Source organism: Dermochelys coriacea, chromosome 8 (assembly GCF_009764565.3).
Source record: "Dermochelys coriacea isolate rDerCor1 chromosome 8, rDerCor1.pri.v4, whole genome shotgun sequence".
NCBI lineage: Eukaryota > Metazoa > Chordata > Testudines > Dermochelyidae > Dermochelys > Dermochelys coriacea.
Window position 1 is genome coordinate 44911398 of NC_050075.1, and position 135712 is coordinate 45047109.

Consider the following 135712-nt stretch of genomic DNA (forward strand, 5'->3'; position numbering starts at 1 on the left):
GTAAATACCTTACAGGGTAATTAGATTCAAAACATAGAGAATCCCTCTAGGCAAAACCTTAAGTTACAAAAAGACACAAAAACAGGAATATACATTCCATTCAGCACAACTTATTTTATCAGCCATTTAAACAAAACAGAAGCTAACGCATATCTAGCTAGATTACTTACTAAGTTCTAAGACTCCATTCCTTTTCTGTTCCCAGCAAAGGCATCACACAGACAGAGAGAACCTTTGTTCCCCCCCCCCACTCCAGCTTTGAAAATATCTTGTCTCCTCATTGGTCATTTTGGTCAGGTGCCAGCGAGGTTATCCTAGCTTCTTAACCCTTTACAGGTGAAAGGGTTTTTCCTCTGGCCAGGAGGGATTTAAAGGTGTTTACCCTTCCCTTTATATTTATGACAGAAGCCCACAGAAAAGGGAAGAATAGCATGAGCTCATCATGCTTCTTGAAACAAAGTAATTGAATTTGGGAAGATTCAAGCAAAGATAGAAGCCATCTTTGGCAGCCATCATTTGACAGACACAACAGAACAGAGCTCTTACAAGCTGAGAAAGATGGGGCCTTCATCCAACGGGGGGCTGCAGTCTCAGAAATTGAATATAGGTGAGAAACCTGCTTAGGCAAAGACTGTACCTTGCTAGATTAAGTTTTAGACATGTTTTCACTTTTATTTGCTTGTAACCATTTCTAACTTTATCTCATACTTGAACTCAGTTCAATTCCTATCTTCCTTTGTTAATCAACTGGTCTTACTATTAATCGAAACCTATAGTGCTGCATTTGAATTAAAGTGATTGTCAGCTCCAATTAATGAGCTGTCTCTGGAGGAAGAAATGGCCCTTATAATTTTTCGGAACTGTCCAGGAGAGGGCTGGAGACTACAGAGGACACGGGCTAGGGAAATTCAGGACTGGGAGTGTGTTGGGACCACCTTGCTGGTTCTAACTAAGGCTGGTGGAAGCCGGAGAGGAACTGTAGACAGGCTTCTGGGGTCAGAGCTGCTGAACCAGGGCTGTCTAGCACAAGACAGACAGGGTGAGACCCGCATACTTGTGGGGTGGCTGTGAGCATCCCAGGCTGTGAGCTACAACAACAAAGCATTGTGACGCACCCGGGGTTACAGGCCAAGTGGTGGCACAACCCCTCACTGTTCTGGATTCAACCCCACACTCCATTACATTTTCACCCACTCATTAAGGCTGAGTCCAGTCCCTCAATCCCAATGTCTCTGCAGTTTAAGGACTTCCCCTGTGCTCCTGCCTCAGTTACCCCAGCAGCACCACCTCAATGTGCAGTAGATCCAAGGCAGAAGTGCAATTTCAGGCACTGGTGCCCAAACTAGCAAGAGGCCAAGCAATCAGTACAAGAGCAGTGAGAGTTTGGCCCAGTAGCCTACCACGGAGAACTCTTGACATATGTGTCCAGTCTCCTTCCTGCCGCTGAGACATTACAATACAATGGAATTGTTGCATACAGATTACCTATAGAGGAAGGGTGGTGACTGATTATGTCTCTTGTCACAATGGCCCCATTTAAACTTCCTGAGCTATTGACACCTGTGCCTGTCTTTGGTTTTTATAATCATACCAGCTAGTAGCCTACAGAATATTTAATGGAACCAAAGATCTCTAACACAACAGCAGACAGTGACAGCAGACAAAATAATCCATAGCAATAGTTGAGAGGGAGGAAATTCTCAACACATGAATGGAAGTGGATGGTTACACTGGATATGTGATAAAGTTGCAGGGAGCAAATTAGAAACCAACAGAAACCAGATAATCACATTTTACATAATCCCCCTTTCCTATGTAACCATGTAGAGAATAAGCATTTAAAAATAAGCAATAATTATAGCAAAGAGAGCAACGGCACCAACTATCTTAAAGAAATAGAGCATTGAGGTGTGGTGGGTATAATCTCCTACTGCCCTGGTTTTCAGAGGTTTAATGATCCGTTCTCTCTGGGTCAGGATGGCTTTCCTGGCTCCATCCCATTTCCCTGGCCCTCTCAGGCGGTACTGATATGGCGTGCAGGGGCCAAAGAAAGCCTCCATGGCAAGCTTTGGATCTGTGAGGAAGAGAGACAGCAGGCTGGGCTTGACTCCTGCCAGGCAGGCAAGTTCATCCATGTATTTGACATAATCCACTTGGATAGTGTGGCGCGGGCTTTTTACATACCTGAAATAAGAGAGAGAAGTGTGGGTGCCCTTGTAGTGTGAGCAAATGCAGACTGCACTGACCAGGAAATGACATTCCTGAGGGGCACCAAATTTGGAGAATTTCCGTCTCTGGAATTAATTCCCACTATAACTGGAATTAAAGTAAAAGCTGGGTCACGATTTCATGTGAAGTCGTAACCCATGCCAGGTGGGTATAAGTGTCTTTGCCCCCTTCTATTGGCAGGTCTCCAGAAAAGATTAACATGGCTGCTAATGGAGTTTGCTCAATTGGTAAGATATGTGCTTTTAGCACTGAAAGCCCAGTCTTCCAACTCCACCGTCAGTTTTATATAGGTGATTTTAAAAGTGGTGCCTAACATGGGGCTCGAATGCCAGAAGATCTGACAGGCTTAGGAAGAACTTCTCCAGGTGGGGGATGTCTGCAGAGAGAGTGAGTCCTTGTCTCCTTCTATTGGCTGAAACGAGATTTTCTCCCCTATTCGCTACTGGATTCAGCCACAATCTGGGGGATAGGGATGAGGATCATATTGCTTAGTTTTCTACAGCTATAATTATAATATTTAATCTTGTTCTTTTATGTCACATTTATGTGTAGAAGGAAGATAGGGATGGGAGAAGAATTCCAGATCAAATAATTGTTTACAGATAAATTTTAATGAAGAGAGCTAAAGCTGGAAATACCTTACTCTTTACAACAAATTGATGACACATTGGAGGTATGTTAGAGAATGACAGAAACTTAAGACATTCTCAGGGAAAGACTCCTTCCAAGCATGCCCAATAATTATTACTTCAGATAAAGGTTCCTACCGTTTTTCCATTTCGTCTTTCTTCTGTGTAATATCGGCCATCATGTCGCTTGCTGTGGGCAACCTGATCTGCCCTAGAAGGGAAAAGTCAGAGTATGAGCAGAGACGTGTCTGGCTCCTTCAGGAGGGGATCAGCCATTTCCAGAGAGAGCTCTGTGTGTGAGGGATAGGGGAAGTTGTTGTTTCCTACAGGAAGCACTGCCCCTTGGGCTGGGAAGGCCGTGATGACTTTGTGTCCCCAAAGTTGCAGAGCTTGGAGCTCCTGGAGCACAGTGGGCAGCCAGATTCTGTGAGAGACATGGGGGTAAGACAGTCTATCTTCAGACCTGCTGACAGGAGAGGGGGCAAAGAGGGAACTGCCCAGGAGCTCAGGCAATTTAGAAGGGCCTGGGGCCCCTGGCCGTTGCCATGGTAGCACGCCCAGCAGCGCAGCCGGCAGCAGCTCACGGGGCACCAGACAGCAGAGGCGCAGTACAGTCCAAATATCAGGTGGACTGTGTCCGCATGGGCGTGGCTTGTGTGTGCGTGCACCAGCTGCCGCACGTGATCCAGCTCCATACCCATGTGGCGACACCACACCGGGCCTGGGGGCCCATTGACTGTTCTGCTCTGGGGCCTGGAATTGCTATCGATGGGCCGGTCTATCTTTGTCAGGGACCTGCCTGGATCTAGAGTTGAGATTCCTTCCTCACAGCCTCAGTACTTCCTGTGACTCCTCTTCCCCATTTCCTGGGATCACAACACTTCCATGCTTCCAAAATGAGAGGAGTGAAGGCCCAACCACCTGGTGAGCAGCCATCCTCAAATACTTGGGATTGAAACAGCACTATGGTGGAGAGGGACATGGGCTGGCTCATCATCATGGCACTCATATGGGTACTGCTGCCACCCACCAGCCCAGGGACTGCACAGCTCTGCTGAATTTGGCTGGTACCATGCCAATCCAGCAAGGCTCTTTACTAACACAGGCTTAGGGTTTCGGAGAGCTCTATAGTCCAGAGATCCCGGGCTATTTCCTGCATTTTGGTTCACGTACCCTTGAATACTTGTGTGGCCAAGCGACTCTGGAGTTCTGCAAGGGGCATGATGGCCCCCAGTGGCTGGATGAGACCAATGAAAGCCAGAGTTGGCTTCTCTAGGTGAGGAGGGAAGATGAATTTATACAGGGAGACCTGGTTTTTGACCACTTTGACACAGTCCTGGAGAAAGAGGAAAGAGAAGCTGTAGCCTGTAGCGAAGAAAACTGCATCAATGTCCTCCTCTATGGTGCCGTCTTCGAAGATGACGCCAGTTTCTGTGAACTCCCTGATGTTCGGTTTCACCAGCACTTTGCCAGAGATGATGCGGTTCGGCAGGTCATCATTGATAGTTGGGTGTTGGCTCATAATCCTGCATGGCAAAGAGAAGGTGTGTCAACATCTGTCTGGGTAAATGGCGTACCTCTGAAAGTGGAGGAGGATCAGTGCGATGGTCAGGTCTCCTCTCCTTTGTTACTAGTCTCAGTGTTAGAATTTGGCTCAGGCAGCACAGCCGTAGTACTAGCAGCATGAGTGCAAAAGGCTATTTGAAGATTGCTTGGTGTCCGTTATGGCTCCAGTAGTGTAATGGACCCTTAAAGGGGGCAAAAACAGCCTCTTGAGATTACCCCCAGGCAAGAGGCACCGCCCTATGGCCATTCTTCCCAATGGTCACAGGAAGGAGGGTGTAAACTCTGAGGATGCTCTAACATACCCTGACAGCTGGCTCGGGCCCTTCCTGTGCCAGAACACAGGAATCACAAAATTACCCTCCCACCCCTACCCCAAGTGCAGTGATGGTGGAAGGGAAAAGTCAGGACCTCAATCTTTTATATCTAACTCCAATGATTTGCCATCCTGCCCCAGCAGGCTGAGGGGAATACCCAGGGTGTTTGAAAGCACCTGTGCTGAGGCCTTAGACCATAGTGTGCATGGTTGAATCTTGCATTTACGATGTTCTCCGCCCATTGGTTAACCATGGATGTAGGCAACATCTGCTTGAAAAAGGTTTTAAACCTGGTGGAGAGCACTATGTCCACAGGGTACCCTTGCTCCGCAACGCGATTCAGCACCCATGCCCCACGCCTGGTGCTGAGGAAGACCTAGACAGAGGAGAAAGAGAGTTCTCTTGGACATTGACACATACTGTTCTAGGTCACACTACTTGGCACTTCATGGCACTGTCAGGGATTGTTACGGTCATGAGTTATTATCTGCAATAGGGTGAGTAATACAGGCCCCAGTTGAGATCAACTCCAGTGTGCTGGACACTTGTACAGCCACATTGTGAGGGAAGTTCCTGCCCCAAAGAGCTGACAATCTTAATCTTCATCCCTGCCCACTCGGCCCTGGTTCCCACTGGCATCCACTCACGCATGATCTCCACTGACATCCCCTGCCTCCGACTCCCAGCTGTAGTCTCACTGGAGGTTTTGGGGATCTCAGAGAGAAGCCTGGCTGGGACTCTGAGGAACCTCACTGAGCTGTGACCTCGGTCCCTGGCTGTGTAACAGAGCAGGCTGCACATAGCAGTTGTCTGCTCCATGCCCGGCAGGGTGCAGAAAGTGCTTAGGGCCGACACCGCACTGCTAACTGCGGGCTCTGTGGTGTCACTGTCTGTGCTGCCCCATTGCTGAGAGCCCTGCTGTCAGGCTCTGGCTGGACATCTGCCATGCACCCAGAGAAGGGAGTTGCCATCCTTAGTCTACAGCTGTGTGCAACCCCAGCGAATGGCACTGTGGGATCACACAAAGGACAGGCCTCGGCCTGGGACAGTTTTGGAAACAACATGCTCCCAGATCAGTATCCTTAACCCAGACATCACTGAATGTTCCTATAGGGGGAAATGTCTCATTACAAGGACCTTCCCTGACCCTCCACTTCTGCTGTGCATCCTGTCACTGCTAGATACACTGATGCTCTGTGGTGCCTTGGGGAATGCTGGGCTGCTAGTGGGCAGGTGGCTGGGCCTGCTATGAAAGAGCTCTCGGCGCTGGTGACCCTGTTCTCCTTGTTAAACCTTGCCACCTTTTCTTTCGTTTGCCCATAGTTCTGTTTCCTTCCTCTGCATTTATTTCCCCTGCAGCTTGTGCCCAAACCCTCTTGTATTGAAGAGACTGCTCTAGTCTTCAAACCATGGAGGCTCCTGACATCTTTCAACACAATATCCAGCTCTTCCCTGGCCACGTCTGATTTCCTGCCATCTCTGATCTCCTGCACGGCTGGTAGGGATGTCACTGCGGGCGCTTCCCCATGACTCTATGCAAGGTACAGGTAGGCAGGGACGATGGGCTAATGAGGAAGTGGGACATGCTACTTTGAGGGCACAGCATTGTGGATAACCTACTGGTCGGTGCACATTGTGTCCCACCCTGTACCCAATCTACAGCGGCTAGAACTCTGCTACAGTCCCTAGCTATAGCACTGGTCTCTCTAGCTCCTGGTGGAGTATAGCTCTGGAAGGTCCTAGTTCCATCCCTACTGTAGACTAAGATGGCAGCTGCCAAACTACTAACAGCTGTAGGCAATTCCCTATGTCCATTACATCCACTTGGTAAGTGCAGATTGCCCATGATGACGCTTTGATACTAACTCTGATGAACTGTATAAACTTTCATATCTCCTCTCTGCACTTAGGGGCTGCTTCAAATGGGAGTCTTTCCATTGACTTCAGCAGAGGTTGGGTCAGGACTTTAGTTTAGGTGTTTCTGGGGTTTGTGTGGTGGTGCGGTGTATTCGTCAGTGCTGCTGCCTTTAGCCCAGTGAGATGGGGGGTGCTGCACTGTGCCATGAACGAGAGAGCCGTCCTCTTGAACCAAACCTGATCAGCTTCATGGCTGAGCTCCACGGCCAGGTCCCCTCCTGAATTGCCAATGCCGATCACTATGACTCTCTTCCCCGAGAACTCCTGAGGGTTCTTGTAATCCCTGCTGTGAGAGTACCGGCCTTTGAACTTTTCAATCCCTGCCAGGAGAGAGCGGAGCAGCTTAGGCTCTGGGCAGTACGGGTGTTTGGCCTGTGTCTTTGCCCACTTGAACATTGTGGTTCTGGAGCTCAGCACAAACAGTGAGGGGGGATATCCTCTGTTTAAGGGAGACTGTGTGGGTGGGGACCAGAGTGACATTCTGGGCTGCACCTCTAAGAGGTGCATCACAGATCCATCAGCCCAGGGAAAAGGTTGAGCAAAGGTTGAGCACCTTTCTGACCCTGAGCTGCTCTGGGGGGCTGAAGATGCCTCTGGTCTATCTAAGTTATGGCAGTTCCCCACGTTCCTCTATGCACCACAGTGCTGCATGCTAGATTTCCACTCTGAAGCTAACACCACTGTCAGTCTGTCCCCTGGCATGCCCCCCAAGCCGGGGATTGTACAGGCAGCCATATAGCCATCTTCTGCAATGTCTGTATCAGAGGAACTGTCCCACAGCTGGAACCGAGGCTTTCGGAGCTCTCTACACTGCTCTGGCCAGGTACGCAGTGTATAGGAGCTGGTGTGTGGGTTGGAGCCTTGCATCAGAGTAATAATGGAGTGAGAGGTGTGGGGATAAGGAGCAAAGAAGGGAAGGGGTAAAACGAATACAAGAGACTCTGCCGTAGCAGCTAAGCTTTCAGAGGAGTCTTCCCTCCTGCCCCAGCATAGATTCATAATCTTTAAGGCCAGAAGGGACCATGATGATCATATAAGCTGACTTCCTGCACACTAAAAGGCACAGAACCTCACCTAACCATTCCTGTAATAGACCCATAACCTCTGGCTGAGTTACTGAAGTTCTCAAATCGTGATTTAAAGGCTTAAGTTACAGAGAATCCACCATTTACACTAGTTTAAACCTGCAAGTAACACATGGCCCGTGCTGTACAGGAAAGTGAAAAACTGCCAGGGTCTCTGCCAATCTGATCTGCAGGGAAATTCCTTTCCAACTCCAAATCATAGAATCACAGAATCATAGACTTTAAGGTCAGAAGGGACCATTATGATCGTCTAGTCTGACCTCTTGCCCAACGCAGGTCAAAGAATTTCACCCATCCACTCCTGTAACAAACCCCTAACCTATGTCTGAGCTATTTAAGTCCTCAAACCGTGGTTTAAAGACTTCGAGGTGCAGAGAATCCTCCAGCAAGTAACCCGTGCCCCATGCTGCAGAGGAAGGTGAAAAACCCCCAGGGCCTCTGCCAATCTGCCCTGGAGGAAAATTCCTTCCTGACCTCAAATATGGTGATCAACTAAACCCTCAGCACGAGGGCAAGACTCACCAGCCAGACACCCAGGAAAGAATTCTCTGTAGTAACTCAGATCCCGCCTCATCTAACATCCCATCACAGGCCATTGGGCATATCTACCGCCAATAATTGAAGATCAATTAATTGCAAAAATTAGGCTATCCCATCGTATCATCCCTTTCATAAACTTATCAAGCTTAGTCTTGAAGGCAGATATGTCTTTTGCCCCCATTGCTTCCCTTTGAAGTCTGTTCCAGAACTTCACTCCTCTGATGGTTAGAAACCTTCATCTAATTTCAAGTCTAAACTTCCTGATGGCCAGTTTATATCCATTTGTTCTTGTGTCCACATTGGTACTGAGCTTAAATAATTCTTCTCCCTCTGTGGTATTTATCCCTCTGATATATTTATAGAGAGCAATCATATCTCCCCTCAGCCTTCTTTTGGTTAGGCTAAACAAGCCAACCTCTTTGAGTCTCCTTTCATAAGACAGGTTTTCCATTCCTCGGATCATCCTAGTAGCCCTTCTGTGTACCTGTTCCAGTTTGAATTCATCTTTCTTAAACATGGGAGACCAGAACTGCACACAATATTCCAGATGAGGTCTCACCAGTGCCTTGTATAACAGTACTAAAACCTCCTTATCTCTACTGGAAATACCTCACCTGATGCATCCCAAGACCGCATTAGCTTTTTTCACGGCCATATCACATTGGTGGCTCATAGTCATCCTGTGATCAACCAATTCTCCGAGGTCCTTCTCCTTCACTGTTACTTCCAAGTGATGTGTCCCCAGTTTATAACAAAAATTCTTGTTATTAATTCCTAATTGCATGATATTGCACTTTTCACTATTAAATTTCATCCTATTACTAGTACTCCAGTCTACAAGGTCATCCAGATCTTCCTGTATGATATCCCGGTCTTTCTCTGAATTGGCAATACCTCCCAGCTTCGTGTCATCCACAAACTTTATTAGCACATTCCCACTTTTTGTGGCAAGGTCAGTAATAAAAAGATTAAATAAGAATGGTCCCCAAACCGATCCCTGAGGAACTCCACTAGTAACCTCCATCCAGCCTGACAGTTCACCTTTCAGTAGGACCCGCTGTAGTCTCTTTCCCCTTTAGCCAGTTCCTTATCCACCTTTCAATTTTCATATTGATCCCCATCTTTTCCAGTTTAGCTAATAATTCCCCATGTGGAACTGTATCAAATGCCTTACTGAAATCGAGGTAAATTAGATCCACTGCATTTCCTTTCTCTAAAAAATTTGTTACCTTCTCAAAGAAGGAGATCAGGTTGGTTTGGCACGATCTACCTTTTGTAAAACCATGTTGTATTTTGTCCCAGTTACCATTGACCTCAATGTCCTTAATACTTTCTCCTTCAAATTTTTTTCCAAGACCTTGCATACTACAGACGTCAAACTAACAGGCTACCAGGATCACTTTTTTTCCCTTTCTTAAAAATAGGAACTATGTTAGCAATTCTCCAGTCATATGGTACAACTCCTGAGTTTACAGTTGATGGTTCAGCAGCTACTTGGTGAAGGAATCAATCAGCTATCGAATCCAGGAAAATCTGAGCCCTGTTATTATTACTAGCATTTGTCCTCCAGTCTATATCTGGGAAGCTAAAGTCTCCCATGATCACACAATTCCCATTAGTATTTACTTAATTAAAAACATTAAAGAGGTCTCTATCCATATCCAAATCAGATCCGGCGGTCTATAGCACACCCCAAGCACTATCCCAGGGGAGGCTCTAGTAGCTTTCTTCCCCAATGTAATTTTTGCCCAGACAGACTCTGTCCTATCCATTCCATCACTTCTTATTTCTTTACAATCTACCTCATCACTGATATACAATGCTACTCCACCACCTTTGCCTTTATTTTGTTTTCCTAAACAGCACATACCCTTCAATACCTGTAATCCAGTCATGACTACTATTTCACCATGTTTCTGTTATCCCTATAATATCTGGTTTCACTTCCTGGACCAGTAGCTTTAGTTCCTCCATTTTGTTACCTAGGCTCCTCGCATTGGTGTACAAACATCTTAATTTTGCTGTTTGGCTTCGCTCACATTCTTTACCCAGTTAGGCACAGACATTCTACCGCCAGTATAACCTATTAGACTGGTATGTACACTATCCTTCCTCCTTGTGTCCATTCTCCTACTTATGGTTGTATCCTTTCTTACTTCGTTTTCTTCCCTCTCAATGTTAAAATCTGGCATGGAGATTACCTGGACATCTCCCAACCATCTCCCTCAGATTCCTAGTTTAAAGCTCTATGGTGATCAGTTAAACCCTGAGCATGCGGGCAAGACCTACCAGCTAGACAACTGGTAAAGAATTCTCTATCAGTAACTCCTCCCATCTAGTGTCCCATCACCAGCCACTGGAGATGTTTGCTGCTAGCAGTCGTGTATCAACTATATGCCATTGTAGGTAGTCTCATCATACCATCTCCTCCATAAACTTATCAAGCTCCGTCCTGAAGTCAGTTAGGTTTTTTTCCCCCTCTGCTCCCCTTGGTAGGCCTGGGTAGGGACCGTCGAATCGTGGAGGTCAACGAATGGCTACGCAGGTGGTGTCGGAGAGAAGGCTTTGGATTCTTTGACCATGGGATGGTGTTCCATGAAGGAGGAGTGCTGGGCAGAGACGGGCTCCATCTTACGAAGAGAGGGAAGAACATCTTTGCCAGCAGGCTGGCTAACCTAGTGAGGAGGGCTTTAACTAGGTTCACCGGGGGAAGGAGACCAAAGCCCTGAGGTAAGTGGGAAAGCGGGATACCGGGAGGAAGCACAGGCAGGAATGTCTGAGAGGGGAGGGCTCCTGCCTCATACTGGGAATGAGGGGCGATCAACAGGTTATCTCAAGTGCTTATATACAAATGCACAAAGCCTTGGAAACAAGCAGGGAGAACTGGAGGTCCTGGTGATGTCAAGGAATTATGACGTGATTGGAATAACAGAGACTTGGTGGGATAACTCACATGACTGGAGTACAGTCATGGATGGTTATAAACTGTTCAGGAAGGACAGGCAGGGCAGAAAAGGTGGGGGAGTAGCACTGTATGTAAGGGAGCAGTATGACTGCTCAGAGCTCCGGTACGAAACTGTGGAAAAACCTGAGTGTCTCTGGATTAAGTTTAGAAGTGTGTGCAACAAGAGTGATGTCATGGTGGGAGTCTGCTATAGACCACCGGACCAGGGGGATGAGGTGGATGAGGCTTTCTTCCGGCAACTCACGGAAGCTACTAGATCGCATGCCCTGATTCTCATGGGTGACTTTAATTTTCCTGATATCTGCTGGGAGAGCAATACAGCGGTGCATAGACAATCCAGGAAGTTTTTGGAAAGCGTAGGGGACAATTTCCTGGTGCAAGTGCTAGGGGAGCCAACTAGGGGGAGCGCTTTTCTTGACCTGCTGCTCACAAACCGGGTAGAATTAGTGGGGGAAGCAAAAGTGGATGGGAATCTGGGAGGCAGTGACCATGAGTTGGTTGAGTTCAGGATCCTGACGCAGGGAAGAAAGGTAAGCAGCAGGATACGGACCCTGGACTTCAGGAAAGCAGACTTTGACTCCCTCAGGGAACAGATGGCCAGGATCCCCTGGGGGACTAACATGAAAGGGAAGGGAGTCCAGGAGAGCTGGCTGTATTTCAAGGAATCCCTGTTGAGGTTACAGGGACAAACCATCCCGATGAGTCGAAAGAATAGTAAATATGGCAGGCGACCAGCTTGGCTTAATGGTGAAATCCTAGCGGATCTTAAACATGAAAAAGAAGCTTACGAGAAGTGGAAGGTTGGACATATGACCAGGGAAGAGTATAAAAATATTGCTCGGGCATGTAGGAAAGATATCAGGAGGGCCAAATCGCACCTGGAGCTGCAGCTAGCAAGAGATGTCAAGAGTAACAAGAAGGGTTTCTTCAGGTATGTTGGCAACAAGAAGAAAGCCAAGGAAAGTGTGGGCCCCTTACTGAATGAGGGAGGCAAGCTAGTGACAGAGGATGTGGAAAAAGCTAATGTACTCAATGCTTTTTTTGCCTCTGTTTTCACTAACAAGGTCAGCTCCCAGACTGCTGTGCTGGGCAACACAAAACGGGGAAGAGATGGCCAGCCCTCTGTAGAGATAGAGGTGGTTAGGGACTATTTAGAAAAGCTGGACGTGCACAAGTCCATGGGGCCGGACGAATTGCATCCGAGAGTGCTGAAGGAATTGGCGGCTGTGATTGCAGAGCCCTTGGCCATTATCTTTGAAAACTCGTGGCGAACGGGGGAAGTCCCGGATGACTGGAAAAAGGCTAATGTAGTGCCCATCTTTAAAAAAGGGAAGAAGGAGGATCCTGGGAACTACAGGCCGGTCAGCCTCACCTCAGTCCCTGGAAAAATCATGGAGCAGGTCCTCAAAGAATCAATCCTGAAGCACTTAGAGGAGAGGAAAGTGATCAGGAACAGTCAGCATGGATTCACCAAGGGAAGGTCATGCCTGACTAATCTAATCGCCTTTTATGATGAGATTACTGGTTCTGTGGATGAAGGGAAAGCAGTGGATGTATTGTTTCTTGACTTTAGCAAAGCTTTTGACACGGTCTCCCACAGCATTCTTGTCAGCAAGTTAAGGAAGTATGGGCTGGATGAATGCACTATAAGGTGGGTAGAAAGCTGGCTAGATTGTCGGGCTCAACGGGTAGTGATCAATGGCTCCATGTCTAGTTGGCAGCCGGTGTCAAGTGGAGTGCCCCAGGGGTCGGTCCTGGGGCCCGTTTTGTTCAATATCTTCATAAATGATCTGGAGGATGGTGTGGATTGCACTCTCAGCAAATTTGCGGATGATACTAAACTGGGAGGAGTGGTAGATACGCTGGAGGGGAGGGATAGGATACAGAAGGACCTAGACAAATTGGAGGATTGGGCCAAAAGAAATCTAATGAGGTTCAATAAGGATAAATGCAGGGTCCTGCACTTAGGATGGAAGAATCCAATGCACCGCTACAGACTAGGGACCGAATGGCTCGGCAGCAGTTCTGCAGAAAAGGACCTAGGGGTGACAGTGGACGAGAAGCTGGATATGAGTCAGCAGTGTGCCCTTGTTGCCAAGAAGGCCAATGGCATTTTGGGATGTATAAGTAGGGGCATAGCGAGCAGATCGAGGGACGTGATCGTTCCCCTCTATTCGACACTGGTGAGGCCTCATCTGGAGTACTGTGTCCAGTTTTGGGCCCCACACTACAGGAAGGATGTGGATAAATTGGAAAGAGTACAGCGAAGGGCAACAAAAATGATTAGGGGTCTAGAGCACATGACTTATGAGGAGAGGCTGAGGGAGCTGGGATTGTTTAGTCTGCAGAAGAGAAGAATGAGGGGGGATTTGATAGCTGCTTTCAACTACCTGAAAGGGGGTTTCAAAGAGGATGGCTCTAGACTGTTCTCAATGGTAGCAGATGACAGAACGAGGAGTAATGGTCTCAAGTTGCAATGGGGGAGGTTTAGATTGGATATTAGGAAAAACTTTTTCACTAAGAGGGTGGTGAAACACTGGAATGCGTTACCTAGGGAGGTGGTAGAATCTCCTTCCTTAGAGGTTTTTAAGGTCAGGCTTGACAAAGCCCTGGCTGGGATGATTTAACTGGGACTTGGTCCTGCTTTGAGCAGGGGGTTGGACTAGATGACCTTCTGGGGTCCCTTCCAACCCTGATATTCTATGATTCTATGATTCTATGATTCCAGAAAGTCACTCCTCTGAGGTTTACAAACCTTTGTCTAATTTCAAGCCTAAACTTGCTGATGGCCAGTTTATATGCATTTGTTCATGTGTTCACACTGGCACTTAACTTAAATAACTCCTCTCCTCCCGCCCTAGTATTTATCCCTCTGATGTATTTATAGAAAGCAACTATATGTTCCCTCAGCCTTCTTTTGGTTAAGCTAAAAAGCCAACCTCTTTGAGTCTTCTCTCATAAGATTCCCCTGATCATCCTAGTAGCCCTTCTCTGCACCTCTTCCAGTTTGAATACATCTTCCTTAAAGACTGGAGACCAGAATTGCCCACAGTATTCCAGATGAGGTCTCACCAGTGCCTTGTATAATGGTACTAACACTCCCCTGTCTCTACTGGAAATACTTGCATACATTCTAGGACTGCATTAGCCTTTTTCACAACCACATCACATTGGTGGCTCAGTCATCCCATGATCAATCAATACGAGATCTTTCTTCTCCTCCTGTCTCTTCTTCTTGTTGTTAGTCCCTAAGTGCATGACCTTGCACTTTGCAGTATTAAATTTCATACAGCACAGATTGGCTTGTGGCTGGAACACCAGAGGTTCTGAATAGCTGGAGTGGCAGATGGGAAGGGGCACAGGTTCAAATGAGTTTGTGATCAGGAAACAGTTTTGCCAACCCCAATAAGCAGTTTGAGAGGGTCATAAAACTCCCAGGGCTTAGCAGCCCTAACAGGAAGGGAAGAGTCTGATACCGCAGTGCTAGCTGAAACAGCGAAGAAAGTGCTTTCTTCCATCAAGAGAAGCCAGACAGCAATAGAGCAGGGCTTCTCAAATTGGGGTTGTGAGATTATTATGTGGGGGAGTTATGGGCTGTCAGCCTCCACCGCAAACCCCACCTCACCTCCAGCATTTACAATAGTGTTAAATATAAAAAAATGTGTTTTTAATTCATAAGGGGGGTTGCACTCAGAGAGGTCACCAATACAAAAGTTTGAGAACCACTGCCATAGAGCTACATGACTGCTGTATCTGCTCTTCGTCCCTCACTGGCATGTTCCTGAGTGGCTCTCTGTATCTGCTGTGCTGCCTGTGGCATTGGAAGCTATGTAACGATTTGGGATTTGTGTCCTCTGAATTGCACCTTTCAGTGTGTCCCAGCACCAGCCCAGGAGCACGTGCTCATTGCTTTCCCTCTACTTATCCCTTTGGAAAGTCACTGCTCAGCTAAGGCCCTTTCCCTTCCCGCTCTGTGACGTACCTGGGAAGGAGTCCAGTGGCAGATGGGCGTTGGTGTGATGGCCGGTACAAACCATGACCCCATCAAAGATGGTCGACTCCTGTTTCCCCTCAGACTCTGTGACAACGTCCCACTGGCCCGTGGAGGAGAAATCCGGGCGCTTTGTCACACTGACCACAGTGGTCTGGTAGGAAAAGGGCACTCACAGAGCTGGCACCAGGAAATTTCATCCTTGACACTAACCTCCTCCCCGTGCTTGAGTCAGCAACCCAGCCAGGAAGCACAAGGCCAGCGCACAGCTGGGACCAGCAGCAGAAGGCCAGTTGGGCTCTGCTGGGTTTTGCCTCACGGCGTCTGCAGATTCACTGGCTCCTATAGGGAGTGGGGCTATGGCAGCTCCTGGGAGCTGGGCTGTAACTTCCGCCAGGCAGCCCCCAGACAAAAAGATCTCCCTGTTCCATGAGTGAGAGATGTTTCCTCATCAGGGGCGGGGGGGATTCTTTCACCATCTGTGCATGCATGTGCGCGCACACGCAGAGAGAGAGAGAGAGAGAGAGAGAGTCCTACCTCGGCTCTCTGGGCCAGTTCTCCTCACCTTGAAGCGGATGTATTTCAGAAGATCGAAGTGCTCGGCGTACATGCGGAAATACTTCATGATTTTGGAGTGGTGCATGTAGTTGGGGAAATCAGCCGGGATGGGAAAGTCACTGAAGCACATCATCTCCTTGGAGGTGTTGATGATGACAGATTTGTAGATGCTGGCCCTGCCCTCTTCGGGATTCTCCTGCAGGAGCGGGAGAACATGGACATTGCTTTTGAATATTGACTCTGGAAAGTAAAGCTCTAGCAATGAAGGCAGCATGAAGCCATAGGTGGTGTGATCTCCCCTAATACAGTTGTTGCCATGGCAGCCTCCCTGCTCCGCAGAACTACACCTTGAGCATCCTATACGTTTCCCTTCATCTTTGATGTAAAGCACCTGCTGACACACACGACACGTCTTTCCCTCTACCCCACCCCCATCACATGCACAGCCTCAGCCCCCATGAGCCCCTTCTCACATATTGGACACACACAAACACCCTCCATGCCCTGTGTTGACACCACACCCTCTGGACTGTTTCTTTTGGTGGCATTTGCCAGTATGTCCCTGTCTCCGCGTGATGGTGCGAATGATCCACACCGAGGGTGTGGCAAGGAGAGAGATTTGCAATCGACGTGCACAGACGGGAAACCCTACAACGGCCTGGTGAGGGTGAGCCATGCAGCAGAAGTTCACTGGGGCAAAGGAAGCTGGAGAGGAAGGCTGTCATTGCTGTGGACTCCTGCCTGTTTGTGCCCCTTGGACATCAGTCAATTTTTTGCCACTGAATTCAGTGGAAGCAGGATGGGGCCCTCTGTCGGAAGGGAGCCTGTGGATTCCGACACCAGAGCTGTGGGAGAAGCCTTCACTCGTCTGTGGAAGGAACATTGTCCCATTTCTGGATAAGTCTAGTTTGTTCTTCTCCAGCCTAAAGGATTCGCTATGAGCTGAAGCCCTTCTGCACTGACCTTTCCCCTCCAGCCTCCTAACAAACTGATTGTCAGAAGCAAGGGCCTGATCGAAAGCCCACTGAAATCAATGGGAGTCTTTCCACTGACTTCAATGTGCCTTGGATCAGGCCCTAAACCTGAGCCACAATTGCACTCTGGGTGAGTTGACTGCATCCTCCAGATAGGTGGAAAAGACCTTGCCATCCTCCTCTGGGCAGAGACCTTGTTAATACCTGCACACACCCATGGTACTCTATATAATAAGATTCCAGGATTGTCACTCTGAACCCTAGAATGTCTGCTGTGTCAGTGTGAAGTGATGGAAACAGCTACAAGCATGGCAGAGAGCTCTTCTTGCTCACCCTATCACCAGGTTCAGACATCGCTGCAACTGACAGTCTGTTACCATCCTGCTTTTAAATTTCTCAGCCATTTTTGCCTTTTTTACACGCAGGGGGACGTTACAAATTACATCTGTGTGACAGCATGGGCTTTCATCTGGTCGAAATAATAATACAATTTGATACGTAGATTTCAGTCTCTTTGCTCTGGGTTTGTACAGCACCTGGCACAAGAGGGTCCTGATGCTTGAGAGTGGCTGCTTGGTGCTGTTGCAATACAAATAATAAATAATAGCCATAATTAAGAAAAGCACCCAAACTCATGATGAACTCAAACCTACCTTGAACCTCCAGAGCCCCCCGATATCTTCACTTCTCTCAAAGCAAATGGGCTCCAGCCCATCATCCAAACAGCATTTAATGCTGCACAATCCACTAGATCCACCACCGATGACTGCAATCCTCTTCTTGGCCATGGCCATCTGTCTCAGGAGGAGATGCTGAGAGTTGTGGAGGGATCCTGGGAAGTGAAAACATACCTCTTCTTTTCATGTGATTTACAGTTTTACCTCAGGAAAAATCCCTACAACTTCTGCATGAGCCAAGCAGTCAAGCAAAGGCATCCCTCCCAGAAATGGCTTTGTTCTTTGTATTCTCTAACAGGCCCCTTGGCTCTGGATTAGCCAAAAATACTAAACCACAGTAAGCGCTTGTCTCCATGGGGAAGTTATTCTGGAATAAGGTTGAAGTGAATATAAAGGGCTATAGCTATTCCGCAGTAACTCTCTGTGTGGACAATTGTATCTCGGAATAAGTGTGTCCCCATGGAGAGTCATTCCAGAAGAGCTATAGTGGGATAGTTATTCCTGGACAGCTATTCTGGTCAGTTTTCCTGTGCAAACAATCCTAAGGCTCTTTGATCTGGAATGATCGTGGTAGGTTATAAACTGTTCCTAGCAGGGACTGTCTCTTCTTTTATGTCCTGATCACATCTGGGGTCCTTAGATGCTATTGCACAGGTCTAAGAACAAAGTAACCTAAACTTCATCCCCTTGTGCACACGGACACTCAGTTTATTAGGAGAACTGCCCTTGGCAAAATATGTCACAGGTTGGTGACCATAGTTTTCAATGCAAGATGGCAACAAATGAAAGCTAACACAGAGCCTGAATGCATCCGATGAAGTGCGCTGTAGCTCATGAAATTTTATGCTCAAATAAATTTGTTAGTCTCTAAAATGCCACAAGTACTCCTTTTCTTTTTGCGAATACAGATTAACACGGCTGCTACTCTGAAACCAGAGAATAGAGTCTCTCTCTATGCAGCTCTTTTAAATCCTAACTAATGCAAGTCTGCATACATGTCCAGTCCTCTTTGGAATCTTGCTAAAGAAAGATTAAAACAGGTAAATGTGGATTAAGTAAGGCTGGTGTGAGGAATATGATAATACAAGATTAAGCACAAAGGAGACATCTATATTGCAGTCATGGAGTGTAATTGCAGATAAGGTTTTACCCAGGCTTCCAGGCAGGCTTTGCCACAATTTCACTGCTCCAGTACCTGAGCTAGCTAGCTTAAAACTAACTCGAATATGTCTGCACATGCTGCAGTCACACCTCATGATTGCAGTAGAGACATACGCTGTGATGGAGAAGATTTATTTAGTGGAATCCAAGTGGGTAAAATGGACATAACCTGAGGAAAAGACAAATGAGGTTAAATATAAAAACATATTTCTGGCAGTGAGAACTACAAAACCACAGAGCAGGGGAAACGAAAGAAATCCCATTTAAAACTGGGCTGGAGAATGCAATAAAAAAAAAAGCACCATAGGAAAAAAATCTGACTCTGGTCTGGACTGAGAGACAGGGCTGGCTCTAGGCACCAGCAAAACAAGCAGGTGCTTGGGGCGGCACATTTCTAGGGGCGGCATTCCGGCGCCGGCCATGCCGCCCCAGATATGTGCCCTCGCCGCCCCAGCTCGCCTCCGCTCCACCATCGCCGCTCCACCACCGCCTGAGAGGGAGTGGGGAGAAGCGGAGCGGCGGTGTGTTCAAGGGAGCAGGCGGAGCGAAGGTGAGCTAGGGCTAGGGGTTGCTGGGGGGAGCCGCAGGAAGCAATGGGAGGGGGGGAATGAGACACACCCGGGGGAGGAGGTGGGGTCAGGGATTTGGGCCCAGTGATTTGGAGAAGGGGTTGGGAAGGGGCGGAGTTGGGGCGGAGCTGGGGGTGGGCATGAAAAAAAAAGCGGGGGCAGTCAAATTTTTTTTTGCTTGGGCAGCAAAAATCCTAGAGCCGGCCCTGCTGAGAGGAGAGCATGAAAGTCTGGGCGAGCTGACTTCCTGGGTCTTATTTCTGTCATTCTTAACGAAGATTATTGTGCAGGAAAAGGCTGCTGATCAGTGCTCACTCTGAACAGAATGAGTGCCAGTGCCAGACACAACACAGACACATTTGGCAGGATATCCCAGAGGTGACAGTAAGCTGGTACGTCCTGGTACACATACGGGCAAGAGCCAGTGCACCGTACTGGGGCAGCCCGGCTTCCCCAGCGGGCAATTTAAAGGGCCTGGGGCTCCCAGCAGTGGCTGGAGCCCCAGGCTGTTTAAATTGCCTCCAGAGCCCCGCTGCTGGAGCCCTGGGGTAGCGGCTGCGGGGCTCCAGTGGCTATTTAAAGGGCCCGGGGCTCCCCTGCTTCTACCGCCCCAGCCCTTTAAATAGTCGCTGGAGCCCCGCCACCACTACTCCAGGGCTCCGGGGGCTATTTAAAGGACTGGGACAGTAGAAACAAGGGAGCCGCAGGCCCTTTAAATAGCCCCCAGAGCCATGGGGTAGCAGGCGCTCCAGGGGTTATTTAAAGGGCCGGGGTTCCAGCTACCTCTGCCGCCCTGGTCCTTTAAATACCCACTGGAGCCCTGCCGCTTCCCCAGGGCTCCGGTGGCTAATTAAAGGACCGGGGCAGTAGAAGCAGGGGAGCCCCGGGCCCTTTAAATAGCCCCCGGAGCCCCAGGCTGCTGCTGCTACCCCGGAGGAGAAGGAGAAGGAGGGGGAGGGGGAGCACTTACTTACAGGGTGGGCTGGGGCTGGCTCTGACCCCCTCCGCTTCGCCCTTACTGCCCTAGGCCCCGCCCCTTCCAGGGGCCAGAGCTGGCCCCAGCATACCGGTAAGTAACTCGATTTACTTTCACCCCTGTATATACCTTGCCATAAAACTTCCACTGGCTTCAACCTAGCACCAAGAAGGATTGCAAAAACCCTGGTAGGTGCATCTTCTCCATGCCTAAGGGCAGGATTCCACAAGCAATGTTGCATGTGGGCTGGGGACAGGCAGTGGGGTCCATAACTGTGCATGATGCAATGATCACGGTACCTTGTTTAATTGGCGCCTTACCAATGGCTCAGCGAGTGCCTCTCTCCTCCTGTCCAAGGCAGGATTTGTTTAGAAAGCTCATTTTTCCTGAGTAAGATGGACGGCAGGGTCCAGTTCCAAAGCTGTCTGCTGGTGTGCAAACAAGGGCTAATGTCACCACTGACAGGCAAGAGGCATGGGCCCAGATTTTCAGAAGAGACTAGTGATTTGGGAGGACCAGCTGGAGTCATCTTAACAAGATATGATATTGAGAGAGTGCTGTGCACCCACCCTCTGAAATCCAGCCCCTTTAAGGTGTCTCTAGTCAGGCTCCCAAAATGAATAGTCACTTCTAAAACTCTTGGCCATATATAAAGCACCTACTATCCCAACAGACACTGAAGACCCACAGATGCTAGGATTCTACAATCCCTTAGCACTGTTCCCTAAAACTCCCCAGCCAAACCCATAATTCGACACTCCTGTGCTACTCCACACTATACTGCACCTGCTACAGAAACAGCACCTAGGTAAGTCACGCCAGCACAGACACTACTAGGTACCTGCTCTCCCAAGTAGCTGCTGGCTCAACAGTGCTGCCAGAGTCCACGCAGTCAATTTCTGCCTTCTATCCTTTGTTCCCCCTGTTACAGGAGTGAGCTGTACTCTTGGTACTGTATAAGTAACACATTAACTTGGCATCTGTTAATTGCTAACCCAAGATTTACCTCCGTGAGTTAAAAAATAATTTCCTTACTTGCAAACACCAGACACTTGTCAGACTAAATCAAGTGTTTCACTAACTCACGGTAAATGAACATAGGTGTTGGATGATTTTACTCAGAGCAAACTAGGGGGGTATTTGAGGAAAGACGTGCTAGACATTTAGTGAGTTAGCTGTGGGGTGCTGCTTGTGGTGTATGGACAGTGTGGTAGTGGCAAGCCTGTGCCTCTGCGTGGAGGAGGAGAAGGTGTGTAGTGATGGATGGATTAATTTTTCATTCCCATGCATGTACTGTTATGCTGGAAGGTGCAATGGCTACCATCAATCACAGACCTGGTTAACAAACAGGTGTCCTTGTGTACCAATATGCACTGGCATACGAGTCAAAGTTTCTCTCCAAGCATATGTGCTAATCAAACCTGGTTGCACAACTATTCATGGAAAAATGAACAACAAACCATACAAACAGGGATCAAACCAGGAGTCAGAGTTCCCCACGGTATTTACAGATAACTTCCCCTGTTCATCCAGCTTCAGTGCCCAACCCTCTTGTACCCCTCTTCCATTACAGACAGAGGCTGCAGGGGCTTCCACCTGGTGAGATCCTTGTCCATCTAAGTGTGCAAGTAGTTTGAGTCTTCAGATAAAGCTTCCACCCAGCTCTAGTGATGAGGTCGGAAATGGTGATGTCGAGATCAGCAGTTCCTCTGGCAGGAGGAAATGAAGGAAATCTCTGCCCTTCTCATCATGTAGTATGGCCTAGAAGGAAACCCCCCACTTTTCCCCCAAATAGGGATACAACAGCTGCTGCAGAGACCTGCTGGCTCCACACAACAGTGAAAAAATCCCTATCAAACCCAAATACTCTGCTGCCCGCACAGTTACCCTCAGCAGGAGAGAGAACGAACCCACATGTTAGTCATATCACTTAATGCATGCTGGGACAGTGCTCAGATATGACAGTGGCGAGGGTGGTATAGGAACCTATAGCAAACAGAATGGAGTTTTCAGGAGCAGGACGCTTCCTGTCGGGTTGCCAGAGCCTCTACGCTTTTGGTTCATCATAGAGGTTTATTTCTCTTTCATTCAAATGCATCACCTTGGATAACAAGTTCCTCTAAAGACTTGCCTCCCCTCAATAACATTTTCAAGAGTGCCTAAGTGACTTTAGGAACCCAAGTCCCTTTTACCAAGAGTTATCTAGCCATCTAGGGGCCCAAATCTCACTGCAAGTCAATCTCGCTGCACCTTCCATGTGCCTACATCACTTGAGAATAAGACTTAGGCTCCTAAGGCACTAAAGTGCTCTGGAAAATGGTGACTCCTATATACACTGCTCTACCACTCGCTCCCAGACAACCAAATGCATGGGAGGCATCAGCACTATATGAACAGCAGCTGGCTGAAGCTAATCCCAGTGAAGATGGAGGTGAAGTTGGTGGGGACAGTGAACATCTTCTAGAACTTTCAGCCACCAGGACAATGCCCTGTGTGAAGGGTGTCTGGCTTCAGATTATCAAATTGGTCTGCAACATTGGGGTACCCCTGGACTTTGCTGTTAGTCACACAGTCAGCTACAGCATAGGAAAGGCTGACCTGGCCGGGCGATATCATCTCTTCCTCTGGAACTTGGCCCTAGAGATTTACAGAGTTTTGAGCTCCTGGTTTAATGATCACAATGCAGCATCCCAAGGGATGAAACTGCTCCAAATGCAGCAGCCCACTTAGTTAGCAGCCAGGGCTGCTGAAATTACATGCCCCAATGCTTCATTCCCTGTGCAGGGTCCCGGTTGAATATTGAGTCAGTTTGAGGCTGTTGCTCTGATGTTCAATGCCATTCATGAAAATGGCCCAAGCTATGTAAGGGCCTAGGTCAGTCTCCATGACTGCTACATTTCACTGTCCATTGCCACCCACATGGATGAGTCCAGGGAGTGTTGGAGATGGCGCTCTCATGGCAGCTGGTCCATGAATCTGGAACAGGGACTGAACTCGCCAGAAGCCGGTCTTCCCCAGAACATCTGGAAGGCACTCTGCTTCGATCTAGTGTTCCCATGGTACCCAAATGCCAGAAGAGTGTGGTGGGTGCACCATGCAGCACTTCCACAGCTTGGGGAGCATCCCACTGTGTGCTAACCAAGAGAGTGGCTCTGTTGGTCCCATCTGCAAGCATGCCCAGGGGGAAAAGCAGACAGGGTTGTGGGCATAGTGGGGCAATGGCTTGCCTGGCCATGCATAAGTATGATCTAGCAGCCCGTGCCTCTGCCTTGGATGTGGATTTCCCATCCCCTTGTGCCTAAGGGGTGCAGCCAGCATTCCCAGGGCGTGTGCATCATCCAACACCAGTAGCGCCACTCAGCACAAGGGCCCTAGCAACACTTACAGGCAGCCAACAGCCCAGTGATTCCCCCAGGGCAAGGTTAGGTTACAGATGAACCACAACTGGAGGAAGAACTCCAGAAACAGGGCACAGGGACACTGGGTGACTTCTGCCTACTTACCCTAGGGCCACACACATTGGCCCACTTTTGGCCCAGCTCTTCCAAAACACACAAGACACTTCATGATACAAACATGCCACATTCCATTCCCCTGGCTGCAGCCCATGTCAGCACAGCTGTGATTAGAGTTGCTCCAATCATTGGTTGCAGACAATTGTTTCATTGCAGTTGGCCCATTTTCTCTGTGCTCCAGCACATCCTCCAACATGCTAATGCTGTCACTGATTGAGGAACAGTCTTTATGGACTATGCCAGCCCACAGAGAGAGGCACCAAGCTCTTCATGCCTTTGTGGTGACTTGGCTGCTGAGCCCCTCCAAGAGATACATATTAAAATACCTCTGCCCTAACCGGTGGCATGCACCGTGCCCACATAGCGATGGAGAATGCTGGGCCCCCTGCAGATCTGCTCCCAACTTCCACTCCTGCAGTTCCCCGCGCCTGCTCATGGGACCAAGCCCTGACATGCTGTGGAAGGTCACGGCTGGTCGTCCATACAAGCCACTGTTGCAAAATGCATTGGCCCTGCCCATCTGTGTGATCACGTAACTCCCCTTCGGGAATCTCTCCACTGGTTTCCCATCCAGTATCATATCACATTTACGCTTCCTGTCACCATCTCCAAGACTCAGTAAAACTCTGCTGCTCCTGACTTACCCTCCCTTATCAAGCTTTGTATTGCCTTGTCCCTACCAATGCCCTTGTCCACCCATCTGTGGATTCTTCACAATCCCCTTCGCACCTTTTCCCATGCAACCCTCAAATGCAGTCTGACCTCCCTGAGCTCATCTATAGGCCCTTCCCATGTCCACAGCTCAGTCCCTCTTACAGAGCCACGTTGCATCTTGTGCTCCTTGCACAACAGAAGAAATAGGAAAAGACAACACTCCCCGCCAGGCGCAGCTGGGTCCTGGAGAACCAGGCTTACTAAATCCACACAAACACACCGAGGGGGAAGGGCAAATGGTGGTTGTGACTGGTGCATGGGAAGTCTGTTCCTGTACAGTGGCATGCCGACAACCCAACTCCTGGCGGCCCTGGTTCATGTGCTGTGTGGGTGAGAGAGCAGGGAGACTCCCTTGCTGGGGGAAAGCTGAGGTTCCTGCAGGGGGCAGGATGAGCAAGGACTGGAACAGGGTCCTTCTGGAGGGGGGAGAACTGGAATTTCATACACACAAGAAATATCCACACGGGTGCCCCTGGCAGTGAGCACCACTAGCAGATTCACAGATGATTTAAAGGGAAACTACCCTATTCCTACACACCACAATGCACCACTGCTATGCTGCCCATGGTGAATCTCATTGGTTTATATGTAAGTTGCCTGCTGTTGTTCCCCTTTCCCTGACCTCTTCCTTTAGATTGTGAGCTCCTCAGAGCAGGGGCTGTCTGTAAGTGCATGGAAAGCATCTAGCCCATACTAGGCACAGTATCGTTCAGTGCCTTGTATGAAGACAGAGGAAGAGGGTGCTTCCCCCTTCTCAAATAACAAGTGCTCATATTGATGTCCAGTTCCTAGGGGTGCACTCTGGAGGCAATGGGCCAAAAGCAAGACTTTCTTTTTGCTCTGTGTATGTGTACTGCATCACTCCATGGGGTCCTGTTCCATGGCTAGGGTCCTTAGCAAGGCTAGATTAACCCAGAGGCTAATAAGGCTATAGCCTTAGGCTCTCCTATTTTTAGGCCCTACTGTAGGCCCTCTATTACACATTGAAGTAACAGCTGAGTGACAGTAGTATGGCCATTGGAAATTTTTTGTCTCATTAGATATTGCTTTGTACAAAATTAATCCATCAAGATTATGAATTCAATTTCTGGTGGTTGTGATTTTGTCTTTGTGGGCTAAGTAACTGTTTGTGGGCCCAAGCAATATTGAACTTTGTACACAGTAGGCCTACAGTGGACATTAGAAACCATGTCGAAGAAAGGAGGATGGCAGAAACTGAAGGAGGCCAAAGAAGGATGGCAAAGACAAGATGTAGTGCTGAAAGGTTCTCCTCCTCACCTAACGATTTTTCCTCCTACTAAGTCTGGTGATGAGGAAGTCCAGAGTGAATACCAGCCCAAGTGAACCCACCACGCCTGCGCCTGATGAAAAGGAGCAGCCTGTAGCTGCAGTCTCACCCCACTCCTCTGCAGACTTCTCCAACGATCCAGGCGAGTGGGACATGACTTCTCAAGATCTCATTGCATATTGGACTGAGAAGGGCCAACAGAAATGCCAGAATCTAGATGCTGACTTTTCATTGACAAAGTGAGAGTAAACCAACAAGAATCCTTATCTGACCAAATCAGTATTTGAATATCTGAAGCCTAACAAACGGATTGACAAGCGAGAATGGCTCATCTATTCACCTTCTAAGAAGACAGTGTACTGTTTTTATTGCTGCCTGTTTTCTGATACCAAAAAGTGGGGAATGGTCTGCGAAGGTTCAGTCATTGGAAGAATACTGCATACATTACCAACCATGCAATGAGTAAGCAGCATACATGGTCAGTTAGCAACTACCATGCCTGAAAGAAAGTGGCAGAATTGATACCCAAATGGAAAACCAGTTTTTGGAAGCTTGTGCTTATTGGAAGAATGTTCTCAGACGCGTAGTTGAAACCATAGCTTTTTTTGCTGAGCATGATCTGCCATTCTGTGGTGCAGATGAGACTGTTGGATTGAAACACAATAGCAATTACCTTGGCGTTTTAAAGCTAATCGCTGAGTTTGACCCTTTCTTAGCTCAGCACATCAATGAACATGCAAATCATTGAAAAGACCATACATCATATTTATCAAAGATTATTTGTGATGAATTCATTGCACTGCTGGCAAAGATGATGCTATCAGCCATTGTAGATGAGATCAAAGACGTAGGATATTTTTCAGTGTCTGTCGACTCGACACTGGGTGTGTCACATGTAGATCAGCTGACTGTCATCTTGCGTTATGTGCTACCCATTGGACCAGTTGAGCGTTTCAAGACCTTCATAAACATCACCAGCCACACAGGGGAGAAACTTGCCTCATACCTACTCGGTTTCCTCACCAAAAATTGGATTGACATCAGCCTTTCTCATGGCCAAAGCTATGACAATGCAAGTAATACGAGAGGCAAATATTCAGGGATGCAGGCAAAGATAAAAGAGCGCAATGCTTTGGTTGATTACATACTATATGCTGTAAACTCACTCAACCTTGTTGGCCAGTCTGCCGTGGATTGTTGTGTTGAAGCAGTTTATTTTTTTGGATTTGTCCAAGAATTGTATAATTTTTTTCTCTGCATCAACCAGTTGTTGGATGATCCTTAGCGATTCACTACCAAAGGGACGCCTAGTGCACAAATCACTCTCAGGGACATGGTGGAGTGCCAACGCTAAAGCTGTGAATGCAGTTGTTCTGGGATACCCCAACATCCTTGAAGTGCTAGAGAGCAAAAATCAGCAACAAGAAAAGATGTGAAGATCCTGAGTGATGCAATTTGTAAACTGGTATTTTGTGTGAGGTCTGGAATGATATACTTCAGCAACCAAGCTTGCAACGTGCTCAAATTGACCTTTCTACTGCTGTAAACCTAATGAGGAGTCTTGGAACTGTTCTTCAACAAATGCTGGATAGTTTTGATGAGTATGAAATTCAAGGGGCTCCAGGGACTGCTAACTATGTCAGCCAAATGCCGCAAAAGACAGAAGACATGCGATGATACAACTGCCCACTCAGTCAGTGACAAGGAGACCTTCAGAGTTAATACTTTCATCACAATCATCGACAAACTGAAGCATTCATTAGACATTGGAACGAGGCTTGCGAAAATATTGACAAAATCTTTAGTATACTGACAATTTTTTTGCCTAACATTTCAAGTTCTGAAGTCAGTGAAAGTATCAAACATTTGTGTCAGAAGTTGTAACGATGCTGGTTCTGGTGGGACCCAACTGAGAGTGCCAATTCAGGACAAATTGCTTAAAGCAGGGCAGTTACAGCCCAAGGCTGGGGTTTCTATGCACACCAAGGCAAACCAAACCAGCCAGACAGAGAAGACTTTGGTTTTACCCCATTGGCTAACCACAAGTCACACAAGCAATTCCCTTAGACACTCCAGTTTACCAGTATCACCACCAGGGCCACTCATTATGGGGACGAAAGGTTATGAAAACCAATACCCCAGTAAAAGAAAAAAGGTTCTCTCGATCCCAAAGGACAAGCCCCAGACCCAGGTCAATATACAAATCAGATCTTACCCACCAATCATGCTGTTGCCACTCCTTTAGAATCTAAAGGTTTATTCATAAAAGGAAAAAGATATAGATCAGAGCTAGAATTGGTTAAATGGAATCAATTACATACTGTAATGGCAAAGTTCTTGGTTCAGGCTTGCAGCAGTGATAGAATAAACTGCCGGTTCCAATCAAGTCTCTGGGAGTACATCCACAGCTGGGATGGGTCTTTCAGTCCTTGGTTCAAAGCTTCAGTGTAGCAAAGTCCCTCCAGAGGTAAGAAGCAGGACTGAAGACAAGATGAAGGAGCTGCAGCAGCTTTTTATATTCTATTGCCATGTTGTCTTTCTTTCTTTGTTTCAAAGACAAGCTGTCCATCACATGGCATGGAAAAACCTCAAAGTTCTGTCCATAGGCATGTCCCTGCATACCTTGCTGAGTCACAAGGTGTGTCTGCCTTCTCTCAATGGGTCAATTGAATAGCTGATGGTCCTTCAAGCAGGCTAGGCAGAGCTGACACCAACTTGTCTGGGGTGTCACACAGAAGCATAGCATAAGTTTGAAATATAGATAGTATAGAGCCAATATTCATAACTTTAACTTCAAAAATGATACACACATATAGACAGCATAATCATAACCAGCAAACCATAACCTTGTCTGAGACACCTTATTTGACTCCCTTTATGCAAGATTTGGTGCCACTACAGGACCTTGGTTGCAACCACGTTTTATATGGTCCCAGTTCAAGTCAATAACGTGACGGAAGTATCCAGATGATCTCCCAGTAACTTTGCTGGAAAGCTCTTTTGCTGTGACATGGGTAAAACAGTTCCCATTGAGTAGTGCTATCTCTGAGAGGTTTCTATTGTATGCAGTTCCTTGGTTAATCCTTGTGCTTGTGTGCATTTCCTCAATAAGCCATTAACATTGTTTGGCCTTTTTACTGTTGTACCCGAAAGGCTGCTTGTGGGTGTTTTCAACCTCACAACATATTTCAATAACACATACATAGCCGAACTTCATAACTTCACATACGACGACACCACATACAATCCAACAAGATATTAATGTCATTTTAGAATGACACCTCACAAGGCACACTTTGTCCTAATTACATGACAGTGGTGAATATTGGAGTGTCAATATTTCCTTTTATCCTCAGCATTTACTGTGTGGCTCAAAAATTGATTTTCCATGAACCATCCAAACCCTGCTATGAATATGGAATGATTAATGGAAATTTCTGTGGTGATGTCACCATCGCACAAAGTGCTTCATAAACTTTAATGGACATATCTTCACAACACTGCTGTGAGCTGAGTGGGTATTACTGGGGAACCGAAGTGCAGAACTGTCAGTGTTCACTGATTTTGGGTGGCTAGTTAGAGACAACTAAGTACTTGGCATTTTCAAAGCACTAAAACATTCAGAGCATGGCTCTCATTGACTTCAGTTGCGGTTGTGAGTGCTCAGCACTTCTGCAAATCTGGTCTACATTATCTCATATTGGACAACCAGAAATTGAGGAGCACACAACTAGTGACCACCTGTGAATAGTCTGGTTTGAGTGACTTGCCCGGCATCACACAGCAACTCTGTGGCAAAGCCAGGGATGGAATCCAATTCTCCAGGGCCTCATTCAACCACCTTAACCAGGAGACCATCCTTTGCCTGCCTGCAATCCCGTCTCATTCACCACAAATCTTTCATCTCCTGCAGCAAGCAGGCTGTTACTACACAAACAAGATTCATTCCCTGAGCACCATTCTTCCTGTCCACTGCATGAGGCAGGGGAAAAAACATGTAATTAAAGACTATCATGATGTACATGCACAGCGCCTGCAGGAAATTAAGGTTGAACAGACATTTCCCAACTTCTGAGTGCTTGACTTTGCAACCTTAATAATGTTCTTTTAATGTAGGGGACTTTTTTTTTTGCATGTAATATAATCTAGTTTATTAAAATTAAGCCAGAAGCTGTCAGTTTATCAGGAGTTTTAAACTTTTAGTTGATAAAAATCTCATTAAAAGGACAAGAGACAAAATGTCGAATGTAAACTTTGACTAGTAATTGAATTTTTCATGGTGGTTTGATGAAAATTGGGCAGATACAAAGGCACAATAATAAGAGTTCCAAAAAATATCAATTTGGAGGCATTTTAATGGGATTCTCTCACCTTTTTGTGGACCTCTATTGCCAGAAATCTTAAGATCTCCAGGTTCTGCTCTATACTCCAGATGTTTCTCTTCATGTTGAGTGCTACACTTGTCCAGCAAATATTTGTTGGGAAATAGTCTGCCTAGTGCTAGTCTAAAAGGTTTGCAAAATCTGTATTATTCCTCTCTGATCTGAAGTACATTCTAACAAACCACATTTCACCCCAGCATTTGAGACACACAAACATATTTTTACAGAGAAGGCATTTCCAGGGACAGGAATGACAAATTGCATTTGTTTGAAAACAAGACCCAATTATCTGTCAGTGATGAGCTGGAAGAAAATTCATGGAACTGGTACAGATTCAGAGCCTTCTGGGTGCAGGCCTCTGCTGCCCAGTTCTTAGGGTGGGATTGGAGCCGCAGGTAACATCCTAGCTCCACCGAAGTCAGTGGGAGTTTTGCCATTGACATTACTGGAGCCAGCTTTTCATCCCTCAAATCTCCATTTCCAGGGGACTTCTCAAGAATCTGCAGACTGATCGTGTCCTGTCTGGTAACAGAGTCTCCAGAGGAGGGGATTCTGGGCTGGTCCCGTGATCACTGAGGTACCCGTTACAATCAATGCTGGTTCTGTTCCTGGATCTGCCACTGGCCTGCTCGGTGACCTTGGGCAAGTCACGTCATTGCTCTGTGCCTCAGTTTCCCGCACTGTTAAATGGGGATAATGACATTGACTCCATTGAGCTCTGCTGATGGAAAGTGCTAGGGATGATTATTATTTTCCTTTCTGCCTCCCTCTCAGTTTTGACCACAAGAGCAAACTACCCTGTCAGCCCCACATTTTCCCCTCCTGGTTGAAGCCACGACCCACTCCTCTGCTCTCTTGTCCTGACTGGGCTGGGCTGGGCAATAGGCAGAGGAGCCTTCCATTCACAGCCCCATCTCTCAGGGCACCGGCTGTGGGCCTGAAAGGGATGTGCCTCCTACAAGGGGAGTGGTGTAGCAGTGAGGGTGGAGATCTCCGTGTGAGCTGGGATCTGTGGGGCTGTCCCCTGATGTGGTCTAGCTGATGTTTAGTGTATGGCTATATTAGTTTAGTTTAACGGGGGGCCGTAAAGAAAACACAAAGGAAGGACTTAGAACGGCTCACGATAATCCACATTGGCGCAAACACTTGTGGGCTGTTCAGAGACAATGGCAGGCCAGGAATATGTCTTGGAGCCAGAAGGACTCCAGCTGTTTACAAAGGGACTCTCTGTCCAGAGTGGGGGCTGTTCAGATATTGTTGTTTGGGGGAATCCAGACATCCGCTGGAGTGCTGAAGAAGAGAGGCCAGCCCAGACTGCCCTCATGGGACGGCAAGCTGTGAGGAGAGAGAGATGTGGGTGGACTTGGTTTAAATTCCTCTCTCTGAATGCTTTGCTTTACTGTTACATGACCATGACTTTTGGTTTCAGGCAGATTGTTTGGTTGCTCTGTTCCCCTTTGGGCACAGACTCCCTATGGGAAGAACTGCGGTTGCCACACCCACTTGGACCTATGGGGTGAACACAGTTGGTACACAGGGGGCTGTAGTCCAGGTCCCAGTCTAAGCGTGGGAGAACTGCAACTCACCACAGGAGAGGTAAAGGCACAAGGCCTGGTACCTGAGGGGTACACGCAGAGAGACCACGGAGGGACAGAGGTGCAGCTGCAGCCAGCCTTGCAACCCTGACACATGCTCTGTAAATATACAAATCACACTAAAAACACTAGCCTGTTTCACTGATCCCTGCTTCAATCAGGAAGCTGACCCACCAAGCCCCCAAATTGTGGCCACTTGGGAAAGGGGACATGGTACAAATCAATTTCTTCTGACAAAATCGGACTGCCCTGAGCATACGCCTTAAAGGGCCAGACTCAGGAGCTGCCAACAGGCAGAAATCAACCTTACCACTACCTCTCTCCCCAGCTGCCTGTGGATGCATCTGGATGGGACCTGGAGAGCTGCATGCTCTGCAGGAGACTGTTTAACTCTAAAAGTAACCACCCTTCGAAAGTGTCTGAGCCTCCCATCAATCCTACAGATGATTTGACACCAAAGCATCGAATGGCTGAGTCTGTCTTTTGTGCCCAATGGGGCTCATGTGGTTTTGAACGAGAATATGCCATGTGTGTATTTGGCCTGAAATCCAATCTGCTGGCAATGGAAAAGGACTAGTCTCTGAAATAGTGTGCGTGGAGCCTTAGGGGAAGCTGGGATGAAGCCGGGGAGCTATGGGACCTGCTGCACCTATGGCCATGTAAGAAAGAGATCGACCCAAGTAAAATCTGCTTACCATTAGCAACTCACCGAGCCTGCTCTTTGATTGGGTGTCCATTTCTGACCAAGTGGGAGGTTGCTACGTAGCAGGATGCCCTCTCTTTCCTCTCTCCCAGGCACAGCTTTTCCTTGTCCTTTTTGATCAGATGCCTTTTCTGATTCCTGATTGTTTGAGGAACTCTCTCTAGCTGGGGTAGAAAGTGCCTCTCTGGCTCATCCATCTCTCCTCTGTCAGATGGGGGTTGATCGTTAGTATTACCTGTATTAGCAGAGTGCATCTCAAGGCTCCATTGCACCGAGTGCTGCACAGTCACAAAGGAGAAAGTCTGCACTCGAAACAGACAAAGAGTGTGAGAGGAAACTGAGGCACACAGAGGGGAAGTGACCTTGCGCAAGTCACTCAGCAGGTTGGGTCACAGCTGGGAACAGAACCCAGCTCTCCTGATGAATCCAGCCAGGGCTGCAAGCAGTTAATGTCTCACTCATTAAAGGCAGGCAAAGAATTATTTGCAGATGTTATTCAGCGAATAATTTTGAAGCAATGGATCTGAGAAATGCTGGCAAGTTTGAAGGCAATATGCAAACAGAGGCCAATCTCATCCACTCTGTTGCTTATGGATGACTCAGCCGGCTCTCCTGAGGGAAAAGGGCAGCTGATGAGCACAGCTAGCCATCCTTGCACAGGCTCAGCATCCATCTAAGAATCCAAAGGGGCAGGGGCGGTTAGAAAGCTTTGCTGAATTAGCCAAACCTATGACTCTCCCACCCTTGATCCTTATCTGTCCCCACAACCATCTAGCCATTCCTATGGACGCTACTCCCTCATACCCTTTACCTACTGTACTGTGGTAATGTCCCTTGGGAGAAGCAGCAGCTTTCTAATCCACCCCAACATCTCCAGGGCATAGCCTTCTGGTCCCATTCCCTCAGATTCCCGGTGGGATAGCCACATAGTTCCCCCACATCCTTTAAAAGGCCACACAGCTGGACACAGCCAAGCAGCTTCTGGATCCAGTTCCTGAGGGAACCCAGCCCACAGCAAGGTATGAACGGAGGGCTGGCCCGGCTGCACTGCCCTCAGAAGAGGGGAGGGGAGAGAAGCCTACGCTGGACAAGGACATGGGGTTGAAAGCAAGGCAGGTGGGTGAAAGAACAGCTGGGCTTTCTCGGCTCCCCTGGGAATATTTTAAATCGCAGGAGTGGGTTAGGTTTGGGGATATTTAACGTTCTGGGGAGGGAGACATTTTCTGCACATCAGCACAGGGTAGAGCAGGGCCCCTCTTGCAGGGGCATCTGGGGACGAGAGCAGATGTGTAATAAATGCTGGCGGCAGCCCCAGCAGGGAGTGCCAAACAAGGGTGCCTGCCACCACTTGGTTGCTCCATGTCTACACGGCTCCTCCACAGCAGTGCAAAAACTCTTCTGTTCCTTCTCCCCTCTGGCCACCCATAGAGGAGCTGGACCCAGGCAGCCTGAGCCACCCACTCTGGCAGTCCCCTCTCTGGCCTGGGTGAGAGGACCCCAGGGATCACAGGGGAGATGGCCACTTTGACAACAGGCTCCAGGTCTTGTGCCAACTCTCCCCTCCTGCATGAGACGGGGAAGGAGAGAGGGGAGTGCGAGGAGGCAGGGGAGGTGCATGGGGACAGGGATCTCTGGGAAGCGGAAGCATGGGGAGTGACTGCTTTAAAGCAGGGTGTGCATGAGGGGACTGATGGACCATTTACCTCGTGTTATAAGTGGCAGCTGTGCAAACCAGGAAAGAGGAGTGTGAAACATCAGCTCACATGAGCCACAGTGAGTTGGAATGATTGATCCTTTAATCTAAACAAGGCATCTTTGATTCTATAGTAGTAGTCACAATATACAGAAAAACATACATCACAGATATGAATACACATTCCCACCTTATTAAAACTCACTGGAAGACTTAAAACCAGAGAAGAGCTGAAAAATACAATCTGAGATCACTACATTCAGCTCGACTATATTGCTATAAATCACTATGCTGATGGCTAAGTGCTGCCTACATTTCTCTGCAGGCCTGGAGAGGGGATGAGAGCTCTCCACGCTCAAAATAAGTGCACAGTAATATACACAAGAGCTATACACCACAGTAAATAATCCACTTTATTTAAACACTTGGATAACTAGTTCCTTGCACGGATGGGTCTGACAGACAATAACTCTTGTAGTTAAGTGAGCTGCGACAATGCGTTTCAAATGAGAACACTGCAAATTCTGTTCTAGCAAGGAAATCTAGTGGCATTTTGGATGAAGACAGTTTTGCTGAGATATGTGATTTGGGACATTAGCTGGTACATGAGCTGCATGCATCATTATTTATGTATTTCAGCAACACCTAAACCTCAATCTAGGCAGGGTCCCATTGTGCTTAGACACTGTACAGACATATAATTAAAAACAGTCTCTGCTCCAAGGACCTTACAGTCTAGAGAAGGACAATATACAGCAAAGGTGGTAGAACACCACAGGGGAAGGAGAGGAAGGCAAGGATGACAGTAACAGGAACACAAAGAGCTGCCTGTAGTTGTAACTAAGTGCACCATCTGGAGGTTTCCAAGTCTCCAGCCATTATCTATAGGCAGGTTATCCTAGGTGTGACAGAACAGGGAGCGCTTATACAGGGATGTGCAGGATCGGATAATGGCTGTGAATTAGGGTGACCAGACAGCAAATGTGAAAAATCGGGACAGGAGGTGGGGGGTAATAGGAGCCTATATAAGAAAAAGACCCAAAAATCGGGACTGTCCCTAAAAAATCAGGACATCTGGTCACCCTACTGTGAATTGATTTGGATTGAACATTCTACACGCTAGGGACAGCATGGAAGAGGTGTGAATGGCCTTGTGGGAGAAGTGGGTGAAAGAAGCTGCCATTGTTGCCAGAGTGAAGGGGGTGGGTGGCTCATAATGCAGGGGGATGAGCCAGTGGATAAGCAGAGGGGAACTAAGATATGAAGGGTGTCAAAGGCAAGGAGGAGCAGTTCATGTCTGATGGGTGGAGAAGGGGGACCCAGAGGAGAGGCTGGAAGAGGGAATGACTTGATTGAAGCTGGGAAGATGAACTGGGCAACAGCATTTTGAATGGACTTGAGAGAGTGGGTGGGGGGCAAGTAGCAGGTACTTGAGCAAAGGTCCTGGCTGGCAGCTTTGTGCTTTTCATATTCTCAAAGATTTCAGTGTGGGGTTAAAGTGGTTTTGACCACTCTCGGCCTAATCAGCCCTGAAGTCTGACCATATTGAAAACTGGTGGCCACAAGGTGGAGCATGTTAACATGCATCCGATGAAGTGAGCTGTAGCTCACGAAAGCTTATGCTCTAATAAATTTGTTAGTCTCTAAGGTGCCACCGGTACTCCTTTTCTTTTTGCGAATACAGACTAACACGGCTGCTACTCTGAAACATGTTAACATAGAACACACCAAAAACATTAACATACAGCTGGGGAAATAGGCATTGCTTATATAGGAAGTACACAGAACTGTACCTAGCAGAGGGGGCTTGAGGTTTACAAACCCCACTCCCAGAGCTGTACTCATCACACATTGTACAACACACAGTCCACAAAGTAAATAAGAACACTAGGTGCATTTCAAGCTCCAATGAAAGACAAGCGCTTAATTTGCTAAGCTAGCTGTGTTAGCCTTGGCTGTGACATTTTATTTTTAAACTCTGACAATATTACAAATGATGATAAGTATAAATATGTAGGATAGTGTGTGATATTGGCCTTTAGGCTTCTAGAGTTAATACATACTTAAAAAAAAACACTCAAAGGAATTTAATGTAAACATCTTAGAATTCTTCAACTATTTAGGCCCCCATTTTACTCCAGTATATCTAGAAATCGAATATACTAAGTCCTTCATTCCCCAGAGCTGAGCGCAGGAACAGGGAGGGAGGCAGGGGGAAAAAAGTAGCTTTAGCCAACTTTGGACTCCCCAAATTCTGGAGTTGACACAGTCCCATATGTCTATAGCCTGTTGGAGTGGAGAGGTGTAGGGCTGCAATAGTGGGGAAACCCCCTTATGGAGGGATTACTTCCCTGTGCCTGATTCTGCCTCTTTTATGCCACCAGAGTGTTGTAAAGGGGCCTTAGGAGGATGGAGAATTAGTTCCTATTCTGTCCTGTAACTTTTGGCAAGATATAGTTACTCTCTTGCTAGTGATGCTTGCACACACCTAAGAGTCACCCAGACAGCGAAGGCACAGAGAACTTGTAATGTTCATACCAAACTTTTTACAGAAGGACAAATGATACCTTGCAGTGAACATCAGACAAGTTATTGGCGGGGATTGCTAAAGGGACACGTTCAATTTAAAACAAAAATTCACCCCTCTCTGGAAACAGCCAGTAATATCTAAGATTACAGCCACTGAAGCATCAGAGACAAACATTTCTGTTTGTGTACTCTACCTGCATTCTATGCACATACCAGCACTTTGGGTAGAGTCCGTTTCCCTAGAGTTTGTGTGGCTCTTTCACACAACAGGGGGGAGGAAACAAAGCACAGCATTTTAAGATATAGAAAAGTGATCTGAAAGCCATAAAGATTGGCAGGCATGGCACCCAAAACTATCTTTAATTCATAGATTACACTCTGACAATCTCCTTACAGCTGTCTGAACAAGCTGAGAGTATAAACTTGCTTAGTAAACCATCTCTAGATATTAGCTACCAACTATGGCAATTACTCGCAAAAAGAAAAGGAGTACTTGTGGCATCTTAGAGACTAACAAATTTAAATTTGTTGGTCTCTAAGGTGTCACAAGTACTCCTTTTCTTTTTGCGGATACAGACTAACATGGTATTCTGAAATATGGCAATTACTGTCACTGCTAGAACTTCCTTTCTTTTTAGAAGATAGAAATGAGGACAAGTCCAACTAGAACTGAATTCTATGGATTTTTTGACCCCACTCCTCTGCTTTCCAATCTGGACAGGGGATGGAGGCTGTGTTCATATCTGTGTTCGCACTAGTGATGGACAAGGGTAAGGTGTCCACACTGATTTTTACATCATAAGTAGCATTGTGTAACCTGGACCACAAGGTTCTGTTGACTTGTTCTGGACCGCTGCAGGATCCTTTCAGAAGACAACAGAGGGAGCAAAAAACATTTTAGGAAAAATGGGCCTGCACAGCCATAAGAATGAAAACAGCATCTAGTATTTGTCTAAGAGGGACACGTGCACACTCCAAGGCTCACTTAAAATCATCTTGTTGAAGCTTTCCAAGTGAATTCACTTTAGCTGAACAGAAAAACAGCAATTTAAAGCCTCAGTTATGAGAGCTTCAAAACCAGAATTCGGAATGAAATGCTTTCACCCTCTTTGTATGGAGGTTAGAATGTGACCATTGACAAGAAACCAGCTGCTCTAATATCTCTGTATCTTCTCAGAGAGGTTAGTTATTGCCCAATTGCCTTAAAATTGGAGAGCTAATTACATCTGTAAACCTAACAATGTGGAACTGGAAGGGACCTCCTAGGTCTCTGAGTCCAGTCCCCTGTTATCACAGGCAACCCCATGAGATCATCTTGTTTATAACCTTATCAAGCTTCATCTTAAAACTAGTTAGGTTGTTTGCCCCACTGTTCCTATTGGGAGGCTGCTCTAAAACCTCCCTCCTCTAATGGTAGGAAACTTTCTTCTAATTTCCAGCCTAAACTGATTCTTGGCCAATTCACCCCCATTTTTTCTTGAGTCAACACTGTCCTTTAGCTTAAATAGCTTTTCTCTCTCCCTGGGGTTTACCCCTGAAGTGTTTATAGAGAGCAATCAGATCCCCTCTCAGCATGACTTTTGCTAGGCTAAACAAGTCGGGCTCTTTTAGGCCTGGTCTGCACTACTGTGGCAAATTAATCTAAGCTATGCTACTTCAGTTATGTGACTAATGTAACTGAAGTCAACGTACCTAGATTCCCGGTGTTTACACCATGCTGTGTCGATGATAGATGCTCTCCCACCAGTTTACCCTATGCTTCTCAGGGAGGTGAAATACAAAAATCAACGGAAGAGCACTCTCCCATCAATTTAGCATGGCTTCACCAGACCTGCTAAATCGATGCTGCTGCATCGATTTCAGCAGTGCTGATTTAGCTCTGTAGTGAAGATGTGCCCTTAGTCTCCTCGTGTAAGACAAAAAGAAAAGGAGTACTTGTGGAACCTTAGAGACTAACAAATTTATTAGAGCATAAGCTTTCGTGAGCTACAGCTCACTTCATCGGATGCATTTACCAAATGCATCCAATGAAGTGAGCTGTAGCTCACGAAAGCTTATGCTCTAATAAATTTGTTAGTCTCTAAGGTGCCACAAGTACTCCTTTTCTTTTTGCGAATACAGACTAACACGGCTGCTACTCTGAATCGTGTAAGACAGGCTCTCCATTCCCCTGATTATCCTACTAACCCTTCTGTGCATCTGCTCCAGTCTGAATTCATCCTTCTTGAACAAGGCAGTGGCACCCACATCCTCTCCCCTATCACAATCTTTAACTTTTAGGCAAGAGCACTGTTGCTCACCTGCAGACTTTTTACACAACCTGGCACCACAAAGTCATCAAGCTAGATACTAACTCATAAAGCTCAGAAATCTTGTTTCTATGCCAAAGTATGTTTACCATATGGTGTATTCTGGGATATTAGAAAGCTTTATAGGCTCATCTCTTGAGGTAACTCTATGGGATAATACACCTTTGTGGTGTCACATCCTTTATATTAGATTTATAAGGACAAAGACAGTTCTCCACACAATCCTACACATGTCCATCTTCAAGGCCACATGACTGATGTACTGGAGGAATGCAGAGCTAGATCACAGATTTGTTATTTTTACTTTAATATTCCCCCCACCCCTTTATCTGTACATCTCTCAGCTGCTTAGGGAAACAGGAATTGCCCTACTGGAATAGATCATTAGTACTCCTGGTATAGTAATTGTTTTTAAGGATACATTACACTGCATGGCACTTTTTTTTTTTTTTAAAGTGACCTTAGTTTTTTCTTTCCACCAGACCTTTTGCATGAATACAATATGCCCCTGGGAATTTAATTTCTCAAGAAGTTCTGCAATCTCTTTTTTCAATTCAGACACTGTGCCTTCCCTCCACAACCCCAAAAGAATAACTATCTAGTGGGTATTTCCTCCTCACTGACTATGCAAAGAAACTATTTGCATAGCTTTTCCTTGTTGGAGGCCTATCAGACCCAGAAGAACTTCCCACCAGTGCTCTAGCTAAAGAATTTATTTTCTGCCTCTTTGGCTACTTTGTTAATTTCCTTTTCATCATCACTCTACATGACAACATTTGTATTCTTTCCTATTTGTCTCACCAAGTGTAGAGCTCCATTTATTGTAGAACTGATTTTGCTTAGATACAATCAGCTTCATAGAATAGAGGAAAAACAACAAAATATAGTTTGGCACACATCACTTCCACTGTTATTTTGATTGTTTCTTTTTTTTCCTGTGGTGGACAGCAGTGCTATAACCAATATATCGAAATTTTAGAACATGAATAATCCCATGGAAATCAATGGGACTAGTCAGCCTCTTGCTGAATTGGGGCCTACATACCTGAGATCAGGATCTCAGTGGAGCTTATTTATTTTTAAAGACCTAAACAGTCTACACCACGTGTCCTCATGTGGCATTAACTGTTTGCATATTGTCTGCCTTTCAACTGAGGTGTAAGAGGGAGTAACTTTGCTCGAACGCCCTTCTCTGATGACAGAAGAATACATGAAAGGGAGCTCTGCTTACCCAACTGCTAGAGAGCCTTTTCCTGTTTGCAGTGACAAACCGCACCCTGCCTAAAGGAGAGCTGGTACAGACACCCCAGAGTTCTCATTCCACACTTTATTAAAACCGTATTTGTGCATTTCCACTCCCATAATTGCCAGTTCCCAAGAGATTCAAAACCAGATGCCTTCACCTTTCCAACCAGCCACCCACTTGACAAAGTGAGGCTCTGTAACTGGAATGTGGCTGGCAAGCGAGGGGGCAGGCTGATTCAGAAGGCGAAAGAATTGATTTACAAAACCTTGGTAATCTCAACGTTATAGAAGAGGCAGTGGAGGAAGTGCACCCACCCCACAAATGGGTCGAGTCAGAATAATGTACTAAAGCCACTGGGGGCACATCCACTATTAATCAGCCACAACAGCACCAATTAGTACATTTACAGCACAGAGGGACCATTTTCAAGAAGTAACTAACAATATTTATAAGAAGTCACATCTACTATTTATGCTATATGACAGGGGTGGGCAAACTTTTTGGCCCAAGGGCCACATTGGGGTTGCGAAACTGTATGGAGGGCCGGGTAGGGAAGACTGTGCGTCACCAAAAAGCCTGGCCCCTGCCCCCTATCCACCCCCTCCCACTTCTCACCCCCGACTGCCCCCCTCAGAACCCCCGACCCATCCAACCGCCCCCTGCTCCCCGCCCCTTACCATGCCACTCAGAGCGGCAGGAGCTTCCGGCCAGAGCCAGCCCCACCGCTCAGAGCGCTGGCGGCAGGGCGCAGTGAGGCTGCGGGGGAAGGGGGGACAGCGGGAGAGGGTCCGGGAGCTAGCCTCCTCAGCCAGGAGCTCAAGGGCCAGGCAGGACGGTCCCGCGGGCCGTAGTTTGCTCACCTCTGCTATATGAGATAGTAAGCCAGCTATACTATAGGCATCCTCTGCTGTGTGCTCATTTACGATATTTCTACTAACCACAAATCTTACTGATGCATGTTCTTAAATACCAAAAAAATAAGAATTAGCTGCTTGGCTAGTGGGCAGCTCTCCGTCCGACTTCTACAGCACCTGGAGATGTGGAGTGATCATATCCTGGGATGGTCAGTGCAACCGTATGGGCTGGTACATGCTTTGACCCACCAGCACATTGAGAGCAAGATGGCACCAAGGATAGCTTTCCAACAGATCTCATTTTGTCCCAGCCTGAGTCCACATATCCTGCAGAATGAAGCATGATGTTGTTGATATTGTCAATCTTGCTTGTCAGATGAGGCTTACGACGATTCTTTCATCCAGTCCCGGTTCACGCTCTCTGAGCGGCATAAGACACTGCAATGTGTGCCTCTTTCTTTTCATTATGGCCATCACTGATTCCATGCTGCAAAGAGAGCAGGTGCGCTAAGGGGCGACAGCCAGAAGTATTTTACCACATTGTACTGCATGTAGCCCATGATGAAGCCAAAGGCCACGTCTGTCACGTTGTGTCTGCCCAGCATGACTCTGGAAATGCCCACAATGATGGCCCATAGAATCACCAGGACCCGCAGAGGAATGGCAAGCACCAGGTGGTGCAGAACAAATCTGCACACCATGGCAGCTCTGGTAGCATGGCCTGATGGGAAGGAATATTTGTCCACAGAGATAGTGACAAACATGTCCATCTTGTTGTGAGTGGGACGTCTTCTCCTCACGAGCCCTTTCACCACCGCCACCAGGACTAAATCCAGCACCAAAGCTAGGAGATAAATACAAAGGGGTCATTTTTCATGTTGTCTGTCATAGAAATTAACCAAAAATAACCCAGGGATAAATAATGCTGCCATTGAAACCCAGAGTCAAAGTAATAAACAAACAAAATATTTAGGATGAGCACCAACTCGATCTGCATGATGAAAACACACGTGGGCAGAATATAGCATAGGTTTCCTGGCTATGTGTGTATCTGTGTGTACCTACAGCCATCCTAGTGCCACCTGCGGCTTGGTGCAGTACCATGCCCTTCGCTGTTCCACAAGTAGCCTCCAAACTCACTGGGCAAGACTGTCAGCAGGGGTAAGTCAGCCTAGCTCCTTCAAAGTCAAGGGAGCGTCATCAATTTACACCAGCTGAAGATCTGGCTCATTGTGCCACAGTGCTCTTCTCCTCTGTGGAACATTTCCACTCACCATTCAACTCAGGGCTCCCACAAATCCCTTTTTCAGAAGGGATGAAAGGATTCCCGTTCTAAACTGTTACCTCTTTTCCTAGCTCTAGATTCTTACTTACATATCACAATGGGTTACCTACGGAGGTGGTGAAATCTCCTTCCTTAGAGGTTTTTAAGGTCAGGCTTGACAAACCCCTGGCTGGGATGATTTAGTTGGGGATTAGGTCCTGCTTTGAGCAGGTGGTTGGACTAGATGACCTCCTAAGGTCCCTTCAAACCCTGATATTCTATGATTCTATGAATGCACATTTAAGACCAACAGAAAACAGCTCATTTTCAGTATAATTCTTTGGCAGGCCAGGAATTGCCAGGATAGGATGGTTTATACGTAGAGAACGCCTCTTCTTCCACCCTGAGATCCTCTTCATTCCCGCTCTTCCTTCCCTCCTTCAGAAGTCCCACAACAGATACCATTCTATAAACACAATGGACTGCTACGCCTGCTCACTTGAAAAGACTGAAGGGTCACTGGGGTAGTAGAAACTCATCACTGCTTGTTTGACTCGGCCGCAAGCTCTTGCAGTATCATATCCTCTGTAGCTCTGATTCAGAGTTCCAGAGTACAAGTCACAAGGTCATTCTCTTGCTTTCAAGCTAGCAGGGACACGGAGGCTATTCCATGGAGAGCTTAACCTTCTGGCTTCTTCAGCCAGCATGAGCCTCCGTGTCCCTGCTAGCTTGAAAGCAAGAGAATGACCTTGTGACTTGTATTCTGGAACTCTGAATACAGAGGATATGGTACTGCAAGAGCTTGCGGCCGATTCAAACAAGTACTGATGAGTTTCTACTACCCTAATGACCCTTCAAACTTTTCAAGTGAGCAGGCGTAGCAGTCCATTGTGTTTATACCATGGGCAATGGCACAGCTGCCATCAGCTCCTGGGATGTTGCTACTGAAAATGAAATTGGTGATGAAAGTGGTTTGCATGCATTGCAAAAACACCACATAGTTTGGGATAAAAGGCAGTCTCCAACTGGGAGTGTCTGGAAGCTGTAATACCAGGGCGTGCTGAAGGCTGGGATTCAGGTTCACTGGCACAACTGAGTGACTCAACCAAGACTATGATTAAGTCTGCATGTCTGTCACAGAGATCACGGAAGTCATGGACTCCGTGACTTTCCATGACCTCCGTGACTTCTGCAGCGGCCGCTGCGGCTGGCTCTGGGGCTGCCCAAGCTCCCAGGCAGCCCTGGTGCCAGCAGCAGCAGCAGTTTGGGTGTGGGAAGGGGCTCTGGGGATTGGGATGCGGGGCAGCGCTTACCTCGGGGGGCTCCCTGGAAGCGGCTGGCATTTCCCTGCAGCTCCTACGCAAAGGGGCCAGGGAGTTCTGTGCACTGTCCCTGCCTGCAGACACCGTCCCTGCAGCTCCCATTGGCGGAGGTTCCTGGCCAATGGGAGTGGCAGAGCCGGTGCTTGTGGCAGGAGCAGCATGCTGAGCACCCCTCTAGGAGCTACAGGGACATGCCGGCCACTTCCGGGGAGCTGCACGGAGTGGGTAGGGAGCCTGACAGTCCCGCCAACCCTCCACCACCAGCGGGGGTCCCAGGCCACGTGCCTCCGCCGCCTGCCTCCCTCCCAGCAATAGTGGGGGTCGCAGACTACCTCCCCAGCACCCCCAGACTGCCCCCCCAGAACTTCCCTGGCCCAAGTTTTAGTTAGGGATATACAATACAAGTCATGGACAGGTCATGGGGTGCGAATTTTTTTTTACTTTTACTAAAAATATCCATGACTAAAACATAGCCTTCCCTTAACTGTGATTACATGCTGAGCTATAGGCAGCTAGCACCAGCTCTTTGGTTGCTGTTACTGAAAACGATATGGACAATAAAGTTATGATGAAAGTGGTTTGCATGCATTGCAAAACCACCACATAGTTTTGGATGAAAGGCCGTCTCCAACTGGGAGGGTCTGGAAGCTGTAATACCAGAGCGTGCTGAAGGCTGGGATTCAGGTTCACTGGCACAACTGAGTGACTCAACCAAGACTATCACAGGTTTCAGAGTAGCAGCCGTGTTAGTCTGTATTCGCAAAAAGAAAAGGAGTACTTGTGGCACCTTAGAGACTAACAAATTTATTAGAGCATAAGCTTTCGTGAGCTACAGCTCACTTCATCGGATGAAGTGAGCTGTAGCTCACGAAAGCTTATGCTCTAATAAATTTGTTAGTCTCTAAGGTGCCACAAGTACTCCTTTTCTTTTAACCAAGACTATGATTACATGCTGAGCTGGAGGCAGCTGCACTATTAGTGCCTCAATTACTTTAATAAATACTAAATTCACCCACTTAAGCCACTTCCAGAAACCCTGCATGCTGAACTCCCCATTGAAGGTTAGGATTTCCAGCTGGAGGATTCAGGTGTACCCTAGCTCACAGCACTATAACCATATACATCTAGATTATCAGAACCTGCCCAGATATGGCAGAACAGCTGTTTCATAGAAACAGAAGAAAGCATGTGCCACCTTTGCAGAACACCGACATCTCATCCCGAGCATGTTTGGGATGGCCCCAAAAGTGCTGCGTCCCTAGGATGACTGAAGCGACATTTGCCTGAATTGACCACGAGTCAGAATCCCTAGACTGGTAAGACTCTGCCATGAGGAGGGAACCATGTAGATGCAGGAAGAGCTGGCAGCCAGCTTGCTGAAGCTGTCTCTGTGGCAGCAGCTTTGGCAGATGCCCATGGGGCAGGGGTTGCATGGCACGCTGCTTTCCCAGCCCTGCTGCACTGGGGCACAGGGAGGCAGGGCCCTGGAAGCTGGCAGAAGAGTGGCACGGCTGGGATACCAGCACAGATCAGGGCTGGCTGGGATACGCCCTGCTGGGTGACTTGCCCCAGCCTGGGCTCTCGGGAAGCAGCTCTCAGCTAGGTGACTCGGATGAGCCTGGGCCCCGAGCCAGCCGTGATGAGAGGGGAGAGGCGCCCCTTCCCCCGGCCCCTCACCGAAGAGCAGGTTGAGCAGCACCTCGCGGCCCGCCGGGCTCTCGCTGCGGCCCAGCCCATACAGGGTGCCCGCCAGCCAGGGCACGCCGTGGCCGGACACCTCGAGGAGCCGCAGGAGGGGCCTGGCGCTGCCCCAGGCCGAGCGCTCCCCGGCGCACACGCCCAGCCGCCGGGAGACCCGCAGGTCGGCGGCCAGCAGGGAGCGCAGCGCCACGGCCGCGCAGGACGGGCTGGGGACCGGGGCGGCGCGGCGGGACGGGCTGGGGATGGGCGCGGCGCGGCGGGACGGGCTGCTCCGGGGGCTGGGCATGGCGGCCAGGCACGGACCCGTCCTGTTCTCCTCAGCACCCGCCCGGCCGGCTGCTTCCGCTTCCGGCTTCCGGCTTCCGCTTCCGCCGCCGCACGTGACTCCGCGCGTCCGCCCCTCCGGTCACCATGGAAACCAGGAGGGGCCGGAGCTGCGGGCCGCGCGGGCTCCGTCCAGGGCGGGGTGAGATTGGCAGGGGCTGGGGGCTCGTAGGCTGCAGGGTGGGGGGGGCTCCTACCCCATGGGGTGGGGCAGGGTGGTGTAGAGAAAAGTTTGAAAAGGTCAAGCCCGCTAAAGAATCAGAAACCAGGAGACAAACAAAAAGAACCTCAAATTTATTGTTTTTGTAATCTCGTGATTTCAAGCCAATCTCATGATTTTGTGGGGCCTGACTTGCTACCTTTGAATGTTTGGGGTTGGCAATACTGGAAATCAGGACAACAGCAAACCATCTCACAGCAGAAATCTGAAACCTAATGCAGGCGCCTCGTAATACACGTGCCCAGCGCTCCAAACACACTTCTGCAATCCAGCAGCATATGCCAGCTGCCTCCTGAACTCCCATTGGTGGTGGCCTGACTGTGGCACACTGTGTCTTTTGAGACGTGGCTGATGATTAAGGCTGCGTGTTTGTCATGGAGGTGACAGAAGTCACGGATTCCGTTGATTTTCCATGACCTCCCTGACTTCTGCAGCGGCTGGTGCAGCTGGCTCCAGGGCTGCCCAAGCAGCTCGCGCAGCTCCAGGGGCCGGCTGCACTCGCCGCTGCTGGGGCAATCTCGGGCCACCGCACGCTTCTCCCCCTAGCAGCAGCGGTAGTTTGGGTGTGGGAGGAGACTCAGGGCTGGGGCACAGGGTTGGGGTGAAGAGTGGCGCTGACCTCAATGGGTGTGGGGGGAGGCTCCACGTACGCTGCCAGCATGTCCCTGAAGTTCCTAGGCAAAGGGATCAGGGAGCTCTGCACGCTGCCCCTGCTTGCAGCGCCCCCGCAGCTGCCACGGGCTACGGTTCTCAGTCAATGAGAGCTGTGGAGCCCGCACTCATGGTGGGGGCAGCGCGTGGCGCTCCCCTGGCTTTCCCTCCCCCTAGGAGCTGCAGGGATGCACCAGCTGCTTCTGGGGAACTGTGCGGAGCCAGGGGAGAAGCATGCCAGCCCTGGCAACCCTCCTTCCCAGCACCAGTAGGAGTCCCGGGCCATGCGCCACCACCTGCCCCCCCCAGCACCAATGGGGGTCCTGGGAAATGCCCCCACCCAGCACCTGCAGTGCCCCCTGGGTCATTTCCCCTAGCACCCACGGCACCCAGACTAAGTTTTAGTTAGGGGTATATAGTACAAGTCATGGACAGGTCACGGGCTGTGAATTTTTGTTTACTGCCCATGACCTGTCCATGACTTTTACTAAAAATACCCATGACTAAAACATAGCCTTACTGATGATGTATGCGTGCATTTGTGTTGGGATGGTGGCTGACTGTGTTGCATCCTACTCTTCCTCCTGCATACTGTGCAAACTGCCCACCCATATTTCATTGTCCTTAGTAAGGATTATCGGTTTCCCTTGTTTGCTTATTTTGTGCTGAAGAAGCTGATGTTAATGTTTTGGGACTTTTTTAAACCATTTTGCAGAGCAATGTTGTCTAACCATAGTCCAGGGGCTACTGGTTACCCTCAAGTCTCTGAACTGAGGGCTTCAAAGGCAACAGTGTTAGGAAGATAGTGGAGGTTTGGTTACAAATTGGCAGTGTGCTCTCTGGGCCCTCTATGCTGGAACTGAAGTATCTGAATCAGGTCTGGTGCTGTGCCTGGCCTCCCTGTCTGCCTCCCCATGGCTTCCCGTACAGCAGTTTTGATGGGAGCCCCCTGAGAGTTCGCTGGGCCTTACCTGGTACAGCTGCAAAGCAGCTCCCCTGCTCTCTGCCAGCAGTATCACAGGAAGGAGGAGAGCAGCTCTGGCTTCTCCATTGCATTCCCTGCTTGGGTGTGGGACCTGCAAGGAGAGTAGGATGGAGCTTGGCTGGCTCTATCTGACTCTAGAGGAGCTCCTATGTACACTGCTATCCAGAGCAGCTCAGGAAAGGGGGAGAAAGGAGAAGAAGCTGAGAACCAACAGCCAGTCATGGCTCCTTGATCCCAGCCCAGATTAGAGCAGTCTGAGGGCAACGCTAACTGAACCATCTGGCAATGTGCCCCTAAGGACTCATTATTAGCTGGGATAGTAGAACATCCTACCCCAGCCACTCTCCCCTTCACCTCCAACACCACCTCTGTGTCAGAGATAATGAGGAAAGGAGGTGTGGGAGCTACACTGCTTCTACACCTTCTGCACGGGACTTGTGGGTGGGTTTTGCTCCCTTTGTGCCACTGGCAAAGTGAGCAGAACAGGGCAGAGGATCTGCCCTAAAGCCTTGACTGTATCCTCCTTGACCTGCATGACATAACGTTTGGACTAGAGGCAGTGTATTTGAAATTGGAGCTGCGCTGATCATTTCAAACAGGAACGCAGTAGAATGCCTAAAAAGGAGATGCCTAAACAGAGTCAGAATAAAGGAAAAGCAGCAAACCAAGACAGTAACATCTTCCTGAGGGAGTAGAGAGTATGTCTTGCCTGGCATTGGCTCTGTGCACTCTGCCTCACAAAATGGCAGCTGCCCCTGTATCTGTCTCTGGGATTTATCTGAGCACCTCACCATCATTATCCTTACAGCCCATCTGTGAGGTAGGGCAGTGCTGCTATCCCCATCATACAGTTGGAGAATTGAAATACAAAGGCCCAGATCCTCAAAGGTATTTAGACTCCTAATGGCCATTGAAATAAGTGGAAGTTAGAAACCTAAACTCCTTTTAGGATGTGGGCCAAAGAGACCAAGGGCTTGTCTATACTTCAGCTTTCTTGCTGGTAACCTGAGTTGCTTTGTTTTAAAGTATCTGCTGTCCACAATCAAAATGTTTCACTGTGAATCAGCTGGCCTTTGAACACACATTATGAATTCTAGGATCTCTATGAACATTGCTGGCATTGCTATTCCTCTAGTCATTCTTGGAGACCCAGCTGCTTCCCTGGTTGATGAATCCTTTTACAGGACATTTGGATAACAGAAAGGAGCTGTTAGATTGTCATTTTGGTAGTTGCAGAACAACAGTGGAATGTGTACTTGGGAGACTGAAAGGTAGATGGATATGTCTTCCGTCTTTGCTGGAAGCTGATGAGAAATATCTGACTCTTATGATAATTGCTTGCTATGTGTTCCACAACCTTCATGAGAATATCTAATAAGACATCTGTGACACTGCACCCCATATCTTCATAGTGATAGTATGATATGATTATGGCATATTTATACAAAATAAGTCATGTGAGGTGTCATTGGAAAAGTTATGGTTTGCTGAATGTGATTATCCTATTTCTATGCATATATCATTTTTGTATCTGAGGTTATGAATATTGACTATTGTGACAAAGTTCCTCCTCTACCTTGGTGGGTCTTGTGCTTATTGACAGATTTGCTCGCCTCAGAGATTCACGGCAGCCCTTAGTTTGGTCGTTTTCATGAACCCACAGTCCAGGTCAACTCCTCCTGTGTCTAATCAGGCGTTGGGAGGTTTGAGGGGAACGTGGGCCCGCCCTCTACTCTGGGTTCTAGCCCAGGGCCCTGTGGAATGCAGCTGTCTAGAGTGCCTCCTGGAACAGCTGTGCGACAGCTACAACTCCCTGGGCTACTTCCCCCTGGCCTCCTCCCAACACCTTCTTTATCCTCACCATAGGACCTTCCTCCTGATGGCTGATAATGCTTGTGCTCCTCAGTCCTCCAGCAGTACGCCTTCTCACTCTCAGCTCCTAGTACCTCTTGCTCCCAGCTCCTCACATGTGCACTACAAACTGAAGTGAGCTCCTTTTTAAACCCAGGTGCCCTGATTAGCCTGCCTTAATTGATTCTAGCACCTTCTTGATTGGCTGCAAGTGTTCTAATCAGCCTGTCTGTCTTAACTGTTTCCAGAAAGTTCCTGATTGTTCTGGAACCTTCCCTGTTACCTTACCCAGGGAAAAAGGACTTACTTAACCTGGGGCTAATATATCTGCCTTCTGTCACTCTCCTGTAGCCATCTGGCACGACCCTGTCACATATCCCCCACCTCTGCTCAACACCACAGGGTTGGGCAACTTGGGATGTCAGGCAGTGTACCCGTGACAAGCCATCTGCATTGCCATGGTGGCTTCCAGCCCAGTGTTGTATGGTGAATTGGAAATGTTGTAGGGACAGAAACCATCTTCTCTTTATTTCTGTGTATCCACTGGAGGGGTGCAGGGTCGGTCACAAGGATAAACCATCATCCTAGCAGGTAATAACGTATAGTTTCCATGGTCCGTTTCACAGCAAGGCACTCTCTCTCAACCATGGCATACTTCTGCTCTCTCGGGAGGAGTTTCCTGTGGAGGTAGAGGATTGGGTGTTCTTCATCTCTGACCATCTGCGATAGGACAGCTCCCAATCCTACTTCAGATGCATCTGTTTGTAAAATGAATTCTTTGTTGAAGTCTGGGGCTATAAGCACAGGGTTACAGCAGAGGGCTGTCCGTAGATCCGTGAATGCATTCTCCACAGTGTCAGTCCACTTCATCATGTCCAGACCCCTGGCTTTTATCAGGTCTGTCAGGGGACTCGCTATGGTAGCGAAATGGGGAATAAATCGCCAGTAGTACCCCCCACACCCAGGAATGCCCAGACTTGCTTTTTCCGATTTGGCTGGAGCCAATTTTGGATAGCCTCTAGTTTGTTTAGTTGGGGCTTGACCATGCCCCTTCCTACAATGTAGCCAAGGTATTTGGCTTCAGCTAACCCTATAGTACACTTGGCTGGGTTGGCTATGAGGCCGGCCCGTCTTAGCATTTCCAGTACTGCTTCCACCTTTTTCAAGTGGGTCTCCCAGTCGGGGGTGTGAATAATCACATCATCCAGGTACACAGCTGCATAACTGGTATGGGGCCGCAGGAGCTTGTCCATAAGACGCTGGAAGGTGGCAGGTGCCCCGTGCAGACCAAAAGGAAGAACAGTATATTGAAACAGACGCTCTGGTGTAGAGAATCCCGTCTTTTCTTTCACCTCTTTGGCAAGGGGAATCTGCCAGTATCCCTTTGTTAAATCCAGGGTGGTCAAAAATTGGGCATTGCCCAAGCAGTCAACTAACTCATCAATACGGGGTATAGGGTTTGCATCAAATTTAGATATCTCGTTCAGCTGGCGAAAGTCATTACAAAACCTAGTGATGCCATTGGATTTGGGCACCAACACAATCGGGCTTGACCATTGACCGTGGGACTCTTCTATGACTCCCAGTTCCAACATCCTTTTTATCTCCACCTTGATCTCCTCCCTTTTTGCTGCGGGCTCCGGTAGAGTCTTAAAGTTACCTTTGCCCAGGGTCTGTGACAATGTGGTGATATGCTTCGGTGGTATGGCCTGGTTTGGTTGAAAACACGTCCTGGTACCAGCTGATCATCTCAGTTACCTCCTTATTCTGGTTCGGTGTCAGATCAGGGGATATCCTGATCTGCTCATATAGGTTATTTCCCTGGATTGGGGCCTCTTGGGCCACTACACATGCCTCTCGCTGGTGCCAAGGTTTCAAGAGGTTAATGTGATAAATCTGTTCTTGTTTTCGGCGTCCTGGCTGCCGCATCTTGTAGGTTACTTCTCTCACGGGTTCAGCCACCTCATAGGGCCCCTGCCATTGGGCCAAAAGCTTGCTTTCTGCCGGGGGTACCAACACCATCACTTGATCCCCTGGTTGGAACTGTTGGACTTTTGTCTGGCGATTGTAATGGATTCACTGGGCCTCCTGCGCCTTTTCCAAATATTCCTGTACAATAGGGGTGACCCGGGCTATCCGTTCTCGCATCTGCAACACATGGTCAATTATATTTCTCCCCTCATTGGGTTCCTCTTCCCAGATTTCTTTTGCGATATCTAGTATGCCACAGGGGTGGTGCTCATATAATAACTCAAAGGAAGAAAACCCAGTAGAGGCCTGAGGTACCTCCCGGATGGCGAACATAAGGTAAGGTATTAGGGTGTCCCAATCCTTCCCATCCCAACTTACTACCTTCCTTATCAATGCCTTGAGGGTTCGGTTAAACCTTTCTACCAGCCCATCGGTCTGTGGATGATAGACCGAAGTCCTCAGCGTATGTATATGGAGCAGTGTACAGAGATCCTTCGCTAGCTTCAACATGAATGGGGTTCCATTCATGTTCGGAGTATGAACAAGAGGCTACTAGGCAGCTCTCCAACACCACTTTCTACAAGCCATTACCCTCTGATCCCACTGAGAGTTACCAAAAGAAACTACAGCATTTGCTCAAGAAACTCCCTGAAAAAGCACAAGAACAAATCCGCACAGACACACCCCTGGAGCCCCGACCTGGGGTATTCTATCTGCTACCCAAGATCCATAAACCTGGAAATCCTGGACGCCCCATCATCTCAGGCATTGGCACCCTGACAGCAGGATTGTCTGGCTATGTAGATTCCCTCCTCAGGCCCTTCGTTACCAGCACTCCCAGCTATCTTCGAGACACCACCGATTTCCTGAGGAAACTACAGTCCATTGGTGATCTTCCTAAAAACACCATCCTAGCCACTATGGATGTAGAAGCCCTCTACACCAACATTCCACACAAAGATGGACTACAAGCCGTCAGGAACAGTATCCCCGATACTGTCACGGCTAACCTGGTGGCAGAACTTTGTGACTTTGTCCTGACCCATAACTATTTCACATTTGGTGACAATGTATACCTTCAAATCAGCGGCACTGCGATGGGTACCCGCATGGCCCCACAGTATGCCAACATTTTTATGGCTGACTTAGAACAACGCTTCCTCAGCTCTCGTCCCCTAATGCCCCTACTCTACTTGCGCTACATTGATGACATCTTCATCATCTGGACCCATGGAAAAGAACCTCTTGAGGAATTCCACCATGATTTCAACAATTTCCATCCCACCATCAACCTCAGCCTGGACCAGTCCACACAAGAGATCCACTTCCTGGACACTACGGTGCTAATAAGCGATGGTCACATAAACACCACCCTATATCAGAAACCTACTGACCGCTATTCCTACCTACATGCCTCTAGCTTTCATCCAGATCATACCACTCGATCCATTGTCTACAGCCAAGCGCTACGATATAACCGCATTTGCTCCAACCCCTCAGACAGAGACAAACACCTACAAGATCTCTATCATGCATTCCTACAACTACAATACCCACCTGCTGAAGTGAAGAAACAGATTGACAGAGCCAGAAGAGTACCCAGAAGTCACCTACTACAGGACAGGCCCAACAAAGAAAACAACAGAACGCCACTAGCCATCACCTTCAGCCCCCAACTAAAACCTCTCCAACGCATCATCAAGGATCTACAACCTATCCTGAAGGACGAGCCATCACTCTCTCAGATCTTGGGAGATAGACCAGTCCTTGCTTACAGACAGCCCCCCAATCTGAAGCAAATACTCACCAGCAACCACACACCACACAACAGAACCACTAACCCAGGAACCTATCCTTGCAACAAAGCCCGTTGCCAACTCTGTCCACATATCTATTCAGGGGATACCATCATAGGGCCTAATCACATCAGCCACACTATCAGAGGCTCGTTCACCTGCGCATCTACCAATGTGATATATGCCATCATGTGCCAGCAATGCCCCTCTGCCATGTACATTGGCCAAACTGGACAGTCTCTACGTAAAAGAATGAATGGACACAAATCAGACGTCAAGAATTATAACATTCAAAAACCAGTTGGAGAACACTTCAATCTCTCTGGTCACTCGATCACAGACCTAAGAGTGGCTATACTTCAACAAAAAAGCTTCAAAAACAGACTCCAATGAGAGACTGCTGAATTGGAATTAATTTGCAAACTGGATACAATTAACTTAGGCTTGAATAGAGACTGGGAATGGATGAGTCATTACACAAAGTAAAACTATTTCCCCATGGTATTTCTCCCCCCCACCCCACCCCCCACTGTTCCTCTGATATTCTTGTTAACTGCTGGAATTAGCCTACCTGCTTGTCACCATGGAAGGTTTTCCTCCTTTCCCCCCCCTGCTGTGGGTGATGGCTTATCTTAAGTGATCACTCTCCTTACAGTGTGTATGATAAACCCATTGTTTCATGTTCTCTGTGTGTGTGTGTATATAAATCTCTCCTCTGTTTTTTCCACCAAATGCATCCGATGAAGTGAGCTGTAGCTCACGAAAGCTTATGCTCTAATAAATTTGTTAGTCTCTAAGGTGCCACAAGTACTCCTTTTCTTTTCACACTTCTTCATGTACTCTGGGCCAGAAGAATCGTCGCAGGACCTGTGCCAGGGTCTTCTCTACCCCCAAATGCCCCCCAAAAAATGACTATGGGCAAGACATAATACAGCATTCTGGTGTTTTTGAGGTACTAGGATCTGCTGTACCTTCTGCCCCTGTACTGGTGCAACCCAATATAAGAGCTTCTTCTTCATTATGAAGTAGGGTCCTGGTCCCTGGGTTTTCCCTTCCATGGGGACCCCATCTATTTCGGTCACCTCCTTCCTAATGTTGTCATACCTTGGGTCTTCAGCCTGGTCCCATCCAAAATTTCCTCTCCCGGGGCTAATGTGCCCGAGATCTAAGGGGCCAGTCTTTATTGCCTCTACTGGTTCAGAGGCGTTAGGGTGTGGGTCAGACTTGGGTGCTTCTCCCACCTGGATGGCCTCCTTTTCAGCTGGCAAATCATAGTAGGCCTTCTGGGCCTCCCCACACAGGAATGGAGTGAGGATGCCAGACCATTGTTCTCGGGGCCAAGTCTCCCGCAGGGTTGTCCTCTCAAAAGCCAGGAGGTATGCCTCTACATCGTCCTCCCTCGTCATTTTCTGCAGCCAATTGCTGGCCTGCATGGCCTACCTACGAGAGCGACCCTCTGGCTTTGGCTCAGTATTTAGGTTCCCAAGGCCTTAGCTGCCCTTCTTTCCCTTTTCGTCTTTCTACCCCGCCTGGGAATGGAAAACAAATCTGGGGATATTTCAGAGAAGACTGGGGATTGACAGTCTACTGTGGATGCCTCACTAACTTCAGGATTCCCCTCTTTCTCCAATCCTCCTACTGCAAGTCAGTCTCCAAACCCTGGGAAGTCTCTCCCTATGAGCACCGGGTATGGGAGTTTAGGGACTACACCTGCTGCCACCTCAGTAGTGTTCCCCTGGATTTCAATTTTTACTGGGATGGTGGGGTAGTAACTAACTGTCCCATGGCCATATGTTATCCCCATACATTTAGCTTACAGCAACTGACTATGCTTCACGAGCTTCCCTGAGATAAGCATGATAGCACTCCCTGAATCAACCAGTGCCATGGTCTCTACTTCATTTAATTTCACTGGTCTGGTGTGTCACGGAGTCCCCGGGCAATGCTCTGGAACTGCTCCCTACGAAGCCAGGCAGGACTCTGATGAAGTCTCCTCTCTGTGAGCAGCCTGTCTTCAAGGCAAAAAGCTCACACGGCTTCCACTTTCTGGGTCTGACCTCTGAGCATTCAGCATCCTCAGAGCATTCAGCATTCTTCATGTGCTTCCCACAGTGAGTCCGCCCAGGCGGGGTCCTGGGGAAGCCAGAGAGTCCTGTACCCCAACTTCGCAGTCAGACGTGACTCTTAGCCAGCCAGTAAAACAGAGGTTTATTATATGACAGGAACATGGTCTAAAACAGAGCTTGTAGGTACAGAGGACAGGACCCCTCAGCCGGGTCCATTTTCGGGGGTAGTAAGCCAGACAACCACGTCTGCACTTCACTCCTCGTCCCCAGCCAACCCCAAACTAACTCACCCTCTAGCCCCTCCTCCTCTTGGCTTTGTCTCTTTCCTGGGCCAGGAGGTCACCTGATTCCTTTGTTCTCCAACCCTTTAGCTCTCACTTTGGAGGGGGTAAGGGCCCAGGCCATCAGTTGCTAGGAGACAGAGTGTCGGGCATTTATGTACCCTGGTCCTTTGCTCTGTAACAATTACACTCACTTATCCCACCACCTAGAGACTTAAGAAATACATAGGGGAAACTAAGGCACCCCTATAGTATTCAGAGGAAACATTAAGAACAGTCCCACTTCATCACATGGTGTACATATGTGGAGTTAGTGAGACCCCCACAAGGTTGATTAGGGAGCATGGATCTGCCCAGTTCCCCAGGTTACACTGCATAGGCTCCTCAGCATTGGGATACTGTGCACCTATGTGTCCCCACTCCCCGCAGGCATAACGTCTGTATGGGGTCTTAGGCATTCCCCAGTCTCTTGGTTTGGGCCTTCTAACATCATGATCCACTTCTCCCTCAGTACTCCGACTCTTTGTGGCTTCTGGTGGGCCTTCAGCCCCTCTCTTTTTCCACCTGGGCTTTCCTGGTGGCCCAGTCACCCGAGTCTAGGGCTTGGTGCTGCTAGTTTAACCCAGGGTGCTTCTTCCTTAACTGGTCGGGGCGGCTCCCTTGCTGTCCTTTGCCTCTCTACCACTGCGACAACCTCGTCGTAGGTGGAGGGTTCGTTCTGACTTACCCAGGTGCGAAGGTCTGGTGGTAGTCCTCTCATGTACCGGTCAATGACTGGAACCTCTAGGATCTCATCCGGACTCCGGGACTCTGTTCATAATCCCTTTCATGCAAGATGGATGAGGTCATGTAATTGGGACCGCAGGGTTTTGTTTTCCTGGTACCTCCACTCATGATATCGCTGGGCCTGCACTGTGGTCGTTACCAGAGATCTGGCCAGAATCTCTGCTTTCAGCTCGGGGTAGTCTGCTGTAACCTCTTCAGGCAAATCATAGTAGGCCTTCTGGGCCTCCCCACATAGGAATGGAGTGAGGATACCAGACCATTGTTCTCGGGACCAAGTCTCCCGCAGGGTTGTCCTCTCAAAAGCCAGGAGGTATGCCTCTACATCGTCCCCCCTCATCATTTTCTGCAGCCAGTTGCTGGCCTGCATGATCTGAATCCCATCATAGCTGCAGTTCAGCTCTGAAAGGGCTTTACCTGGTTTACCAGTTACTGCAACATAGCCCGGTCTTGAGCAGCCTGGTCCATCAGCAGGCGATTAGTCTCTTGCTGCAGCCGCACTGCCTCCTGTTGGGCAGCTGCCTGGACACAGGTAGCCTCCTGCTGGGCAGCCAAGGATTGTATCAGTGCCCACACTAATATCCTCCATTGTGGTGGAAAAAAAAATAAACCCGTTCCCCTTCTCTTTCTTTCTTTCTTTCTTTAAAAAAAATAACTCCCTCCTTTGCCATGCTGTGCACACAAAATCCCACTTCTCATACCAGTTGTGACAAAGTTCCTCCTCTACCCTGGTGGGTCTTGCATTTATTGGCGGATTTGCTCGCCTCAGAGATTCATGGCAGCCCTCAGTTTGGCCATTTACATGAAGCCACAATCCAGGTCAACTCCTCCTGTGCTGATCAGGAGTTGGGAGGTTTGGGGGGAACCCGGGCCCGCCCTCTACTCCGATGGATGCCAATGGAGTCTCCTGTGACTGTGGGGCCTATTTCCGATCCTCGGTCCGTTCACGTGTCTGGGCAGAGTTCCTCTGGGCGGCGTCCACTGACTCCGTTGACGCCTTTGAGGAGCAGTGGGCGCTGCCGGGGTTCTCTCCTTGGTGTCCCCATCCGGTTCATTCCTGTCCCTGTTATGTCATTAGTTGTCCCCTGGATTTATTTGGTGTCCAGGTCCTGAGGATCCCGATCTTAGGCTGGGGGTGGGGTATCCTTTAGCTTCGCCCGCCCACTTCCCGGATCCCAGTAGGATCACTCTCCTGTAGCCCTCTGGCCTGGAGGGAGAGGGGTGCTGCTGGTACCGTTACTAGGCCCTGGGCTCTCCCTGCTGCTACTGCTGTTGCTGCTCCAGCTGCTCCCCTGGCTGGGCCAGACACCGCCCCCCCTTCTCTGCTACCTGGTTGCTGGCCGGCTGTTGGACCCCCCACCATCAGGTGCTGCTACTGCTCCGACTGCAGCCTCTTGGTGGGGGGGGCTGCTGGCCCGCTCCCCAGAAGGGGGGAGTGAGAGACCCCAGCCCCAGCCATTGCTGCTGTGGACACCACCACCACCTGAAAGGGATCCTTTATGCCTGCCTGGACCACCACCTGGAGTTCCTGGAGCTGCTGCTATGGAGCTTGCTGCCTGGAGCTGCTGAAACCCCAAAGAGGAGAAAAAGAGGACCATCTACCAGTGGGGGAGCACCTAGAGACTCTGCAGACCACCATAGAGGGGGCCTTTTGAACTGAGTAACTTTTAAACTGTGCTCTTGTCATGGGGGTCTTGACTGTGTTTGCAGGGACACAGGGGGTGTGGCGTGGAGCTGCCCCCGATCCATCTGTGTCTGCCCCAACTCCCACCACTACCACCACTGTTGCCCCCTCCACTACCCCCATTGGCTGTATACCATCTGCCTCAGCTCCTGCCTCTGGACTCAGCTGCTTGCTTGGCTTGCTGCACCCTGATTCCACTATTTGGGCCAGAAGCGGCAGCCAGCCAAATTGACTTTGTGCAAGCGCACGTGGGCACGTGCACACCCCCGTCCCCGGACTGCCCACCTCACAGCTTTTCCCCTTGCTACCTGCCCCATTTGCCCCTTGCAGCCTTTTACCTCCCCTTTTGCCCCAGCCCCCTTACTAGCTTTGGTTTGTTTGCCTGCCCCACCCATTTCCCTCTGCAGCCTTTGTTTGTTTGCCCCGCCCCATCCTCTGAAGCTAGCCCCTTGGTTTTCCTGCCTTAACTCCAGCCCACTTAGCCCCTTGCTCTTTCCGCCCATGTGCTTGTGCCCCTCCCCATTTTAATTTGAACCCTCTTCACTGTACCCCAATGCTGTTGTATCCCCCCCTCCGCTAGTGCAGCTAGAGGAGCCGGAATTCCACCCCGTGTCGGCGACTGATCCCTAACATCTGTTTCGTCCCCCCATCCAGCCCTCCCCCCTTTGGCGTACTCCTCCCCTGCCTGCAACCTATCGGGGCGGAGTGGTTGGCCTGCTTCCCCTTTCCCCTCCTCCTTCTGGCGTCTCCAATTCCCTCCCTGCTCATGATGGCGGGGGATGAAACGGGTGGACCTCCAGCTGCCCCTCCCCCACCTGCCCCTCCATCACCCCCCCAAGCCTCTACCGCTGCTGCTGAACCACCTGCCACCACACCCGCGGTGACCTCCGCTGCTGCCACGTCCCTCGCCCCCTCAGATTCGGGGGGAGCCCCCCCAGCCAGCAGGAAGGGCCAGGGGAAGGGCCCCGCTAAAAAGACCAGGCCCTCCATGGCAGGGGCTGCCCCCCCGCCACGGTCCCACCACTGGCCGCGGCGTCCCTCCCCGCTGTTCCCTCCACCAGCTCTGCGGGTGTCCCTCCCCTGGCCCGCACAGTGTACACCCAGGTGGCAGCAGCCCCCCCGCCTACCGCTACGTCATCTCTCCCACCCACCGCCTCCGCTACCATCTATAGCGGCCGAGGCCCATTTCCCACCATGCCCAGGAAGCACGGCGTCCGTTGCCTGCTGGTGCCTGCCTCACCCCATGTGGAGACCTACGTGCGGGGTTTGGCGAGGGTGGTGGGGCCCACGGCCACTGTGGCGGCCTCCAAAATGTACGGCAAGGTCGTCTTCTTCTTAGCATTGGAGGCTGCTGCCCAGGAGGCGGTGGAGAAGGGCCTGGCCGTGGGGGGCGTGTTCGTCCCCCTGGAGCCGCTAGAGGACCTGGGCGTCTGCCTGGTCCTGACCTCTGTCCCTCCCTTTCTTCCTAATACCACCCTGTTACCTGCCCATCTATAAAACCAGAGTGCAGAGGTTGGCCGATGGAGTCTCCTGTGACTGTGGGGCCTATTTCCGATCCTCGGTCCATTCATGTATGCGGGCAGAGTTCCTCTGGGCGGCATCTACTGACCCCTTTGACGCCTTCTGCGGAGCAGTGGGCTCTGTCCGGGGTTCTCTGCTCAGTGTTCCCATCTGGTTCCCTTCGTTTGACCCTTTGACCTCACTCCTGTCCCTGTTATTTCATTAGTTGTCCCCTGGATTTATTTGGTGTCCAGGTCCTGTGGATCCCCCTCTTAGGCTGCGGGGGGATCCTTTAGCAGTGGACGGGCTCGGATCCCAATAGGATCACTCTCATGTAGCCCTCTGGCCTGGAGGGAGAAGGAGGGATAGGGCTGCTGCTCCTGCTGTTGGTACTGCTGCTGCTAGGCCCTGGGCTCCCCCTGCTGCTACTGCTGTTGCTGCTGCTCCAGTTGCTCCCCTGGCTGGGCCAGACACCATCCCCCCTTCTCTTCTACCTAGCTGCTGGATCCCCCCACTCTCAGGTGCTGCTTCTGCTCCAACTACAGCCCCTTGGGTGGGGCCTGCGAGCCCGCTCCCTAGAGGGGTGGAGTGAGGGACCCCAGCCCCAGTAGTTGCTGGTGTGGACACCACCACCACCTGATAGGGGTCCTTTCTGCCTGCCTGGACCATGAGATTGCTTGCCGCAGCTGCTGCTGTGGTTGCTGCTAGAACCCCGAGAAGGAAAAGAAGAGGACAATCTGCTGCTGGGGGAGCGTACTTTGCCATTGGAGGTCAGTCAATATTTTGCCACTGAATTCAGTGGGAGCAGGACGGGGCCTTAAGTCTGAAGGAAGCCTGTGGATTCTGGCATCAGCGCTGTGGGAAGTTTTAAATTTCTCAGCCATTTTTGGCTTTTTTTACACACAGGGGGACTTTACGAATTACATCTGTGTGACAGCATGGACTTTCATCTGGTTGAAATAATAATATGATTTGATACATAGATTTCAGTCTCTTTGGAGCAGGGACTGTCTTTTTGTTCTGGGTTTGTACACCACGTGGCACAAGAGGTGCAATACAAATAAAAAATAGCCATAATTAAGAAAAGCACCCGAACTCATGATGAACTCAAACCTACCTTGAACCTTCAGAGCCCCCCCATATCTTCACTTCTCTCAAAGCAGGTGGGCTCCAGGCCATCATCCAAACAGCATTTAATGGTGCACAGTCCACTGGATCCACCGCCGATGACTGCAATCCTCTTCTTGGCCATGGCCATCTGTCTCAGGAGGAGGTGCTGAGAGTTGTGGAGGGATCCTGGGAAGTGAAAACATACTTCTTTTTTGTGATTTACAGTTTTAGCTCAGGAAAAATCCCTACAACTTCTGCATGAGCCAAGCAGTCCAGCAAAGGCATCCCTCCCAGAAATGGCTTTGTTCTTTGTATTCTCTAACAGGCCCCTCGGCTCTGGATCAGCCAAAGATACTAAACCACAGTAAGCACTTGTCTTCATGGGGAATAAGGTTGGGGTGAATATAAAGGTCTATAGCTATTCTGCAGTAACTCTCTCTATGGATAATTGTATCTCGGAATAAGAGTGTTTTCCTGGAAGAGCTCTAGGGGGATAGTTATTCCGGGACAGCTATTCTAGTCAGTTTTCCTGTGAAGAGAATCCTAAGGCTCTTTGATGTGGAATGATCATGGTAAGTTGTAAACTGTTCCTGGCAGGGACTGTCTTCTTTTATGTTTGTACAGCACCTAGCACAGTGGGGTGCGGGGGGGGGGGGTGTCCTGATCGTGTCTGGGGTCCTTAGGTGCTATTACAGAGGTCTAAGAACAAAGTAACTTAAACTTCATCCCCCTGTCCACACGGACACTCAGTTTATTAGAACTACCGTTGGCAAAATATGTCAGGTTGGTTACCATGGTTTTCAATGCAAGATGGCAACACATGAAAGTTAACACAGAGCCGTGTAACAGAAAATCAAGTATCTATCTATGCAGCTCTTTGGGGGAGATCTTTGGGGCACAGGATAGGCAGGCCTGGAAACTGAGCAAGGAAACTGCCTCCTGCTATTTGCTCCTACTGGGTCCAGGGAAACAGGATTTTGCTGACATTATTTGTAAATACACACAATTGAACCAAAGACAGGGCCAGCTCCAGGTACCAGCGTTCCAAGCAGGTGCTTGGGGCGGCAATCTGCAAGGTGCGGCAGTCCGTGTGCTGTTTGGGCATTTACGCTGTGGCGGCAATTCTGCGGCAGCCTCTCTCTTCAGCCGCCAACGGCAGCAACTTCTATCTTGAGCCGCTCGCGGTGGCGGCAATTCGGCGCGCTGCTTGGGGTGGGAAAAAGGGAAGAGCCAGCCCTGACCAAAGAAAGGCCTGAATAGTGGTTACCCACTTGAGCTAAGGAGGCATAATTACTTTGCGTGAGATAACCTTCACTGATCCACTAAGCAGAGTTTTTGTATCTGAATATACTGTATGGGGAAACATATCCTGTCCTGACTCACAGGAACATGTTTCCTTGTGCACCAATATGCACTGGCATGTGAGTCAAAGTTTCTCCAAGCATTTGTGCAAAATCAAAACTGGGCTGCACAAATATTCATGGAAAAATTAACAAACCATACAAACTTGGATCAAACCATGAGCCAGAATTCCCCACAGTGTTTGCAGATAACTTCCCTTGTTCACTCAGTTCCAATGCCCAAACCTCTTGTACCCCTCTTCCATTACAGACAGAGGCTGCAGGGGCTTCCACCTGGTGAGATTCTTGGCCATCATTTACTCTGGCACAGTGTGCAAGTGTTTTGGGTCTTTGGATAAAGCTTCCACGCAGCTCTAGTGATGCTGTCAAGATCACCACTTCCTCTGGCGGAATGAAGGAAATTTCTGCCCTTCTCGTGCCTGTGGCATGGCCTGGAAGGAAACACCTCCCTTCTCCCCCGAGTAGGGATACAACAGCTGGCTCCATACAACAGTGAAAAAATTCCTGTCAAACCCAAGTATTCCGCTGCATGCAGTTACCCCCAGCGGGAGAGAGAACAAACCCACATGTTAGCTACATCACTTAAAGCACGCCAGGACAGCGTTCAGACACTCCAATGACAAGGGTGGTATAGGAACATATAGGGAACAGAACAGAGTCCTTGGTTCATCATAGAAGTTCATTTCTCTCCCATTCAACTGCATTGCCGCAGATGATAAGTTCCTCTAAAGACTTGCCTCCCCTCCATAATATTTTCATGAGCACCCAAGTCCCATTTTCAAAAGTCATCTAGGGGCCCAAATCTCACTGCAAGTCTATCTCACTGCACATCCCATGTGCCTCGTCACATGAGAGCAAGACGTAGGTTCCTAAGGCACTTAGGTACTTTGGAAAACGTTGCCTCCTGTATACACCTCTCTGGAAGTTGCTCCCAGACAACCAAATGCATGGGAGGCATCAGCACTATATGAACAGCAGCTGGCTGAAGCTAATCCCAGTGAAGATGGAGGTGAAGTTGGTGGGGACAATGAACATCTTCTGGACCTTTCAGTCCCCAGGACAATGCCCTCTGTGAAGGGTGTCTGCCTTCAGATTATCAAATTGGTCTGCCACGTTTGGGTCCCCCTGGACACACAGACAGTACAGCATGGGAAAGGCTGTCCTGGCCAGGTGATATCATCTCTTCCTCTGGGACTTGGCCCTGGGGATTTACAGAGTTTTGAGCTCCTGGTTTAATTATCGCAATGCAGCATCCCAAGGGATGAAATTGGTCCAAATGCAGCAGTCCACTGAGTTAGTATCCCAGGCTGCTGAGATTCCATGACCCCAATGCTTCATTCCCTGTGCAGGGTTCTGGTTGAATACTGAGTCCAGTTTGAGGCTGCTGCCCTGATCTTCAGCACCCCTCATAGAAGTGGCCCCAGCTACGTAAGGGCCCAGCTTGTTACCTGCACAACATTCTCTAGGGGCACCCACCTTTACCCAGTTACAAGGGCTCAAGGCGTAACCCTCTTAATTTAGACACCCATCCTTACCCAATTCCTAGGGCTCAGGGTGTACTCTTTGTGGGTTTGAAGGACCTTTTACCAGTGAAAGCCTTACACAGTAATAGCCTTATCCTCTATTTATTAACAATTACCAAGCAGAATACACATGCTAAGCATACAATGCTATGCTCACCAATCCTGATCAGGCAGGTGGACTTTCCTGTTGGCCAGGCAAGGTCAGTCTCGTCTAGATTCTGGTTGCTGCATGTCACAGTCGTGCAGAGGATTCTTAGCAGCTTTAATCTGTGTCTTAGAGGGGAGTTCTTTTTCTTCTTCCAGACCTTTCTATTCTTCTTCTTCTGTTCTTTCTGCTGGTCTCCTTCTTGGACCCCAGTATATAGTGAAACTTGAGTCCTTAACCTTAACCAATTATTTACTAAAATATTACTAAAACAATTCTCTAACCAATCCTAACATATTGTAAAACAATTCTTTAACCAATCATACCCCTTAATTGATTTACACCAAGCAAAAATTACATAACAGTCTGACAGAAACAATCAAAGAATCAGACAGAGATCATACAGACAAACAATAGAGAAGTGGAGACCATAAAGACAAAACAATAAAGAAATGAGGATTTCACAACCACAACTATTGATACGTGATTTCTTGCCAGACAGATGCTATCAAACTAAGTTTTATTGAACCATCTAAAGATCTGTTTTGTTATCTGGTGACGGTCGGTGCTATTAGGACAGAATCGCCTTCTTATTAGGATGTAACTTTCTGCTTCGTGGCTAATGGCTGCCGCTTTTCTAATATGGCTGCAGATAAAGGCCTTACGCCTTACAATATGGTTACAGGAAAAAGCTTTATCCTTACAAGATCAGTCTCCATGACTGCTACTTTCACTGCCCATTGCCACCCACATGGGTGAGTCTAGGGAGTGTTGGAGATGGTGCTCTCATGGCAGTTGGTCCATGAATCTGGAACAGGGACCAAACTGGCCAGAAGCCGGTCTTCCCCAGAACATCTGGAAGGCACTCTGCTTCGACCTAGCGTTCCCACGTTAGTTACATGCCAGAAGAGTGTGGTGGGTGCCCCGTGCAGCACTTCTACAGCCTGGGGAGCATCCCACTGTGTGCTAACCAAGAGAGTGGCTCTGTTAGTCCCATCTGCAAGCATGCCCAGGGGGAAGAGCAGAGAGGGTTGTGAGCATAGTGGGGCAATGGCTTGTCTTGCCGTGCATAAATATGATCTAGTAGCCTGTGCCTCTGCCTTCGATGTGGATTTCCCATCACCTGCTTCCAGGGGGTACAGCCAGCATTCCCAGGGCATGCATATCGCAGGGACCAAAACGATTCTTGATCCAACACGAGTAGCGCCATTCAGCACTAGGGCCCTAGCAACACTTACAGGCAGCCAAAGGCCCAGTGATTCCCCCAGGGCAGGGTTAGGTCACAGATGAACCACAACTGGAGGAAGAACTCCAGAAACAGGGCACAGGGACACTGGGTGACTTCTGCCTACTTACCCTCGGGCCACACACTGACCCCATTTGGCCCAGCTCTTCCAAAACACACAAGACTTTTCACAATACAAACATGATGCATTTCATTCCCCTGGCTGCAGCCCATGTCAGCACAGCTGCAATTAGAGCTGCTCCAATCATTTGTTGCAGACAATTGTTTCATTGCAGTTGGCCCATTTTCCCTGTGCTCCAGCACATCCTGCAACATGCTAACCCTGTCATTGATTGAGGAACAGTCTTTATGGACTATGCCAGCCCACAGAGCGAGGCACCATGCTTTTCATGCCTTTGTGGTGACTCGGCTGCTGAGCCCCCTCCAAGAGATATACATTAAAATACCTCTGCCCTCGCCAGTGGCATGCACGTGCCCACATAGCAATGCAGAATTGCTGGGCCCCCAACAGACCTGCTCCCCACTTCCACTCCAGCAGCTCCCCACACCTGCTCATGGCACCAAGCCCTGACGTGCTGTGGAAAGTCACGGCCTGTCATCTGCACAAGCCACTGCTGCAAAGTGCATTGGCTCTGCCCGTCTGTGTGATCATGTAACTCCCCTTCAGGAATCTCCCCACTGAAGGAGCCGCCAACCAATACCCCTGGTGGGTCATGGGACCAGGGTGGAATAGATACTGGCCCACCGGGGCTCCTCACCCTCCACAGCTGGTAAGTAGTCCTGCCATTTGGTGTTGTGGCAGGACATGAGGGTTAGGAAATGCAAGGTGTGGAGCACAAGTGTGTACAGTTGGTCCCTGGGCACGGTTCAGAGGTGAACCAGCTGCAGGGCACACAGACAGCTCAAAATATGGGAGCAGGAAAGCTGGGGGAAAGAGGGGCTCATGGAACGGGGCCCAATAAAAAGGTCTGGAGGGCCCGGGTTGAGGGCTGGGCAGGGAGCACCCTCTTGCAGGGCCCGCCACAGGAAGATGAGAGAAATGGGCGACAAGGCCGCCCTCACCTCCTGGAGTACGCGCAGGAGGGTCAGAAGGGTGGAGAGTCCCATGCGCCAACCGAGTGCACGGGGATCCACCGAGACCCCCCTGTTGTAGTCCAGGAGGTCTCCGACCCTGGTGGTATCCGCCAGGACCAACCTCTGGTGCACCAAGGGAGACTCTGCTACCTGCACACGTAGATTGGAGTTCTGTAGCAGGGGCTCCTCGAGGAGGTCCACCCCCTCGGTGGCCACAATGGACCTGGTCGTCGAAAAGAGCTTCCAGGTCTGGAGGAGGTCCTGGTAGAAGACTGTCAGCTCTGAGAGGTCTCGCAGAAGACCCCTCAGGTGGAGGGAAAAAAAAAAAGAGCTGCCGGTCATATCAGAGCCCTCGGAGGCAGCGGAGGAAGGCGTGTACCAGTGTGCTCCATGCTGGACTACCTGCACCATAAAGGAGTCTCTGCAGAGCCTGGAGACAGAAGACATGGACCTGGCTTCAAAGGCAGACCAGGTCCTGTCCTTCCTCCTTCAGGGAAAGACTCAGGACCTCTGCAGAGACCCAGTGCAGTCCTGGCCAGAAAAACTCCAGGGCTGTCCTCTGGAGCCTGCCCAGGATCCTCGGGGCCGGGCTCAGGGTGTTGAGCCGGTACCAGAGCATGGACAGGACTAGCTGGTTCAGCACCAGCGCTCTCCCTTGTGGGGAGAGACACCAGAGCAATCCTGTTCATTTCTGCAGCCACTTGCCCAACCTGGCCTCCAAAACCTGCTAGTTCCTTGGCGGAGAAGGATGTGTGGCGGAAAGGTAAACGCCGAGATAAAGCAGTGGACCCATGCTCCACTGGATGGCTTGAAGCGCGGGTGGGAGGGAGCTCGCCTGTCCCCGACCACCAGGCAGAGCTCTTGACCCAGTTGACCTGGGTGGAGGAGGCCACCGAGTAAACGGCCTGGCAAGCCTCCACCAGCACCAGGTCGCCCAGGTCCTGGACCACGAGGAGCAATGCCGACAGGACCAGCCGCAGCTGCAACTCCCAAAGCAGCAACCCCTGGCAGAGGAGACAGAGGAAGGGCTCAATCGCCAGAGCGTACAGCTGGCCCAAGAGGGGGCACCCCTGTCATACCCCCTGCCCGAAGCTGATCGGTTCGGTCAGGGTCCAGTTGAGCCTGACCAGACACTCCGCGTCAGCGTACAGCACCTGGAGAAAGCCCATGAACTGGGGCCCAAAGCCGAACGCCTTCACAGTGCCCAGGAAATACCCATGGTCCATCCTGTTGGATGCCTTCTCCTGGTCCAGGGACAGGAGGGCGAATGACAGACCATCCCCAGCTCCAAGAGGTCCTGGACCAAGTACAGATTGTGAAAGATGGTCAAGTCTGGGACGGTGTAGGACTGGTCAGGATGGACCACGTCCGCCAGCACAGACCCAGGTAGCAGCAATATGGCTTTCGCTATGACCTTGTAGTCCATGCTGAGGAGTGAGATGGGACACCAGTTCCATAGGTTGCGGAGGTCCCTGTAGCGAGGCAAGACTCACGGGTGCAGCACTTCCTGCTGGTCGTCCAGGGAATTAGCTCTTCACCAGCACTGGAGCGCCCTTTGCACGCAGGTGTCTCACCTGCCACTGGCCCCGTGTCCCTCCTGGACCCCAATGCCTTTTTCCCTGGGGTTCTGCCCCAGCAAGACCCCGACTCTGGGTCTCCCCTCCCAGGGAACCCCCAACCCTCTAGACCCACCTTGCCTCAGTGGCTACTGCCAGTCATCAGCTAGTCCCCTTTCACTGGGGCAGACTGCAGTGTAATAGCCACTCATCATTGGCAAGGGGGTAGGACCTGCTGCCTTTGCCTATATCTGGGCTGCCTCTCTGCAGCCCCAGTACCTTTGTAGGCCTTTAGCAAGGCCTGCAGCCTGGGGTTTTACCAGGCTGGAGCTCCCCAGGTCTCTCTGCCCTTTCCCAACACTGCTCTACTTCAGGTACTTTGCTCTCAAGCAGCTAGCCCTTCCCACTCCCAGGCTAGAACAAGACTCCTTCAGCTGCTGGCCCTCAGCCCTCTTATAAGGGCCAGCTGTGGCCTGATTGGGGCGTGGCCCCAGCTGTGGCTGCTTCCCCCAATCAGCCTAGCTGTTCCCAGCCACAGCCCTCTCCAGGACTGCTTTAACTCCTTCAGGGCCAGAGCGGGGTGACCACCCCACTACAATCCCCCTTCTTTGGCATAGAGGGAGGACCCCGCTTTTCAAGGACTCAGCCCAAACGATGATGAGGTCTGCGCCGAGGATGTCCCAGACCACGCGGTAGAACTCCATGGTCAGCCTGTCCATGCCCAGGGATTTGTTGGTGGGCATGAGACAGAGGGCTTCCGAAAGCTCGGCCAGAGAGAGAGGCAGCTCCAGCCGGTCTCAGTTGCCCGCACTGACCATCGGGAATTTGGTCCAGAGCATCCTGCAGGCTTCGGCGTCGGTCGGATCCGGGGAGAAGAGGCTGGCGTAGAAGGCTCTGGCCCTTCCACACTTCCCCTCTTTTTCTCCAGGGCATAGAAGAAATGGGAGCCATGATCCATCTCCCGTCCCGAAGGAGGTGAATGCGGCATGGAACGAAGGCACCCTGGGCCCGATGGTCCTCCAGGGCCTGGAGCTCCTCCCACTTCTCCCAGTTTGCTGCGCAGAGGGGTGGATCCTCGGTGCCAGAGGCCAGACCCCTCTCTAGTTCTAAGACCTCCCGCTCCAACAACCCTATCACTGCATCCCTCCGCCAGTTGGTGCCCTGGGACTAGTCTCGGCAGAAGAGCCGTGTGCGCGCCTTCTCCACATCCCACCACCGCCTTGCTGAGGAAAAGGCGTGCCACTGCATCCACCAGGCCAACCATAACTCCCGGAAGGACGCCACAAAGCCCACATCCTCCAGCAAGCTGTTATTAAAATGCCAATAGGCCGGCCCCAGCCGCTCTGAGCTGAGAGAGGCCATCGCGGTCACCAAGTGGTGATCCAAGAACGGTGCCGGCTGGATGCCGGAGGCATGGGCCCGTGCCAGATGGAAACGTGACATCCAACGGTCCAACCGGCAGTGGCACGACCGATCGTCCTCCACCCGGACATAGGTAAAGGTGCTATCATCGTCTGGGTGGTGGTTGCACCAGACTTCCATCAGACAGCAATGGTCCACAATCTCCCTGAGGACACCCGCGGCAGCCCGGGAATTCTCAAATCCTGAGCAGTCCCAGTCCTCGAAGGTGGTCTTGAAGTCCCCGCCCAGGACCAGGCACTCGTGAGGATCCAGGGTGCCGAGGAAGGCTGACGCCTGCCGAAAGAAACACACCCATTCTGGGCCCATGTTCGGGGGTTAGACATTGACCAAGTTCAACACCAGCTCCTCCACACAGGCCTGGACGTGCAGCAGGCAGCCTTGCACTACCTTGGTGAGCCCCAGCACCTTGGGCTGTAGCTTGGGGGAGAACAGGGTGGTCACCCCAGCCAAATGGGAGCTGAGGTGGCTGAAATAAACCCCGTCCCCCCACTCCAGCTGCCAGCTAGCCTCAACGGCTAGAGCCGTGTGTGTCTCCTGCAGGAAGATCACAGAGTACCCACCTTCCCTAAGGAAGGAGAGCACCTGGCTCCTTTGGAGACCCACTCTACAGCCCCGGGTGTTTAAGGTGGCAAAGATGGTTTCTTTCATAAAGAGGGCTGGGGTGGATCCTCGGGGCAGGGGAGTCGACGGCCCTCCGTGGGCCCTGCAACAACCCGGTTTTGACCCTGTAACTCAGCAGGGAGTCACGAAAAGTGCGGGCGCGCTGGTAGGCCGCGATGTCCTGCCTCCGGGTCCCTCTCCCTTTCCTTCCCCTAAAAGGGCCTTCATGGCCCGGAGGAAATGCTGGAAGTCCCTCCAGTGCAGGAGAGCAAGCTGCACCTTGCTCTTTGAGCCACGGGTGTCCACTAGGAAGTGGTGCAGCTCATCCCTCAGAGCAGAGGGGGATGCGGCAGCAAACCCGCCACCGTCCTCCAGTGGGGACCCTGAAAGTCCTCATGGCCTGTGGAGACGGGCAAACAAGGGGCCAAGCCCTGGTGTGGCTGCACTGGGAAGCCCATCCCCATCCCCGGCATGGAAGGTGGTGGCATAGGGAATAGTGCAGCCCCTGCAATGTCATGAAAGGGAGACATGAAAACCGCCCCCTGCGGGATGCCTATGGGCAGCGGAAACGAGACAATCTTGGGAGGGGCAACAGCATGGGAAGTGGAGGGGAGAGGGGCAGTCCATGCATTGGGGCCAGGAGCGGGGCCAGGAGCGGGATCAGGGACAGGGATTGGGCAGGAGCAGGATCAGGGACTAGGGCAGGCGAAGGGGCAGGAGCAGGATCAGAGGCTGGGATGGGGCGGGAGCAGGAACAAAGGTGGGTTTTCGGTTCCCAGCAGCTGAGCTGCCAGGGTGCAGCTCCTCTCGACCAGGGATTGGGGCCGAGGGGACAGGGGTGGGAGGAGGGCCTTTACCAACGCTGGGCACGGGAGTTGCGATAAGCGCGTCGCCCGCAACCACGGCATCAGGCATGGTGGAGTCTTCAATGGGGCCCCCCTCCAGAGGTGGAGGGTGTGCCTGCAGGCTTGGGGCCCGGTCACTCAGCATCGGCCGTCACCCCAAGGGGCTCGGCGGCCTCAGTTGAGATGCCATCTGCGGCCGGGTAGATGGGTAGGGCCAGGGCGCCCCGAGGACCAGAGCAGGGGCAGCAGCCTGGGGTAGGGGGGAGGGAGGAGAAAGGGGCAGTGGGACTAAACTGCCGCACAGATCAAGGCCCCTTGGTAAGGGGTTGTCCTCCCCCTGGGTGACCAGGGTCAGACCCAGGGCCTCGATCTTCTCAAATATAGAAGTAAAATCAGTGCCCGTGGCCCCAGAGTCCTCCCCGCCAGTAAACGGGGAAACAATTGCCCCGGCATCAGCAGCGGCAGGGGGCACAGGTGGCAAAGGGGCCGGGGGAACTCCTGCAGAGGACTCCTTGGGGGGGAGCTCTGCGAGGGGGGCGGTACCACCCCCGTCTGCTGCCCTGGCTTCCATGGCCAGCGCCTCCTGCTGGGCTCCTTCCAGGGGCATGGTGGACAGTGCGGCAACATCAGTCCCCCACATCATCTTTTGGGGGGCCTCCTCTCCCTCCTCATTGGAGGTGAGGGATCAAGCCCATGATTTGTGAGTAACGCACTTCCCCCGGACAAGCACTGAGCCCTTCAAGGTGGAGGGCTGGTCAGCAGGGACAGGGCCAGGAGGCAAGGGTGATTGTTCTGGAGCTCGGGGAAGCAAGGCGGGAAAGTGTGTGGGGGAGAGAAACCTCCCCCTGGGCAGGCCCTCTCCCTTGGCCGGCAATAATCTCACCACCCTCTCCTCCATGGGCTCCGCCGAACTGTAGCTGACTGAAGCGAGGCCCGCTCACTCCTTGGTGCGGCGGGGGGGGGGTTGTCCCCGCGGCCCAAGAGGGGGCAATGGCAGCAGATGGAGGGGCAGCATTGGTAGCCTGGCCACCAAGGTCGCCGGTGATGACAGGGCCGGCGCCCTCCTGGGGGTCTCAGGCACCCCTCCATGCCAGGCCAGGGGGCAGTCCATCTGGACGTGCCCCATCGCCCAGCAGAGGAAGCACCAGGCCTCCCCTGTCGTGTAGTGGACCTGGTAGCAGGCCCCCGATAGAGCTCGAGCGCCACCCCGTCACGTGCCACCAGCGGCAGTTGGATTTGCGGACGCCGTGCCTCCTGGTCAGCGAGGGGAAGGGACCCCGGCTGCCAGAGATGGTACCGGAGGTGGCTGTTGGAGCAGATGGTGTGGTGGCGCATGGAGGGGCAGTGGCCACCTGGCGTACGCTCTGGGGCCTGGGATGGAGCACCCCCAGAGCTAGTGGAAGGAATGGCAGAGGAAGGAGGGGCTGTGGCAGGTGGCAGGGCCGTGGCGGGGAGGGTGGCCCCGCCCGCAGGAGGTTTTGCTTTCCGGGCAGGGCCTTTGCCCTTCTTGTCCCCCTGGCCCTTTTTCCCGGTGGAAGGGGGGGCTCCCCCTAAGCAGAAGAGGGCAGCAGCCACGGCAGCAGTGGAGTCTGGACCAGTGACAGTCGAGAGGTCAGTCGCAGGGTGGGCAGGGGTGGTGGCAAAGTGGGGACCATAGGGTCAACAGGGGCAGGAATAGGGACAGAGGCAGGAGTAGGGGCCGGGTCCTCCTCCATTATAGCAAGGAGCAGGAGGCGGCACTAATATGGCGGTGGGGCGAGGGGCAGCTGCTGCTTCCCGCTAGACAGCACGCAGAGGATGAGAGTCCAGCGGGAGGGGCAGGGGGATGAGGGAGAGGGAACAGGGCTAACCCCTCCTCCCTGCTAGGCTGTATTCAGGGAAGGAGAGTACCAGTGTGTGTGCGTGGGGGGGACGACTACAAGGGCCATGGGGGGAAGGGAAAAAGCAACTACTCCTCCCTGCTAGGCTGCAGGCAGGGGAGGAGGGCATCAGTGGTGGGGGGACGCAGTAGCGAAAAGGGGGGCACAGTTACGGGATAGGGATACTGCCTTCTCCAGCTGCACTGGGAAGGGGAGGAACTACAATAGCATCAGGAGGGCTGTGAACAGTGGGGGGGGACAACTTTGAAAGGGGGCACAAGCGCTTAGGGAGGGCGCGAGCACACGGGTAAGAGGGGCTGAACTGGGGGGAGCAAGGGAAGGTAGGGAAAAAGTGGGGGGGGCAGGCAAATCATAGGAGGGAGCTGCAAGTGTAAGGGCTGAGTAGGCAACCAAACCAAAACCCCAAATTTGGGGCAGATCAGGTAGTAAACACCAAAGGGCTGGGGAGGGACAGGCAAATTAACAAATGCTGAGTCAGGGCAGGCAAACTAACAAAAAGGAAAACTCCCAGAGGGTCAAAGTGAAAATGGGGGGAGGGGGGCACAAAGCAGAAGCAAGGGGCAGGCTCCAGGGACAGAAGGGGCTAAATAATGCAGGGAGGCTGGGGGGCACAGCAGGGAGGGGGTCCCCACTAGCCAAACGCAGCTCAGGGGGGTAAGTTCAAGGTGGTGAGGCACATGCCCCTGTGTAGCTCAGTCCTTGTTGCTCATTGCTGCAAACAGTCCCAGGTGGTGAAAGAGGGGAAACAAACAGCCACGTTGAGGGGCGAAGAGCGGGTCCAGTTGGTAAGTGGTATGGTGGTGGCGGGGGGGGAGCAGATGGGTCAGGGAGAGAGCTCCACGCCTCTCCCCCTTGCTCCCAACAACAGCAACAGGAGTTGCCACCACGCCAGGAACAAAGATGTTAAAAGTCACTCAGTTTGTGAGCAAACCCCCTCCACAATGTCCCTCAGCCCGAGTCCTTCTTTTTTTCCTCCCTGACAGCAGCAGTGGCTCCAACACAGAAGCAGCAGTCAGCCAGTCAAGCAGGAGGGACCCATAAGTGGTGGTGGGGTCCCTGCTTCTCCCTCTGAAGGCAGTGGGGGGGCAGGCCAGCTATACCCCCCAACACTCAGCAGTAGCAGCAGCCCAGGGAGGGAGCTCCAACCAGCAGCAGCCCAGGGTGGGGAGAGCGCCAGCCAGCAGGGCAGCCAGAGCAGACTGACCAATCCCTGTAGTGAGGCCAAGTGGGCTCCCTCCAGAGGTGACAGTAAGCTGGTACACCCCGGTACGGCGTACGGGCAAAAGCCAGTGCAACATACTGGGGCAGCCCGCCTTCTCCAGGTGGCAATTTAAAGGGCCTAGGGCTCTCAGCAGTGGCTGGAGCCCCAGGCCCTTTAAATTACCTCCAGAGCCCCGCTGCTGGAGCCCTGGGGTAGAGGCTGCGGGGCTCCCCGGCTTCTACCACCCAGGCCCTTTAAATAGCCGCTGGAGTCCTGCCACTGCTGCTCCAGGGGCTATTTAAAGGACCGGGGAGGTAGAAGCAGGGGACCACAGGCCCTTTAAATAGCCCCCAGAGCCCTGGGGTAGCAGGGGCTCCGGGGGCTATTTAAAGGGCTGGGGCTCCAGCTGCCCCTGCCGCCCAGGTCCTTTAAATACCTGCTGGAGCCCTGCCGCTTCTCCAGGGCTCCAGCAGCTAATTAAAGGAGCGGGGCAGTAGAAGCAGGGGAGCCCCGGGCCTTTTAAATAGCCCCCAGAGGCCTGGGCTGCTGCTGCTACCCCGGAGGAGGAGGAGAAGGAGGGGGACGGGGAGGGGGAGCACTTACCTTATAGGGTGGGCTGGGGCTGGCTCTGACCCCCTCAGCCCCGCCTCTTCCGCCCTAGGCCCCACCCCTTCCAGAGGCCAGAGCTGGCCCCAGCATACCGTTAAGTCACTCGACTTACTTTCACCCCTGGCTCCCTCCGGGGAGGGGGGGAGTGAGGGTCCACTCACTACAGAGCCAAGGTTGCCCCGCCCCCCTCGCCAGAAGTACCGGGGTGTGGCCGGAAGTGTAAAAGGCAGACCCTGCAGCCTACTCAGGGCAGAACCTGTGGAGGAGAAAGATGCTCCAGTGGTTCTGCAGCACCTCAGGGGGGAACTTACACCCCAGATCCTGACAAGGACTGGCCTGGAGTGCCTGCCGCTGTGTACCCCGAGGAGTCAGACGAGGCCTGGAGGCCAGGGGTACCAACTCCTGTGGAGGCAGGAAGTAGCCCAGGGGCAGCCACGGAATAGCCGGCTGCAGAGCCAGGGATGGCAGCGTGTTGCGGCTGGATTCCCACTCATGCGGGGGCAGCTGATCCTGCCCCTGCTAGGACCCTGGGCTGGGACACAGTGGAGTAGGGTGGGCCTGCATCCCCCTCCCCCTCCACCCCGGGGGGAACAGCCCTGCCTAGTACTGGGAAGCTCCTGCTGTGGAGAAGGCGCCTCCCGCCCCAGGCACCCCCCTGAGACTGCATTGTTTGCTGGCTGCCCAGGCTAAAGCCAGCTGCTTTGAGACTGTTCGGCTTGCCTGAGCCTCCAGCAGCCCAGGTCCCAACCTCTTGATAAACTGTTGGTTACCGGCTGCCTGAACCCCGACCGGGTGGAAGCCAGCCCTTAAGATGGGGTTGTTTGCTGGCTGCCTGAGCCCCACCCAGGCTGAGGCCATCCCTTAAGACTCTGTTGCTTGCCACCTGAGCCTTTACAAGCCCAGGCCCCAGCCTGCATAGAGACTGCTGGCTGGCTGCCTGAGCCCTGCTCAGGCTAAAGCTAGCCCCGAGACTGTGTTTTGTTACGGACTGCCTGAGCCTCCTCAAGCCTAGGCCCCAGCCTGCTTACAGACTCGGTTTAAGTGCCAGCAACTTGAGTCGCCCAGATCGGGCTAATGCCTGACAGAGACTGTGTGTCGCCCAGCCCTATTGCGGGCTCTAGACTGTTCTGCAGACTCTGGTTCTGGCCAAACAGGACCGGATGGAGTGGCCTCCCTCCCCTGGGGCGAGCGAGGGTCCACTACACACACAAAGACACCGAGGGGGAAGGGCAAATGGTGTTTGTTCAGGCCTAATTTGATGGTGTCCAGTTTGCAAATTAATTCCAGTTCTGACAGTTTGACACCATCAAATTAGGCCTGAATAAAGACTGGGAGTGGATGGGTCATTACAAAACCTAATTTCCCCATGGTGATTTCCCCCTCCTGTTACTCACACCTTCTTGTCAACTGTTTGAAATGGGCCACCCTCATTACCACTACAAAAGTGATTTTTCCTCCCTTGGTATTCTACTGTTAATTGAATTGTCTCGTTAGACTGACCCCCCCACTTGGTAAGGCAACTCCCGTCTTTTCATGTACTATGTATTTATACCTGCTATTGTATTTTCCACTCCATGCATCCAATGAAGTGGGTTCTAGCCCACGAAAGCTTATGCCCAAAAAATTTTTTAGTCTCTAAGGTGCCACAAGGACTCCTCATTGTTTTTTCTGATACATACTAACACGGCTACCACTCCAAAACATGGATCCTCCTGTGGGTTTCTCCAGGTATCTTGATTTGTCACGTCCATTTCATAGATTGCACATTCTCCAGGCCAAGACCTAGATCTCTGTGCATTACACAGCTGCCCTTCATAAAAATAACAACATAACCAATGAGAGTGATTTCATCTACAGTCGCTGCCAAGCTATGTCTTAATACTACCACTGTGCAGACTCACAAGCAAGTGAATATGTAGAATCAGAAGTGAGTTATTGATTGATCTTTCTCCCAAGGTTTTTATTAATATTATTCTGCATTCACTGGCCAGAGAAACAGGGCAATAAACCCTTTTCTCCATCCTGTTCCTAGTGCGTCTTAGCCAATGAGAGGAGTGAACCACAGGATGGTGTCACTACATAAGAGAAACCTTAGATTAAAAAAAATGCAAAGCCGTAGTGAGCAGATTCAGTGTGCAAGAGGTAAAAAGACAGATGCAGCCCTTCCAGAGGGTTTAAAAGAGCATGTGCCACTGAACCATTGCCTGGGCATTTAGTCGTTATCATTGCATTTGCAGGTTTGTTGAATGTTTCAGTGATTTTAAACATAGTTTGGTGTTGAATAGCCTTGCGCATGATACAGTTTCTAGCTGTACCTGGTGAATAGAAAAGGAGTACCCGTGGCACCTTAGAGACTAACAAATTTATTAGAGCATAAGCTTTCGTGAGCTACAGCTCACTTCATCGGATGCATTTGGTGGAAAAAGCAGAGGAGAGATTTATATACACACACACTCTCCTTTGCTTTTTCCACCAAATGCATTCGATGAAGTGAGCTGTAGCTCACGAAAGCTTATGCTCTAATAAATTTGTTAGTCTCTAAGGTGCCACGGGTACTCCTTTTCTTTTTGCGAATACAGACTAACACGGCTGCTACTCTGAAACCTGGGTTTATCATACACACTGTAAGGAGAGTGATCACTTAAGATAAGCCATCACCAGCAGCAGGGGGGGGAAAGGAGGAAAACCTTTCATGGTGACAAGCAAGGTAGGCTAATTCCAGCAGTTAACAAGAATATCAGAGGAACAGTGGGGGGTGGGGTGGGAGGGAGAAATACCATGGGGAAATAGTTTTACTTTGTGTAATGACTCATCCATTCCCAGTCTCTATTCAAGCCTAAGTTAATTGTATCCAGTTTGCAAATTAATAGAGAGTCACCTTTCCATGGACATAGCCAGGGCTTTGAGAATAGAGCTGCTTGCTGAAAATCTACATGTGCGGGATCTTGACAATGGATGCAGCTGGCCAGGGAGGAGCAAAGGAAGTGAAAGGACGGTGTATATGGGCTAAATTAGAAGACACATCCCTCCACCAACAGCCATGGAGTGGCATCAGCAGCACTTGTGGTTTGGAGAGGTAGAAGGACCAGCTAATGCTGGTATTTAAAGCATTCAAACATTAATTACCATGTGAAACAAAACTTGATTGCTTTTGAAAAGAGTGGAACTGATTCTCAGGTGATGTAAATCAGTGTAGCCCCATTGACTTCACTGGAGCTATGCCCATTCACACCAGATGGGGATCTAGCCCAGCATAGGTGACTTAAAAACCAATTTTCCCCCTTCAAATTAACCTTTTGTTTTTTTACATAAATCAAAATCATTATTTTATACCCAAGCAAAAGCGCCCAGTTGGGTGTTTGTCCATCTGTCAATGGAAGCACCTTGCTGGGTATGGGTGCAAGATGACCAACACAAAACCAGTTGTGGTGGTGTGTGCAGGGAGTGCACTAAGCACCCCTCTGTGGCATACAGCTGTTTCACACCTGGCATGCACATGGACACTTGCATGTAGCACAGTAGCTAGTACAGGCATTCAGAGTACAGAGAGTAGTTCTCCACTCAACTGAGATGATTTGTGAATCAAGGTTCCCACCAACCCATCAATTCTAGAGCCAGGAATGTGAATCCTGAGTAATTCTTTTGAATGTCCTCAAAGAAAGTGGCACTTTTTAAGAGAGGCAGCTGAAGGAGCAGGAGACCAAGATACCGTTTTTTATGGAAAACACAGAAACCCTCCAGATTATGGCCTGTTTGCTTATAACTGTCTCAGATGGGCACTCAGCTGTAGATGGGTCTGGGTATGGGGTGGCACGTGAACCAGATTTTTATTAAGCCAGAGGGGCTTATGATGTGTATTTTTGAAAAGCCTAAAGAAGGACCCTGGGGCATGGATCAGGACCCCATGGCGTGAGGCACTGCACATACACAGAGCAAAAAGACAGTCCTGCTTTTGACCCATTGCCTCCAGTGTGCACCCCTAGGAACTGGACATCAGTATGAGCACTCGTTATTTGAGAAGGGGGAAGCACCCTCTTCCTCTGTCTTCATAGAAGGGACTGAACAATACTGTGCCTAGTATGGGCTAAATGCTTTCCATGAACTTACGAACAGCTCCTGCTCTGAGGTGCTCATGATCTAAAGGCAGAGGTCAGGAAAAGGAGAACAACAGTGGGCAACTTGTATATAAACCAATGAAGTTCACCATGGGCAGTATTGCAGTGATGGGTTGTGGTATGTAAAGTTTCCCTTTAAATAGTTTGTGAATTCGCTAGTGGTGCTCACTGCCAGGGGCGCCAGTGCACATATTTCATGTGTGTGTGTGAAATTCCAGTTCTCCCCACTCCAGCAGGGATCCTGTTACAGTCCTTGCTTGTCCCATCTCCTGCAGGAAACCCGGTTTTCCTCTGGCCAGAGCGTCTCCCCTTTTTTTCACCCACACGGCACATGAGTTGGGGCTGCCAGGAGTCAGGTGGTCAGCAGAGTGCCCTGCGCGCCACTGTATGGGAACAAACTTCCCATGCACCAGTCACCATTGGTCCTTCTGGTCAGGTGCCAACTAGGTTAATTGAACTGATTAACCCCTTACAGGTAAGGCAATTCAGTACAGCTGCCCTGTGTATATCTATGACAATATTACCTTCAACAAATTATGCTAAAAGAACATTAAGGTTGCAAAGTCAAGCACTCAGAAATTAGGAAAAGCCAGAATTCAGGTTGCCCCTTCAACCTTAAGTCATCCCCCTAATGTGTTTGTATTAGGATACAATCTTTAATAAAAGCAGCATCAGTTACCCCATAACCTCAGCCGTGCAGAACACAGCACCATCGTCTCAGAAACAACTCTGACATCATAATAAAAAAGGCTGGCAAAGGAGGTGTTGTAGTCATCATGAATAGGTTGGAATATGAACAAGAGGTTGTTAGACAACTCTCTGACACCACATTCTACAGGCCATTACCCTCTGACCCCACTGAGGGTTACCAAAAGAAACTACACCATCTGCTCAAGAAACTCCCCAAGAAGCATAGGAACAAAACTACACTGACATACCCCTAGAGTCCCAACCAGGGGTATTCTACCTGCTACCCAAAATCCATAAATCTGGGAATCCTGGACGCCCCATCATCTCAGGCATTGGGCACCCTGACAGCAGGATTATCTGGCTATATAGACTCTCTCCTCAGGCCCTATGCTACCAGCACTCCAAGCTATTTTTGAGACACCACTGACTTCCTGAGGAAACTACAATCCTTTGGTGATCTCCCAGAAAACACCATCCTGGCCACTATGGATGTAGAAGCTCTCTACACCAACATTCCACACAAAGATGGACTACAAGCTGTCAAGAATAGCATCCCTGATACCATCACGGCAAACCTGGTGGCTGAACTTTGTGACTTTGTCCTCACTCACAACTATTTCAGATTTGGGGACAATTTATACCTTCAAGTCAATGGAACTGCTATGGGTACCGCATGGCCCCTCAGTATGCCAACGTTTTTATGGCTGAATTAGAACAATACTTCCTCAGCTCTCGTCCCCTTACACCCCTACTCTACTTGCACTACATTGATGACATCTTCATCATCTGGACCCATGGGAAGGAGGCTCTTGAGGAATTCCACCAAGATTTCAACAATTTCCAACCTACCATCAACCTCAGCCTGGACCAGTCCACACAAGAGATCCACTTCCTAAACACTATAGTGCTAATAAGAGATGGTCACATAAACACCACCCTATACCGGAAACCTACTGACCACTATACTTACCTACATGCCTTCAGCTTTCATCCAGACCACATCACACAATCCATTGTCTACATCCAAGCTCTAAGATACAACCGCATTTGCTCCGATCCCTCAGACAGAGACAAACACCTACAGAATCTCTATCAAGCATTTTTAAAACTGCAATACCAACCTGGTGAAGTGAAGAAACAGATTGACAGAGCCAGAAGGGTAGGGACATGCTGGTCCCCCTTCCCACAGCCCCCATTGGCCTGGAGCAGTGAACCGCGGCCAGTGGGAGCTGTGATCGGCCGAACCTGTGGACATGGCAGGTAAACAAACCAGTCTGGCGCACCAGGGGCTTTCCCTGAACAAGCAGCGGACCGGCTTTGAGAACAACTGGCTTAGAGTTACTGCTTCCGGCCATCAGGTGGCAAAATCCATGAAGGGGTCAGTGTGAGGGGTTGGGTCACAGAAATCCCCTTGGGACTGTCACCTGATGTGCTGAAATTACCTCTGAGCCTGTTTTTCCTGCCAGCTTGAGACTCCAGAACCCTGTATTGTTGAGCCAGACATACTAGCTTGCTGCAACCCAGACCTAGGTCTGGTCCATACCTCCAAAGCTGCAGACTTAACTGAAAAAGAGCTCAGCAGGTACCTATCTCCAGCTCCCAGACACTCAGTTCCCAATGGGATCCAAACCCCAAATAAATCTGTTTTACTCTGTATAAAACTTATACAGGATAAACTTATAAATTGTCTGCCCTCTGTAACACTGATAGGGAGATATGCACAGCTGTTTGCTCCCCCAGGTATTAATCACTTACTATGGGTTTACTTATAAACAAAAGTGATTTTATTAAGTATAAAAAATAGGATTAAGTGGTTTCAAGTAATAACAGACAGAACCAAGTAAGTCACCAAGCAAAATAAAACAAAACATGCAAGTCTAAGCCTAATACATTAAGAAACTGATTACAGATGAAATCTCACTCCCAGAGATGTTCCAATAAGCTTCTTTCACAGACTAGACTCCTTCCTAGTCTGGCCCAATCCTTTCCCGTGGTACAGTCCTGGTTAGTTCCAGCAGACATCTTAGATGGCAAGCAGGGGCTTTCTCATGACTAGGACCCCACTTGTCCTGCTCCACCCCCTTTTATAGCTTTGGCACAATGCAGGAATCCTTTGTCTCTTTGGGTCCCCACCCTTCCTTCTAAATGGAAAAGCACCAGGTTTAAGATGGATTTCAATATCAGGTGACATGTTCACAAGTCCTGTCAGGCCTCAGCCTCCATTTTCCCTGCACTGGCCCACATGTACTCAGGAAGGTTTGCAAGTAAACAGAGCCATTTACAGGTCATTGATTCTGAAGCACCCCTAATGGCTTCCGTTTAATATGTTTACATCAGTAATACAAGTGTATATCTTATTCTCCTAACTCCAGACAAAGAAGTAATACATGCAAGCAAACAGGATGAACACGCTCAGTAGATCATAAGCTTTGTAATGATACCTTACAAGAGACCTTTTGCATAAAGCATATTCCAGTTACATCATATTCACACTCATAAGCATGTTTTCATAAAACATATGGAGTGCAACATCACAGTCCGTATGTACAGCTTCCCTCTGGGTGTCTTCTTAGGGAAAGGACCCAGAATATTCACAGCTACATGCTGAAATGAAGCCTCAATTATGGGGAGTGGTTGGAGAGGGGCCTTGATCTGGTCTTGGGGCTTTCCCACCCTCTCGTACACCTCACAAGACCGGACATGGGTAGAAATGTCCTTGCCCATTCATTCCCAGTGGAATGACTTTCCAAAATGGTCTTTGGTCCTATTCACCCCAGCATGGCCACTAGGGTGATCGTGGGCTAAGCTCAAGAGCTTTTCCCTATACTTAGTTGGAACTACCAACTGTCTCTGAGGATACCAGTCCTCCTTGTGCACACCAGAAAGGGTTTCCTTGTATAAAAGTCCTCCTTCTACAACAAACCTGGACCTATTAGAAGAGCTGAGAGGCAGTGGGTCATTCCATGCTGCCATCCAATCTCCCTTGAGGCTTTCATCTGCTTTCTGCTCTGCCTGGAACTGCTCCCTTGATGCTGGAGACATTAGTTCCTTGCTGGGTTGTGGACTTGGGCTTAGTCCCACTGGAAGCGATGCAGGTGATGGGGGTGTCTCCATTGATTGTGAACCACTCTCTGCTGGTGCATTAGGTTGTATTTCAGGTTCCGGTTGAGCTTCTTGTGCCAGTTTAGCTGCTGAAGCAGGTGCAGGCTCTGTGGCGCCCTTTGGTGCTGGCTCCCCTGACTTTGGTCACTTGGGATGGTTCTGGATGGATTCCAGGAACTGGATTTACTACTGCTGCCATAGACTCTGGGGTCTGGTTCCACTACCTCTTGCTGGGTCCCTGGGCCTGTGGTATCAGGGGACACAGATTGGGTCCCTGTAGGAGACTCAGGAATGGAGTTAGGTGTGGAGGCCTGTTTAGCCTGCCTGCGGGTGACCATCCCCACCCTTTTTATTAGCCTCACATGTTTGGCTAAGTCTTCTCCCAGCAGCATGGGAATGGGATAATTGTCATAGACTGCAAAAGTCCATATTCCTGACCAGCCCTTGTACTGGACAGGCAACTTGGCTGTAGGCAAGTTCAAAGAGTTGGCCTTAAAGGGTTGCACCATCACCTGGGCCTCTGGATCAATGAATATGGGGTCCATGAGGGATTGGTGGATAGCTGACACCAATTATGGTGCTCCAGTGTCTCTCTACGCTGTAATCTTCCTCCCACCCACACTCACATTTTCCCTTCGCTCTGGAGATATTTGCGAGGCATCTGGGCCTGAAGGCTCTTTGTGGGTCTCCAGGGTGATGAGCTGTAGTTGGCTGGTGCTCTTGGGGCAGCTGGCGTTCACATGCCCCAGCTCATTACATTTAAAGCATCGTCCAGCTGACTGTGGGTTGGGGTGAGGTGGGTGGTTGGAGAGTGGGATGGTGGGATGAGAGGGCATCTGGGGTCTCCCTGGCTGTATGGAGGGCTTCTCCTTGACACAAACTGTGACTGGATAGATCATTGTTGCAACCACCATTATATATTTGCAGCAAATATTGTACAACGGTTGTTGTGTGAGGTGTCTATAAAAAGGTTATCATTGGCTGGTTATGATTATGCTATCTGTATGTGTGTATCATTTTTATAGTTGAAGTTATGAATATTGGCTATGTACTTGTATCTCAATGTGTTTTAATTCTAAGTAGCCTCAGGGCTTGGCTACACTTACATTTTATAGTGCTCGAACTTGCTGGCTCAGGGGTGTGAAAAATCACCCCCTTGAGCGCAGTAAGTCAGAGCACTTTAAAGCGCTAGTGTAAACAAGCTCTGAGCACTTGGAGCCGCACTCCCAGCACTCGGAGCTAATCCCCTCGTGGAGGTGGATTACCAGGAGCACTGGGAGAGCTCTCTCCCAGAGCTCGTGCGCGACCACACTCGCACTTCAAAGTGCTGCTGCAGGAGCACTCCCGCGACAGCGCTTTGAAGTTTCTAGTGTAGCCATTCCCTCAATGAAGCATTCGGTCAGCTTTTCGAGAAAGGAATTTGCAAATTAAGTGCCCAATCAAGAAACACTTAACTGATAATGGACATTGGGAGACTCCAATCCACAACTGAGCTTTCCTGGGAACGTTCAAATTAACATGTAAACAATGGCTTTGGCCTGTAAAGAATTGAGTCATGCATGGATATGTGACTTGCCCATGTGACTCCTAACTCCATCTTGAAGCTGTAATTTTGCACAGGAGAACCAAGGGGTTTCCACCCACAAGAGAGAGAATATAAAATACCTTGGAAACCCCTCCATTTTGTTTTCAATCCTGCTTCTTGCCTCTGGAGGAACTTTGCTACAAACTGAAGCTCTGAACAAAGGACTGAATGACCCATCCCAGCTGTGGATGTACTCCAGAGACTTGATTTGAACCTGCAGTTTATTCCATCACTGCTACAAGCCTGATCCAAGAACTTTACCATTACGGTATGTAGTTTATTCCATTTAACCTATTTTAACTCTCATCTATATTTCTTTCTTTTTATGAATAAACCTTTAGATTTTAGATTCTAAAGGATTGGCAACAGCGTGATTTGTAGGTAAGATCTGACTTATATATTAACCTGGGTCTGGGGCTTGGTCCTTTGGGATTGGGAGAACCTTTTTTCTTTTACTGGGGTACTGATTTTCATAACCATTCATCCCCATAACGAGTGGCACTGGTTGTGATACTGGGAAACTGGAGTGTCTAAGGGAATTGTTTGTATGACTTATGGTTAGCAGTGGTGTAAAACCAAATCTTCTCTCTCTGGCTGGTTTGGTGTGCCTTAGAAGTGAAGAAACCTCAGCCTTGGGCTGTAACTGCCCGGCTCTAAGCAATTTGTCCTGAATTGATACTCTCAGAAGTGTCCCACCAAAGGCAGCATCATTACAAGGGTGCTGGGATGAGTGGGCATCTGGGGTCTCCCAGGCTGTGTAGAGGGCTCCTCCTCGCGAGGTGGGGCCTTGGGCTGACTCTGATGGTGGGGTGTCATCTTGGGTTGCCCCTTCTGGTATCCCCACCAACTACTAGCTTTCTTCTTCTCTGCCACCTCCACCCATTTGGTTCCGATCTCCCCTGCTTCGATTACAGTTTTGGACTTCTCATCTAGGATGTACCTTTCTATTTCCTCAGGAACACCCTCTACGAACTGCTCCATTTGCATTCGGAGAGACACAACTTCCAGAGACGTAACATTTGCTCCTGATATCCAGGCACCCCAATTTTTTACAATGTGGTAGGCATGTTGGGAAAATGTCACGTCTGGTTTCCACCTTAGGGCTCTGAACCGCTGACGGGCATGCTCGGGTGTTAGCCCCATCCTAATTCTGGCCTTTTGTTTAAAAAGTTTGTACTTGTACAAGTGTTCTTTAGGCATTTCAGCTGCCACCTCTGCTAAGGGTCCACTGAGTTGTGCCTCAGCTCCACCATATACTTGTCTGCAGGGATGTTGTATACAAGGCAGGCCCTTTCAAAATTTTCTAAGAAGACCTCTGTATCATCATCTACCTTGTATGTGGTGAATTTCTTGGAATGGGGAGTGGTACCTGGAGGAGGACTGCTAGGGCTACCTGGTTGACCCAGCTTAGCCCTTTCCAGCTCTAAGCGCTTCAGCTCCATTTCCACCTCCAAGTGCTTTGCCTCTCTCCTCTCCTCTGCCTCCAAGCGCTTCTCCTCTGCCTCCAAGCGCTTCACCTCTGCTTCCGCCTCCAAGCGCTTCACCTCTAGGAAGAAATTCCTGTCTTCTGCAGTTAGAACTCGGCCTGAATTAAGGGCATCCCTCCATCCTGGCACCAGGATCTTGGGTTGGGGAGGGCTGACCCTTCCCTCCAGGGAACCTCTGGTCCCCCAACCCCTCCTTGCATTTCTGTCATGGAGCTGGATGTCTGGGCTTGATCTGGGTCTGTCTTCTCCGTGGCATACCACTTTGGAAAGACTGGTTGCCCTACGGTTCCGGTGCCTGACCGCAACCTCATGCACAGGCTACCCTACTCTAGCCTAGCTATTTTGTTGCCAAAAAGCTAGAAAAAAAAACAAACTGCTTGTTGGACTCCCTGGCTTGGCAGGCTGAACCCTTTGTGTGCCTGTTCACCCTCAGGCAGCAAAGAAAAGAAAAGAGAGAAAAAAAAACCAAACTCCCTGGCTTTGCAGGCTGCCAAAAGGAAAAATGTGTCCTTTTAAAATCCTAAGGTCTGTGCCTCTGGTTCAAAATGATCGCACCGCTCTGCCACCATGTCAAGGCTGATTCCCCACTCTGGCACTTCTTGTGCAGAAGGTGGAGGCCCGCAAGGATTCTAAAAATTAATACTGGCCACTCCAGGCTTGCATTAAACTCCCAAGGTTACAGCTTTTCTCTGATCTTGGATTGGTAAATGCTGCCACCACTCAAGTGCAGAACCCCTTTAAGAGCCCAGGAAGGCGCATTTGGGAATTCCTTCCTGTGGGTACCCTCAAGCCCTTTCACCCCCTCTCGGGGGAAAAGCTGAGGGGGAAAAAAAAGAAATCAGCTGTTGCCACCAGCTAATTACACAACATGTGCACAAACCTCTTAGGACACAAAAGTTTCGCTCCTTGACCTAGATAAGTTGCAATGTAGCAGTGATTGTTGCTGCAGCCATGGGCCTGGCTCCTCCCCCTGGCTGCTTTTCCAGGGAGACTCTATGGATGCCTGGAGAAATGGTAGGATTGTGGCACCATAGAGATACAATGTAATGAAACCTCATTTACTGCGGGTGGGGGGGGGGATCAAGCCCACCTGGAACCTCACGTTGTGACTCATGGGACCAGTTCATGCTCAAGCCTATGCTGCCACAGCTTCTATGCTCCAGGGTCCAAGCTAGCTAGATTAAAGTTAACTCAGGTATGTGTACATAAGGGGCAGTCAAACACCTTACATTAGAATACTGAACTGAGATACTGGGTATGTCTCCACTGCAGTCTTTGGTGATTCCCTTCAACATCCAAAAACCATCACCCAATTCCCATTTGAAGAAAAAAACCTACCTTGTATTGTGTCTTTGTCACAGCTACTTCTCCCTAAATCCACAGTGCTGCGGTGTCCAGTGAATAGCACCGTTACCTCCAGTGATTCTAATGGGTTTCAGAGTAGCAGCCGTGTTAGTCTGTATTCGCAAAAAGAAAAGGAGTACTTGTGGCACCTTAGAGACTAACAAATTTATTAGAGCATAAGCTTTTGTGAGCTACAGCTCACTTCATCGGATGCATTTGGTGGAAAAAACAGAGGAGAGATTTATATACACACACACAGAGAACATGAAACAATGGGTTTATCATACACACTGTAAGGAGAGTAAAAAGAAAAGGAGTACTTGTGGCACCTTAGAGACTAACAAATTTATTAGAGCATAAGCTTTCGTGAGCTACAGCTCACTTCAAGTGAGCTGTAGCTCACGAAAGCTTATGCTCTAATAAATTTGTTAGTCTCTAAGGTGCCACAAGTACTCCTTTTCTTTTTGCGAATACAGACTAACACGGCTGCTACTCTGAAAACTGTAAGGAGAGTGATCACTTAAGATAAGCCATCACCAGCAGCAGGGGGGGGGGAAAGGAGGAAAACCTTTCATGGTGACAAGCAAGGTAGGCTAATTCCAGCAGTTAACAAGAATATCAGAGGAACAGTGGGGGGTGGGGTGGGAGGGAGAAATACCATGGGGAAATAGTTTTACTTTGTGTAATGACTCATCCATTCCCAGTCTCTATTCAAGCCTAAGTTAATTGTATCCAGTTTGCAAATTAATTCCAATTCAGCAGTCTCTCGTTGGAGTCTGTTTTTGAAGCTTTTTTGTTGAAGTATAGCCACTCTAAGATCTGTGATCGAGTGACCAGAGAGATTGAAGTGTTCTCCAACTGGTTTTTGAATGTTATAATTCTTGACGTCTGATTTATGTCCATTCATTCTTTTACGTAGAGACTGTCCAGTTTGGCCAATGTACATGGCAGAGGGGCATTGCTGGCACATGATGGCATATATCACATTGGTAGATGCGCAGGTGAACGAGCCTCTGATAGTGTAGCTGATGTGATTAGGCCCTATGATGGTATCCCCTGAATAGATATGTGGACAGAGTTGGCAACGGGCTTTGTTGCAAGGATAGGTTCCTGGGTTAGTGGTTCTGTTGTGTGGTGTGTGGTTGCTGGTGAGTATTTGCTTCAGATTGGGGGGCTGTCTGTAAGCAAGGACTGGTCTGTCTCCCAAGATCTGTGAGAGTGATGGCTCGTCCTTCAGGATAGGTTGTAGATCCTTGATGATGCGTTGGAGAGGTTTTAGTTGGGGGCTGAAGGTGATGGCTAGTGGTGTTCTGTTGTTTTCTTTGTTGGGCCTGTCCTGTAGTAGGTGACTTCTGGGTACTCTTCTGGCTCTGTCAATCTGTTTCTTCACTTCAGCAGGTGGGTATTGTAGTTGTAGGAATGCATGATAGAGATCTTGTAGGTGTTTGTCTCTGTCTGAGGGGTTGGAGCAAATGCGGTTATATCGTAGCGCTTGGCTGTAGACAATGGATCGAGTGGTATGATCTGGATGAAAGCTAGAGGCATGTAGGTAGGAATAGCGGTTAGTAGGTTTCCGATATAGGGTGGTGTTTATGTGACCATCGCTTATTAGCACCGTAGTGTCCAGGAAGTGGATCTCTTGTGTGGACTGGTCCAGGCTGAGGTTGATGGTGGGATGGAAATTGTTGAAATCATGGTGGAATTCCTCAAGAGCTTCTCTTCCATGGGTCCAGATGATGAAGATGTCATCAATGTAGCGCAAGTAGAGTAGGGGCATTAGGGGACGAGAGCTGAGGAAGCGTTGTTCTAAGTCAGCCATAAAAATGTTGGCATACTGTGGGGCCATGCGGGTACCCATCGCAGTGCCGCTGATTTGAAGGTATACATTGTCACCAAATGTGAAATAGTTATGGGTCAGGACAAAGTCACAAAGTTCAGCCACCAGGTTAGCCGTGACAGTATCGGGGATACTGTTCCTGACGGCTTGTAGTCCATCTTTGTGTGGAATGTTAGTGTAGAGGGCTTCTACATCCATAGTGGCTAGGATGGTGTTTTTAGGAAGATCACCAATGGACTTCCTCAGGAAGTCAGTGGTGTCTCGAAGATAGCTGGGAGTGCTGGTAACGAAGGGCCTGAGGAGGGAGTCTACATAGCCAGACAATCCTGCTGTCAGGGTGCCAATGCCTGAGATGATGGGGCGTCCAGGATTTCCAGGTTTATGGATCTTGGGTAGCAGATAGAATACCCCAGGTCGGGGCTCCAGGGGTGTGTCTGTGCGGATTTGTTCTTGTGCTTTTTCTGGGAGTTTCTTGAGCAAATGCTGTAGTTTCTTTTGGTAACTCTCAGTGGGATCAGAGGGTAATGGCTTGTAGAAAGTGGTGTTGGAGAGCTGCCTAGTAGCCTCTTGTTCATACTCTGACCTATTCATGATGATGACAGCACCTCCTTTGTCAGCCTTTTTGATTATGATGTCAGAGTTGTTTCTGATGCTGTGGATGGCACTGTGTTCTGCATGGCTGAGGTTATGGGGTAAGCGATGCTGCTTTTCCACAATTTCAGCTCGTGCACGTCGGCGGAAGCAGTCTATGTAGAAATCCAGGCTGCTGTTTCGACCTTCAGGAGGAGTCCACCCAGAATCCTTCTTTTTGTAGTGTTGGCAGGAAGGTCTCTGTGGGTTAATATGTTGGTCAGAGGTGTGTTGGAAATATTCCTTGAGTCTGAGACGTCGAAAATAGGATTCTAGGTCACCACAGAACTGTATCATGTTCGTGGGGGTGGAGGGGCAAAAGGAGAGGCCCCGAGATAGGACAGATTCTTCTGCTGGGCTAAGAGTATAGTTGGACAGATTAACAATATTGCTGTGTGGGTTACGGGAACCATTGTTGTGGCCCCTTGTGGCATATAGTAGTTTAGATAGCTTAGTGTCCTTTTTCTTTTGTAGAGAAGCAAAGTGTGTTTTGTAAATGGCTTGTCTAGTTTTTGTAAAGTCCAGCCACGAGGAAGTTTGTGTGGAAGGTTGGTTCTTTAATGAGAGTATCCAGTTTTGAGAGCTCATTCTTAATCTTTCCCTGTTTGCTGTAGAGGATGTTGATCAGGTGGTTCCGCAGTTTCTTTGATTCTAATGACTCCTCAAAATCTAGGAGTTCTTTAGAAAACTGCCTCTGAAAGCTACTGCAGCCTGGCAGATCTGGCAGCACTATCTCCACAGAAGCTGTTAGCCTCATCCCGCTAACAGAGGTAGAATGCAGACCAGTGGCTAGATGATCAAGCTAGCTAACTTTAGATTGAAAATAAGGGGTAAATTTTTGACAGAGTAGTTAACCATTGGGACAATTTCCCAAGGGTAATGAAGGATTCTCCATCCTTGGCAATTTTTAAATCAAGATGGGATGTTTTTCTAACAGATCTGCTCCAGGAATTATTTTGGAGAAGTTCTATGGAGGACAGACTAGGTGATCATAGGGGTCCCTTCGGGCCTCAAAGACTCTGACTTCTCCTTTCACTTGTTCCTATGACTTTAACACAGTTTGTGCCCTGAGCTGACTCTAAATAAAAACCCTTCACAGAAACAGCACTATTGGTGACAAGCATCTCTCTGTGCACATCTGGTTCGCAGCCTTTCTATGCAAGGGCCCCATGCTGACATGGATGCCTCTGCATGAGTAACACTATGAGTCAATAATGAAGTGCTCCAGGACACTGTAATTGCCTCTTTCTGCCCTTCCTCCCTTTGTTCTCAGCTGAGTCACTCCCGGGAAGAGGGGAACAACAGCTGTCCACATTTAGGTTACAGCTGAGTTTCCATTATAAGGCCCCCATCAAAAATACACCAAAAAAAAGTCCCATCACATCAGCCTCCAAACCGTAGGGCCCAGAGTGGTCTTAGTGGTTTGGTTTGGGGGCTGCTGACAGGGGGTTGCACTCTGAGTTTCTTTTTGCAAGGAGATAAGCTGGCGACTTTAGAAACCTACATTGACTCTCTTGATGGACCCTGTCAAGCTCTATGAAGCTCAGAAGAGATGGGTGCTGAGCCCGCAATGGACCGAAGGCTCATGAGAACGTAACCCTCCTCCGAGAAGCACTTTGATGGGCTCCATACATGCAGTGGGAGTGGGCAGGGTCCCTGTCACAGAGAGGCATTCACCAGAGGGCAAAAACATCCTATCGCATTTTTTGCCATTCCATAGTAAAACCATCCGGCAGAAAGCAGGAGGAACGTATGTGTACGTTTGCTGAGCCCTCTTGTTGACTCCTTTAGGGAAGACCAAGTGCTCAGCCCTGAGGTTTCATTTACTGCAGTGCAAATTTTAAAGTTATTGATGTTTTTCATTGAGAAGGATGCCCGCTCCAGCAATCTGAATTGCGCTGGAACCCTGGCTTTTCATTACCAGAGAGAGAGAGAGAGGGTCTCTAGGTCCTTTCCTTACAGAAAGGGATATCAGAGCATAACCTGATCACTGGGGAGGGCAGCCAATTATAGGTGGTAGGCGGAAGAGTTTTTCCACCCAAAGGTTCACAAAGGGTGGCTGGCAGCCAGGGTGGGAGGGGGCTGAGGTTCCTAACACTTCTTGGGGACACGCACCGGCCACAATGCCCAGGAAGTGCACAGGAAGGATGGCTGCTTTATGACACCTTAGGGACACAGGGCACTGAAGAACTCCTCCCAAAGGAAGCAGTAGAGCATTAGTTTGGACATAATTGAACAAAGCCTTAAGATTGCTCTGAACTATGCTAGAAACTGGGCCAGCCCACAGTCAACCTCAGGATCAGGGAGGCACAAGGTGAGATTATACCATATTTACCCCTCTAACGCTCACTCTCACCTACACTAAGGTATCTCACCCTGCCTGAGTCTAGCCTTACGTTGGTAATAGTACTACTGGAGTCTTCTAAAATAGAGATGGAAGAATACTACAAAAAGATTTAGATATTATCACTTTTTCATAAAAGTACTTCAACTGGATTTGCACTCTTTTCCTGCTCACTTTAAGCCCTGGTCTACACTTGGCGTTGAGGTCGAATTTAGCAGCATTAAATCGATGTAACCCTGCACCCGTCCACATGACGAAGCCCTTTTTTTTCGATTTAAAGGGCTCTTAAAATCGATTTCCTTACTCCACCCCCGACAAGGGGATTAGCACTGAAATCAGTTTTGCTGGGTCAAATTTGGGGTACTGTGGATGCAATTAGATGGTATTGGCCTCCGGGAGCCATCCCAGAGTGCTCCATTGTGACCACTCTGGACAGCACTCTCAACTTAGATGCACTGACCAGGTAGACAGGAAAAGCCCGCGAACTTTTGAATTTCAATTTCCTGTTTGGCCAGTGTGGCAAGCTGCAGGTGACCATGCAGAGCTCATCAGCAGAGGTGACCATACAGAGCTCATCAGCAGAGGTGACCATGATGGAGTCCCAGAATCGCAAAAGAGCTCCAGCATGGACCGAACGGGAGGTACGGGATCTGATCGCTGTATGGGGAGAGGAATCCGTGCTATCAGAACTACGTTCCAGTTTTTGAAATGCCAAAACATTTGTGAAAATCTCCCAGGGCATGAAGGACAGAGGCCATAACAGGGACCCGAAGCAGTGCCGCATGAAACTTAAGGAGCTGAGGCAAGCCTACCAGAAAACCAGAGAGGCAAACAGCCACTCCGGGTCAGAGCCCCAAACATGCTGCTTCTATGATGAGCTGCATGCCATTTTAGGGGGTTCAGCCACTACTACCCCAGCCATGTTGTTTGACTCCTTCAATGGAGATGGAGGCAACACAGAAGCAGGTTTTGGGGACGAGGAAGACGATGATGAGGAGGCTGTAGATAGCTCACAGCAAACAAGCAGAGAAACCGGTTTTCCCAACAGCCAGGAACTGTTTCTCACCCTGGACCTGGAGCCAGTACCCCCCGAACCCACCCAAGTCTGCCTTCCGGACCCACCAGGCGGAGAAGGGACCTCTGGTGAGTGTACCTTTTAAAATACTGTAAAAGGTTTAAAAGCCAGCATGTTTAATGATTAATTTGCCCTGGCATTCGTGGCTCTCCTAGATATACTCCCAAAGGCTTTGCAAAAGGTTTCTGGGGAGGGCAGCCTTATTCCATCCACCATGGTAGGACACTTTACCACTCCAGGCCAGTAGCACGGACTCGGGAATCATTGTAGAACAAAGCATTGCAGTGTATGTTTGCTGGCGTTCAAACAACATCCGTTCTTTATCTCTCTGTATTATCCTCAGGAGAGTGATATTCGTGGTCACCGGTTGAAATAGGGTGCTTTTCTTAAGGGGACATTCAGAGGTGCCCGTTCCTGCTGGGCTGTTTGCCTATGGCTGAACAGAAATGTTCCCTGCTGTTAGCCACGTGAGGGTGGGGGAGGCAAAATGCAACCTTGTAACGAAAGCATATGTGCTATGTATGTAATGTTAACAGCAAGTTTCAGAGTAGCAGCCGTGTTAGTCTGTATTCGCAAAAAGAAAAGGAGTACTTGTGGCACCTTAGAGACTAACAAATTTATTAGAGCATAAGCTTTCGTGAGCTACAGCATCCGATGAAGTGAGCTGTAGCTCACGAAAGCTTATGCTCTAATAAATTTGTTAGTCTCTAAGGTGCCACAAGTACTCCTTTTCTTTTTGTTAACAGCAAGGTTTACCATGGAAGAGTATACCCATTGTTCTATAAAATGTGTCTTTTCAACTACCACTGTCCCTTTTTTTCCCTCCACCAGCTGCATGTGTTTCAAGGATCACAGGATCTTCTCCTTCCCAGAGGCTAGCAAAGATTAGAAGGCGAAAAAAACACACTCACGAGGAAATGTTCTCTGAGCTCATGCTGTCCTCCCACACTGACAGAGCACAGATGAATGCATGGAGGCAGACAATGTCAGAGTGCAGGAAAACACAAAATGACCGGGAGGAGAGGTGGCGGGCTGAAGAGAGTCGGTTCTACAAAACCGACTTCTATAAATTCGACCCAATTTCGTAGTGTAGACATACCCTTAGGAAACAGTTGAGTGAATGAGTTTTGGTCGTGGGTATATTTTCAACCAATTATTGAGGAAAGTTCCTGGAAAGAGTAGCCACATTTGTGAACCCACAGATTAATTAAAAGCACCTGAAGCCAATTAGAGCACCTGAAGCTAGTCACCTGATAAAAAACTACCTGCTTCAATCAGCCAGGGGAAGGAGCAGGAGCAGGAGCAGGAGCAGGAGCGCAGTTTGGAGAAGTGTTGTGGCTGGCTAGAAGATCAAGACCCTAGGCAAAGAGATACCTGGCTTGTGCAGAGAGAGAGAGAGAGAGAGAGAGAGAGAGGGCAGGAAGCCCCCCAAGCTGAAGAACAGGAGAGGGAAGTAGTCCAGGGGAAGGAAGCATTAGTTCAAGCGGTTTACCACTATCCCTAGGGCCCCTGAGCTGGGACCCAGAGTAGAGGGTGGGCCCAGGTCCCTCCCTCTCCACTAACCTTCTCTGGGTTACTAGTAGGACAGTAGATACCCTAGTTCAGGGGCAGGAAACTGTGGCCTGAACCCCCCAAGAAGAGGAAGCGCAGGATCCATCATAATCGTACTGGCAATTTGCCACAAGCCATACACTTAGGGCTCTAAAAAATACCCTGTTATCGGTATGCCCAATTAAAATTTAAGCAGAACATTATAGAATCTAAGTTCAGTTGTCACTGGATAGATCTTGCTGCAGAGTTTAGGGCCATTTTGCTGCTGAATACTGGAGATTTTGATATATATTTTCTCTTTATGATAATAAAGTTCTTCTGTTCTAAAACATTGCTAGGTTTAATCCATCTCTATCACACTATCCTCTCCTGCCATTGTCAGAAAATTACATGTGCAGAGATTTAATTGTGGGGCTCTGAATATGTACAAAAGTTAAGGAAAGCAAACTGATGAGCATGCGCTGTATTGAATTTACAAATTGCTGTAACTGCATTGTTTCTAAACCAAATATCTGAAAACAAGACAAAAACTCTAGTGCATAATGAGGACAAAATATATGCCAATTATGTTGTTATCTTAAAATAAGCCACATTTGATTATTCAAGTACAGTATTTACTTAATTGATGAAAAAATGCTTTTTATGCACTTTCAGGTAACTCAAAGGTGACCTGATGAACATTTCAGTCTTAAGTCTATCGCGTCACTGTTGCATTGCAATTTGACACCCCCAAAAATGTTTCAAACTTAATTACTGCAAACTAGCCAGATCTATCTTCAGCACTCTCTACTTCAGTTACTTTTCATGATGTTTCTCAAATGATGCCGCAGCCCTCTAATTCTCTTTCTAATAACACGTTCTAGGTAATTGTTGGTTTCTTGGCATGTCTGTGCCTATACTTCATGCCATAATTAAAGGAATCACAAACTTTGGAACAGTATTTAGAAATCTGAAAATGGAAGTTTAATTTACAAATATTAGGGAGGAATAGGAACCCAAAGAGCTAAAATCAGCAGGCTGTGGTGTTTACTTTGAATAGTCTGAGGAAGACAACTTTCTGTTTTAGCCATCAGGACTGGACATACTTCCATGGGCTCTGTCAAGGTTCCTTCCCCACTCTGAACGTTAGGGTATAGATGTGGGGACCTGTATGAAAACCTCCTAAACTTACTTTTACTAGCTTAGATTAAAACTTCCCCAAGGTACAAACTATTTTACCCTTTACCCTTGGACTTTCGCTGCCATCACCAAATGTCTATCTGGTATTATTATTATTAGGAAAGAGCCTGTTTGGAAACATCTTTCCCCCCAAAATCCTCCCTTACCTTTACACCCCCTTTCCTGGGGAAGGCTTGATTAAAAATCCTCACCAATTTGCATAGGTGACCACAGACCCAAACCCTTGGATCTTAAGAACAATGAAAAAGTATTCAGTTTCTTAAAAGAAGATTTTTAATAGAAGTAAAAAGAATCACCTCTGTAAAATCAGGATGGTAAATACCTTACAGGGTAATCAGATTCAAAACATAGAGAATCCCTCTAGGCAAAACCTTAAGTTACAAAAAGACACAAAAACAGGAATATCCATTCCATTCAGCACAGCTTATTTTCTCAGCCATTTAAACAAAACAGAATCTAACGCATATCTAACTAGATTAGGTTTCAGAGTAGCAGCCGTGTTAGTCTGTATTCACAAAAAAGAAAAGGAGTACTTGTGGCACCTTAGAGACTAAAATTTATTTGAGCATAAGCTTTCATGAGCATCCAATGAAGTGAGCTGTAGCTCACGAAAGCTTATGCTTAAATAAATTTGTTAGTCTTTAAGGTGCCACAAGTACTTCTTTTCTTTCTAGCTAGATTACTTACTAAATTCTAAGACTCCATTCCTGTTCTGTCCCCAACAAAACCATCACACAGACAGAGAGAGACTTTGTTTCTCCCCCCCCCCAGCTTTTGAAAGTATCTTGTTTCCTCATTGGTCATTGTGGTCAGGTGCCAGCAAGGTTATTCTAGCTTCTTAACCCTTTACAGGTGAAAGGGTTTTTCCTCTGGCCAGGAGGGATTTTAAAGGTGTTTACCCTTCCCTTTATATTTATGACACGCCCCCCAAAATCACAGATAGGGTAAAACGCTGGCTGGGATTTCTTCCTGGAGCTCTAGGGAAAAAACAGAGTTAATAAGACACATGCACCTCTAAATATACTACCAAGTATATAAAGACTAACAATATTTTCCACATCTCAAGGATGATTTTAACCAGTTAATTCTGGGAAACTTTCACGGGAGAGTGCATCAGCCACTTTGTTAGAAGCTCCTGAGATTTGTTGGATGTCGAAATCAAAATCTTGGAGAGCTAAACTCCACCAAATAAGTTTTTTGTTATTTCCTGTGGTGATATGAAGCCACAGTAGCGCAGCATGGTCGTTTGCAGGTGGAAATGCCATCCCCAAACATATGGGTGTAGCTTTTCCAGAGCGTTGAAAATGGCATAACATTCTTTTTCACTGACTGACCAGTTGCTTTCCCTCTCAGACAGTTTTCTGCTGAGAAACACGACAAGGTGGAATTCTTGATCCAGTCCTTCCTGCATTAAAACTGCTCCCACACCACGCTCGGACGCATCTGTGGTTACTAGGAACGGTTTGTCAAAGTCTGGGGCCCTTAGTACAGGGTCAGACATGAGTGTCACTTTAAACTGGTTAAAGGCCTTCTGACACTCTTCGGTCCACTGAACAGCATTTGGCTGTTTCTTTTTGGTTAGGTCTGTCAGCGAGGCGGCGATTTGGCTGTATTGTGGTACAAATCGTCTGTAATAACCGGCCAAGCCTAAGATGGATTGAACCTGTTTCTTTGACTTGGGGACAGGCCACTTTTGGATAGCATCCACTTTGGCCTGTAGGGGGTTGATAGTTCCTTGACCCACCTGGTGTCCAAGGTAAGTCACTCTGTTTAGGCCTATTTGACACTTCTTAGCCTTAACAGTTAGTTCTGCCTCCCTTATGCGCTCGAAGACTTTTTGTAGATGTTCCAGGTGTTCTGCCCAGGAATCCGAAAATATGGCCACATCGTCAAGGTAGGCGACTGCATATTCTCCTAATCCCATTAGGAGATCATCTACAAGTCTTTGGAAGGTGGCGGGTGCATTCCGCAGCCCGAAAGGGAGTACATTAAATTCAGACAGCCTGACATGAGTGGTGAAGGCTGACCTTTCCTTGGTGGATTCATCTAGCGGTACCTGCCACTACCCCTTGGTTAAGTCCAAGGTAGAGATGAACTGGGCCCATCCCAGTTTCTCTAATAGTTCATCTGTGCATGGCATTGGATAGTTGTCTGGGTGAGTTACAGCATTTAGCATATGGTAGTCCATGCAAAAACATCTCTCTCCATCTGGTTTGTGAACTAGAACCAGTGGAGATGCTCATGCACTGCCAGAGGGACGGATTACAACCATCTGTAGCATATCCTGGATCTCCTGTTCTATAGCAGTTTTAGCTTGAGGAGACACCTGGTAAGGTTGGACTTTAATTGGGTGAGCATTACCTGTGTCAATGGAGTGGTATGCCCGTTCAGTCAGTCCTGGGGAGGCTGAGAACGTCAGCGCGTAACTAGTACACAGGTCCTTGATCTGCTGTTGCTGCATATGCCCAACGGTCATGGAGAGGTTCACCTTTTCCATGCCACCAGCACTTTTCCCTTCGTAGTAGACACCTTCAGGCCACTCAGCGTCATCTCCTCCCTGGGCTGTAAACTGACAAACCTTTAATTCTCTGGAATAAAACGGCTTTTGAGAATTAATATGGTACACCTTAAGCTCTCTGGGACTGGATCCACTACTGCTGTTGCAGACATTGGCCTGGGGTCCAGGTCCATCACCTCTGACCGGGTCCTGGTAGAAGTTTCCGGAACAGAGCTAGGCGTGATGGCTTGTTTAGCCTGGCTGCGGGTGACCATTCCCATGCTCGTGGCTCACTTCACACGATTGGCCAAGTCTTCCCTCAACAGCATGGGGATGGGATAATCATCAGACTGCAAAACTCTACGTTCCTGACCAGCCCTTGTACTGGACAGGCAACTTGGCTATAGGCAAATTGAAAGAGTTGGACTTGAAGGGTTGAATCGTCACTTGGATCTCTGGGTTGATTAAATTGGGGTCCACTTAGGAAGCATGGATAGCCGACACTTGTGCTCCGGTGTCCCTCCACGCGGTGACCTTTTTCCCCGCCCACACTCAGTTTCCCTCTGCTCCGAGGGTATCTGGGAGGTATCTGGGCTTGAGGACCTCTGGGGTGATTCTGGTGCAATGAACTGTAATCTGTTGGGATTCTTGGGGCAGTTGGCTTTTACATGCCCCGGCTCGTTACATTTAAAACATCGTCCAGCTGTCGGGTCACTGGGGCAAGGTGGGTTGCTGGAGAACAGTGTAGCAGGACGATAAGGTGGCTGGAGGGTTCCTTGGGGGGTAGGTGGGGCTTTGGGCTGCCCCCGGTAGTAGGTTGTGGTCTGAGGTTGTCCCTTCTGGTTTCCGCTCCCACTGCGATCAGTTTTTTTCCTTCTCTGCCACCTCCACCCATTTGGCTCCAATCTCCCTCACCTCGATTACATCCTAGATGGGAAGCCCACAACTGTATCTTTCTATTTCCTCAGGAACACCGTCTAAGAACTGTTTCATATGCATTAGGAAGGGCAAATCTTCTGGAGATTTAACACTTGCTCCTGATATCCAGGCATACCAATGTTTCACAATGTGGTAGGCATGTAGAGTAAATGACACTTCCACCGTAGGGCTCTGAACTGCCAACGTGAATGCTCGGGGGTTAGCTCCATTCTGACTTTCGCCTTGGTTTTAAACAGTTCATACTGGTTCATTTGTTTCTTAGGCATTTCAGCCGTCAACTCAGCTAAGGGTCCATTGAGCTGCGGCCTCGGCTCTACCATGTATTGGTCTGTAGAGATGCTGTACCCAAGGCAGACCCTTCCGAAGTTTTCTAAGAAGGCCTCGGTATCATCACCTGCCTTGTAGGTGGGGAACTTTCTGGGATGGGATGAGAACGATTGTTAGGGTTTGTTGGTATATTCTGCTGAGCCTTTGCCTTCTCCATCTCCAGTGCATGCTTCCTCTCTTTTTCTTTCTCCTCCATTTCTTTGGCCCTTGTCTCCATTTCCCTCCTGTGGGCAGCCTCCCTTTCTTTTCCTCTTGCCTCCATTTCTTTCCGTATGAGTTCTATCTGTCTTTCATATTCCTTTTGTTTTTCCTCAGCCTCAAATCTGGCTAATTCCAGCTTTTGTTGAACCGTGGAGTCTGTCATCCTAACCTCTCTGTTTTTAACTAACTTTACACCCGAGAGTTAGAAAGAAAACCAAAACAAAAAAACTTGGCTTGTAGCATTTTGCTGTGCTGTCCAGATACCTATGTTCTCTGATAGTGATTGTCAGCCTACAGAGAAATCCTAAAAAAAAAAAACCTAACACGTTTGTCTCCAGGCAAATAGGCAGAAAACCCCTCTAGTTGCTCTTAGGAGAAGAAAAAAAACCCAAAAAACAAAGAACTTCAGGTCTGTGAAGACTTGTGAATTTCCCTGCAGGAGGTTAACTACCCTGCCTTTAGGTAGAGAAAACTCCAGCTCACAAAAGACAATTCCCTTTTTTCCCTGTTCTGGCCCCAAAGCAGAGGAAAAAACTCTAACTGCTTTCAGTTGGAAAACTGCTTTCCATCAGCCCAAAGGAAAAAAAAATCCCTTTTAAAATCTGTGTTTCTGGTTCAAAAAAATCTCAAATTGATCTCAAAATGATTTCAAGTTAATCCCACCGCTCTGCCACCATGTCAAGGATCTTTCCCCACTCTGAATGTTAGGGTACAGATGTGGGGACCTGCATGAAAACCTCCTAAGCTTACTTTTACCAGCTTAAGTTAAAACTCCCCCAATGTACAAACTATTTTACCCTTTGCCCTTGGACTTTCGCTGCCACCACCAAACGTCTAACCAGTATTATTATTATTAGGAAAGAGCCCGTTTGGAAACATCTTTTCCCCCCAAAATCCTCCCTTACCTTTACACCCTCTTTCCTGGGGAAGGCTTGATAAAAATCCTCACCAATTTGCATAGGTGACCACAGACCCAAACCCTTGGATCTTAAGAACAATGAAAAAGCATTCAGTTTCTTAAAAGAAGAATTTTAATAGAAGAAAAAGTAAAAAGAATCATCTCTGTAAAATCAGGATGGTAAATACCTTACAGGGTAATTAGATTCAAAAGATAGAGAATCCCTCTAGGCAAACCTTAAGTTACAAAAAGACACAAACAGGAATATCCATTCCATTCAGTACAGCTTATTTTCTCAGCCATTTAAAGAAATCAGAATCTAGCGCATATCTAGCTAGATTACTTACTAAGTTCTAAGACTCCATTCCTGTTCTGTCCCCAGCAAAAGCATCACACAGACAGAGAGAGAGGCTTTGTTTCTCCCTCCCCCCAGCTTTTGAAAGTATCTTGTCTCCTCATTAGTCATTTTCGTCAGGTGCCAGCGAGGTTATCCTAGCTTCTTAACCCTTTACAGGTGAAAGGGTTTTTCCTCTGGCCAGGAGGAATTTTAAAGGTGTTTACCCTTCCCTTTATATTTATGACAGCATCTTTTAAATACATGGAGAAAGAGATCAATGAAAGTGACAGCAGGTCCTCGCCGAGAAGAGCAGAGGGCACTTATTGGCAGAAGAGGAAGACTGCTTAAAACTAAACAAATAATTGATTTTTAAAGTTCAAGAGTCAATGCTAGAAACAGATATGCATTGCCATGGGGAAAACTGTATTACCAAAGAGAAAAAGACTTCCTCCTGCAGCAGCTCATCAACAACAGTCATGGGGTAGGTTTTGATGTCTCCATTTAAGGCTTGAATCTGGCTTTTTTTTTTTTTTTTAACAAGCAAAGGCATTCTGAAGGAGGTCCAGAGGGCTGTGTTGCAGCTGGAGTCCAAAGGAAGAATTTTGGGTGACCCACTCAAAATTCTGCTTGGGGACTCCCAGGTAGTTGAATGGTAACTACGCCATCCTTTATCTATTGTGCTAAGTAGCTATTTCATGATAAGGGAAGGCTCAGAACTATGTTCTTGCCTGAATCCCAACTTGCTTTTATCTGACATGTCCATTTTTGTCTGGGTGTTCCTGTGGCTATGGCACAACACTTATTCTAGGACATAGGCCAGAAATGTTAAGTTAGGTACCAGCAAGTTTTTCTCAGAGGTATTGTTTGCCTTCCTAAAAACTATGTCCCTGTTCCAATAACAATTCAGCTAAGAACTCTGTCCTAAAGAGTGCTAGTCAATGTTTTTGGAATGAACAGTCTGACCATAAATAGCCTTTTCTGGAAAATCATTCTTTTCATGAAAAACCATTTTTTTTTCTTTTTTGCCAATTTTTGTGACATTTTCTATTTATATTTTTTATTAAACTAATTACTGAAATTTTCTGCTTACTTAAAACTGGATTATGTTCATTTCAGAGTTCAGCATCATCTTAGGTGTCTGGACTGAGCAACATTTCAGGTAGCCTTTCTGGGATCCTTCTACAAAATTTCTGTGTGAGAGCAATACTACTAAATCAGTTTCCCATTGGCTGGAAGGCCTTCCCTAAGGACAATAGTCAGGTGACCCGCTTCCCAACCTTCAATTTGAGTATGCAACACCCATTGTGCCCATCCTCTGTTCTAGTGGCCCAGCTCATAGGGCTGTTGCTCACTTGTTCATTTCACTCCCTCCTGCAGACACAGAGAGAGATATTTCCCAGCTGCACCAAACCCAACCCAGGGACTTTTTGGTCGTGTCTAGTTCCTGCTTTAGTTCCTTTATGAGAGGAGGCAGTCCCTTCTCCCTTGCCCTGCTATGGGGTTCAAAATGCAGGCTGTCCACCCTGGCTGTTCATAGAGTACAACAGCACTTTTCCTTTGAAAGCACTGGGACCTCTAGGTCCTCCTGCTGCAGGTCTATGACTATATTGTGACCACAATCTCTCCTGCCTCTAGTGTCATAGCAGCTTCAGTCCTGCTTCCAGATCTCTCCCAGCCTTCTGCCCTCACAGCTCTCTGTAAGGCTTAGATTGGCTCTTCTAAGTTGTTCTTTCTCCAGGCACTCTCTTGAAGTTCTTTGTTCAATTCCTCTAGCTTCCAGGTTATGTTCTTTGAAACCATCTCTGCTTCTCCCTTCTTCAATTTATCCAATATTGAATACCCTGAAGCTAAATTAGCCAGCTTCTCCAACTGCTGTGACCATATTATTCACCCCACCCCCACTTCTTCACTAAATCTGTCTTTTTGCATAAAGTTGAAGTTCTTCACCCTAATTTTTAATCACCTGCACAGCCCAGCTTCTGCCTCTCTCATCACTCCTCACCTGTTAGTCCTCACTTCACCTCATGCTCCCCCCTCCCCCGGCACTTTGTCACTTCCTGTAGCTCCTCCTGCTCTTGTGCCCTTTCCCCTCACTGCTTTCGACACCTGGAATGGTTTCTCTCTTCCCGTGCACCAGGATCCTCACTCCCCAAGGACTGGAAAAACATTTTCTTGGCAGAGAATTGACATTTCTATTCAAAGAAAATTTTTACAAAAACCGTCCAAAAAAATTAATTTTGCAAGAAAAATGAACAACCCCACACCAGGAAATATTCCCTTTTCAGCAAAAGACATTTCAGTTTTTAAACAAAATGTTTCCTTTATCAAGTTCTTGGTTTTTTGATGAAAAATTAAACATTCTGTGGGGGAAAGAGAGGGAGGGGGATATTTTCCCACCCAGCTCCATATTCTCCCTCCTCAGATCCCTTCTCAAAACCCACGTTTGCCTTCTCTCCTTCCCTTTTGCTGCATATGAGCATATGATTCACTTGCTAGATAATGACATGCACTTTTGTTTTTATAAACCTGCCTCCCTCTTTTCTTTACTTACTTCCTGCCTTTAGGGTCTGTGGTGGCAGTTGTTGTTATGGTTTTGTTTTTTTTCTAATTTACAGTTAGAGACTATATCTTTGTAATGCTGTATGAATGTTTACCACACATGCCATCTGACCTGTCTCCCAGCCCTTACTCTGAATACTCTGGCCCCACATGCAGCTGCACTGCTTCTTCACAACTCCCAAGCTGCCCTTCCCTGGGGTTGTTACACTTGGCTACCAAGGCCCGGTTTCCTTTCTTTTGCAAAGGAAAGGAAGGTCACTAGCCCGGCAACTGGATAGTTCCCAAACTTGACTCTTTCTTCTCAGGGAAGATGCTTTAATGGGCTCCCAAATGGTAACAATTCACCAAGTCTTGTTAGTCATATGTAATGTCTGCTTTCCTTTCTCCATCCTCATGGCTGGACAATACTGTACAGAGCTATTAACGGGTGAGCTCTAGGGTCGTTTATTGTGAGGGAAGGAGGGAAATAGAAACTCAGCAGATTTACTATATATGTGAAACATGTCAGCTTGATGAACCAGGATGCTGAAGTCCTCCGTTTCTTCAAAAGAGTGGAATTGTATAAACAATAAGAGTGCAAACTTTCCCACATTCCGTCGGTGTGCCTCAGCCCTGACATGGAAGGATCATCTTTAGGGGACGGTGGGTAGTCTAGCAACCGTTCCCACTCAGTCTATTCAGATTGCCAACAAAAGTGCCTGTTGTGTTGGTGAATGGTTGTTTTTGCATTAATGTGGATATCTGCCAACTCAAAACTGGGCTGAGACCACTAGCTCTGTGGCCACCAAATAGAAGTCCATCTCATATGTGGCACGTATGACTAACAATGCCCGGTTGCAAAGATTGGAGAGAGAGCGCAATAATGGAGAACACACTAAGGCTGTTGCAACATATACAGTATTTATTCAGATTCTTTGTGCCTTTCGGAAAGATCAGAGCACAAAGCACAGAAGCACACATTAGCATTACATTACTGATCACCAAGTCTTCCCAGTTACCATTCCGTGGCTGTTTTCCATTTGTGTTAACAAGTCTGCTTGCCCTGCCTCCTTTGGGTCTGATAACTAATATAGATGAGAGGCAGGAGGTTCTTTGCAGGCAGAAGGTAGTGAAAGTAACTCAGAGGCAACAGGAGTAGAAGAAATGAAAAAGTGTGTTGGAAAAACAAAACACCTACAGTGTATGAACCAACTGCAGTGAGCTAGGAAGGGTTTATGGTTTTCCCTTTGAGCTTAGAAACTACAACAGCCCCACACCCACCTCAAGCTGGAAACTCTCTTATTTCACTGTCTGAAAGACTTGGCCATTTCATCTTCCGCATTCCAGTGGAGATGTCCGCTGCTGTTCTTGGATATTATACTACATTACTGCAAGCCTCAGTATTCCTAATCCTTATTTGGAATACTTCTTATTTCCTGTTTGACCATCATTATGTCTGTTCACCTGTGGTACTCTGGTTCCCACAAGGTTTACTTCCCTCACCATTTTCTAATTTGAGCCCTAAGGTAGTTTTGTGCTTCGAGGTTACTTGGACGATCAGCGATGTCAGTGACAAAAAACAGAAATCCCAAACTACAGAATGTGTGTACACAGTGGTAGTAGGCTCATTTTTTTTTCAACCTTCATTGTGATCCCATGATCATTATATCCCAGTGTACTCTTCCATAAATTAATTCCTCCAAAATTAATTTGGAGGAGTAATGTTATTACGCACTGATTGACCTCCGGAAACTCTCCATAATCCTTTTAACTGAAGCGTCCTCTCTTATTTTGTTGTGAACTCCGGATGCGGAAGTGCCATTTCAAAGCTCCCTTTCAGGGGCTGCTTATCAAAAAACCAAACACAGCAACTGTTTGCTTTGAATGAGTGAGAGGCAGGCAGGGGGGCTCCCTTTGGAGTGCCGACAGCTAATGTTTGCTTGAAGAGAGAGGCGGTGTGGGGTTGGGGTCCATTTCGGGGAGCAGCTGCTTATCTCGTCTATGAGAAAAAAAGAAACAGCTGCCGTTTGCTTTCAGTGAGTGAGAGAGAGGCGAGGGTGAGGGGGTCTGTACTTACAAGACAGCGTGCTGACACTCTCCGCACCCCAAAAACCCACTCTCTCTCCCCCCACGCTCCTTGTCACACTCCCCCCTCCCCCGCATTTGAAAAGCACGTTGTAGCCACTTGCATGCTGGGATAGCTGCCCATAATGCACTGCTCCCAATGCAGTTGCAAATGTGGCCACCACAGCGCGCTGGCAGTGTGGACAGACTGCAGCGCTTTCCCTACTCAGCTGTACGAAGGCGGGTTTAACTCACAGCGCTGTACATCTGTAAGTGTAGCCAAGGCCTTAGATTCCTCTGTAGCAGTAAAGAATTCAGCTTTGGGGGCAGGGATGGTTGTAACCAGTTCCTGTAGCCCCGGGGCTTAAGGCAAGTCCCAGAGGGAGGGGCTAGACGAAGCCAGCTCCTGTCCCGTAATCATCTACCCGGGGCAGGGGAATGTTCCACCTTGTAACAGGGAGGCCATCTCAGCTGCTGATTGCCAGGAAGTTGCAGGTCAGCAGGGGACAGGGCCTGCCCTGGGGTGCACAGAGACATATGTCCCAAGGTAGAAGTTGGGGTCCTGGTGACCACTGCGGTGAGAACAGACCCTAAGGACTCTGTAGCTGGAAGCAAGCCCAACCTGAGTGAAATGGGTCTGTCATAGCTGGCAGCTGTGAGCCCACAGCCGGGGACACAGGAGTGTCTGACCCAGAGAGGAGTCCAGAGAGGAAAGTCAAGATGGAAGGTGGGGGGGGGGGTGGAGAGTCTGCTCACGTTTTGTAGGGAGGATCTTTCCCAGGAGGAGGGTGAAAAATCTGCATTTAAAATGCCAGACCCCTCTCCTGTGGATCAGGGTTTACGGGAAAACTGGGGTTCAGATCTCCTGGAGGGGAGAGCTCCCCCCAGCTAACCTTTTGGGAAGAGAAAGTGGGATGTCCAAAGGGGTATTACCAATCCAAAGCACTCCACTGAAAGATGTTCCTGCTACGCTTGTAAGAGATAAAACTGTCTCTTCAAGGCAGGAGGAAGAAAAACTTTGTCTTAGGGAAACTTCACAAGTGTGTGGGGTTCAGCCCAAAGAAATTCCAGAGGGAGGGCCCAGGGCAGGCAGGGTTGCAGTACACCCTTTCCTTGCCAAAGCCTCAAACACATGCCTAAATTAAAAGCCTTCTCCTAAGAGGAAGAAGTATCTGCAACAGAGCACCTATCATGGTACACTAAGGAATTGGAAAATGTAATAGACACTAAACAAACTACATTGTGTGAACAAAGCCGTAGATTTGCTGTTAATCTTGTGTTTTTTACTACCTGATCTGTGGATTAACAAAGGAGTTAATACTAGTGGTAAACCCTCTAAATTTGTGGAAAAACCTGTTGTACATGCTAGGGCTGGTGACAAGACAGCCCCACAAGCATGTTACTTTTCAGCCTATACCTGTAAACAGGTTGGAAGCTTGGCACAGCAGTAAGAGCATAACAGGCCCAGGCTGCTGTGTGGAAGGGGAAACTGAGGCACATCGCCTCATGGCATTTGTGGCTAAATGCCAAGACACCTACATTTTAACAGATATTGCTGTCTGCATTCTGTTAGCAATACTACACCCCAACCTGTTTTCAGGCATCCGGGGACCAGGAACCCCAAAATTTGCTAGAACACTTATGAATAACATCATATGGTTTAAATGTACTAAAAGGGAGTGGGACCAATACAAACAGGGATTTTACATGTACTGCCTCTGCCATGGACAGTATCCAAGTCTCTGGCAGTAAGTTCAGCAAGAGGGTGTGACAATGCACCCCATAAAGCTTTATGGAAATATGCTTATGAATATATATATGACATAACTGAATATGTTTATGCTACATATGCCATGTAACATATCTCTGTAAAGGTTATGATCCACTAAATATATTCATCCTATTTGTATACATGTGTCATTTTTGTACTTGAAGTTATGAATATTGGCTGTGTGCTTGCTTGATTTTAAGTAGCCTTAGTAAAGCATTTGGTCAGCTTCTTGAGAAAGGAATGTGCAAATTAAGTGGCCAGTCAAGAAACACTTAGTGAACAATAAGAAAAGGAGTACTTGTGGCACCTTAGAGACTAACAAATTTATTAGAGCATAAGCTTTCGTGAGCTACAGCTCACTTCATCGGAGGCATCCGATGAAGTGAGCTGTAGCTCACGAAAGCTTATGCTCTAATAAATTTGTTAGTCTCTAAGGTGCCACAAGTACTCCTTTTCTTTTTGCGAATACAGACTAACACGGCTGCTACTCTGAAACTTAGTGAACAATGGATCTTGGAAGACTCCAATCCACATAAGAAGTCTTCCTGGAGACATTCAAGATAGTATGTGGGCTCCCCCCCCTGCTGCTGGTGATGGCTTATCTTAAGTGATCACTCTCCTTACAGTGTGTATGATAAACCCATTGTTTCATGTTCTCTGTGTGTGTGTATATAAATCTCTCCTCTGTTTTTTCCACCAAATGCATCCGATGAAGTGAGCTGTAGCTCACGAAAGCTTATGCTCTAATAAATTTGTTAGTCTCTAAGAAGAAAAGGAGTACCGGTGGCACCTTAGAGACTAACAAATTTATTAGAGCATAAGCTTTCGTGAGCTACAGCTCACTTCATCGGATGCATTTGGTGGAAAAAACAGAGGAGAGATTTATATACACACACACACAGAGAACATGAAACAATGGGTTTACCATACACACTGTAAGGAGAGTGATCACTTAAGATAAGCCATCACCAGCAGCAGGGGGTGGAAAGGAGGAAAACCTTTCATGGTGACAAGCAAGGTAGGCTAATTCCAGCAGTTAACAAGAATATCAGAGGAACAGTGGGGGGTGGGGTGGGAGGGAGAAATACCATGGGGAAATAGTTTTACTTTGTGTAATGACTCATCCATTCCCAGTCTCTATTCAAGCCTAAGTTAATTGTATCCAGTTTGCAAATTAATTCCAATTCAGCAGTCTCTCGTTGGAGTCTGTTTTTGAAGCTTTTTTGTTGAAGTATAGCCACTCTAAGATCTGTGATCGAGTGACCAGAGAGATTGAAGTGTTCTCCAACTGGTTTTTGAATGTTATAATTCTTGACGTCTGATTTATGTCCATTCATTCTTTTACGTAGAGACTGTCCAGTTTGGCCAATGTACATGGCAGAGGGGCATTGCTGGCACATGATGGCATATATCACATTGGTAGATGCGCAGGTGAACGAGCCTCTGATAGTGTAGCTGATGTGATTAGGCCCTATGATGGTATCCCCTGAATAGATATGTGGACAGAGTTGGCAACGGGCTTTGTTGCAAGGATAGGTTCCTGGGTTAGTGGTTCTGTTGTGTGGTGTGTGGTTGCTGGTGAGTATTTGCTTCAGATTGGGGGGCTGTCTGTAAGCAAGGACTGGTCTGTCTCCCAAGATCTGTGAGAGTGATGGCTCGTCCTTCAGGATAGGTTGTAGATCCTTGATGATGCGTTGGAGAGGTTTTAGTTGGGGGCTGAAGGTGATGGCTAGTGGTGTTCTGTTGTTTTCTTTGTTGGGCCTGTCCTGTAGTAGGTGACTTCTGGGTACTCTTCTGGCTCTGTCAATCTGTTTCTTCACTTCAGCAGGTGGGTATTGTAGTTGTAGGAATGCATGATAGAGATCTTGTAGGTGTTTGTCTCTGTCTGAGGGGTTGGAGCAAATGCGGTTATATCGTAGCGCTTGGCTGTAGACAATGGATCGAGTGGTATGATCTGGATGAAAGCTAGAGGCATGTAGGTAGGAATAGCGGTTAGTAGGTTTCCGATATAGGGTGGTGTTTATGTGACCATCGCTTATTAGCACCGTAGTGTCCAGGAAGTGGATCTCTTGTGTGGACTGGTCCAGGCTGAGGTTGATGGTGGGATGGAAATTGTTGAAATCATGGTGGAATTCCTCAAGAGCTTCTCTTCCATGGGTCCAGATGATGAAGATGTCATCAATGTAGCGCAAGTAGAGTAGGGGCATTAGGGGACGAGAGCTGAGGAAGCGTTGTTCTAAGTCAGCCATAAAAATGTTGGCATACTGTGGGGCCATGCGGGTACCCATCGCAGTGCCGCTGATTTGAAGGTATACATTGTCACCAAATGTGAAATAGTTATGGGTCAGGACAAAGTCACAAAGTTCAGCCACCAGGTTAGCCGTGACAGTATCGGGGATACTGTTCCTGACGGCTTGTAGTCCATCTTTGTGTGGAATGTTGGTGTAGAGGGCTTCTACATCCATAGTGGCTAGGATGGTGTTTTTAGGAAGATCACCAATGGACTTCCTCAGGAAGTCAGTGGTGTCTCGAAGATAGCTGGGAGTGCTGGTAACGAAGGGCCTGAGGAGGGAGTCTACATAGCCAGACAATCCTGCTGTCAGGGTGCCAATGCCTGAGATGATGGGGCGTCCAGGATTTCCAGGTTTATGGATCTTGGGTAGCAGATAGAATACCCCAGGTCGGGGCTCCAGGGGTGTGTCTGTGCGGATTTGTTCTTGTGCTTTTTCTGGGAGCTTCTTGAGCAAATGCTGTAGTTTCTTTTGGTAACTCTCAGTGGGATCAGAGGGTAATGGCTTGTAGAAAGTGGTGTTGGAGAGCTGCCTAGTAGCCTCTTGTTCATACTCTGACCTATTCATGATGACGACAGCACCTCCTTTGTCAGCCTTTTTGATTATGATGTCAGAGTTGTTTCTGATGCTGTGGATGGCACTGTGTTCTGCATGGCTGAGGTTATGGGGTAAGCGATGCTGCTTTTCCACAATTTCAGCTCGTGCACGTCGGCGGAAGCAACAAAGCCCGTTGCCAACTCTGTCCACATATCTATTCAGGGGATACCATCATAGGGCCTAATCACATCAGCCACACTATCAGAGGCTCGTTCACCTGCGCATCTACCAATGTGATATATGCCATCATGTGCCAGCAATGCCCCTCTGCCATGTACATTGGCCAAACTGGACAGTCTCTACGTAAAAGAATGAATGGACATAAATCAGACGTCAAGAATTATAACATTCAAAAACCAGTTGGAGAACACTTCAATCTCTCTGGTCACTCGATCACAGATCTTAGAGTGGCTATACTTCAACAAAAAAGCTTCAAAAACAGACTCCAACGAGAGACTGCTGAATTGGAATTAATTTGCAAACTGGATACAATTAACTTAGGCTTGAATAGAGACTGGGAATGGATGAGTCATTACACAAAGTAAAACTATTTCCCCATGGTATTTCTCCCTCCCACCCCACCCCCCACTGTTCCTCTGATATTCTTGTTAACTGCTGGAATTAGCCTACCTGCTTGTCACCATGAAAGGTTTTCCTCCTTTCCACCCCCTGCTGCTGGTGATGGCTTATCTTAAGTGATCACTCTCCTTACAGTGTGTATGATAAACCCATTGTTTCATGTTCTCTGTGTGTGTGTATATAAATCTCTCCTCTGTTTTTTCCACCAAATGCATCCGATGAAGTGAGCTGTAGCTCACGAAAGCTTATGCTCTAATAAATTTGTTAGTCTCTAAGGTGCCACCGGTACTCCTTTTCTTTTTGCGAATACAGACTAACACGGCTGCTACTCTGAAACCTTAGTCTCTAAGGTGCCACAAGTACTCCTTTTCTTTTTGCGAATACAGACTAACATGGCTGCTACTCTGAAATATGTGGGCAATGGCTGCTGCCAGTAAAAACTGAGTCATGCATGGACATGTGACTTGCGCATGTGACTCCAAAACTCTATCTTGAAGCTGGACTTTGCATAGCAGAGAGGAGGGGGTCTCCACCCACAAGAGAAAGTCTATTTAAGCCCTGGGAGACCCCTCCATTTTGTCTTCAGCTGGCTCAAGTAGTGTTATAGAGGGTGAACAATTTATGAGTTTACCCTGTATAAGCTTTATACAGGGGTAAAACGGATTTATTTGGGGTTTAGACCCCATTGGGAGTTGAGTATCTGAGTATTAGAGACAAGAATGCTTCTTAAGCTGCTTTCAATTAAGCTTGCAGTTTGTGGGATGTGGTCCAGATCTGGGTCTGTGTTTGTAGCCGGCAAGTGTGTCTGGCACAACCAGGCAGGGTTCTGGAGTCCCAAAATGGCAGGGAAGGCAGGGGCAAAAGTAGACTTGGCACATCCATTGGCAGCCCCAAGGGTGTTTCTGTGATCCAACTCATCACAACTACATATGTCATTTATTAACAATTTCAGTTTGGAAGACTTGTAATTGTATTTTGGACAACACCTGATTTTGACTGTGTGGTAGAGTAGATTTTCCTTTATAGATATTTTGAAAAGAATTTGAATCAGTTTGGGCCTCAGCAGAGTAATAAAGGATCAAGTTTCCAGGTCTCAGCATCATCAGACATGCTATACAGAAGGAGGACGTAGAAGAGGGCTGGAGATAGTCAGAAAAACAGAGGAAGGTGGTAGTACTGCCGTATCATTTAGCTGGCTATTACCACTGCATTCAAGGCATAAATTGCATATTCATAAGACCAGCTCCAGTTTAGAAAAGCAGCATTTGATTGACTTAGATATTGTAAAAGAAATAAAGCAAAAATTCTATCCTGCTTAAAGCATTGTCCACTGTAAGTTTCTTTAATGACTTCCAGCTGCATTCTTTTTATGCTATTATTTCAGCACAGCTTCCACACAAAATTTGGATCTGTTAACATACACAAAAAATCCTTACTCTGCCCTCCACTCTCTTCTAACAGGAGACAGATTTCACTTTGGTTATATAAATATGTGATGAGCTGGAGAAATCAAATGTCCGTTGCTGACTTTCTTCGGTCTCCATGAAGTCTTTCGTTAGGGAGCAAAGGAAAATAAAAAAAAACAAAGATATGCACATGAATCCTTATGCTGGAAAGTGGAATTTCTTTCCTGTATTTAAATGGAAATGTATTTCTAGGAATAACAAAGTAAAATTGAGTTTAAAAAACCTCTCATTCTATATAGCTGCAATATGCCTCTGAATACTAAATGCATTGATTTATGATGGGAAGCACTGGACTGGGACTCAGGCCTCGGTTCTATTCCTGGCTTTGATACTGGATTCTTAGGTGACCGTGGGCAAATCACTTCACTTCTCTGTGCCTCAGTTTCCCCATCTATTTGTCACAATATTTTTAAAAACACTTTTTACTACCTAAAAGTCATTTTTTCACAGCTGAGCTGGTTAGTGGGGCAGCAGGTTATATAACAGTAGTATATAAAATAGCCATGCAAGGCTGCTACAAATTCTAAACCAGTGGTCACCAACTGGTAGATCATGATCAACTGGTCGATTGTGGAGTCTGACAGTCGATCGCGATCTCTGGCCACTAAAAGTAGGGTGGCGCAGCAGGGCTAAGACTGGCTCCCTGCCTGCCCTGGCCATGCGCCACTCCCAGAAGTAGCTGGCACATCCCTGTGGCCCCTGGAGGGGGGGGGCATGTGGCTCCATGTGCTGCCCCTCCTTGCAGACACCACCCTGGCAGCTCCCATTGGCTGCAGTTCCCCGTTCCCAGCTAAATGGGGCTGCGGAGCTGGTGCTGAGGGGTCCTGTAGCCAATGGGAACTGCCAGGGTGGTGTTGGCAAGGAGAGGCAGCGCGTGGAGCCATGTGCCCCCCACCCCTCCTCCAAGAGCTGCAGGGATGTGCTGGCAGCTTCCGGGAATGGTGCGGGGCCGGGGCAGGCAGGGAGCCTGCCTTAGCCCCACTGCACCAATGACCAGGAGCTGCTTGAGATAAGCCCTCACCTACGCAGCTCTCACAGCCCCAGCCATGAGCCCCCTCCCGAAGCCAGCACCCTATAACACCTCCTGCACCCCAAACCCGCTCCTGCACCCAGAATTCCCTGCCCTAGCTCCCTCCTGCACCTAAACTCCTCCCCGAGAGCTCACATCCCCTCCTGCACCCCAAATCCCTGCCCCAGCTCAGAACCTCCTCCTGCACTCAAACTCTCTCCCTGCACTTGCACCCCTCATCCCATCCTGCACCCCAACCTGCTAACCCAGCCCTGAGCCCCCTCCCAAAGCCAGCACCCCATACCCACTCATGCAGCCTGAACCCCCCTGACCCAGGCTCAGCCCAGGGCCCCCTCCCACACTCTGAACCCCCCAGCCCAGAGCCCACACCCCATCCCTCTGCCCCAGCCCAATGAAAGTGAGTGAGGGTGATGGAGAGCAAGCGATGGAGGGAGCGGGGATGGAGTGAGTGGGGCAGGGCCTCAGGGAAGGGGGGGGGGTTAGATCCTGGGTTGCACTTAAATTCAAAAAGTGATCTTGTGCTTAAAAAGGTTGGAGATCCCTGGACTAGACAAAGTTTCTTCCTGTTGTGAGGACAGAGACATTGGGTCTCATAGTGAAAGAGGTTCCATGTTGTTGCTTGCTAAAATGCAGATTGATCCGTTCCTACCCCCCTTCATTGCCAAAGAATGGCCCTGTGAGCAGTGATGGGCGTGTCAGCGTGTGCTTTGTCTTTGAGGAACAGATCTAATTCCTTACCCCCAGACTTGTCTGGTAAACACATTTCAGTCATACTTTCAGTTAATGCTCAGTTAACGTAGTGCATATTCACCAGACCCGTTAAATCGACACCACTGCATCAATCGCCGCAGTGCCGATTTAGCACGGTAAGGAAGACAAACCCTAAGGTATGTACAAATACTTCATGAGTCTTCTCACCATTCGGATCCCAAGTCTCATCTGTTTAATTATAGCTACTGAAGTAAGAGTTTGCTCCACTTCAGTCCTGTTATCACTGCACAGTTCTTTCAGCTGAGAGAGAGGACACCACAAATACCATCTCTTGTGACCTGTAGCAGATGGTCCAGGAACCAATGGAAGCCTGAATGGAGACCTCTTGGCCTACTTCCCTTGGCTTAGCCCCTGCCAGGCTCACGTCACCCTACCTGCCCCCAAGCTATTCTGAAAATATGCAATGCGTGCCTACCCCTCAGGCCAGGCCCCCAACTCACACATGAGCTGTAGCTCACGAAAGCTTATGCTCTAATAAATTTGTTAGTCTCTAAGGTGCCACAAGTACTCCTTTTCTTTTTGCGAACTCACACATAGGCACACAAAGTTTCTTGGGGAATATATGGCCATGTGCAGAGCCTAGCTCCCTCTGCAGCCCCCAAAAACGTGTGCACAGGGGGATTGGCACAGGTAGGAAAATGGGATCTCTTATGATTTTTAACACAAATGTCAGCTATAGCTGGTTAGACTTCCATGGTGTTTAGCAACCTCTAGTGGTTAAAGTACATCAATTATTTTTGGGCTGCCTAACCTAATGCATTTCGTTATAGCTGTGTTGGTCCCAGGATATTAGAGACAAGGTGGGGGAGGTAATACCTTTTATTGGACAAACTTCTCTTGGTGAGAGAAACAAGCTTTTGAGCTCACAGAGCTCTTCCTCAGATCTGGGGGAGGAAGCAGAATGTCTGAGCTAAATACAAATTGGGACAGATTGTTAAACAGAAGCAATAAGGCACATTGGAGGAGTTTGCTTGAAATGAAGTGGGCAATTGGGGGTTAGATTGCTATGCATAAAGAGTTTGAAATGGGTAATTAAGGGTAATAGGCTGTGTGGTGTGTTACAAATTATTGTAATGAGTCATAAAACCAGTGTCCCTATTAAGCCATGGTTTCTGGTATCTAGGAGAGTTATTAATTTCACTTCCAAAGCTCACCATTTGAAGGTGTCATGCAGGTTTCCAGGGAGGATAAGTATTGAAAGATCTGATATGGAGTGATCACTTTGTGAAAAGTGCTCACCCACAAGTGATAGGGTGTTTTTGTCTTTTATCATTTTTCTGTGCAAGTTTCTTTGAGAGCGTAGTGATTGTCTGGTTTCACCCACATCCATTTAGCGCACTGGATGAGGTACGCCACATGTTGTGATAGGCATGTGTAGAACCCATGAATCTTGAAAGGTGTATTGTGGGAGGTATTGATTATAGCAGTGGAGCTTTGTCTGCAGTGTTTTGCATCTGTTGTTCCGGCAGGGTCTAGTGCTGCTTTGAGTTGGTGGGTCCTGGTCTGTGGGACACTTGCTTCTGATGATCAGCTTGGCAAGATTGAGGGGTTGTTTAAAGGCCAGAAGAGGGGTTTGGGGAAAGATTTTTTTCAGGATGTGGGCCTATTGAACATGGGTTGTAACTGTTTGATAACGCATATGGGTTTGTCAAGGGGGTGATGAGGGTCCAAGGGGCCGCTGCACTCAGTGGCAGTATTTCCCAGCAGTGAGAACACAGCGGGTAGGGAAACCCAGGCCCACCCTACTCCACTGGGTTCTGACCCAGGGCCCTTCAAAACCTCATCCTGAGTTCAAGTCTCCATATCCCCAAACACATCCCCTGTATTGCTTCCTAGCCTTTCTCCATGCAGCTCTTCCGCTGACATCCTCTTCTGTTCCCGCAACTGGCAGCTGGCTTCCTGAGGTGCAGCTAGAAGGCTCAGCCCAGACAGCTTGGAGTCCTGCCGGCAGCACAGGACTCTTTCTCCTTCGTCTGCGCCGACTGAGCTGAGCTGCTCCCTTTTGAATGCTCCTTGCACTGGGAGCTGCCCAACAAGGGTGAGTTTTTGGGCCCAAAGCAGTTTGTTAACCCTCGCCTTGCCAGTGTAGGGTTGGTACCAGTGTGGGTGGTCAGGGACAAGAAGGGGTGTGCAGTCAGGGTTTTTTTTTTTTTTTTTCAGTATTGAAAAAAAAATCACTCTGTAGTGGATGTCAATACTTATCCACAAAGGAAACCTGCAAAAAAGACACTTCGGGTAACCCCCAAAGTTTCACAATTAGATGCAGTGTTCCAACATTATTTCTCTGTCTGTCTGTAACACATGAAGCTGAGAGAAGTGCCTTGCTTCATTTGGCCAATGAACACAGCCAACACACCGACAGAGTTTAAATTTAGTTGATGACAAAACTGTACTGAGTCAATTCTGCCAAATGCAAATGTTTAAATTGTTACTCACCTAAGATGCAAAAGAACCCGAACCAAATAATATTTACAGACCAAGAAAAATCTTTACCAGATCAAGGTCTCCTCTAGCAGGCGAAGAGAGAGCAGTGGAACGTCCGTGTTCCATGAAAGCAAACAGTGTTCCATGTAACTAGTTACAGGGCCCATTCCCTTCGTTGGTTTCCAAATCCTGGTAGTCACTGAAGTGTTGATGAGCCCTTTCTGGAGGTGTCTTCACCTACGGCTTTAGCACTGCAGCTCCCAACAGCATGAAAAGGGATGGCTCAGAGAAACCCCTCCTTATATTGTATTGTTGCCCCTTTTTGACCTGAGCAGCTAGTCTGGCTTTGGGGTGCTGGGGATATTCCAGTTGAAAGTAGAAATTGATGGAGTTTGGCATTTTTTTTGATGCAATCTCCTTTATCTACCAGGAATGGACGACGTCCCTCTTCTCTGAACACAGGAGGAACAACAAAAGGAGCAGTTTCTTAGCTTGCAGCCCCAAGCCTCATCAGCCAACAGACTCAAAAGAAACTCTAGCTTTCCCCAGGGTCACGCTGTGCTCCCTGGCTCCTGCTTGGCTTTCTGGCTGTTTTGCCTCTGCCTCTCTGTTCTCGGCAGTTCTTCATTTCCATCTGTTCTCACACACCTGGACACAACACTCTGTGGAACCTCCTCGCCCACATGGTGCTAGTTGCTGGGCAGATTCTATTAGGCCTTGTTTTAGGTATGGCCCCTTAATTGACTCGTACAACTACCTGAAAGGAAGGGTATGTTCACGCATCAGTCGGAATGAGATTTTTAACATGACCCATAATAAGGTTTCACGTAGTGTGCTTGTTGCCAACCCTTTTCTGTCCACAAGACTGAACTTCCCACTCTCTTGTTCACATGAATTTTTAGATCTGCATCTCTTGAACAAACAGCTAGAGGTGCCCCCAAATAGCCAGCTACCCGCAGGGCAGATTTTCTATGCAATCAATTAATACTTTTTTTTTTTTTGGTGCCAATCTAAACATTAGCATTTCAAAGAGAAGGCTTTTGATGATGCTCCGGCCCGCTTCTCAGATAACATCACCCTTATTTGTCCATGTCAAATGTGCAATTAAGGTACCTCAGCCTTTTGCTGAGGCTGGTGGCATTCTGCACTAAGCCCACAACTAGTGCAGGTGAAGAAATAAAAACAGCTGGGCTCTATCTAACCACATGGTTCTTGTTTTGATAAAGGGTGCCATATTATCAGGGTTTAATCATTAAATGGTATCAATGACAATAGGAACCGAGTTGAACCCGAGGACCAAGTGATCCCATGACACAGATAAAGGCCAGCTGACTGCTCTGACTTGTCCAGTTGAGTTGGCTAATGTTCCTGCTGAGTTGGCTAACGTTCCCCCTTTCTCCTCTTCATCTCCAGCTGAGAAGCAGCCTATTCTAGGGGAACAGTTACTGTGAGAGATTGCCCCATCTCTGCAATGCTGAGTTCCCCAAACTTTCTCCCCTCGTGGGGAGAGATTAGTGGCTCTAGGTGCTAAAGACCAATGGGACAAAGATTCTATTGTCCCAAAAATTCAGGGTTTTGGAATCCTAGGAGGAATCTCAGCCCCCCACCCCCCCATGCAGATCCCAGTTCATCCAAGTGGAGAAGCAACTCTTCCACATGATGTCTCAGCAGTCCCTGCCCTGGTGGCTGTGTTATGCTGTTGCTGACATCCTGTTCCACATCTATACCCCCCGTCTAACTGTAATAAAAACTCTGGATCATGATTTAATGCTGGAAGATCTCCTCAGGGGGTTTTGTTGTATACAAACTTCCAGGGAAAACTGCTGTCTAGAGCTGCTGGCCCCTGGCTTTGCCCCTTTCTGGTTGCATTCACTGCCCTGCAGCCTCAGCTGTGCACTGGTCCTTTAGGGGGACTTCTTCCAGCATGGGAGAGTGAGGACACATCAGCTCCACTCTTCTTCCATGGCATGGCCACACCAGGCTGGTATTTGTGTGTGTTTGCTCTCCCCTTCCTCTTCATGCAGGGGAAGAGAGGAAGCTTGGGGACTAATGGGAGAAATTTTTCTCTTCTTCCTGCGTCTCAGAATAGCCAGCTGGTTAATGGTCAGGAAACAACCACACAAGACCCCAGTGCCAGATCCACCCCAGTTTACAGACTGTGCAAAGTTCAATAGTCAGACTGCTATCAGCAAGATTTCAGATTCCCTTTCTCCACTCTGGCTATGTCTTCACTGCCCAAATAAGTGTATTTTTACAGCACAAGCGATAACATGGGTTAGCCCTCTCACTGTGGAGATGAGATGAGGCACAGGTAGCTTTTACCTTGATGTAGCTTGTGGAGATCAATCCTACACCCACCCATCTGGGGCTGACCTCACCTAGTTATATTGAGGTAAACAATTAGAGTGTCTCATCTCTGCTACTCACATAAATAACTGTTACTAGTAATGGACAGGTCTTTTGACAATAGAACTGGGAGGCCCCAATCTGGGGTCAGAGCCTTTTTGTCTGTCTGTCTCTCTCTCTCTCTCTCTCTCTCCCCCTGTCCCAAAGAGTGGATGAACCAAGCACAAGCTGGTAGGTCAGAGCACTGCGATTACCATGCTCACATCGTGATGGGGCTGAGGTCTCTCCCCAGCATTAACTGCACTGAATATTCTCTGTGCATCCTCGCACTGCGGAGCATTAAATATCTACTTCTGAGCTGCTGGCTCTCAGTCCTGTCCCTGCCATGTGCAGTCCCATTGCAGTCATTCCAGAGCGTGTGTATGTTTCAGTCAGTGCTGTAGTGCTCCCAGCTGGGGGTGGGCACGGTGGGATGGAGGGGAGACAGAGGAATTCCCAGGATTAGCTTTGATTGCCTCAGGATTAAAATGGAAGCTCCTGTGCCTTGCAGAGCAGATGGGCTGCTCCCTGTCTCCCTCCTTGGGGATGCAGTAGCGCAGCCCTGCAGCTGCTGATTGCTCTAGGTGTGGAAGTAGAGGATAGCTATAGGGTTTGTTAAATTGCTCTTGTGGCATTTCATACACTGGGCTTCCTCCCAGCAATCCTACTGCCAAGGAGGAAGCAACTTTACCGGCGCTGTTTCCAAGAATCCTTACTGCATTGCATGTGGTGCAGACACCCTGATGTTCTTTGTGCTGTTGACCCCCTTGAGTGGTCACCTTATTCTTTGGCCATATGCTAGTCTCACTCCAGTTCCTAGCAAATAAGTGTTCATCAGGCCAATTGGGGTGTGGAGGGGGGCAGGAGGACCATTTGGCCAGGGCCTCAAGCTCAAAGGGGGCCTCGAATTTAGACACTTGTTAATTTTTTGGCATTTGATAAGTTTCACAACTTGTTTTTATGCGCATCCCTATTGGACCAAGATGTGATACTCTCTCAGCTTAGAGCTGTAAATTTAAGCAAATAATAGATGTGATTTGGTAAAAGAATTTTTTTTGTTAACTGATATAGATGGTCATATTAAAGAATTTAAAATGTTCATAAATATTAATAAAAATGTATTGGTTCTGATCGCACATGATTAGACCGTGATGAATGTGTCCTCTCAGCTCAGCTGATTATATAAACAAACCACTACTAGTAGCTGGTGCTTGATCAAGTGCGTGTTGAAAGGTAGAGAATTGTTACATTTTAGTGTCTTTATAGTTTTACATCTAGTTGACTAAGGAATTATTTATGTGTGAGAATTCCTCATTATTATCTTCATATGGTAGATAAAAGAGGTGATTGGTTGGTTGAGACCTAGCTTGGCCATTGTCATAGGCTTTTGTAGTCTACAGCCCAGATTCAAGGTGAAAATTTATGAGGACAATCTTTACAGTGAGTTTTGTGAGGACACACGTTTGTAATTTTTGGACATCATCCCTCTGTCTGTATCCATGTCATCCCTTTGTCTTCAGCTCAGCCTGTTCTATTATACCTTGCATGCTTGAGTTTTGATTCAATGATAAAGAGAATAACCTATCTGACTGTTTCATTTTGTGTTCTTAATTAGTATTTCTTTGTTTTAAGTCTTTTCAGCATGTGTACCATTCAGTATTTGTGTACATGTCTACAGTAGACTATTTCAAGTGTAGATAAGCTACTTATTTACAGCAGAATATTTCAAGTGTGGATAGGCTACATATTGAGCAGATCGATCACTATGAAGTGTAAGGATAAGGCCTTTGTCTGCAGCCATATTGTAAGGCCTAAAGCCTAAGGCCTTTGTCTGCAGCCAGATTAAAGAGCAGCTGAGCAGCAGCCATTAGCTAAGAAGCAGGAAGTTGTATCCTCACATTCCATCTAAATTACATTAAAACAATGTAATATCAGGCTGGTAAGGAGGAGACCCCGTCCTGATGGCACCCACTAATCACCAGATAAAGAAACAAATATTAAGGTGGTTAAAGAAAACTTAGTTTGATAGCATTCTGTCTGGCAAGAAATCACTTATCTATAGATGTGGTTGTGAAATCCTCATTTCCTTATTGTTTTGTCACTATAGCCCCACTTCCCTATTGTTTATCTGTATGGTCTCTGTCTGGTTCTTTAATTCTTTCTTTCGGTTAGATAATTAATTTTGCTTATGTGCAAATTAATTATGGTGGTGGGGGGCTAGGATGGTTAAAGAATTTTGGTACACTGTTAGGATTGCTTAGTAAAATTTTATTATAATTGGTTAAGGGATAGCTTAAAAGGACTCCAATTTCACTATATAAACTGGGGTCCAAAAGGAAGTTCTTGGGATCTAACTCCAGGCCACAGCCCCAAAGATCAGAGCTACCAGATCTCAACACTCTGCCAATCACACTGTGCAGAAACTGGAGTCCCCCAGATGAACCTGATCCTGACTGGCTATCAAAAAAAGTTCATCTGTATTATTGGGAGTGGGGAGCACTGTATGTGTACATTCTATTTTTAGGAATTGTTCATAACTAGAGAATAAGGATATTACTGTGTAAGGCTCTTTCACTGGTAAAAGGTCTTACATACCTGCAAAAGTAGTATACACCCAGAGCCCTACGTTTTGGGAAAGGGTGTGGGTACTTAAATCGAAAAGGTTAGTTACACCCTGAGCCCTACAAATTGGGTATGGGTAGGTACTTTTTGCCTGGAGCCCTACAAATTTGGAAAAGGTGAGGGTGCCTAAATTAACCAGGTTATGCCTGGAGCCCTACGGACTGGGAAAAGGTGGGGTGCCCTAATGTGTGCAGGTAACAGAAGGAGATTTGAAAGCGGTGCAAGCAAGAGACAGAGGAAACAAGTGAGTGAAGCAGCAGCTAAGAGCTCAAAGCCAATAAACTTCATTTCTCAAAACCACTGAAAAAAACCCACACCTACCCAACAAACCATGCTACAGTTAAATGAAAACTCCACACCTGCAACAGATGATATTTCAATGCCAATACCTGAACATGAGGACAGTAGTCAAGAAGATGTGCCAACAGCAGCAGCAGATCCTATGTACGATCAAGAAACAACAGCAACAGGAAGATGTAGATCTTACGCAGCAAGAGCAATTCATGAGTACTACAGGTTTGACTGACGGACATTAGAATTATTGACAAGAGCAATGCTGCCCAAATGCAGTCTTCTCTTCAAATTAGTTGTTTTGAAATTCCAAACAAGATTCCATGAGATGCTGATAATCTTGCTTTCCCTAATCTGCTGACAAAAAAAAAAACCTCTTCCAAATTATGAGACCTGCACAAGAGACTGGTTATGCTGGAGTACTGTAAAACAAACAAAAACAAAAACAAACCTCTGTACTATGCACCCTGCTTCATTTTGAACAAAAGTGCTTCAAATGCATCAGTTCTCTCTGATCAATGAGGATGGAGCATCAGAGGTTGGAGGAAGTTGAAAGACCAAGTACCATCACATGAGAGTTCAACATCACAAAGAAAACTGTGTTGATGGAAATCAGCCAGTAGGGCACCATCAGCTGAAAGTTCAGTTGAGAATTTACTCGACTGAACTCTCTACAGAAACTAATAACTGGGGGAAAAAAAAAAAAAAAAAAAAAAAAAACCCAAAAACTTCTTGAGCGCACCCTGAATGTCATTGTTTTTCTTTCTGAGTGGGGATTGGCTCTCTTTGGTTCCAGTCAACATATTGGTGATCGTGCAACTGGAAACATTCTAGGCATAGTTGAGCTCCTCAGCAAATATGACCCACTTATCAGAGCATGTTATCAAAATGTGTTTGAGAATCGCAAGAGTCAAAAGCGCATGCAAGTCAATTATCTCTCCACACACATACAAAATGAGTTTGAGCTATGTGGGTCATTCGTACAAACAACAATTCTTGATGAGATTTGAAAAGTCAAAGTATTTTTCAAACATTGTTGATGCCACTCGAGATTGTTCTCACAAGGAACAGACTACTGTGGTTATTAGATATGTTAAGACTGTAGACAAGTCAAAATTTTAAATTGAAGAAAGGTTTATTTTGTTTGATAATTTCATGAGAAAACTGGAAAAGAAATTGCTGCTCAAGTATTAACAATTCTAGAAGATTTTAAGTTAGATTTTCAAGTCTGCATTGGTCAAGGCTATGACAATGGATCTAATATGGCTGGGAAGTACAAAGGTGTACAAGCAGTTCTGCTTGAGCATAATTCAAACTGTATTTTCTCCAGCTCTGGAAGCCACACACTAAATCTTTTAGGTATTGACTGTGCTGAATCATGCAAGGAGGCAATTACTTTGGAACGGCTCAGCAAATGTACAATCTCTTCAGTAGCAGTCCACAAAGGTGGGAAATTCTGAAGCAATATCTTCCTGTTTCACACCATGGGATAGCCAAAACTAGATGGTCTGCATGGATTGATGGTGTTCAACCAATTGCACAGCATTTGAATTCAGTGAGAGGCTTTAAATGAGCTGGAATCTCTTAGTCTCACTACACAGGCTTGAGCTGAACTTCAGTCTATTCAGAAGTACATGTCCAAATTTGAATGCATGCTGATGTCATCTTTATGGATGAAGCTACTAATCTGGTAATTGAAGCACGCAATGCTACACTTGCAGTTAAGAGGGGTAACATTGAAAGTCTTATCAATGACATTCAACAGATTCGTGAACAATGGGATGCGATCCTGACTGAGTCCAAATTAGGAGCACAGAATATTGGCATTTCATCCGAGTTCTCCACCAGTTGCAACTTACCGACTGAATCCAATGCTGAGCAGTGGGTCAAATGTCTTCCTGGTCATCATTGACTCTATTCAATCAGGTCTTACATATCGATTTGAGCCACTGCGACTAATTTGTACCCTTTTTGGGTTTCTTTGGCAGTTCAACAGACTGAGTAATGAAGATCTACTTTCTGCAGCTGAACACTATCAGCAACAGTACAACAAAGACATCTCAAAAGATCTCAGTGATGAAGTCATCTTCCTCATACAAATATATTCCATTAACTTTAAATTGGATTGCAAGCCAAAGGAATTGCTTCAAGAAATACTTGAACATGGACTTTCTGGAGTGTTTCCTAATATCACAATTTCATTGCGTATTTTTGTCAGCTTGCCTGCATCAGTGGCTTCAGGTGAATGCACCTTTAACATGTTAAAGCAGGTCAAGAACCATCACCGTTCAACTATGGGACAAGAGCATTTGAATGGGCTTGCCATGTTTAATATCAACTGTGACATTGCACAAAAGCTAGATTTTTCCTCAATAATTAGTGCATTGGCACAGAAAAAGGCTAGAAAAGCATTTGTTAAAAAAAAGAAATATTCAAATTATGTCCCTTTTTGGTGTCTTATTTTGTTTTCATGTGTCATTTTTTATTTTTATTATGGCTGGGGGCCTCAAAAGCTGGAAGTGGCCCAGGCATCTCTGGACCTCTGAGAGGGCCTGCACAGTTGCTGTAGTAAATATTCTCCGAGTGATTGTCCACATAGATTCCACTTCTGGAGACTCACAAGCAGTAACCTGTGTCTTGCATGTGATTCTCATAGTCTACTAGACTAATGACTGCAGGACAGTTCTACCAACACAAGCATCTGATCTCGAGCCCTCCAACAGGGAATAGTGCAGGGTGAAGGTGTGAATGCAACTCCAAGTAGCAATTTTACAAACATTTTTGAATTGGGATACCTCAAGAGATGCAGCAGAGGCTGCCTGGACTCTGGTAGAATGAGCCCTAACTTGCACAGGTAGGTTCATGTCACCAAAGCCCCATTGCACTCAGCTCAATTTGATTCTTTAGTTGGTGTCAGTGTCCACCGGATCCCTGGCAGCCGTGGGGACTAGAGGAGTACACCCTTACAGCCATGCTGACTCCCCGTCTTGCTTCAGGTCTCAGGGGCACTGTCAGGAGGTGAAAACCTGTCCATTTCCATTAGCGAGTTACATTTAGTCTGATGGGGGAATAGAGGGATCAGCTGGATGACAGGAAGGGCACTGTGCCCGATATTTCCCCTGGCTATTCTCCAACCAACACTATCTCATTGGCTTTGGCACAAGAATTTGATGCTGGATGGCACTTTTGTTTCCCTAATGTCCGCCCCACTATGCACTAGGGATAAGCAAGGTATTTTTAAACTGGCAGCTTAAGAAGTGTTGAAGGAGCCAGTTGTCTAAGTCTAAGAGTGGGGAAGGGATGGAGGGGTTTGGAGTTAAGATGTCTGGCCTAGTGGCTCTGGGTTATGTTAAGTTGTACTGCTGGGCTTAGATGCATTTTGGAGTTATGTCATGGGTGCCTCCAATTTCTATAAATCTAAATAAATAAGAAGCTATTAGAAAGATAGCAGCCTTGGGAGTGGGTGGATGACTAGGGGTCACCAAATGAAATTACTAGGCAGGAGGTTTAAAAACCAAACAAAAGGAAGTATTTCTTCCCACAACACACAGTCAACCTGTGGAACTCCTTGCCAGAGGATTTGTGAAGGCCAAGACTAACAGGGTTCAAAAAAGAATTAGATAAGTTCATGGAGAATAGATCCATCAATGGCCATTAGCCAGGATGGTGTCCCTAGCTTCTGTTTGTCAGAAACTGGGAATAGGCTACAGGGGGTGGATCACTTGATCAGTATTGTTCTGTTCATTCTCTCTGGGGCACTTGGCATTAGCCACCATCAGAAGACAGGCTACTGGGCTAGATAGATCTTTGGTCTGACCTTGTATGGCAGTTATGTTCTCATGATGGATGGTGAGATAGGAGAGGAGCTGAAACATGCACTCACCAAAAATAAAAGTGCAGAGCCTTTGACAAAGTGTCTCTTCCCAAGATCCAAGAGCTGCCCAGCCTATTAAGAAATGATCACTGCTAGGGAAGATAATCGCTAAGGCAACAGAGTCCTTAGTGCTGATATGACAGCCTGTCCAAACACTGCATTTGCATCCAGCACTCTAAAGCTGTTTTGCAGCTTGAGCAAAACTTGAAGGAAGCAGAAGCAGGGTGGTAATTAGGCAGTTTGCTGCAAAGGAAACAGAAAAGGCTTTTTAATTATTATGTTTCTGCAGATCTGAGGAGTAGACAGCCAGTCAGCATAGCAGAATGCGAATCTGTATTATACTCCTCATCCACTAGGTAGCACTGTGTGCAAGAGACCTTATTTAAGGTAACCTCAGCTACTCTGGCAGAGTGTTAATGGGTCTTATGATGGTGTGGCTAAGCAAGCCCTGGGCCCAGTCCAAGTATGGTACAGGGACATAAATGTCAGAGCACCATTTTCTGTGTGCGCCAGGGCAATTTATGTCTCAGTCTGGGATTTGGAGTTAGCCAACACATTCTAAACTAAGCCCATCTCAAGTGTACGGACCCTGAATCTACAGGCCAAGGCATCAAGTGGACAGGCCCTGGTTTGATTACTGTGCCTGGGGAACCCCTTCTCCAGGGCTGTGGCATTCAGCATTTTCCAGCAGACACCATGTCCCCCTGTAGTTAATACAGGAAATGGCTGTAGTAACTGGGATGTCTTGGATACCATCATGCACTAGTTGCTAGCAAATGCTGACTTGCTCCTGGTGATTGCTAGAGCTGGGTCAGTAGGGGAAAAAAAAATATTCGCATCCATTTTGGCGACTTCAAATAATCAGTTACGAGCTTAACCCATTGTGTGTTATTGGGCAATAAGACAAGTCACTTAATTCCTATTGCAGAGTCATTAAGAAAATATATCCATATAGTTACAAAATAACATCTAGGGTCCCAGCTCTTGATAGATCAGAATTTCTCCTTTAACGTCCATGGTTCCAACCCTCAGGGCTGCAGAAAAAAAAGCTTGAAACCATGAATCAAGCATAAACAATGCAGCAGCATCTGCATGAGCCTGAAACACTAGCTGTGGGTGGCGTGAACTGCCTTATGCACCTCAACCCTGAAACCTGCTGCTCTGGAGTGCCCCAACCACCACCACCCTTGCAGAGGATGCTGTATGTGGGGATTCTCCTCATTGCTACTAGCCTATCACGGCTCTGCTAGGGTGATGTCAATTGGGCCCCCATGCAGAGTTCTCTGTATCATGACTGGGTCACAGGCAGCCAAACCCAGTCGTGAGACATAAGTCAGCTGGACAGGATGTTGGGAGGTCAGAAACAGGAGATAAAGGAAGCCAGGAGTCACACTGGGTCGGGATGCCAAGGAATCAAGGAGCAGAAAGCACACGGCAGACACACTCTAGAGCAGGGTGGATCCGAGTTGTTTAGACAATTTCCTGTTACTGCTGCTGGCTTAAGTAAGGCCAGTAGGCCAAACAGGGATTCTGTCAATCAGATCTTGGGGTGGAGCATCAACACTGGGGCAGGGTTTCATGGGTCCCAGGAAAGCCATTGTCAGGGGGCTGCCAGGTGGAGGGTTGGAGTGTGGCTACTCCCATGAACCTTGCGGGCCTGGGTTCATAGAATGTCAGGGTTGGAAGGGACCTCAGGTCATTTAGTCCAACCCCCTGCTCAAAGCAGGACCAATCCCCAACTAAATCATCCCAACTAGGGCTTTGCCAAGCCTGACCTTAAAAACTTAAGGAAGGAGATTCCACCATCTCCCTAAGTAACGCATTCCAGTGTTTCACCACCCTCCTAGTGAAAAAGTTTTTCCTAATATCCAACCTAAACCTCCCCCACTGGAACTTGAGACCATTACTTCTTGTTCTGTCATCTGCTACCACTGAGAACAGTCTAGATCCATCCTCTTTGGAACCTCCTTTCAGGTAGTTGAAAGCAGCTATCAAATCCCCCCTCATTCTTCACTGCTCAGCTCGGCTGGTGCTGGGTCCTTCCTCCTCCAAAACAGACAGCTGCCTGCCCTCAGAAGGGCAGTGGTGATCTGGGGAGTAAGAGGCCTGGTCTGCCCAAAGAGGAGTATAGGCAGGACCCCTGCAGCCCAGCAGATGGAGTACGTGAGCATCCCCACATTCCCCTTCCCAGAGCATGCCTGGGTGCCCGAACTGGCTTACTCCAGCCTTGAGCATCTTTGGGCAACTCCACAGTTCTAGGACGCTTCCCAAACAAAGGGCGGGTTATGTAGAGCTGTGTGAACTGCAACCAAAATTCAGGGGGGAGAGAATTATTCACAACTAATTGATTAAGGAGTTCCTTCTACTGGAAAAGTGTGTTTCCAGCTCAAAAGAGCTTGCAATGCAAAAAACAACAAAAAACCACCACTGTACAAGGATCCTAAGGCAAGATCAAAGATGTATTAGTTTTCAAATATTAATCACTTGCAAATCTCCACCATAAGCATTTAAATTATGAGGAATTCATGTAATAAGCTGCCATTTGGCTTTTTCAGCAGCATCAGCACCGACACCAGAACAGGCGATAGTTTCATTGCGTATATTGGCCTGTTACATCAAGCAGAAAGAAAAGGTTCTGTGGCTCAGAGAGTGAGAGAGCAAGATGTAAAGACAAAATGAGGCTGAAAGCCTAGCTCTGGCTTGTCTAACAGAAGGAAGGAAGGGTAACGTTCACCACACAGAAAGGAGAGGTATTTCCAGTAGGGATAAGGAGGTTTTAGTACCATTATACAAGGCACTGGTGAGACCTCATCTAGAATACTGTGTGTAGTTCTGGTCTTCCATGTTTAAAAAGGATGAATTCAAACTGGAGCAGGTACAGAGAAGGGCTACTAGGATAATCTGAGGAATGGAAAACTTGTCTTATGAAAGGAGACTTACGGAGCTTGGCTTGTTTAGCCTAACTAAAAGAAGGTTGAGGGGAGATATGATTGCTCTCTATAAATATATCAGAGGGATAAATACAGGAGAGGGAGAGGAATTATTTCAGCTCAGCACCAATGTGGACACAAGAACAAATGGGTATAAACTGGCCACCAGGAAGTTTAGACTTGAAATCAGACGAAGGTTTTTAACCATCAGAGGAGTGAAGTTTTGGAATAGCCTTCCAAGGGAAGCAGTGGGGGCAAAAGATCTATCTGGTTTTAAGATTCTACTTGATAAGTTTATGGAGGAGATGGTATGATGGGATAATGGGATTTTGGTAAATAATTGATCTTTAAATATTCAGGATAAATAGGCCAAATCCCCTGAGATGGGATATTAGATGGATGGGATCTGAGTTACCCAGGAAAGAATTTTCTGTAGTATCTGGCTGGTGAATCTTGCCCATATGCTCAGGGTTTAGCTGATCGCCATATTTGGGGTCGGGAAGGAATTTTCCTCCAGGGCAGATTGAAGAGGCCCTGGAGGTTTTTTGCCTTCCTCTGTAGCATGGGGCATGGTTGACTTGAGGGAGGCTTCTCTGCTCCTTGAAGTCTTTAAACCATGATTTAAGGACTTCAATAGCTCAGACATAGGTGAGGTTTTTCATAGGAGTGGGTGGGTGAGATTCTGTGGCCTGTGCTGTGCAGGAGGTCGGACTAGATGATCAGAATGGTCCCTTCTGACCTTAGTATCTATGAATCTATGAAACCTGGTGAGCAATACGTAGTCTCCTCTCGTTGGATGTTCCATGAAGGCAAGCGCCTCATTGGCTATTTGTCTGGGTCATGCAGATTCTGGATGGAGGCACCAGTTTTCTGCAGTAGATCTGAGCAACTTAAAAGATAGAGTATTTCTGTGGAAAGAAAACGATTGGGAGCAGGGCTCTAGGGAAGACACCGTATTCCACTCGGGGCTCCTTGGTATCGGAAAGGTGTATTTGGAGGCACTTTGGAGAGCCTTTCCTTTTCCCTTATATTGTGAACAACAAGACGTAAGCAGCCTAAGCTTTCTCCACAAACTTGATGCTCTCTCCCTGCAGGATCACTGTGTCTCTGCTCCTGCCCTCCTTCCAAGAGTCACTCCAACTCCCACTTGTGCTTGTAACTGGACGTACCTGATCTAGCCTCAGTGTGGCTCAGCAAAAATACCTCTGCCTCTATGGTCAGGATTTAAGTGCCTGGTAGTGGGATGACTGAGACAAGCCCAAGTGATCCTAGAATCTCCCACCTCGCTACAAGCACAGCATTGATTAGGGGAATGTAGAGACTGGTTTTGGGGGGGAAGGAGGGAGGGGGGAAGATTAAGAGAAGAAAACAAATGGTCTGGTCATGGTCAAAAACATGCCTCTGGGAAGACATGAGAAATGAGTCTAGCTAACAGCACACACAGAAAGGAATTGTGTCCTGGAGTGTGTGGGGTGTAACTAAGAGCTCTTGGATCAAATTAAAAACATGGTTGGGTTGAATTTAGACCAAAACGTAGTAAGTGCAAAAAAAAAAAATTTTTTTTTTTTTTTTAAACAAAGCGAGACCAACAGAAATGTTTCCTTAAAAAAACATAACAAAACCACAATTCCAGTGGAAAGTTTCCTCCCCCACTTCCTTTTTCTTAAAAACAAAAGCTGCTCTCTGGTGTCAGCCACTCCCTTTATCATTGTTAATGGCTCAGGAAGTGAAAGTGACAAACTAAAACTGTACAAGCAAAGAAAAATGTACAAAAGCAAAACCAAATAGCACAAGGAGAAGCACCTAAGATCAAGATTTATTTCCGCTTTGAGCATCTCAAACATTACTGGTGTTACTAGTAACCTGGGTAAGAACATTTGGACATTAAGATTTTTAACCTGAACCAGACCCTTTAGACAAGGTCTCATCATATAGTTTCATTCCTGCAGACTAGCATCCCGGACCAGATCTCAAAAGGTGTTTAGGTGCCTGACTCCTACTGAAGTCAATGGGAGTTAGGCATCTAAATGCCTGTAATAATCTAGGCCCCAGAGACTCCCATGTTCCAACCCAAGCTCCGCAATGGACTCATGTGACCTCTGGCAAACTCACTCCAAACCACCTCAAATTTGCCATCTCTAAACCAGGGACAGTAATTCTCTGCCTCGTGGAGGCTAAGAACCAATTAGCTAATGTGACTGTTTTGAAGTTATAAAGTGAGCTTTTTGGTTCAGGACTGGAGTAGCAGATGTTGCTGCAGGTCAGAGTTGAGGTGCATCTGAATTGCAGGAAGGGGAAATAGCAAAGCACTTTGGAATATTTGCAGTAGGAAAGGCATCATCTCAAGTCTATCGTCAGTTTTGCAAACCAGGAAGATGTGCCGGACATACAAATTTAGTGCCATGCACTTTGTCATTTTCCCCACTCTCTCTTCTTCTATCTGCTCAGATCTTAAGAGGGAAACACTTCAAGCAGAGGAGAAATGCTTTTGTTAGGAGCTAATACGCTCGCAAACCTTGGTCTACTTAGAGCTCAATGCAGAACAATGGGAGTGAGAGCTCACAAAAAGGAGTGACAGAGGACAAAGAGGGCTTAGAGGGATGACAGTGCCTCTCCAACAGGTACAGAGATGGTACAGCCACTACAGGCCTACAGCAGAATAGCTTCATTTTACATTCTGAGATTTGTCCATCAGAAGTAATCTCCAAGCTGCCATTGAGGTGCCAGAGGCTCTCAGTAAAGGTCACGAAACCTGGGACAAAGTGCAGAACAGCAGGAACATAAGGGGCCAGCTTCCTGCTTTGCTGATGCCAGGCATGCTCAGGCCTCAAGCTTCCCTCCTCACAGCTGCCAAGTTTTGTGCTGCTCCATGTGTGACGTTTGATGCAATGTATTTAATGAAATGCTTAGCAAATAACCATAAATTCAGGCATACAATCAACACACCTGGTTCTTCAGGATGAGGCAGGGTGGAGCCTCTGCTTGACTTCTTTGGCAGGGGATGAAGCCGTTCCTCATCTAAGTGATAAAGTGAGGCTATCTAGTGTGGAACATGCTTCCAAAGAGCCTGATGCCCTTCAGCTCCTGCTGCATGACCTCCTTGTTTGAGAAAACCTTCCCACCATGACCAGAATGATATTTACAACCTCCACCATTCCCCTCCCCACAAGCAGAACATCTCATTACCTGGGCAGGGAGCAGAGCCAGGGACTCCATGGAGTCCACTAGGGACCATGCTGAGCCAGTCTAACACCAGAGCCGCTCTGACACTATGGTGAGGAGCTTTTGCCTTAGACACCTCATGACAGGTGGGCACAGTCAGAGACAGGCAGTGAAGGCAAGTTTTCACTCCCTAGCACAAGCTTTGAGGAAGGGATTTGCCAAGTACTAAGATTCCATTGCTAATCACAAGGCTGCTTTGGAAATCACACATGGTTTTCATCATGGCTGTAAGGGGTGGAGAGACCCTTAATTTTTAAAGAAGAGTTTGTGTTGTTCCAGAGCACAAGATGTAGAAGAAGGCACCAGCTTGCTAAGCCTTCACAAGTCACTCCCATTTGACCCCTGGTCACCAGGGGCCCAAAGGCAACAGCTCATTTGCTTGTGCATTTACACTAGTTATTATTTTGCAATGTGGAAGCACCCAAGGACTTCAGTCATGGATCAGGGCCCTGTTTGATGCTAGCAACTGCACATATTTCTGCTATGACCTAAAGAGCTTGCATATCACCAAGTTTGAGTTGCTTTATAGAACCATTTTAATACAATATAGCTGAATACATTAAATATGCTCATCTCAAACCTCACACGCTGTGCAGCTTTTCTTCATCAATTTCCACTTCTTTCTGGCATTTTCTCTCCTTCCCTAGCTGTTCTCTTCATCCCCCCTGCTTCCTCCCATTCATAAGAGTCACTCCTCCAGTCAATGAACCAAGTTCTCTTGCTGGATATCTGTGATGTTACAGTCTTATTAACTCTGCAGTTTGGCCATAGAATCTAGCAGGGAAAACATGGGAGACCATGCCCGAATTTCTGACTGCAATAGTGCACTGGTCCAAGGGCATATCCACAGGCCAAAACACCAGTTGTTCAAAGGCTAGACCTTAGGGGAACTGGGCACAGCCTCTCTTGTGCATGGTTTAGTCCAGATGAGGGACAGAGCCCAGGAGTCATCATAACCAACAGGGCTACAGTTTGTAAGGAGCCTGTGGACTCAGTAGTTAGTGATAGCTCTCAGAGAGTCACCTGGATAAAGCTGGGAAGGTCTATAAAGCACCCAGAGGAAGGACTGAAAAGTTTCAAGAGAAGCCAGATTTGCCTCTGAACATGATTTTCTGTGACTAAACCAGCCCCACCAGGGGCGAGTAAAGGCCAACACCACAGTGGCAGTGAAGGTAAAGCAAAGGCATGTATAGCTTCAATGCCTGATTGGGAAAACCTCTGCTCTGTTACTGTGAAAAATCTTTAAAGGAACTAGTCCCTTTTCAGACCTGCTCTGTAGCCCAGACCAAAGATAAATAAAGGGCACTCTTTGCAAATCACTGGTGAGATCCTGTGGGCCAAAATTCCCAAATGGTGCAAGTCAATGGAGCTCTGCTGATTTACCTCATCTAGGGATCTGTTTGATTGCCAGTTTACTCCAGCTGCAGCTCTGGCCCTCTCATGACATTTTCCTCTCCCTTCTCCATGCCCCTCTCCCTACCAGGGCCACGATGCCTTCCTCACAAGCATTAAGGCCTTGGAAAGTTTTCTTTGAAGCTAGAAGGCTTAGACCATTCAATTTTAAATGGAAAAAAAATTTAAACACTGGAAAAAAAAAAATCTAAGGGGTCACCCCAGGATGCCAGGACCACATCTAACTGTGAATCCATGCTGGTGGGAGAGGCCATCCACCCCATGCTGTGGACAATGACCTGGCCTCCGTTATTCACAACTTCAATGCCTCTCAGCTGGTCTAGAGCAATGCGACATATGTGGACATGAAGCATTCGGCACTTAAGAAACTCCAGCTGTACAGAATGCTGCCATGTGACTCCTCTGCAACACAGCCTATCATAAGCACATCAGAGCCCGTTCTCCCCTCCCTGCTCTGGTTCCCACATGAACTTAATTTGATAGTCTAAGAGCTTGGTTCATATCTTCAAGGTGCAAGAGATCTAAAGAGATCTAAACCTCTGGGATGAAGACCATGGTCAACAACTCCACTCCTCTGGCCCCATGGATTTCTCAACACAAGGGGAAAGCTCATCTGTGCAGCAGAGAGAGCTTTCTCAGGGCCAGGTGCCTGTCTGTGGAATTAACGTCCCCAAGAATGAAGGACCTTCACAAACCTCATCACCTTCTGCACGGCGCGTTTCTTTGATCTGCCTTCTCCAACGTGAATATATAGCAGTGTGCATTTGTGTGTATATACATATTATAAACATTTCAAAAACAGAACTATCTCCTGCACAAACTTCTCTCCCTGGAGAGAGGATGAGAGAACATATATGACAGATGTTAGTCAAGTTGTTTTATGCACTACTGGAAGGTGCTCAGACACAGTGATGAATATGGTACAAGAACATCAATGGATGAGAACAGTGGTGTGGCTAATGAGTAAGTGACATGGGGGGGGGCACTCACCTCTTGTGAGCACCACCTGTTGGCTAGGTGCGATACTGCACTTCTTTTTTGGTTCTGGCACCCATTGTACGTTGTTGCCCTTGCTGAGCAAGGTCCTCCGTGGCTAATGGATGAACCACCAAGGCTTATCACCGTGCCCTTGTTAGCATCTTTAGCCCTGTCTCTTAGCTCAGTTCTCAGACCCTTTGGGCTAACTTCAAGTCCATCCCTGCACTGTTACAGAGCACTGCTCCCAGGGCTTTCTCACAGGAAACTCCATCTTCACCAGATTCTCACTGTCCTAGCTCTCCAACCAGGTCATCTTTTCAGTTCAGTCCCCTTCTGGGGTAACAAAGTCCAACACATGGCTGGTCCTCTCCAGGCTCTTCAGCCCCATCTCTGGGCCTGTTTAAACTCCAGCCCCTTTCTTGCACTTTCAGTAAAGTCTTATCCCCTTTTCAGGTCTCAGACCACTTCCTCAGTTGCCAGTGGAGGGACCATGGCCCACCCACTAGTTTGCCCCCCCCCCCACCAACAGGACCCTACAGGCAGCATTCAGAGGTCCCTTTAACTCCATCAATTAGATCCTATGGTTTCCCTAGGCTCCTTCCCACTTGGTCACATCATCTTCTGCCTTTGCATGGGGTTACAGTCCTTAGGTTCTGACATATCCCTGTTAAGCAGGGTCTCTCATCTCCCCTGCCAGCCTCGAGTTTCACCAGCTTCCAGTCCTTCCTCACCCCTCTGGTCCCAGCCAGAGACTGACCTGCTCAGCCTCTGCAGCTCCTTTTATCTGCGCTTGCAAGGCTCTGATTGGCTGCCTCCCTGCAGCCTTTCTAGGGAGGCCTGGAGGACCCACCTTCACTGCTCCATTCTTTGGGCCAGGGTGTGGTAGGACCACAGGGCCTCCAGGTACCTATATACTCTATTACAGTAAGGACCTTGGAAGGCAGTTCTGTTGTGACTTGTCCTTATTTCCTTTGAGCCGTCCTTTCTATTGCGTGGAACACAATGGGATTTCCTTTGTACCCTTGTCAAAACCCCTTCTTCCCCCCTTCTCCTTTTTATCTTGTGACCTGGTCTGTTCGCTTGCAAGGGGAAGAATGGTCTTGTGCTTCAAGCATAGCACAGGAGTAAAGAGCTGCGCTCTCTCCTTGGATCTGCCATTGACTCCCTGTGTGACCCTGGCTGGGTCACCTGCAGGAATGCTTCCCGCCCTCGTTAGTGTCAGTATTGGAAAGATTTCAGGAAGGCATTAAACCCTTTTATTTGGTGTGTAACTGCTCCAACGGGTGTGAGGCCAAGAGCAGGATTTAATTTATTTCCACTGCATCTGGGCTGCCATGTCTTGTACTCCCCGTTGCATGGGCCAGGCATACCCTGCCATATCACCTACCCCACACCACTGTGAGAGGGCTTACAGGGGCCCTGCAATAGGCTCAGTCTAACCCTCATCCAATACATGAGCCACCCCAAACTTGCCCTGTGATACTAGGACATTCAGGGTGCAATCCAGACCAGTGGGGGGGTTGTGTCACCACCTGCCCTGCAACTTTGGGTGCCTCACAAATGCTTTGCTGTTGTAGCTTCCAGCAACAGGGTTCTCCAAGTTTCAGGTCAGGATCTTCTCTCAAAATCCATAGGCTGTTTCTTTTGTCTTCAGGTGAAAGAGAGATAGCTAGGGAAAGAGAGCTTGGGATGATTTTGTCCTGACTCTCACTTTTATAGTCCAGTCCACCTTTGAAATGCATTTTCCTGAGCATTACCCCTAGATAAAGTTCCTTCCTGCTGTGAGGTTGAGGTTAGAGTCTCCTGGTGAAAGAGGTCCAATGTTGTTGTTTGATCGATCTGCTTTCCTTGCCACTTGAATGGCCACTTGACAGGTGATGGCCCATAAACGTTAATGATACCTGGCTAACAGTAAAAAGAACAGGAGTACTTGTGGCACCTTAGAGACTAACAAATTTATTTGAGCATAAGCTTTTGTGAGCTACAGCTCACTTCATCGGATGCATTCAGTAGTTTGAATGCATCCGATGAAGTGAGCTGTACCTCACGAAAGCTTATGCTCTAATAAATTTGTTAGTCTCTAAGGTGCCATAAGTACTCCTTTTCTTTTTGCGAATACAGACTAACACGGTTGCTACTCTGAAACCTGGCTAACAGTGTCATCTTGCCCTTTGTCTTTAAGAAAGCAGTTTACGCCCTCCCCAGACTTGTCTGGTAAACACAATTTAGCCATGATTTCAGATAATGTTCACAGCTTTACTGTTACTGCACATTTCATAAGGATATTATGGTCCAGTGAGTTGTTAGTTTTCAAATGATACCTCACATGGCATAGTTTGCACAAAGATTGTTACATGAGTAGGTAGGGTGTGAATACA

The 135712-nt window shown here is 48.2% G+C and overlaps 2 protein-coding genes across 5 annotated transcripts; both read right to left on the bottom strand.

Moving 5' to 3' along the window:
- Nucleotides 1-364: 364 nt before the first annotated feature.
- LOC119860016 (flavin-containing monooxygenase 5-like) lies at nucleotides 365-38559 on the bottom strand. Of its 4 annotated transcripts, XM_043491183.1 has the most exons (10): nucleotides 20993-21078; nucleotides 20472-20579; nucleotides 17422-17600; nucleotides 15802-15990; nucleotides 15228-15390; nucleotides 6833-6975; nucleotides 4915-5114; nucleotides 4032-4384; nucleotides 2997-3069; nucleotides 365-2184 (listed from the first exon to the last, which is right to left on the bottom strand). In XM_043491183.1, the coding sequence occupies exons 3-10, from the start codon at nucleotides 17560-17562 to the stop codon at nucleotides 1839-1841; spliced, it is 1608 nt and encodes a 535-aa protein (XP_043347118.1). In that variant the 5' UTR covers nucleotides 17563-17600; nucleotides 20472-20579; nucleotides 20993-21078; the 3' UTR covers nucleotides 365-1838. The 4 variants fall into 4 exon arrangements, with proteins under 4 accessions (XP_043347118.1, XP_038269014.1, XP_038269013.1 ...); XM_038413086.2 differs by lacking the exons at nucleotides 20472-20579; nucleotides 20993-21078 and adding an exon at nucleotides 38263-38559; XM_038413085.2 differs by lacking the exons at nucleotides 20472-20579; nucleotides 20993-21078 and adding an exon at nucleotides 32355-32485.
- Nucleotides 38560-39332: 773 nt separating this feature from the next.
- Nucleotides 39333-45611, bottom strand: PLPP6 (phospholipid phosphatase 6). Its single transcript, XM_038413092.2, has 2 exons — nucleotides 45243-45611; nucleotides 39333-41823 (listed from the first exon to the last, which is right to left on the bottom strand). Exons 1-2 carry the CDS (start codon nucleotides 45550-45552, stop codon nucleotides 41453-41455), a joined length of 681 nt encoding a protein of 226 aa, XP_038269020.1. The 5' UTR covers nucleotides 45553-45611; the 3' UTR covers nucleotides 39333-41452.
- Between the last annotated feature and the right edge of the window lie 90101 nt (nucleotides 45612-135712).

Excerpts from the sequence above, each read along its gene's own strand:
- LOC119860016 (XM_038413085.2), bottom strand. The coding sequence starts at position 32,382 with ATGGACACCCAATCAAAGAGCAGGCTCG. Across the intron at positions 15,391-15,801 it reads TGAAATACATCCGCTTCAAG|ACCACTGTGGTCAGTGTGAC; the intron begins GTGAGGAGAACT and ends TTTTCCTACCAG. Across the intron at positions 2,185-2,996 it reads AAAGACGAAATGGAAAAACG|GTATGTAAAAAGCCCGCGCC; the intron begins GTAGGAACCTTT and ends CTCTTATTTCAG.
- PLPP6 (XM_038413092.2), bottom strand. The coding sequence starts at position 45,552 with ATGCCCAGCCCCCGGAGCAGCCCGTCCCGCCGCGCCGCGCCCATCCCC. Across the intron at positions 41,824-45,242 it reads GCTGCTCAACCTGCTCTTCG|CTTTGGTGCTGGATTTAGTC; the intron begins GTGAGGGGCCGG and ends TTTATCTCCTAG.